General features: G+C 45.3%; 2 protein-coding genes across 2 annotated transcripts; both read right to left on the reverse strand.

Moving 5' to 3' along the window:
• Positions 1-66,339: 66,339 nt before the first annotated feature.
• LOC8040774 lies at positions 66,340-83,539 on the reverse strand. The gene is made up of 8 exons (XM_029977193.4): positions 83,494-83,539; positions 79,443-79,593; positions 75,426-75,499; positions 75,092-75,217; positions 73,910-74,080; positions 68,458-68,583; positions 67,708-67,777; positions 66,340-66,642 (listed from the first exon to the last, which is right to left on the reverse strand). The coding sequence occupies exons 1-8, from the start codon at positions 83,535-83,537 to the stop codon at positions 66,484-66,486; spliced, it is 921 nt and encodes a 306-aa protein (XP_029833053.3). The 5' UTR covers positions 83,538-83,539; the 3' UTR covers positions 66,340-66,483.
• Positions 83,540-93,354: 9,815 nt separating this feature from the next.
• Positions 93,355-121,373, reverse strand: LOC120836610 (glutamyl aminopeptidase-like). Its single transcript, XM_040205608.1, has 8 exons — positions 121,049-121,373; positions 119,815-119,977; positions 117,256-117,358; positions 115,818-115,938; positions 112,075-112,205; positions 104,597-104,710; positions 97,680-97,796; positions 93,355-93,417 (listed from the first exon to the last, which is right to left on the reverse strand). The coding sequence occupies exons 1-8, from the start codon at positions 121,371-121,373 to the stop codon at positions 93,355-93,357; spliced, it is 1,137 nt and encodes a 378-aa protein (XP_040061542.1).
• Between the last annotated feature and the right edge of the window lie 8,822 nt (positions 121,374-130,195).

Below are 130,195 nucleotides of genomic sequence, written 5' to 3' on the forward strand. Positions count from 1 at the left end.
TTTACTGCCGAAGGAAAAACAACAACAACGGAGTCGCCGTGCACGCACTGTTCCGCAGCAGTAAGCACGGCACAAAAAGCGCGAAAACGTTTACACTGCGCACTTAAAACGCTAACCAACAAAAAAAAAAAAAAGCTGAAGCGATACCGAACGCATATCACTCTAAGAAACGTCTGTGCGTCAACATTCAGAGGGCCACTCACTGCAACTTATGGAGGCAGCTCAGCGAATGACGATGCCGAAACATATGTTTCGACCATAAAACGCAATTAGAGTTGTGACATTAAAGGGATACTACAACGAAATTTCGGCGCTCATTTTTTGGTCTATATATGTTCAAAGGAGCAGCATTACATCGAACATACCAATACCTTGTTAAAACAGTCACGAAAGGGAATTTTAAAACGAATTAAACGATTAGCAAGGAGCACCTTGTGGATGTCGCTATCGCCTCGCTTGTAATGCCCGTCTAGGAACCTTGACAGCTAGTGACGGAGGTTGTCTCGCCTCCGGACACGACGAGAGACGAGGGGCAGGAGGAACTTCCCTCTTCCCGAGAATGCCTTTTGTGTGTCGCAGAAGTCGCTATTGTCCCCCTACATGATTACAGAAGATTAACCCGTCACCCAAAATTCGTACAAAAGCAGCCGCTTCGGTGGCTGGAACGACTAGGCCATCCTCTCGACGTCAACCTCGCCGTACCTTTGCTCGTCCTGAGACGATCTACGTCACGACTGCGTTGGATGTCACGTGGTCTCCGCTGGGCCTTCTCCGAGCGCTTGCCAGAGTGGGCCGTTTATAACGAAAAATGCAGCCACCAGACTCTAAATACAAACGTGCGATTGTCATTTACGGATATTGTGTATCATATTCAACCTATTTTTGAACACGACGGGAATATTTCAAAACGTCACGCTTGCATTGCTCAATGTAACAACTCAGACTGCGCTTTATGATCTAAACAAATGATCCGGCATCGTTTTTCGCTGAGCTGCCTCCGTAAGTTGCGGTGATTGGCTTTCCGAGTGTTGTGTGGGAAAGTAGACGCACGGGCTTTTTATAGAGTGTATGCATTTTTCTCAATCAAGGTCGCACAGGTCACTTTAATGTTTGTCCCTCATGTGTTTAGAGCATACTTTTCCAGTGAAAAAGCACATCACGTGCTTACATAAAAGAATACCAGCAGTCGCCTATATTTAGTGTTTACTCTGAAAATGTGAAGGTTGTCATCAAAACTAGCAGAAGGTGCTCATTCAGAACACCATCCTAACTGTTGACAGGGGTTACTCGTCACCACCCTGGCTAAGCACAACAAGAAAGAAGTGTCCATCGTGTTCGCGCTAACTGTGGCGCCCAGTGTACAATGTAACCTGAAGTCCCTTCACTACAACTCGTACCCCGAAAAGGAAAAAAAAAAGGCTCGAAGTAAAACTGCCAAAATTTTGACAAGTGCGTTAATTAAACTAATTTTCCAACAGTATTTTTTGTACTTTTACTATTATTATTCACGATGTCCCGCACAACTCTTACCTTTCCGTCGGCTTTCTTAATATGCGCGCCAAACAAATACCAAGCCAGCGTGTATGTGGACATGACAGGAGTCTGCTGAAAGGTGTCTTCAACCAGGGAGCTTGACCTGTGCAAAGACACAATAATCCCGAGCATGAGTTTGCGTTTCAGTGAAGGACTGCTGTCCGCCGTAGAACCCTGCGCGGATAACAGTTTGATTACCGGCATCCGAACCGCATCCGCAAAATGTGGAACCAGATCCGACTCACAATCCAGGCATTCCTTAGATTGTGAAGTGTGAATGAAAAAAAAAATATATATATTGTCCCGGGTAGGGACCAAAAATAACAAATAAACAGGAAGAAATAAACGTTTAATGTGGCGAACTTGTGCCAAAAATAAAAGAGTACAAAAGATAATAATAGAGCGTCGCGGGCGTCGAAGTCGGCGTGGCAGCAAAGTCGAACGCTGGGGCGAGACTGAATCCTGCTTGCCAGGCGGAGCCGCTTTTGTACACGCGCTGGCTTCTGGAGCGTTCGATGTAGAAGGTTCGACGCGGAGAACATTCTAACCTCGAATCAGCTAGACGCTTCTCGAATTCACTAGAACATCACATTACAGTGTAAACAAAAATGCGTAGCCGCGGCCAGGAATCAAACCCTGTCCCTTCGCGTGGGAGGTAAGCGCGATAACCGTTGCGCTACGGCCGCGGTGCCTACTTGGCGCGCAGCATTACTCCCCCCCTTAAAAAGTGCATGGCCTCGATGCAACACAAAACAAAGCACATAAAAAGAACGGCAAACTAAAGAATCATTTGAAACCCATAAGATCCACAGTCCTATCGAGCGTAGTACGGCTTCAGGCGCACGACGTGGACGACTTCAGGTCGTGGTGGGCGGCGTGATGATGTTCTTGTTCCGTCGGGCATCACCTCGTAGTTCAGCTCGCCGAGGCGACGAAGTACCTTGTATAGTCCAAAGTACCGTTTCAGCAGTTTCTCACTGAGGCCCCGGCGACGGATGGGCGTCCACACCCACACCCTGTCTCCGGGCTGGAAGTGAACGTCCCTGCGACGAAGGTTGTAGCGGCCCGCGTCGACGCGTTGCTGGTCTTGAATCATGAGTCGGGCGAGCTGGCGGGCTTCTTCGGCGCGTTGAGCAACCGCCTGGGCGTCGTCGCTCTCATTTACAGATGGCTCATGGGGCAGCATTGCGTCCAGCATGGTCGTGACCTTCCGACCATGTACCAGCTGGAAAGGGGTGAATCCAGTGGTCTCCTGAACCGCCGTATTGTAGGCGAACGTGACGTAAGGCAACACCTCGTCCCACGTCTTGTGTTCTACGTCGACGTACATAGAGATCATATCAGCGATTGTCGTGTTGAGTCGCTCGGTCAGCCCGTCGGTCTGTGGGTGGTATGCAGTGGTTCGACGATGGCCGGTACCACTGAGACGAAGGATCTCTTGCGTCAGCTGGGCCATAAACGAAGATCCACGGTCTGTGATGAGGACTTCAGGGGCGCCGTGCCGGAGGACAATGGACTCAATGAAAAACTTGGCGACTTCAACAGCCGTGCCTGCTGGAAGGGCTTTCGTCTCGGCGTACCGTGTGAGATAATCGGTGGCGACGATAATCCAGCGGTTCCCCGACGTTGACGATAGGAAAGGGCCAACTAAATCCATTCAGATCTGCTGGAACGGCATAGACGGGGGAGAAATCGGATGCAGAAGTCCTGACGGCTTCGTTGGCGGTTTCTTGCGTCGCTGACACTCGTGGCATGATCGAATGTATAGGTGAACGGTCTTCGGTAGCCTCGGCCAGTAGTACTTTTCTCGAATCCTGGTGAGCGTCCTGCTGTAGCCAAGGTGTCCAGCCGTTGGGTCGTCATGGCATCCTTGGAATATTTCGTCTCGAAGGCTGGCAGGAACAACCAACAGCCATGCTATGTTGTTGTTGACGAAGTTCTCCTTGTACAGCACCCCTCGCCGCATGGAAAATGTATGCAGGATTCTTAAGAAAGCACGGGGAACCGAACTCGCTTGTCCCTCTAAGTGATCGATGAGCGCTCGCAGTTCAGGGTCGTCTCGTTGGAGTGCTGCCATGTCGCTGACGTCCAAAGCGCCGAGGAAACACTCATCGTCGTCGTCTTCGGTACAGGCAGGACCGGCCTCGACAGGAGCTCTTGATAGGCAGTCGGCGTCATGATGCTTTCGGCCGGACTTGTACACAACGGTCATGTCGAACTCCTGCAGTCGTAGGCTCCACCGGGCGAGGCGTCCGGAGGGGTCTTTCAGACTCGCGAGTCAGCAGAGCGAGTGGTGGTCCGTGACCACGCGAAAAGGACTTCCATACAGATATGGGCGAAACTTTGTTATTGCCCAGACGACAGCAAGGCACTCCTTTTCAGTTGTAGAGTAGTTCCTCTCCGCCTTAGACAGCGTCCGACTCGCGTATGTGATGACTCGCTCTGCCCCGTCCTGCCTTTGAACTAGCACTGCGCCAAGTCCGGTGTTACTGGCGTCCGTGTGGATCTCTGTATCAGCGAACTGGTCGAAATGGCCAAGAATCGGGGGCGTCTGGAGTCTTCGTTTCAGCTCATCGAATGACTGCTGGTGTTCGTCTGTCCATTCGAACTTTACGGCGTCCTTCGTGAGGTGCGTCAGCGGTGCGGACAGCTTGGCGAGGTCCCGAACAAATCGTCTGTAGTAGGCACAAAGTCCGAGGAATCTTCTCACGGCCTTCTTGTCAGACGGCGGCGTAAATGCAGCCACGGCGAGGGTCTTCTCAGGGTCAGGGAGAACACCTTTGTTGCTCACCACGTGGCCAAGGAACTTAAGTTCACCATAGGCGAATCGACACTTTGTTGGCTTGAGTGACAGGCCGGCGGTCTTGATGGCTTGAAGCACGGCTCGAAGTCGTTTCAGGTGCTCGTCGAAATCTCGTGAAAATACCACGACGTCGTCGAGGTAGACGAGGCAGCTCTGCCATTTCAGACCTGCCAGCACGGTGTCCATGACACGCTGGAAGGTGGCTGGCGCAGTACAAAGCCCGAACGGCATCACTTTGAATTCGTACAGTCCGTCGGGAGTGACGAAGGCAGTTTTCTCCCGGTCGCGTTCGTCGACTTCAATCTGCCAGTAGCCACTCTTCAAATCCATCGACGAAAAATATCGGGAGTGGCGCAGTCGGTCTAACGTATCGTCGATGCGGGGGAGCGGATAGACGTCCTTCTTCGTCACAGCGTTCAGTCGACGATAGTCCACGCAGAACCGCAGGGTTCCGTCCTTCTTCTTTACAAGGACGACTGGGGACGCCCATGGGCTTCTTGAGGGTTGAATGATGTCGTCGTCGAGCATCTCCTGGACTTGATCTTGAATCACTTTCCTTTCCTTTAAGGAGACTCGATACGGCGACTGGTGGACAGGAAGTGCGTCGTCGTCGGTAACAATGCGATGTTTCGCCATTGGTGTTTGGCGAATCTTCGATGTCGTGGCAAAACAGTCGCTGTATTCGGCAAGGAGATCAACCAGTTGCCGGCGCTTCGTAGCTGGGAGCTCGGGGTCGATGTCGAGCGGCGGCGGCGTGCTGTTTTGCTGTGACGACGAGGTTTCTACGGAGATTGCGGTGACCACGACTGGCGCCTGAAGCTCCTCAATGTGGCCCACAGTGGTACCCTTCGTTAGGTGCTGCGGCTCCTCTCGGAAGTTCGTTACAAGAACAGTTGTACGTCCTTCTTGGAGATCCGTTACGCCTCGTGCGACGCCAATTCCTTTCTCAAAGAGCAGTTGGACGTTGCCTTCCAGAAGAGCTTCACCGTGCATGGCTGCGTCGGTTTTGACGGTGACGAAAACACTCGACCGCGGCGGTAAGTTCATATGGTCGGCGATAACTCGGATCGCGGTTGACGTCGTGTTGGTCTCCACCGACGGTAAAACAGGCTTTCGCAGCGTCAGCTGGTTTGCCCCGAGGTCGATGACGGCGCCATACTCGCAGAGAAAGTCCATTCCGAGGATAACGTCCCTCGAACAGACTTGCAGAACGACGAACTTAACAGGGCAAGTCTCACCGTGGATCTCGACGCTAGCAGTGCATCTCCCGACTGGTGTGATGAGGTGCCCTCCGGCGGTTCGTATTTGCGGTCCATCCCACGGCGTGGTGACTTTTCGAAGGCGGCGGGAGAGCCTCCCACTCAAGACCGAGTAGTCTGCTCCGGTGTCCACGAGTGCTGATGCGTCGTGCCCGTCAATGACGACATTTACGTTATTGGACACCGCTGCCGGGGCGTCGTTTCGGTCTCTGGTAGCGTTCGAGTGGGGGCCCTCCGACGTTCGTGGAGGATCTTGGCGTCGGTCGTCTTCGGCAACTCCACCTCCAGGGGTTGCCGCGCCTAGTTTCCCCGGCGAGGAGCGAGGGGTGACAGGCTTTCACGTCGGGGTCGGTGAATCGGCGAAGCTGGACGTCGTGGCGACGGCGATCGGACCTCTCGGCGGGACGCAGGCTCGGGGGACTGAGGTCGTTGCAGGTACTCGTCGATCTCCTGAGGGCGTTCACCATACCGGGGGCGCGGGTCGTTTGGGTGGAATCCGCGCAGCCCGAGTCTTCGGTATGGGCATCGGCGGTACACATGGTCAGTTTGCCCGCAGTGGTAACACAGCGGGCGTCGGTCGGCCGTCCTCCAGACGTCTGTCTTCCTCGGCGCAGGTCGCTCTGGGGGAACGTGCGCCTGATCTTCCTGCCGTCGGGGGTACTGCGGCGTTGGGGCGTCTCTTCGGGGTGGCGCCGTGGCTTGGCAGGAAGCTTGCGGCGGTCGTCGGGCCATGGCGGCGTAGCTCAACGTCGGTTCCTCCGGTGCCACCCTGGTGACGGGAACATCTAGTTGGAGCGCGCGATGCATTTCTTCTCGGACAGCCTCGGCGATGGAAATGGTTGGCGGACGGCTGGTGGTTGGCAGCAACCTTCGCAGTTCCTCCCGGACAACCTCCCGGATAATTTTGCGGATGTCCGTACCAGGCACGTTTTCACCGCTAAGGAGCGCGGTTGCAGTGACGCTTGGCTGCCGCTGGTAGTGGGAAGCGCGCGCTTGGAGGGCGCGCTCGATGTTTGTCGCCTCGCTGACGAAGGCGTCGACGGTTGCCGGCGGGTTGCGGACGAGGCCTCCGAAGGTGTCGTCCTTCACGCCCCGCATCAAAATGCGCAGCTTCTTTCCCTCGGTGGCCTGAGGATCGGCGCGGGAGCTCAGGCGGAGCACGTCTTCCACAAAGCTCGTGACGCTTTCATTGGGGCCCTGGGTCCTGGTTCGCAGTAGGTCTTCGGCTCTCTCTCGGCGGTGGTGGTTGACGAACGTAGCCTTCAGGTCGGTCTTGAAGATGTCCCACGACGTCAAAGAGGACTCATGGTTCTCGTACCAGTGCTTGGCGGTTCCCTCAAGCGAGAAGTAGACGTTCTGCAGGCGTTGCTCGTCGGTCCAGCCATTGTGGCGGGCAACGCGTTCATACTGGTCAACCCAGTCTTCGACGTCTTCGTAGAGTTCACCGTGGAAGGGGGCAGCCGTCCGCGGTGCGACGGGCATGTAGACGACGGGAGAAGCGGCGGGGGCTTGCGACTGGTTGGCCATCGTCGTCTTCTGCGGCTTGGGCTTGTCCAGGAGCAAACCGTACTCAGGATCCTCTCCCTTGGTGCGGCGGCTGGTCCGAATTTCAGGTTCTGCGGTGAGTGGTCTTCTCAGCGAGCCGGGAATCGGACTTGCACTGCGGTCCCTTGGAGGGGAACGCTGTACGGGCATGCGGTACCCCGCACCTCCACCAAAATGTCCCGGGTAGGGACCAAAAATAACAAATAAACAGGAAGAAATAAACGTTTAATGTGGCGAACTTGTGCCAAAAATAAAAGAGTACGAAAGATAATAATAGAGCGTCGCGGGCGTCGAAGTCGGCGTGGCAGCAGAGTCGAACGCTGGGGCGAGACTGAATCCTGCTTGCCAGGCGGAGCCGCTTTTGTACACGCGTTGGCTTCTGGAGCGTTCGATGTAGAAGGTTCGACGCGGAGAACATTCTAACCTCGAATCAGCTAGACGGTTCTCGAATTCACTAGAACATCACATTACAGTGTAAACAAAAATGCGTAGCCGCGGCCAGGAATCGAACCCTGGCCCTTCGCGTGGGAGGTAAGCGCGATAACCGTTGCCCTACGGCCACGGTGCCTACTTGGCGCGCGGCTATATATATATAAATAGCACGTTTTAGGTTGCTTGCTAATCTTTGTACACAAAAAAAAAAAAGGAAATCCTTTGGGTGGATTACTCAAAGAAGAGGCCATTTTATCATGATCAGTTTCATCGTATTTACATTAAAAGCGATCAGTCTTCCCGAGACACTGCGCCTCGAAGGAAGAATTATCTGGTATGTGATCGGTCCTAGGACCCCGCGAAACTCTGCTCACAAGAAGCGCACAAAAAGGATATATATTTATCTTTATTTTTTTGCTTTGTAACACTTAATTTATGCAGACCCGTGCTTTTGAAAGATAAAAGTAAAAAAAAAGGCCATACTGAATATGATATTTAGGTTCTGCCAAACAATTGAAAATAGAGGTTCATATTCGTCCGGCTACGACGCCCTGACTTCGTAGTTGGACGAATGTGAACTACCAGACTTTTTGGCTAGGACTCTAAGCATACAAAAAAGAAACACACAGGCAGTTTACCGGCTGTCTATGTGAGTGCGCTGTTGACTCTGAAATTTTACAAACCGTGGCGCCACAGGGTCGCGCTCGCTGTCGAGGCACTTCTTTTGTTCTTGAAATCCTGACCACACTACCCTTTGCGGAGACGGGGACGTTTCTTCTACTTTTTCGTGACTGGTACGTTTGAGGATTTCTTTGCCAAAAGAAAGTTTCCGCTATTTCCCTGTTAATTATACTAGCTTTTTCGGGACAATTGATGCCCTGCAGTCTTTACTTTTTTTTAAAGATATCACTTTTCACGAGAGGAAACGCATTAACTGAAGCGATCTTCAGTGAGAATCAGATCTTTCTTAGGGCCCCTATCATTTCTTTGAAACGCGTTTTCTGGAAATACGTATCGTGAACAACTTTTCATAGACGTACATTTCATGGGCACACGGTGCGTCGACGCTGTACGTTTTGTGAGCACATGCCCCTGCGACGTTTTGTCGACAACACATTTCTTCACTAAGCCGCTAAAAACTAGCGCGCGAGTCACCAAGGCCAGCTTAACCAAACCATGCCCCCCTCTCCCCTGTAATCCAGGCGAGACGCAAAAAAATTGTTACGAATGTAGCAGGGTTGCGTGCGACGAAACGTTTCAGGTTTTTCGATGAAATGAACGCGAGAAGCCTTTCGATCAAGCGTCGCATGTCGACGAAACTATCTGTAGATGAGACGTCAGTCGACGAACTGAATGCTACCGGGCAAACATGTAGATCCGGATTCGCGGGTATACGCATCTGCAGCCCCTGACATCCGTATCCGATCCGCACTCCGCTAAGATCTGTCTAATTTTTATCCGTATACGCCAGTTTACTGCGGATATCCGCTGATAACCGTGGATATTCCGCGGATATGCAGGGCTCAGAGTAATCCTGTCATGATAAACGCAGGTTTTATTCTCGTATTATATGTATGACGGCTTCTATTAAGGTGAACGGTCAAAATATTACGCTTAATTTCTTCTATATTACCACATTGTTTACGAAACTACAAGTAACTTTTAGTTTGGAGATGCAACTAGTTATGATCCGGAAAAACGATTTTTAGTAGCTTTGAATGTAACATGATGGTGCTTACCCCGAGGGAAGGCTAAAAAAATACTGGCGAATGAAAAGAGCTACTACAGTCAGCTTCATTATGAAGGGGAGCATGAGTTTGTCGGTCGATCGGCAGCGCCAGAACCGCGTGTCGGCGCCTCGTGAATAAAGAGTACAGCATGAGCATCCTCAGACACAAGCAATCCGAGCCTGCTAAAGCCAGGAGCGTATACTTTCGTTCCTACCATGGTGCGTGGAACGCATCTCCGACTTGTGTGTTTACCTCGTCCTCAAAGGTGGTCCCTCGATTTCCGCCTGATGACGTCATACAAGTGTCACTTGCCGCCGGCCGCGATCCTGGCGGTAATTCCGGCAGCGGTGCTGGATGTGGCGGACGCCTGTTCTGCTGGAGCTTGCCCTCCAGCTTGACAGCCATTCAGCCAATGGAAGCTTCGAGGATTGGGATGGATGGATGTATGGATAAATCCGGCTTGGCCCTTTGGATCGGGCGGTAGCTAACGCCACCTAGCCATTTTGTTTCACCATTTAAGCTTAGAATATTTAAATGTGAATATTATATTCCCTCCGGCACTGCAAAGAAAGGGAGGCAATGAAATCCTCTTGCCTTTAGTTAATAAGAAATAGTTTTCTCTCACTTTCCGCCACTCTGTGCTTGGTAATCTCTACTGTCTTGAAATCCACTTTACTTTCGCTGTTTCTAAAACCCAATGACTTTATTATATCTATGTTGTCTTCGGTAGGCATAGGGTGAAACCCTTTACAGTAGATTATCAAGTGCTCAGCCGTCTCGTCCTCCTCTCCACAAGCAGTGCACACTGTATCCATTTCCTGGTACCTCGCTCTGTATGTTCTGGCTCGCAGAACACCTGTCCTTGACTCAAACAATAATGAGATTCCCCTAGAATTGTAATAAATGCTTTCTTTTGCAATAACTCTTTTGTTTAATCCATAGCTTTCCAGAGCCGCCTTTGTCTGCGTTCCCTTTAGCCTCTAGGGAAGAAGCGACGACAGCGACACCCAAGGTCGCTCGTGTTTTTCGCGCTGAATTTCTAAGCCCAACCACTAGGATCGGGACATGCGACAACATGACATACCGGCTTTTATGACGTCACTCGTTGCCACTTGGGGACCTCTTTTGATGCATATGCAGGATAGAGAGAGAGTGGGGACAAACTTTATCTCGCAAAAGGTTTAGGTCTTCGTCAGCACGGCCTGTCCGGTCCACGTTTCGCGGACGGATTCAGCGAGAGAATCGGAGTGGTCGGCGAGTGTCTAAAGATGTGCGGTGGGTACATCGGCGCCCGCAGATGAAGCCAGCCATTGATTGTGGGAGAGGGATGGTGGCAGAGTTGTACGTAACGATTTAGAAGTAACGGATTGCTTGTAATCAATTATATTTTAATGTAACTTTTTTAACGCTTCAAATACATTCTTTTGCGTTAAGGTTCAATGTTATTCAATTACTCTTTTTTGGTATTCAATCAGAAGCAGGGATGGGCAGTATTTCAAATACAAGTATTTGAAATACGCATTTCAAATACTTTGTGTATTTTGCGTTTGTATTTAATTACAAATTGGGTAATGTATTTCACGTGTGTATTTAAATACTAAAACGTGGGTATTTCAATTATAATTTTAACTAAATACAGTTTTGTGGGAGAAAATACATCCCTCAAATTTATTGTCACTGTACAGAGCAGGAAAACTACGTTCTGCACCGAATGCAGTGTCTCTCAATCAAGCACAAGCGTTTAGTGACTGTGATTACGGTACTAGTCCAGGGCAAGAATAGTGACGAAATCGACGTTCACAGGCAGACTGGCTAAATAAGTGCCTGTGACAACTTGTGATGCTTTCCAGCCTGATTTCCATCCATATTTTTGCCTGGAACATTCTAAATGCGCGGATCGTCCAGATTTTCGTAACTGGTGCGAGTTGCAACAATAAAAATTCTCTAGCTAGTTCTGCGCGTCTTGGTCGTCTCGGTTCTTTGTTGGTCTATAGCAAAATGTGATCGCCAAAAGAAGCTGCTTGAAGTTCTGTAATTTTTTCACCTATCACGTCCAAGCTGATTACCGTATTCACCCGAGTAATAGCCGCACTATTTATGAACAAGGCCCTTGTGTCTACTTCCCGCAAAGCACATTTACAGTCAATCATCGCTTTGCGCATAAATAACATAGCGAATAACTAGATCAAGAACACGAGTCTCCATACAAATGAAACCTCACAGATCGTATCTTCGCGCGAAGACGTTATCTCTGTCGATCGCGGTGATTGGCAATCCGCATGGTCCGCGGAAAAGCGAACCCGCAGGTTTTCTTCATAAACAGTGCGGCTACTACTCGTGTAAATACGGTACATTTTCTTGTGATTATATTACTATTACGTTACTAGAGCCTCGCACACTAACTCCCGAGTGTGCGATGCTAAATGAAAATGAGATACCAAGAAACCCGTTGCAGGTGCCCTGAAGTCGCTGACGCAAATTTTGAGGAATGCATTTGGAAAAAGTATTTGGAAGGAGATCAAATACATTTGGTTGTATTTTTATCTTGTACTTAAAGGTTTTTTTTTTTGGAAATGTAATTAGATTTGTAATTAAATACATTTTTGACGAAGTATTTTGTATTTGTATTTCGATACATATTTGCATGTATTTTGCCCATCCCCGATCAGAAGTAATCAATTATATGTGTCCGAAAGGGCTAAAATGATAAACTTCAATTGGTTGCCGTTAAAAATTAAAAGAAAGCTCAATCTGCTTGTGCGTCACTCGTCAATGTTGCACCAACATTTGACACTTTTTTGACCGTTATAAACAAGCGAAACGCTTTCACCAGGCGGTAGCTACACAGAAGCGCCGCTCTTCCCCCAAGAGCATCCGTCGAGAGGCACCTCAGCGTCGCGGCAGATATCTTTATCTGGAAACGTGGGAAGGTCACTGACGAGAGTTTAAACAAGTAACATCAAAAGTAATCAATTACTGCAATCAGTTACAGTTTTCAATAAACTAATTGTAATTGCAATCGGTTACCTTGTTTCACTAACGCGTACAAGACTGGATGGGGGAAGGGTGTGTGGGTTACAGGACCAGTAGGTGTTGGGGATGGAGGTATAATCTACCCATTTGGGGCAACTGGGAGAAACGAGACGTTTGTAAATGTGGTGGCAGATGTGGTGTGATGGTAGGGAATCGGTATGGGCTTCTCTGACGAGAGAGGCTTGGCCTCACGACAGTCTTTTGGAGGGGAGGGGGGTTGGGTACATGATCTACTCTTGTCGCTCTTCTTTCAGCCTCGGCTTCCGCAGAGCTCGGTCAGTGCCCCTTGCTGTTCCTGCCCAATAGAGAGAGGGTCGGCCGGGACGTGGCGGGGCGTTTTCGTGGGTGAAACAATGGGCTGTTTCATTTCCCTCCATGCATTAGTAGCCAGATGTCCATAAAAAGCGAAATCTCTTGTCACGGCGCCGGACGCTTACTTGACGGACTAGATAAGCCGTGAGAACGCTGACCACACCTGTTGAAGACGGGCTCCCGGCACTGTAGTTTGGATCCAGAAAGGCTTTCGCACTAATTGCATAATTACCTTTTACAGCGGCGCAGAATGGGCATGTTGCTGACGGTTGTGAGCCCCGCAGGCCTGACAAGTGTCAGGTCGAAAGTAGCCTTCAGAGCAGGTTCGTCGAAGCACGGGAAGGCTAGGTGGGCACCATCAGGCTCAAAGAACGTGACCCACTGATTATTCTCTTCGGATATCTCAACTGTAATACGGGAAAAGGTTCAGGTTACCACCCGGACAACAACGCGACATAAAATGCCAATAGAGTGTTGCTGGTTTTGGAAAGTGGGACAAGCCCCAACCACGAGGCTGTTTGCTTGCCATGATTGATGGCACCCCCATTTCGAATCGGTTCTTCGCCAGCGTTCGCTCAAGTACTGTATTAGGAGAAGAGTAAAGCTATACGCACTCCGGAGTGCATTTCGGACGAAATGGCTATACGCACTCCGCGCAGAGCTCACGCCGCTCGGGCCACTCTTTTCGAACGGCGCGTGTACCAGAGGGGAGCTCGTTACCACAGCCCCCCGCCTGCGTTCACGCCGCTTCGCCGCGACAGTATCGGCTGCTAGTTACAAAACTTAACCAGTACACGCCGCTTTGCGGCGTCCAGACGGCAACCCAAGCCCCGCTGTCCCCGATCGCACCTTCGGAAAGGGAGACCCATACCATTTAGTTCTGTGAAGTTTCGTCGACAACATCATCGCAAAAAAGAAATGTCCTAAATATCGCCAACGCCTCGACAAAACAAAATGTTCGAGAAAACACGAAAAAAAAAAAAAAGTAGGCCCACCAGTCTGTTAGTTTGAAGCTTAAAGAAAAATGTTTTTGCAGTTGGGGGAATGCGCATCCTGCGAACTCGTTTTAAAACATCTTGATCTGTACTGTTTGGATAGTGGCTGCGATATAAAGGGTCTGGAAATAGCGAATTCATTAGGTTATGGTAGAGCTCTTTTCTGGAAACAGTAAATAAATAATCCAAAGAAAATCGCACCTTCAAAAACTCAAAAGCTTCCACGACTTCTTTGAGAAAGCCAAAAGGTCGAGGCATTGCCACATGGTCGGATGAAACAACAAAGTCAGGGAGGAAATCCATCAAGTGAGTTTGGAGGAAGGTCCTAATGAACGAGTGGGAAGACGTTCTGAGGAACATGAAACGTGAAACAATCTTTCGTACAAATAAGTAGGTTAAGCCAAAGAAGTAAACTTAAAGCCAAAGAAGCTTTAAGTTTACTTCTTGCTTGTCCGGGTCAATGATGAGGCACTTTCGGCCTTTCACGCGAAGCTCTCGTTGAGCGACGAGCTTTGCTTTGGTAACGGCGTTGACTCACGTCAGCATCCAAACGTGAGACATCTGGAACTGTCCGAGGCTCACAACGTCCTTCAATTCGACGATGCCACGTAGGGCGTCTCGAAAATCAGGAGCTTGATACGGGCATGCCGAGAGGTCCCCGTGCAAGAAAACGGAATTCAGGCTCAGGTTACCTGATGTCAGACTTGGCAGGATTATCCGGTAGTCTTCTGTAACGTTAGCAGACGTCGAAACGTTTCCTCTGCCAGCGGCCGATAAATTTTTCCCGGAGAACCCGGAAAACGTGGCCGTTCGAAACGGCGTCTTCTTCTTTCTCTTCCCGCTATGCCATCGCTTAGAAAACTCGTTGTGACCATTCGTTTTATACGAGTTTAGCGGAGTGCGTATAGCCATTTCAACCAAAATGCACTCCGGAGTGCGTATAGCTTTATTCTTAGGAGTATACATTCTACTCAGCTCTCATTTGCCTTATACAGTGCGCCTTCACTTCTTAGAAAAAAGGGTCAGTGTAGTCCTCCTTAAAGGGAGGAACGCTCTTGACACATATGTTCCTTCAGAAAGGGAGAAACTTTCGTCCCTGAAAGAAGAGTAGCAAAGTTCCTCCGTCACCTGCATCTTCACATGGCGGCCACGAATCGAGCAAATCGAGCTCAATAAGGCTTAACGAGAACACTAAGTCTATTGTACGGGGCGAGAGGAGCAGAAAATAAAATCGTAACACGAGCTTTCCGCGAAGTGTATTTATTTCCGAAGCCGGCTTTCCCCTGCAGGTAAAGAAACCTACGTTTTCAAAGCATGTAGTCACTAAATTTTCTCATCGGCAGCACTGCGATGTTAAACGGAGACAACAGGCACCCAGTTACTTCGCGCACTTTATGTCTTACCTTTGCTATTCCTCGAGCCAAAATTCCTTCATCAACCGCACATCACGGAGGAGTGGTAAACCATTCGCCATTCGCCCACGAAACCAAATGCCGCTCTCAAAAACAGCAAATCCCAAGCAGCCTCTTGGCTCATTTCAGCACGGTAATAAGAAATTATGGCGTAGCCCCGTAACGGAAAAAGAGGCTAAATCGCTTGCCACCTGAAGGCAGGGTCAACCAGAGTAGTCGCTAGTAATCGCAAGTAGATAGGCTAGGTGGCGCTAAATACCGCCTCATTCATGTTCTACAAAAACTATTTTTAATTTCTCACGTTACCATTGCGCTTCGGGAACCTATATTATACACACGTGTAGACTCATCACGCACACTACAAGCTGAACATACATTGAATGCTCACAAATGCAACGGCACACTAGCCCGATCTCTACACCTGAGCTCTGCGTTTCCGTTTTTTATACTGGTCGTTTTGAACGTACGGAACTTCTCGGTGACTGCCCAAGCAATAAAAAATATTCCCAGCATGTTGATTTTTTTCCAACAATGTCATACCTCTGAGAGTATTTTTAATGGCTTAGGGGATGAATCTCTTAATAAAAAAAAAAACGCTGGATCATGCCGTGATTATTTGAAAGCCGCTGCAATGCGGTTCCAAGCAATGAGTTTGTTTCTCCGCACGCCACTTCATAGCCAGCATTTCTATTGTTGTGCTTGTTTTTCTATTTGTGCTGTTCGCGCACGGCTGCAATTGCCGTCTTGAATTAATCTCTGTACAGCGGATATTCACTAAGCTGAAAGTTATGGTTCATGGGCAAACAAATCGTTTTTCGATCAACTTGAATGCAGTCAAAGCCGCGACTTGCGGCAGGTGTTAAGGGTAGGGAGCTATCCCAGCGCGCCACTTGGAGGGCAGTTTCTCCAGGAACCTTAGTATATTTAAACAGCAAAATAAAGGATAGCTTTATTTTACCTACAATTCTTTTTTTAATGCTAAAATTCCACACTGTAGATATATGTACTATCCGTCATAATTTCGTACCGCTCAGTCTTTTCCCCAGAGCACAATTGCTCACGCGTACTGATAGCCACATTGGCCACTGTACGATAGTAGCTTATACTGCTCAGACCAGCGTTCCAACATGACTATCCGCACGTTGATCGATTGCACGTAATCCCTCAAGTGGTATTAAACTTTTTAATGTAAAGCGGAACGTCAACCTGCGACACCCCGCCCCCTCCGATCACGGCCCGACCAGCGGCATCAATGCCCGACGGTTTACGATCTCATCTTCTTGTTACACCACTGATACGCGAACACACGGTCACATCGGCGATAATTCCAGGCTTCTGTTCACAACGCACAACACTGCCATCACGATGATGCTGATATGTTGCTGACACGCAGAAATACAGGACCACGCTGACTGCCGCTTGGCACTCGGCATGGGAAAACAGAACTGAACTCAGCACAGAAGACACCCAGGCAGCCGGTAGCGAAACTTGCCTGTCTTGGACGCAGTTCCTGCGATTTCCATAACGTCGACAGTTGCGCGTGGTTCCCAAGGATGATAGAAGTACTATGAGGGGGCACGTTGCGAAATTGGTGAAGCCTAGTCATAAAAAGTTTAAACGGTATTGTGCCCAGCGTGACCGCAGATCTCTCCGTCGACTGGTGCGCGTGACATGTCACGTGCGAGATGGATGGTTGATTGTGGGAGGATTCCTTGCAGGCTTGCGCGCGCTCCGTCCGGTAGGTTTTATCAGATCGAAGGCTAGACGAAGGCTAGCTGCGGTCACGTGATGTGGTCATGTTGAGCTGATAAGTGAGGAGAGTAAGGAGGAAAATGCGAAAGGGGCGAGGCGTCAAGGGAGCATGGCTTGTGGAGGCTACGCGGCTGACGTCGTGCCCTCTCCTACCCTTTTATTCTCCTTGGCGGGTCCCGCAGTCCGGAGACGGCTATATTACCCAATGCATGTAGCGCTGCTGGCACTGCTCCGGAACTTCGATGTTTCTAGCGGCTTCGTTTGCTCGTTTGATAAAATTAGTGGTAAAAACATCAATGCAGTCGGAATGTTCTGCACGTTTGGACTAGAAGACGGCATTACAGGCGGCCTTCGCTGCCACTTAGGCTCAATCAACTCAACAGCATTTATTAAACAACGTGCGCGACGTGCTCGAAAAACGAAACCGAAAGAAGATGAGTCGGAGGGCGAAAGCTTTCTCCCGCCTGCCTGGAGGAGGAAAATGTCCCGTTCCTCCCTTCTTCTCAAGAAGAGTGGTTGTTTGGGCGAGTTGGTTTGACATCTTATACAATCGTGTGCGCAACAAAGACGAGGACAAAAGCAGAGAAGAGGACACAACAAGGCCCTTCTTCTCGTGTCCGCTTGGGGGGGCGTCAGTAGAAAAGGGGAAGACCCTTTTCTACTGTTGCTACCTTTTCCCTCCATTTTTTCTTAGGTCCGCTTCAGACGGAGCAATTTCGCCCAGCAACTTGACGTCGCAACACCAGCAACACGGGCCGCCCGCGTTCACACGCAGCAACTGAGTTGCTACGACTTGCCATCATCATCATTCAATTTGATTTTTCTTGCACTATTTAGACGCACAGCTACGCGATAAAAACGTGTTTTTATATCTTTGAATGGCGTCGAGAATACTAACTCATCTTTCTGAAACAGTTTATTTCCAAAAACGATCAATTTCAAACCAGCACCAAGCCTTTAGCTGTCATCATCACCACCACAGGGATGTCACGTGAAAATATCGCTTCCCTGATTGACTGCTGCCGCTTCAAACGCCTCCGAGTTTTTTGTGTTGCTCGTCCGTTTCGTGCTGGACCCGATCTCAGCAATTCGTGTCGATCTAGGGAAATCTAGGGAACAACCCGCAAGCAACCTCAAAATTGCTGGAAAAGTTTCCCCTTCTGAAGCGGGCCTTAGAGTGTTCAGCACCAAAGTTTCTTCCATCGGCGTGAACAAAATGCTTCCTAGTGCCACTAAATAAGCTACGCTTCAGAGTAACGGCACTTGGCCATATTGTGGCTTAAAATCATGGTTGCCAGTTATCTGAAGCTTTATCTGAAATCACAGGAAATGCTTTTCCGCCCACCACAAATGTTTAAATCGTTCGCGACAGAGCAAAGCAACATTACATGAGCTTCCTAACACCGAATCGAATGCTGAGGAAGTCGCACTTTTGAATCATGACGATCGGCCGTTGCGTCTGCTCTGCATACGAGCCAAAATGGCGGTGCCCACAACAATGTCGGGGAACGGAGTGCCGACACTCTAAGCGCAGCTTATTTAGTGGCTCTAATGCTTCCGAATGAACGCACGCGGATGGCGCTGTTCATGCTGTCGCGCTTTCGTGCCTCCCCGAGGGATAGGGTCATCGCCGTCGCACCGAGATACCGGAATCGCCGAGACAGCAAAAACGGCTGTCTCCGCTGTCTCATAGGCTGTCCACGACGATAGGTGGCGGCAGCCACCCCTTCCGATTTTATGTGGAAAACTCCCTCGGCTGGGCACATCCAGCCGTTCTAAATGCGCAATTGCTGTCGGCTCGAAAGGCCATTGGGTTTTCGGGGAGTGAGTACTAGCAAAGTACTTTGTTAGCTCTCGGCTAAAGTGGAATGAGTGAAGGGCATTCCGCTCGCTAGGTAGCTTGGAACGCCGCCTTTCCCGCAAAACACTAAGAATACCAATTTCTGCCATCTACAATCTCGTCATGAAAACATGTTTACAACAGCAACAACAAGAAAAAGTTCGCACTGCGGCGCTGAACATGGTTACACGTTATGCTCATTGCTGCGGCGCAAAAGTTTTTCTTTAAGGTCTAAATATATTTTGAGGCTTGTCGTCCGCCGAGTTCCCTTCGTAAATTTTAGCGACTGGCTTTCCGAAATGCTTAGACGCTGCGGGAATGTAGACGTCTAACATGCAGGAATAGCGAGTTACACACGATAAAAAAAGAATGCAGCACACTCTTAAGACTGCTTACATGTAGAAATGCGAAAGCATTTATGCACGCAGCGTATTCGTATACAAGAAGCGCGACCCGCTGCCCGCGGCGCGGCGAACAACGGGCACTGTTTCCGCTCCTCCGCGGATGAGGATAGAGTAACTGTATAGGCTCTGCTTGCAGAGCCAGAGTATCGCGTTCCTTTTCCTTGCGCCGCCATCTCCGTATTGGCAGATGAGTGGTCACGTGGGCAGAACTGGATCCGACATTCGTGCGGGAGAGCGGCCTTCCAGAGCGCCGAGTTTCGGGGGAACATATTTTCCGCTTTGAGTTCGCCAAATATAGATCCTAGACTAAAATCGAACGAACCGAAAGCTTCTTAAGTCATTGAACATTATGTGCGTCAACTGGGTACAATACAATCCTGTTTTTTTTATAACGCGAGCGATGTTCTAGGACATCCGTTTCCAAGGTATGGGACGCAGACGACACGGACGGCGATCGCGTTGCTCACGTCTGCGGCTCTCGCGGAGTGATACGCGATACGCGACCGGCACATCCGGCCGTCCTGGCGAGTCGGCGAGCTCTCGTGCGAAAGCGAGGGGACGGCGTTTTCGCCAGCCGCTGCGTCGTTTACCGCAATGAATTGACGACTTCACCTCACGCGTGACCCGCAGGATCCGCGGGTGCGATTTTTGCAATCGACAGGGAAACAGGAAACGACGGGACAACGATGACGGCGCCTGCGCGGCTCGTCGCCGCACGCCGCACTATTTTCCTTCCGCAGCGCGCCGCAGCACGCCACAGCACGCCGTCTCGCGTCTGCGCCTTCGCGCCCCCTGCAAAAACCGACCGTGGCTTCCCGCAGTGCTTGGCTCCAGAATGGCACCATTGCGGTAGTCTGCTCCGCAAGCGGAGCATATACAGTTACTCTAGATGAAGACAGCCTGCAGCGCCCCGCTCCTCCGCGGCGCGACATGGCTGAAAGGGGCACTAACACCCCAAAGGTCGTATTTTTTTTATTGTCTAAAACGATGCAAGTTGCAGTCATAGACACGCATAAAAAACCGCTTCGCGAAAAAAAAAAAAAAAAAAAAACTTTCCCGGGCGCGCGCGCGCCTTTTTATTTTTGGCGTTTGATTCTCCCGCCTCCTCGCTTCTTTTGATTCGTGACGTCAAGAATCATGAACTTTAGAAGCTTTGTAGGCGACATGTCTATAATATTTAATAACGGCAATCCTAAAACATGTTTTTTAACGCAATTGCGAACGCACTACAACCCTTCTTTTTGAAATACCAAAAAACGGGAGTTCGTTGTGGTTCCGTCTTCTGGATTCGTATCCTCCCACGAAAAACAGGCGACACCGGTCAAAACCGGTCCGCCGGCGCCACCTCCTTGGCTGGCGCTCGCTCCTTTCCTCCTCGCTTTGGGTCGCCATGGCAACAGCCGTGAAGGAAAGTGGACTCTCAGGACTCAGCAATATTTGACGTCAACGCACCGGCGCCGATCGCGCGGGAACTTCGAATTCGGCATTTGGAAATAGTTCTTTTACTTCACAAATACTGAATTCCCAAATTTCAAATTTCGAGGGTAATGTCCCGGCATCGTTTTCAATCGTTTCGGATAAAAAAAAAAAATATATGATTTTGATGTGTCAGTGGCCCTTGAAGGCAGATCGGAGCGGGAATTTCCTGCTCCCCCTTAACCCCCCCCCCCCCCCCCCCCCCTGGGCCTCCGGCCAGGCCTGGCACGTGACCCAAGAGGGGAGACAGAGGGGCTGTTGAGCGCGCGCCGCCCTCTCTTTAGTAGCTCGTTTTTCGCGGTCACAGAGAACGCCGGCGTCGCTGCATGGGAAAGTTAATGCTTTCGCATTAAAAAGGTCTACTAGCGACGAAACACAATATGCGACTTACTCTTATAGAACCCTCTCGAGTCCTCTCCGAAGCTCCCCCGGAAATTCAGAGACAAGACACACGAAGGTGACCCTTTCCTGATCGGTTTGTCGAGCGGCAAGTGAAGGTAATTTGCGCTCCTGCGTAGCTTCCGAAGGTGCGACCCGCACTTCCCCAGAGAATATGCGAGGATATCGATGGATTCCGATGCGTGGAGAACAATTTCCTCGGTGTCCTCGAGGACGCCAAAGGTGATGTCCACGCTGCCGCCGTACCCGCTGCTGTTGAAATCTGTAACATACGTGGGATTTCACTCTACCCGCGCGACGAAAGAAATGGCTTACGGAAATCCTGGAAGCGATCACAAAACATGTATGCGCCGATAAGCTGAGGGAGAGGAGGAGAGGACAGAACGCGGCGAAGGACGAACGTCGAGCTCTGGTTGGTGTGATTAGTGCTGGGTAGACTTACCTCCAGTGTTGGCGCTAACGCGTTACAAGTAACGGCGTTACCGCGAATGCGTTACTTTTTCGGTAACGTAGTAAAGCACTCCTTACATTCTCAAAGCAATAACGGGTAAGGTTATTGCCTTACTTATTTCGAGTAACAGGTAACATAATTACGTTATTCGCGACTTCTTCCTAAGACATAAAAACAGTAGACCCAATTTTTTTTTCGTGTTTCTATATTTTGTGTTCTTTTTTTAGTCCAGACGCAGCGGACACCACCAGTGGCTGGGACCAATCAGAGAGCTTCGATAGGGCACCATCATGGTGCTCGTCATGTTTCTGCTCGTGTTCGATCATCCCTGAACCAAGCATGAACAAAAACGGCCCAGTGACTCGCATTTTTCGACGCTGCTTGCTTGGTACTCTTAACTCGTAGGATCGGCTGCGTGAGGACTTACGCTGAAACGAAGTATATAATGCCAGTCATTAATTATTGCACTGATTTCATGTACCTTTAAATTGCTGCGTTTACTATCTCCCCACGCAAAAAGTCCTACTTTAGATAAACCCCAACGCCCACGCCTTCTGTCCCAGCGTCAAAAAACGCTATCACAAAAAAAAAACAAAAAAAACGCTGTTACCGTCAATTTATAGATACGAAGTAGCACGAAAGTAACGTGTGTTAATTTTATCTATAACGGTAAAGGTAACACGTTCCTTTATTTTGCAAGTAACGAGTAACGTATTTATTTACTTCTTTCGGTAACGCCTACAACGCTACTTAAAGGGGCGATGCGACAATTTTTGTACTTTGCGCAAATACCACTTAGAACGGGTCCCAGACGTACGATTACGTGCGTTCGTTCCTCAGCGAACGAGTAGCCACCTTAGGTATCGTGGGGACCTGCGCTCCGGCCCCATCCAACTCACGGGAAGAGGTACACCTCAGGGTTCGGTCCTTTCTCCAACACTATTTCACGTTGCAATGGCGGGGTTACCGGCCCTACTAGATGCTATTCCTTGCATCAGGCACGCGTTGTACGCGGATGACATCACGGTCTGGGCTGACACAGGCTTGGACGGCGAAATTCAGGACGCGTTGCGGCGGCTGAAACTACTCAGGCGTACGCTAAAAAAATCTAGCTCTCATACGCGGCAGACAAATCCGAACTTCTCCTCATCCGGGGGCCAACCAGAAATAAGATACTCCAGGACATTACCGTCGAAATAGATGGCAGAGCCGTACTCAAGACGGACAGACTAAAGATTTTGGGACTATACCTAGAAAAAGACGCGAAAGCCACATTCACCGTCCAGATGGTCCGAAAACAGAGCCAACAGACGGCTCACCTCATCCGAAGAGTCACCAACCGAAGAAGGGGACTCAAGGAAAAAGACTCTATCCGAATTGTGCAGGCTCTGATAGTCAGCCGTGTAACTTATCACATTCCCTACCACAACTTGCGTCGGGGGGAGATCGATTCGCTGAACGCTACACTGCGCATCGCGGTGAAGACGGCCATTGGCCCACTTCAACACACTTCAACAGAAAGACTCTTTAAACTAGGACTACATAATACAGTAGAGGAGCTCGTCGAGGCACAAGAGATTGGGCAGAGGACTCGGCTCGGTCGCACGCGGACGGGGTGAGCACTGCTCAGGCGACTGGGGTACGACGGGCACCCAACACGAAATGAAGAGGAATCGGAGCGGAAACCGGCTCATCCGACGATAGCCGCGAAGATTCGAACAATGCCGATTCCCAGAAACATGCGCCCGATAGTACACGCAGGAAGGAGACTGGCCCGAGTCAGGGTACCTTCGCAGACGCTATCAGGAAGACCCGGACGTGCTCTATGCGGACGCGGCCTCGTACTCTACTCCCATATCGGGCAGGTGCATCGCGGATTGCGGCCCGAACGGTGAGAGGCGAGCAGCTGTCCCTTTGCTCGGATCACCGTCCGTCGCAAAAGCGGAGGAGGCGGCAATAGCCTTAGCTATAACTAGCACCCAACACGCAAGGAGGGACGATCCAAACGAAACGGTTACCATACTCACCGACTCTCAGGCTCCTTGCAGGGCCTTGGGCAGTTGGACTTCTTTCTAAATGGAGTAGAAAAATACTAGCCCACCTAACCCGCGAAGAACTGCCTTTGATTCGCATACTGTGGACACCCGACCACACTCTCCTTCAGGGTAATGAGAGTGCAAACTCTCTCGTTCGAGGACTCACCTTCCGAGTAGCCCGGCATAAGAAAGAGGAGTTGGTCGAGAGCAACTCGACTAGACCCGTCTGCAACCGTCAACAGTCAGACGACGAAACCAAAGAATGCCCCACACAGAGTCCGCAACTCGAAACCTTTAATCAGGTTACAGAATATTACCGATCTGGGCGAAGGACATACCCACCTCCACACAAACACTTAAACAGACGCGAGGCTATCGAATGGAGGCGCATACAAACACAGACTTTTCCAAATCTACACCACCTTCATCTCTTCTTTCCTGGCAGCTATCGAGGCACATGTCCGGGCTGCAAGTTCCTCGACCCCTCACTCTATCACTGTACCTGGGCCTGTCCGACTCCACTCGGAGAAGGGATCCGACCCATACCAAATCCTTCCACATTCTCCTGGGAGACTGCCCTACTCGGCTTGGGCCCTGAACCTAGGGGGGGGGAAACCCCACAAATTATACTTTGTCTCATCCTACGATGGACTAAAGGCCAAAGCCACGGCCCGCCAGGTCCAATCACGTTCCGCGCTATACTATGACACGCTTAACATTGATTAAGGGGAGACGAATAATGCTCGAATCCAAAAGCGCTGCATCATTTCTATAGCTTCGATGCTGCAAAGAGCCTTTATGTCATGGCTTTCTTTGCGATGCAAAGTTGTTGAGTCACTCAGTGCTCTTCGAATCGAATCACTGTCCACCCGTTCCGTCATCACTGATCCAAAACGCAGGCACCGATACGTGCTTTGAAGCGAAATACTGGGCAATTTCTAAGTGGCTCGTGGTTGGATCTGGCGGTCCGTAGCTTTTGGCTTTAGTCCATCGTAGGGTGAGGCGAAGTATAGAAACAATTAAAAGTTTTTACCTCCACCCCCACCAACAAGCGGCCATGTGTTCTGGAGCCGATTAGATGCCGTCAATCTTGATCATAGCCACACGCTGGGGTTGGCAAAGCACAAGACGCGCGCTGAGTTCCAGACATTGTTATGGCTTGGCTACCCAAGCACCAAGGAAAATGCAAAGATTTGTGATCCACGCGCCGCACGCGGATGCCTTCCCCGTATAAAAGATTCGAAGTAAATAACCAGAATAAAGCATTGACGAACGCGCGTGCAAGATGCCATTTGTTTTAGGTATTTGCTTTAGAAAAGCTACTACTGCTGAGGCCAGCAAGTGCGGCGCGTGGAACACCAATCCCTACATTCTCCTTGATGCTTGCGTAATATAGCAATAGGTCTATTGGACACGGGCCACTACCCGAATGCTTCTCGAGCTAGTAATTATCACGAGCCGAAATCGAGTGCCCAGGCAATGCTTGGGTCGAATCTATGGATCGCATTCAAATATCGTCATTGGGGTGTACTGCAATTCCCACGTTACATCATCAAATTTTGCAAAGGAGAGATTGCATGAAAATGATCGCTTTCGCCTTTGAAATTACACCGCAACAAAGGAGTTTCTTGGCCAGTGGCGTTGCGTGCGAGTATCCTTGAGTTCCACTAATACCAGCAAGCTCGTGTAAAGTGAAAAACATTCCAATTGAACATCGTTACACCACTAGCTGCCTTTTCACCCCTGCACCCTATGAGCTCGTCAAAACGCCGGCGTCCGGCATTTGGCTCTCGCGTTCGACAAGTGCAGTGGAGGCAAAGCTTTAGGCTTAGCCACCAATCATTTCAACCAGAGCTCGGCCTTCTGACGTCCCCTCTCGCAGCGGCGTAAACTTTCCATTTTCCCGGAGGGGGCAGGTTGAGAAGTTCTCCGGGGGGGGGGGGGGGGGGGGGAGGGGTGTTGGCTCCCCCCCCCTCCCCCCCCCCCGGATTTTACCAGGGCGGGCACGATCCCCGATGCCCCCCCGTAGTCTACGCCTATGCCCTCTCGTGTCCTTCTCTCCCTCAGCTTCTCTGTGCATACCGCCCATGCATTGACTGTTGCAACTCGTGACAACTTGCATGCATTCAATGTTGCAACACACGACATCACGGGAAGCGTCGTGCCATGCTGTCGAATCTCGCGATCCTTGCGGTTGGCCGTATAAGTGCCGACACGAATTTTGAGCGACCGCGAGTGTCCGTGTCGTTGTGGCGTCGCAACTTGCGGTTGTGTGAAGCTTACGGGAACTGTCAAGCTCTGGAGCGACCTGCAGCAAAAGCACGGGCGTCTGCTAACGTTCACCTCCGCTGCTCTTCCATCGCTATACATAGAGGCAGGTGACAGCGTGACACAGTTATATGACGTCATCAAGCAGAGATTGGGCAGTATCAACTAGAAGACAAAAATTACAAACCCTCCTTTAAACAAGATAAAAGAATAAAGAAAAAAAAATTGTGGTGTTAAGAGGATCTACGCTGCATCGCCTTATTCGCGTCAGCGTCGCCGCCAGCGCTTTTCACAGCGTCCCACAACGAGCGTGACGGACGGGGTGTGTCGTGAGTCCACAAACGATGACGTCACCTGCGGGCCTTGTGTTGTAGGTCGTATAGGATCGGCAGACCACGTTTGAGGGCTCGGTAAATACGCTAGTCGGAGATGCGTTCTAGGCATACGTAATACCGCGGTGACGGCTCACGAAGGCTAAAATGGGGCCGTGCAAATCATGCTTCTTTCGCCAGATTGCTGTAAACCATAACCTGAATGCTCCTATAGACATTTCCAATGTTTACTAAATCACAGTCAAGCGTACGATCTTCGCAGCCCAGGACGTGCATGTTCGTAGTTTCGGAAAGCGAGCAAAGCACGTGCCCTACGCACGAACACTCAAAATGGCACCGTCCACGCGCTCTTTCTTAGATAAAGGTCTAACACCTCCGCACATCTTGCTATAAGCAGACCAACCCATATTATATTCTGACCTGTGTCCATCGTAATTGTGAGCTTGTAATTCTCGGGCCTGACGTTCTTCGGCAGACGTCTGTGCGAGCTCTCGATCCTTTCCGACCTTGAGACAGGAATATCTGTTGCGAAAAAGCGGAAGGTAAGTTTCCAAATTCGCCTTCCGAATCCACCGCCTCCACTTGTGGCGGAAATATTTCTCACTATAATAACCCCTTTTCAAAACTGCGCGGCATCTAGAGGCTGTTGCAGCAATTATCTGCGTCTGCCATTGTTAGGGCACACACTCTCGAGCATGGATTGGACACGAGGGTCTCGTCAGAGTTCGGCGAGCACTCGGACCCAATCACGCGCTTCGTGCCCAAGAAATGGCGACAGCCAATGTTGCTTGACGGCGCCTTAAAAAAGGCATATTTTTAGCTTCGAAGTCGCTTTACCTGGTTTTGTCTTCGTTGGCAGACCGAGGGCTCGGATATTGCCTTTGTGTAGAGCGTGCTTAGTCAGGCCTGTACGTTCCGCGAACTTCTGGGTTCCATCACTGCGTACAAAAGACCGCCTTTACATCCTTGATTCTTTTTCAATTTTTATTTTTCTTCCAATTGCACGAAGCCGTACATATACGTCAACACCTGCCTTTCGGCGTGTATTTAGCGGTACGTAAATAGGTTCTTAACCCTTTCTCACTCCACTTGTCGTCGCGGTGTATTTCGCGAAGTCATAGAAAATATAGTTATTTCCTCCGTCGCGTGGAGCAATAAACCTAGCTCTCGAAAAACTCGTTCAATAGCAGTCATCCCTGTGGCCCACTGGCCGATTGCAACTAAGGAAACTTTGCGCCAGCATTTTCCAAGAGATGACGCGTAAGAGAAAGAAGGACCACACAAAGTGTGCTGCGATTGAGAGCGGTAGCTGCTGCGTTGTGGAGATGCATATCTTGAGGGAGATTTGCCTCCAGCCAGTGTGCTGCACAATGTTTGCAGTGGCTTCTTTGCTTTCAGTGGAATGGATAGAGGAGACGTGTGTGAGGAGATGAGTGCTTTGGTAAAACGATCCTTCGAGATGTTGCATGCGTTAAAAGAAGACGCAAAGACGCGATTTTTCTTTTTCGGTTGAACGTTCTTTTTTTTTTTTTTTTTATCAGGGGGTCACCCGTAGCCCTTCCGGCGGTTTGAGAAGCGAAACTGCGCACGCGAGCTGTTTAGTAGAGACGCGAAGAGCAAACGAGAACGGAACATGGACAGCGGTTGGACGGAGGTGAGTCTGTCTGTTCGCACCCCGCGACCACGTATGTATTTCGCAACGACGGCTGCCTTGGGGTGGAGCGTATGGGTGTGTGTGTGTGTGTGGGGGGGGGGGGGGGGGGGAGAGGTGTCACCGGAGGGTAAGTAGGGAGTTTTAGAATAACGTACACAATTTTACCGCCATGCCATAAAGCAAGCTCTAAATTTTGCGCTTGCGTTAGCGCACGTTATGCAAGATATTTTTAGAATAGTGTATCTCCTCCACGACGGAAAAGTTCGAGCACCTCGCACTTGCAGTGCCACAAGATGCAGTAAAAATATTAGAGCGCAGCTCTTTGGGGCCCGTTTCCGGCTTGAGCGGCGTCGGTGTCGGCGTAACCGCGAGGTCACGTGACCCCCGAAGTGATGTGACCCCCCTGAGGCCATGTGACCCCCTGGAGTCACGTGACCCCTTGGATTCGCGTGACCCCCCTGAGGTCACGTGTCCCTGTTGAGTCACGTGACCCCCTGAGGTCACGTGTTCCCCCCGAGCCCCGAGGTCAGGTGACCCCCTGAGGCCACGTGACCCGCCCTGAGGTCACGTGACCCGCCCTGAGGTACCGTGACCCGCCCTGAGGTCACGCGACCCCCAAGGTCACGTGACACCCTGACGTCACACGGCCCCCCCTGAGGTCACGTGACCCCAAGGAGCCACCTATTCCTCAGTACGCTTCCATCCTGCTCAAGAGCTGCGCTCTAATCCGGCGTTACAGGGAATTGTAAACGGCTTTCATTTTCATTTACCTCACAAAATGCTGTAACCTGAGAAAAAAAATGTTTTGGTCCAGAGTAACATTGTCGTCTCGGCGAGAGAGTTCTCGTGCACTGACCTTCGCACACCGCTTCGTCGCCGAGAAATGTTTGCGCATCGCAGGTATCACATTTCCAGCGATCGTTGCCCACTTTACTGGGTCTTTCAAACCGAGTAGATGTTGTCCTGTATTGAACATCCTTGTCGCAGCAAGGTCGCCACCGACGTCACGCTTGCGACGCCGCCAAAACGGGCGCAGGCGCGTAGCCCTGGGAGCAGCCATTTTTTTTTCAGCGATCGTCTCGGCTTTAACCAACCTCTCATCACGATGCTTCCTTGGAGGAGCGCAAAGAAGCTCTGCGCTTGGTTGTGGGGAGACAACATCCTCGTAAAGACACTGAAATATTCATGAAGACCGTCGATGACGCGTCGATGCAGTAAGGTCGAACGCATTGTCTATCTTACAGGACTGGGGCGCCCGGGACTAATCCTCCAGAGAACAAGCTCGAGTATATACTGTACTTTCGCTTCTTCCGCAGCTGGTGCTGTCACGGGCGCCCTCAATTAAAAATAACAATTCAGCAAAAAACAAACAAACAAAGAGTACACGTATTTTTGTTTTTCTCTAACACATGCAACATCTCACACAATCGGTCCCCCAAAGCACACATCTCCTTATACACGTCTCCTACATCAATTTCACTGAAAGCAAAGAACCCATTGCAAACATTGTACTAATTGTACAGCACACTGCCCGAAGGATAAACCCCTTGAACACGCCTCTCCACAACGCGGCAGCTGCCGCTGTCAATCGCAACACAATTTGTGTGGCCGTTCCGAATTTTTCTTTTGTTATATATAAGTATAATGCATTTTTTTCTCACACGAAGACATCACTTATTTCGACATGATATGTTTACTGAGAAATATAGTTACCAACATTTGCGCATGTAAGCGTGATTGCTGACTCTCACGTGACCTTAGAGCTCGCCATTTCGCTCAATACACAGACGTTGGCTGTCGCTTGAGAGGCAATGAGATTTTTAAAGTTATACTAGTTGGAATTGATTCTTAACGTGTAAAAGAACAGCAGAAGTCTATATTTTTCTTCTTTTTGCTCGTTTGTTTTAGCACATTCTGACAGGTACGAGTCCATTATGGTGAGTCATCTGAGTGTTGGGGCGAGATATGCCACTATGAAACCTACAGCAATTTTTCATCATTGGCTTCGGTATGGCCAAGAAGGAGACCCCAGAGCAGGACAGCAGCCGCCGCGGTCACTGCCATCATTCCCAAAAAGGCTGCGCTGTTTCGGGAATCCTCGGAAACGGCACTCTGCAGATGGTCTCCCTGCGGAAGCGATAGACTACTTGAGAAACAAGAATGTTGACCTAAAACAAATCAGCAAAAAAACATCTTAAAAAACAAACTGCGCTAGTATTGCGTGTAAAGGAATGGAATGACTCAATTATCAATTGAATAAAGGATTGTTTTTTTTTACATTATTGACAATCCACAGAGTTCGATATGCATCTAAATGAGTACTCAGTGGAGTCGCCGATAGTGCCTTGATTATACCAACTGACCGCTTAAGAAAGGCAAGGCTCTCTAAATATCTCATTATCACTACGCCGCCAAGGAGGTTGATTTGTTCGGCGAGAATAGAACCAAAGAAGCGAACTACATCGCTAACAACACCGAATCGCAGTGCAAAAAAGCCATATCTGGAGTTTGTAAGTTGCCAGTGATACATAATGTCTTTTGTATGATGTACGCTGATCAGCCAAAACATTATGGGAATGAGCGCCCGAAGCGCGATTATGGTTATTTACAATTTTCTGACGCGACTGGTATATAAATGCCCTCTTTAAATGGTAAGCATGTTGTCAACTCCCTGTAGATCAGTTAACTGGCAGGTTGCCAGGTGTTTTTCAAGTTACCTCGAGCAAGCCTATGAACCGCTCGCTATTGACTAACGAACTTCCAACATTCTTACCTTGACTATTTGCTAAGGACTGTTCATGGTAATGTGGGAAAGGGGAAACGCGACGGACCGAGCGCCACGACACCCGACGACGCAGCAGCGCCTACACGCCTACACTTCGGTGTCGGTACCGTGGTATCCATTTTCTGACGTCACACAGGGCCGTTACTAGCTGGAGTCCATGAGTTTTAACGCTGAAGTTTGAGCTGTTCTGCAAGATATCTAAGGAGATGGCCTACGCCTGATTCGAAAGAAAATTCACTTGACAAATGGAAGAAGTAAGGTTCATGATAGAAAGTGAACTAAGGTTGTGTAAGTTGATGTAACTTGAGACCTTCGCTCTCTCCGCATACGTTATGTCAACCTTTCACCAGCTCGCCTGTGCGTTTACCCTTCTATCAATGGTATAAGTACACCCAAAACCTAACCAAGAGATAGAAATACATGATGCGCATGCACGAAAGGACAAGACGCAGCTTTAGGCCCTCTTAAGACTTCCGAACTTTGATGCTTATCTTTCACGTGAAGTTTCGAGTATTCTGCAACCCCGTAATAAACTTCTGCATGACGGAGTAAAATGCAGTTGGGAAGTCCAGGGAATCAAAACAAGTTTTCCAGTCGGGTAGTATTTTATGGCACCATAACCCTCACGAACATTTGGTGCTGGTATGTGTGGCATCTCCCTGGGAGAAATAGCGGTGTTGAGTCATATGAACAACGAAGGTCAGGAGGGATCTTCTGCTTATGGCTCATGCTCAGTCTCGAAGGCGGAAAGGAACTACTATAAAAAGGATCGGGAAACAATGACTTTTGCAAGAAAAAAGTTCCATCACTACATCTACGAGAGAAACATACAGAGAGCATACACTGTTACTTGGTTCTTCTTTCGACAACAACACCCGAATTTATGCACGGGCCTCGACTCGAAACTCGACTTGAAACTCCGCTCGAGGCGAACCCTCACTGCTTTAGAACATTGTTGTTCATCGAGGTTGATTGTTTTGGGTTTGGCGTTTGTTGCTAAAATTTGACTAAGGCTTACGAGTCTACACAAATATACAGTAACGTAGAAAACATACCACGGTTCCAGACCGTCCGCAGAGCGGTAGCCTTCGGCAAGGAGCAGAGTGTGCCGAAAATAGAGCTAGTCCCAATAGTCCATACTCTACACGACGTATCACCCGAACCGGACAGATGTCTGCAGCCATATAAATTCGTATCTGTGAAGATTAATGTGCGGCGAGGGAGCTGCCAATCTTGTGGTCCGTTTGCCTTGCTGCATACCCGACCCGGACATGCTCTAACGAAAGAAGAAACCAAGCCCCGTGACATTCCTGCGAGTGGGTAGCATACCACGCTTGGGTGCCATTAAACATTATCGCATAAAAATAACATTTTAGATACTTTTCTTCTCCAAGAATCACAAAATAGGTTTGTCTGCTAAGAAAGATGGATGACAGCTAATCGCCATCATCGTTTTCGTCAAAGCTTAATGTCTTCACAGACTTGCATGTTTACACTTATTTTCTTTTATTTGTTATATCTGAATTTTTATACTGAATCTATGAAACCTTTCACTATGTCCTTTCATTTGTTATGTGGACACCTGTCTGGGTCCTAGCGAAGCATGCACTTTAGTAAAACAAATATGTATCTGTTGAAGGATCTAGGAAGTGCATCATGATTATGACCCGAAAACCTAGGTAAAAAACTTTTGACGTTAACAAGCTTCAAATTATATTAACCATAAAATTGCTTCATGCGCAAGCTCTTGGGTCGTTGTCGACCACTGGCATATTTTCCACTCAAATCAAAACAGGCAGATGTAAAATAAGACAGTGTAGTTTCTTGTTGTAGAACCCGTTGGCCCAACGTTGTGCGCCATTGTGGTCGGTTTGCTTGCTGCATACCCGACCCGGAGGAATAACACGGAGCCAACGGTTTCAACAACAAGAAACTACACTTAGTTGGACATGGACGAGATGATGAAGAATACTAACAGAAAATCAACGAGAACCGGCGGCATTTGAGTCCAGCCAGCGACTGCCTGTGCGCCGCCTCTGATCCGCCTTATCAAGGCGAAGCACGCGATGTGCGCGTGGCCGGCTTGATTCTGCCGAAACGCGGGAACGTTCGCCACCTATGCCCCGCAGTCGGGCAACTGTGCTGGGGAGCCGCCAGGGTGCCTGCAATCTAGATCTGAAGATCTTTATCCTACATAGCACATTCTATCAACAACAATGGTCCGAGCGTTTATCGGACATACAGTTTTGCGAAAATTGGTCCCCCATTTTCTGCTTAAGAATACTTGTGCTGTATTGTTCCATTTTGGAGCTGCAATACTGAAGTACATGTAGAATAAATTAGGTTTAATGGTTCTTTATCCTTGCTTCACGTAGGTACCACAAGACCAACTTTCGGACTAGGAAGTCGGCGCAGCTCCGTTCATGTGAAAAGTTATGACAATGCATTCTTGAAAATTTCCACAATTTTTACCACCGGTGGACGCGATCGTCCTTCCGTGTTAAACCTTCACTGGCGATGCCCTTTATTATTTCAGCATGTTTCCTGTACTTATGGTCGTCTTTCAAAAGAGGGTAAAACAGTCTGGGCGTATAATTGGGTGCCCGCCTGAACACAGGTGGCTGGCACGCGAAGCACCGAATGGTGTTTCGAAAACTAGGCAGAAATACAGGCGAGAATGCCGCGATTCTTTGATGTCTCCGACGACACCGTGATAGTGGCGCTTCAACACAGATTGCACTGAGATCTCTCCCCTTGACAACCTGTGTCTAAAGCCCCTCTATCCTGGGAAAAGTGGCGCCATTCATTGTTGTGAAAATGCTCGAGGCACGTGCCGCGCGCAACTTCTGGGAAATTCATGGCGTCTGAAATCTAGCTCAGTGCTGCTCTGTGCCGCCATGATCTTCCCAAGGGCTGCACGTTGCACGTGCCTCGTGCATCGACGCACCTTGCGCTACCTTTGAAACATGAAGGGGCTTTACCTGTGTCACCTGCTAAGGCCTCCTCTTGTTTTGCGAGCTGAGATGCTTTATTCCCTCGACTTGCTACATCTGCAGGCAGCCCGTCGTCCAAGAACTGTCTTCTCGCGCAGACCACCTCCCCGGCTTACGCCACGGAAGCAATTAAAGCTAGGGTACCTTCTTGTGCGCTTTGCTTGGGCTGATGATATCTGGCCATTTCGTTTCAAACGCTTTTTATTTTTTATTCTGAAGCGCGTGAAAGAGCGTGTCCTTGCACACGCTCGTGGCATTGACTGTGCTACGGCGACATTTTGTTTCCTGCAATTTCTTTGTATATTCCCCGTGAGCGCGTGCTGTCGGCATCGGGCACTACAAACGATGGCATCACTCTAAACAGAAGAACATTGAGGCACTCTAATTAAAGCAATTAACCAACCCTCGTGGTTGCTCGGGGGTAGGACTTTTCGGTGCACGGACTTTTCGGTTCGGGACGTTTTGGTGTCGACTTTTCGGTGCATGGACATTTCGGTGCACGGACGTTTCGGAGCAGACTTTTCGGTGCAGGGACTTTCCGGTGCGGGAACTTTTGATGAGCTCACATTTTTGTGTACGGACCTTTTAGTGCACGGACATTTCGGTGCACGGCCAACTGAAATCGCGAATGTTTTTGTTTAATCTTTTTCTTAACGTAATAGGCACTATTTCAGCTAAAAATTCATTCTTTTTTTTTGCGGTTGATATTTTGTAAGCTTCGTCATCTATTTACCGTCACTTACTGATATACGATCTAAGTGACTTTATTAGGCGCAGCAGCACTATCCTGCGTGAGGAATAGAGACGTTGAACGTTACGGTTCGTTTGCCGGTTTCTCTTTTACAACGTACGCACGCATGAGATTGTGTTACCGCGTTGGGTCGATAGAGGCGTTCTCGGCGTCTTCTGAAGGAATATGCCTTTATTATTGGTATTCCAGGTGGGAAAGGCACCAACAGCTAGGAGCTTAAGAATGGTGAAAATTACCCGAGATTGTGGTAAAAGATAAGAAATTTCGTTGAACTTTGATACGTTGCTTGTTCTTCCACAAAGTTTCCCATCCTTTATCACAGTCTCGGGTAACTTTCAACAGGATCAACATCCACCAGCTCGCCTGCACACTTACCGTTTTCTCGTGAAGCTTGAGAAGTTGTTTTTGTACGATATCTCGGAACAATTTGAAATATCCTCAAATGTGCCTCCACCGCGAAATCGTATAGCGTCAATTGTTTAGCACACCTGACGGGAGAGATTAAAGCTCTTTTTATCCGTCACGCGTCGCACGATTTGGTCATCCGCAGCTAAAAGTTTATTTAAAAAAAAATAACGACTTTATTGCTAGCAATTTTTAAAGCTTTCGCCGAAATGCCAGGTATTCAAAATATATGGGCTTCTGCTTCCGAAAGAAATAAAGCGCGGTACATACGTTTTAAATATTTTTGTTTTTCGACTTATAAAAAAATCCCGTAAAAATTTAAAATAAGTCCATGATGGGGCGGGTGCGTGATTATGGGGTATTTGTTCGTGTTTTCGAGGGTTTCATACTGGTCAGAAAAATATTCACCCGAACCGTACCACGTTGTAAACAGCTAATTCGGGAATTTGGGCGTTTCTCAAAGAGCTCTAAAACTTCCCATTGAAATTTCGGCTCTTAATGAAACATAAAAAAATAAGGCAATTAATCCCAAAGTTTGAATAATTAATCTTAATTAAAATATTACAACACTCGCTGACGCCTGCTAACAACATACAGTTTGTTTCATAGCCATAAAAAAATTCACTTTTGAAAAAAAAAAAAAATCAGGGCGCGTTGTTTACGATATCCGATTATTTACGCAGATCTACGTCTGGTTGGCGCAAGAAGGGAAAACGTGGCTATATTTTCAGTCATGATTTATTTTGGGAGAAATCATGGCACCGTGTAGAGCGTTGTAATCATACACGCAAGTATGGGACGATATGAGAAGTATCATAAGTATCAAGTATCATGACCCACGTCACCCTAACCGAACGGTTGGAACTAAAGCCACTACATCCTGGAAAAGAAGCGCCAAGCTCCCCGTATGGTCGCAATTTTGGTCCATGGAATGGACAGTTTGTCTTTGGTCTCTCCGATCCTTGTGAACCGACTCAAGTTGCCATTGACAGGCAAAACGAGCACCACATGCGGCATCGGTGCTTGTCGGGTTTAAAAATAATTTCCCAGTTTTACAATGCGCAAGAAGAACAATCGCATTGCAATAGATGTGCGGGGATGAGCATGATTGATTGATAAGTTGTTTGCACACACAGTGCCCAAGTCGCTTTTATTGGCGAGGAACGCTTTCAGTACGATGGCCCTCCACAGCGATCTTGGCGCGACTGATTCAGAGCAACCCTTTTGAAGCTTCGAAGATCTGAAAGGACCAAAATGGCGATTATCGTAGTAACACAGACCGATCAGCCAATCAGCTCGAAAGGGTTTGGTCGTCTTTATGTTAGTATCTGGTTAAGTCGGGCTAACAGGCAGAGGAGACAATGACCCTACTTTCCCAGGATCCGGTGACTTTTTTGGAAACTTGAGCCACTATCCAAGATATGCCCTTCACGATTGAGAATACGACGACTAACAAGCTCATGCAGACGGCATGGGACTCGGACGATACATTCGATTTGTATTCATTCGAATGAGCAGCCATGAATTTACATGAGGCATTAAAGTAGAAAGAAAATTGAATGTTGCCTGTGCCTTCGTACATTACATGTGGCGACGAGGACATTCAAAGGCGAAGGGACCACCCTCACCGTAGGAGAATGTCAACGCAGCAGAGCGCAGGTGGACCTGCACTTGGACGACTGGAAGGATTAGATTCCCCAGACCTCGAACTCAGAATCGTGGCAGTAATACGTCGAGCGACTTCGATTATACTTTTTGGCTAACTGAGTCCTTGATGACGTCTTGAAGGGCGCCGTTTTCTGCAGCGTATGTCAATCCTCTACGTACGCCCTTTCTCGAACTCTTTGTTTTCCAAAACCGCCAGGTGAAGTGCTATTAGAAGAATTGTTCCGGACTTTGTGCCGGAGATATGGGTAATGGTTAATGGGTTCACGGTCAACAATAGGCTAAAGACAAAGTATCGCCTTAACTTCAATCAGTCAGAGAGGTTGTCATACTTCATATAAATTGAATTCCTATTTACGTGAACGTAGACACTAATGCGGCACGCTTAGTACTTAAACTAAGGACAACGCGTAGCTTAAAATTAGCCGAGCATAAACTGAGTCCGAACTAAAATTACTCTCTGAACGTATTCGCAACGTAAACTGACACTTCTTGGAGATCTCACTTTCAATATACTACTCAACAAAAGTCAACGTAAGCTACCGTTGCTGGAGGCAGAGGGAAGTGTAGAAACTCTGGTTTGGAGGAATTGGTTTTGAGGACTGGCGACTATGCAAGAAAGTTATCAACTAGACGAATCACCACTGAAGACCCAAATACTAAAAAAGAGAAACAAAAACATTCCTAAAGTTTTTGAGATGGGATTCTGAAAGAACGAGGGATCCCGGGGGCACACGACATTTAAATCAGACTTCAAAACCGAGTGCCCCAAGCGTCCAGCTGCCCCTTTGGAATTTCAGCCGAGGGTAAAGAACGCCATCAAACAACTCGTGCGACGAAGAATTCTGATTTCGTTCAAAATTCTGCGTGGCCCGAATCCAGTCTTGGCAGCAAAACAGCAAAATACGACTACGTGGTGAATGTAGGTGCACCATTTATGCCGTCTTCAAATGGTAAGCATATCGACGAACACCTGCAGAGAAGTAAACTGGCAGGTTGCCGGTGGTTTTTCAAGATACCTCGTCAACAGGTCGCTGTTGGTGAACAAGCTTGCAACATTCTGACTTTAAAGGTATATCTTAAATTTAGTTGATACTTCAGCTAAATTTAAAATATACCCGTTCTGTTCAAAAATAGGTTGAATATGATCCACAATAGCCGTAAATGACAATCACACGTTGGTATATTGAGCCTGGTGGCTGTATTTTTCATTACAAACGGCCCACTCTGGCAAGGGCTCAAAGAGCAGCCAGCGGAGAGCACGTGGCATCCGCCGCAATCCTAACGTAGTTCGTCTCGGGACGAGGAAAGCTCCGGCGAGGCTGACGTCGAGAGGGTGTCTTAATCGTTCCAGCCACCGAAGCGACTGCTCGTGCTAGCCCGCTGGGGAACCATCCGGGTCTCTTTGCTTGCGATCATGAATTAGTCTCGACATCAAGATTGGACAGTGTGAAGATGCGCTTTTGTTTGTCCGTAGTTTCCTATGCAACACGTGGTGATTCTCTGCGTGGTATTCACAAAGGAGATAGAGACGAAGGATCCACACTATCTAAATGAAACAAGGAAAAGCTCAAGCTCTTATTGTTTGTAGTTGATTTCAGCGCACGAATTTCCGTGCCTTGCATTGCCGCTTCACACGGCTTCGTCTTCGTGTCTGTAGCGTAATTTTCGCTCCAAGTGGTTCCACTTTTTACGATTCGTGATTTACTATGTTCTGGTAAACATTGCGAGTTTGTTTGCTTTGCCGTGTTAACCTTTTGCTGCATGGCAGTGAAGGATAGAAGCGCGAGCTCAAAGCGTTGGCGGCGGCTCTTCCTGTGCTAGGGTGCCACCAAAATGCACCATAGCAAATTGAAGGAGCCGAGTGCTGACACTTGATTATATTTGTTTTACTTCAAAATATATGAAAATAAAACTAAAAAGGCACTTAAGAAGACTGCCAACGTGTCGGAATGCGAAAGCATTCGTGTACGCAGCGTATTCCTACAAGCTGCTCGCCACGCTGAGCTCGGCCGTGCAACCTCTCTGGAGTCTGCCCGTACGAGCTCTGCTGGCTCTGCTGCCGGCCGCTCCCTCTTAAAGCCGATTCACACGACGGACTGATCCGCGAACGGATTGATCACGTGATGACATATCCGCGGTTCATCCGTCTCCCAAGCGCATCCACACGAGGGAGACGACGAGCAGACGCCAGCGAGGACGGACCGATCCAGCTCGCCACCCCACAGTGCTGCGAAACTCCAACATCGCACCGTGGCACCGTTGTCCAAGAGAGAAATCGACGTTTGCTACCGCGATTGAGAATCGTACGCTGCTGTTACGCACAGATCGAGACAAAACACCGGGGCAGGCTTCGCACCAAGCGCCACTAACTTTACTAACCCAAAGAATGACAGCGACAGGCATGGTCCTGCTCGAGAAAGCCTCGGCGTAGACGCGACGAAGTTCTGGGCTCGCGGAGGGGCGTTTGGAGATGCCTTCACGCACTCCGCGTTTGTGCACAACACTCAAGCACACCACATTCACAACTTACAAGAGAGGTCTTGCTCGGTGAAATCCTGATCGGACGTGCAAGAATTACCGCGGCGTGCTAGACAAATTTTGACGGGAGCTTCTTGACACGGACCCGGAAGAGTACCGAAACCTGCGTCGCGTCAGCCAGACAAGTTTCTGGAGTTTCTTTCACTCGTGGAACCAAGAATCGCGCGTCAAATTGAACCAACAACGCACAAAACACAACGATGCGCCATTTTGTTTTGAACGCCCAGAGGCAAAAAACCAAGAAAACAATGTACCGTTGCCAGAGTAAACGCTTTCCAAGTCAATCTGCCGCCAAACGTCCGCGAGTGAAAAAGGCGCTCGACTTTATCAGTCCGCACCTCCGCGGAGGAGGCGCGGATCGCAGGAATCGGTGACGTGCCGATCACGTGGTACACGGTCCGCGGACGAAAATCGCGATTCGGTCCGTCGTGTGAATCGGCTATTACCGGCGACTGGGCCGCTGCGCCACCATGGAGAGGGCATCTTTGTGGGGTGGCGACCCTTGGAACTACGCCTTGCGCCAGTCGATCGGGTGACTGCTACAGACTACAGCCTTTGCTCCATGGAACAGGGGAGCTTACGCGCCGTTTGGCGCGGCTTCAAAAGCTGAAAACGCCGGTTAACTCCATGGGACAGTTAATGCTTTCGAATTAAAAGAGGGAGGCACACGAAAGGTCAGAGTAGAACAAGCCTTAATCCAAGCCGCTCCAGAATATCAAATGAACAGAAATGAAACACGCGCCACCAAACAAACTTGCAGTCCTGACTTGATCGTCTTTTTGTTTGTTTGTCATTCAGTCTTATATGTTTTGAAGTAAAGGGCAAAGCGAGTTGAGAGTCAGCACTTTGCCTGTGGTTCTCTCTTCCTTGTTTTGTGTCTTCCTTGCGCCCTTATTTTCATAAGCGTGCCCCTCATTGCCCAACTAATGTATTAGATGAGCATTTGATTTGAATATGAAAATAAACGAATTGAAAAACCTGCCTGCTTTTTTCTTGCCAGAGTCATATGATTTCCTCTTATTACGGAAAATTTTCAGCATCAATGAAGTAGTGAGGCAGTTTGTCCCGCGTTGCATAGGCTAGGCTGGAGATATGAAAAATATATGTAAATAGTTTGAGGTAGTACCAGTGAATCTATTTATTACAGCCATTCATAGAACCTACAAGATAATGAAAAATACAATTTTTTTTATTAAAAAGTGCCCTGGTCAGTGATAAAAGGCTATGGTATGACATTTCCAACCTAATATTCCCCCGAAATAAACAGATTTTTTAGGAAATCAAGATAAATCTCCAATTCTGTCCCTGCCCCTCGCTTCGGAGTGAAGGATAATCGATTCCTTAAACCTTGGTTCAGCGGGGCTCTAAAAAGAATAGCTTGGCACTTCGGTGCCCAGTTGCGGATGTTTTCTTTCTTTTTTTTTTAAACTTAATTGCTGACATATACGTATAAGCATTACCCGTGGAGCCTATGTCACACTGTTGTGCTTCTTGTCTTGAAATGTAAAGTCAGTGCCACATATTGTGCACGCTTGGCAAAGCATTTGCGATAAAGTACAGGCTGACACGGTATAGGATCCTGTATTTTGGGGGTGATGGAGATTCGAAATCTCGTCTCCTCCTCCTTGATGTGGGGGCCGACGAGGCTCAAAAGAGTGTCGAAGGTACACGGATGCACCCTGCGGAACCTCTAAGAAACACGTACACGGATAAATATGAGACAGTCGGCCAGGTTCATTGCAAGTGGTCGAGAAGATATTACTACTTTAATTTCTCATATAAACTGCGTAGTCGCAAGATATACAAGAGCGAACGAAACACGTTGAGCGTAATTTGAGCAAAACATGTTCGTGCTCGTATCAGAGCCTCGCTCACACTCCTGGCAAAACGGAGCATAGTGAACATTTACACATACTGTTGCCATGTGGCCGACCAAAGAACATAGACGATGACACTGGATGGGCGGATGGCCCGTACCGACACAATTTGAAATGATTCGATCCTGGACATGTAAAAACAAAAACCTATTTTCTAAATTCGTTACAATATTATGAATTCGCTTCCTCTCTTTAATACTCCACGTTATTATAGCGGAGAGGAGGAAGGAGGCAGCTCGCCGTGCCCGTCCTGTGGCGGTCCTGCAGGCACGGCCGAAGCCACCCTTGCCAACGACGCCGCTGCTTTTTTTTGATGCGCGGTGATCCCCTTGCTGCGTGGCAAGCAGGGCGGACGAGAGAAGAATCGTTGCGACCTCTTCTTCGCCTAGGCAGTCGCCCTGGCCCATCTTGTTCGTGATGATGACGCCCTGAGGAACGCAGCGTAAACAACCTAAACGACTACGAAACTAAACAAAACCACCTACCCAGACGTGCCCATGCAGAGCAGCTGACGTACTCTCGCCCCTTGATGTCATAAACGTGAAAGCGATGTTTCTAAAACTGTCGAGAGAACGGCCACCGGCGTCGCCACCGCCGCCGCTGGGAAGAAATGTAAACACCTCCTGTTCGTTGCTGCTCCCGCCACGGACGAATTTGCTTCGGCGGCAGGGGATTTCAACGCAGGTGTAAATGCAACATTACACACGCGCCAGACAAAATGAACAATGGGGGGAGTTGGTAAGTGTTCACCATAACTTACAAAGCGACTGGGACAAGGACAGAAAGAGGAGAAAACACAGGAGAAGCGCTCAGCGCTGGTCACGCTGGTCTTGTGTTTTCTCCTCTGTCTGTCCTTGTCCAGTCGCGATGCAAGTTATGACGCGCCAGACTACACCCACCATTGATGTCCTTCTTTTGTCTTTCCCAGATGCCGAGTCACTGAAGCGGGCATTGACGAGCCTCCACAAAGGCCAATGCTGAGAGGGTGGCAATAACCTGCCCCGCTGTGGTGACGGTAAAGTAAAGTAAACGTAATAAGAGGAAAGAAATGCTGAAGGCCAGTAATGGCGGCGCCAATGCACGACTGCTGCAAGCGTCTATTTGTTGGCTACGAACTGATAATAAGATGCTGCCAGTGGCCATAGCCTTTGACTGCGCTCGGACGCATGTGAAACGATGTATACCTGGGCCCTTTTGAAAAGCATCGTTCTGCTGAGTTTATGAGGGACGGCGATTTAGTATATCTTTGATTTGTATTCTCATAGTGATTTTCACATTCTAGCATGAATATGCCTTGACAGGACTTTGGTATAAAGTCTCTAGTGTTCGTGTGGCCAGTAAAGATGTCATTGTTTTTATAACTTCAGTCCGAGGTGAATTAGAAAAAAACTTTCGAAGGCGGTCAAATATTTCGTATCACTGACAGCATTTACTCGCTTTATAAGACCACGTAGATATATAGAGAGCCAAATGTTTTTATAACGCGCCTTTACTGGTCACAAATACCAAACTTTATTGCTGGATCATAGAATTCAGTATTCCTGCAAGAAAAACCGTTCGCACGACTGTGACGTTAGTCCTAGATTGCATGTTAACGGCACGAAACAAATGATTGGGCTATTTGACATAATTGCATAACTTCCCGTCGTAAGAGACAAACGTTCCATCGCAGTATTTCCTATATTTCCATTCGTATTCTTCGGGAACATCACGTATCTTCTCCTCGCTTGTCCACAGCACGCACTCTGCAAACGAAAGCAGATAACTTCAACTGGCGCTCACAAACACAGAAATTTATATAATATAGTTAATCATTTTATGCGTTGATTAGAAACAAGCGCTTTAAACCGGTGCAGTCATTCTTTTGCGGGTCTCCCATATTTACAAATCAAGGATGCATCTTTCGTTATATCATGCACAATGCAAGTTGGAGGAAAACGATTAGTATGCTAAATAAAATATTCAGAGGAACTGTACGACGAGTAAGTGTTCCAAAAATACGTCTTTTCCGCATCAGAACCCGAGCAGGATCATCCCAGTAAGAGGGCAACAAAGAACGCGCAGCAAGCGCACGACGACCACACAGCCAGCCTCGAGCCGCCATTGGCTAGGGGTCGGGGGAAACAGATAGCCGTGTGTGGGTGGCAAACAAACGCTGGAGGTGCGCAAAGGGCAGACGAGCTTGCACGCCGCACAGTCACTTCCAGCCTAAGAAACGCAGAGTGTAATCTGCTACACTCTAAAAAATTCCCATGTGTCGGCTTTCCAGCACAACACTCGGAGAGCCAATCACCGCAACTTGTGGAGGCAACTCAGCGGATGACGGTGCCGCAACATATGTTTAGACCAAAAGACGCAGCCTGAGTTGTGACATTAAGCAATGCAAGCGTGACGTTTTGCATTGCCTAATGTCACAACTCAGGCTGCGTTTTTTGGTCTAAGCATATATTTCGGGATCGTCATTCGCTGAGCTGCCTTTGCAAGTTGCGGTGATTGGCTCTCCGAGTGTTGTGCGGGAAAGCAGACGCACGGGCTTTTTTTAGAGTGCATGATCACATTTCTGTATTGCTTTGTGACGATTGGTTCTTTGGCAATCGTTCCGGTGGATTTCGAAATATGATTGGCTGCAGAACGAGATCAGGACGATGGGGACTCGCTATGCCCTGTGTTTCTCCTGCTTTCAGTGATTGTAATTACTACTTTTAGGTCTCTCAAATATTTTGAGGTTATTTAATAAATTCTAAACCTCCACCTTGGCTGAATAAACAAAATCGCTATAAGATCGTTACTGTGACTCGAAAACAAGCCCATTTGTGATCCTTTCTCTGAGTTCTGCTGGGCGCCTTCGGTGGAGAATTACATGTACTACGGTTTGAAAGGTAACGGGCGCGACGTATCGGCGTCTGATTGGTGGAGGCAATCGCCTTCACCTATAAGATGCCAATACGTCACTTGCGTGACCTTTCAAAATGCGCATGTAAATGTCCAACCTAGCCCTCCTGTACTCTGAAAAAAATTACAGGAGAGCGCTTAAGCTTCGCCTTTAAAGGAGCGATGCAACAATTTTTGTACTGTGCACAAATACCGCTTAAATCGGATCCCTAACGTTAATGACCTATGAAACACGCGTTCGTTTTTCACCCCACGCAATAGAAGTCCCAGAAAAAAATTTAAGAAAAACGAGCGGCGTTCACCCCCTCAACTCGCAGCCAGAACAAGCGGCCACGTGATCTGGAGCCGATTATATGCCGCCAGTGTTGATCATAGCCACGCGCAGGGGTTGGCAAAGCGCAGGACACGCGCTGAGTTCCAGACATTGTTATGGCTCGGCTGTTGTCGTCGTTGCAGCGATTGGACACGGGTCACAACCCGAATGCTTCTCGAGCTAGCAATTGTCACGAGCCCAAGTCGAGTGCCCCCGCAATGCTCGGGTCCAATCTGTGAACCGCATTCAAATATCGTCACTTGGGTGTACTGCGATCCCCGAGTTACGTCATCAAATTTTGCAAAGGAGAGATTGAATGAAAATGATCGCTTTTGTCCTTGAAATTACACCACAACAAAGGAGTTTCTTGGCCAATGGTGTTGCGTGTGAGTATCCTTGAGTCCGAGGTGTGCCAGTAAGCTAGTGTAGAGAGAAAAACATTCCAATTGAATATCGTTGCACAGCTCCTTTAAGGATGGAATGCGATAGCTAAATATAAACCCCCGCTCGCTCCCAAGACATGCAAGCGAGCGTCTGCTTTCCAATTCTAGACGGACTGGTCACATATAAGATTATGTTAATCAGTCTATGTCAATCTCAATGCAGCTTGTCCATTTTCGTAAGTGGTATTGAAAGAATTTTTTAAAGAAATAATGTTTGGCAATAAAGAAGAAAAAAAAAAGATGTCTGCGTGGCGTTGTCGGTAGCGTGTCTTGCTCGCAACTGAAGGGTCGTGGGTTCGATCCTGCTGCACTTAAGTTCTTCATATTTTTTACGCAAATGAATTGCTTATCTACCAATCCGTATTTTCCGTACCCACCAACGCCGACCCCAACGCCGACGTCGCCGCCGACGCCGACGCCGGCTTTTCTAGGACACGAGCTCCTCAAATCTATCGATGTTAAATATTAGTCTTACTCGGAACGCTTCTACTTACTGTCGTCATGGTTGGGGTATGTAATTATGAAACATTCTCCGGGTATAGCGCGAACTTGAGTGTTGATATTTTGTAGTGGCTCCCACCTGCACAATGAAGTCAAATAAAAGAATCAGAATGAGAATACCCGGGTTAACGAGGGAACCGGGTACAGTGCCAGGAAGATGTATCAGAATTATGTGGTTATGGTGTTCCAATCTATTCGTATAGATCCTCTCTTTACATTTTTTTAGGACTAGTGCGAACTATATTCTTCTGTGAGCCATTGCCTTTTGAGTGCAGCTCTGAAGATGAGATCTAGTATATTCCTTGAACTTGTATCTAGATGTCAGATATATTAAAAGCGAGAAATAAAATCAACACACTCCTTCACCTGTCTTCACGAAGCACTCCCAAAGTTAGCGTTCAACAACAGCCAAGGAAACAGAAAGAAAGCATTCAAAGTTAACTGCGCAAACGACGGGGAAAAAACTCATCGTTATTTGAGCAGCGTTTGTGTAACCGCCATTTAACTGGGCCACCGTCTTGACATAATCTTATGACGAACAAAACCTGGGTCTAGGTCACGGCAACCACTTGGCTACTTTAATTTCTTACGTTGTTAGTCGTATGATGAGGAAAGATTCGCGCGGCTTTTCAGATATGGTTGTGCGTGTATTAGGCCTTCCAAAAATGACTAGTGGCGAAACTTCATCCCGGCAAAGGGAAAACGCATAGTAAGCATGGGTTTCTTCGGCCATACTTGTTCATTTGTCTTCCAAGGAGCAACTCGCCATATTTGTGCGTTTTCACTAACACCAAAAACGACACCAACAGCTATTCGCCGGCATGGAAACAAACGGGGAAGTGGTGGACGCGGCTTACCAGGAGCTGAAAAAGCGTTTCGTCAATTAGGCCTAAAGTTTAATCTCCTCACGTCTATCATTGAGTTCGCGCAAGATATATTGGCTATATCGGCCTCATGAATCTAAATTACAATCGTGATGTTTTCAGATAAAAAATAATATATTTACCGTTATTTTCGACATGTAAAATTGATGCGTTTTATTTTCCATCACTCTCAAGTAAACGTCACCCATGTGACTGAAAGACCAAACAAAACCCCACATTTTTACTTGTTAGCTATACTCACGTAAACAGCCTATGACAGTTATAAAACGTATCGATATGAGTTACAATGTTAATACTAAGCGAATAAAAATGGTCTAGGTCAGGTAATTTTTATGTATGCTTGAACATGTTCTAGGTCAGTTAATTTTTATGTACGCTTGAAATTCACCCGACCAATTTAAACAGCCAAATTTGTTTTCAAGGTATATATTCCTAACATTCAATATACGCAGTTAGACCCATTTTACAAATTTATGGTTGCCATCGAGTTACTAAGCATTGTTTACACACAATAGTAATCAAATATTAACGGCAATCCTGTTGAGATAAACTTATGAAATAAATTTATATGAAAAAGGTTAGTTTGAGTCACTACGTATTGTTGATCTGACTTCCAAGGAGTAACTCGTCAAGCATGTTTGAATGTTTCGCTAACTACACTCACTAACAAGGGGTGTTTTAAGCTTATCGCAGGTAAGCTGGAAACAACTTTTCACTGACGTACATTTTGGAAGGTTGTTTTGTGGCAATAAACTTCAGTTGATAAGATACTGTTTGGTGGTTCTTGTCAATATACACCCGTGTTCCGTGGACACACATTTGTGTACCTCCACGATATCCCAGATAAAGAACATGAAGAACATGACCATAGTTCATGATTTCGGTGAGCTGAAAAGCAGGCGTTACAAATTTATCTCGTTCTGGTATTAGGGGACCCATATTTCAGCAATAATACTTTTAATCAATTCAACGGGTTATGAGCCCAGAATACGTGCGAATAAATGAGTAAATATGCTCAATTTCCAGTATGATCCAGCTGCGCTTTTTTTTTTTGGGGGGGGGGGGGGGGCACGAAAACGTTTGCGTTTAAAAGCCACAGAGCCATACTGAAAATCAAAGATGAAGGAGCACCGTACTTTCCAGACTTCTTTGCCACTCACGGACTTCTTTGGGTGTTCAAGCACCTGCATAAAACAGACGACACAGAAGGACCGGACCGCAGGTAAGCTCAATATAAAGTTTAGTCAAGAAATTTGTGAACAAAGTAAGGACTGAAACATTTTATTAAATTTTCGGGAGCCTTTCGTGTTGTGATTAACGTAGCACTGCCAAACATTAGTGTTTGATGTTTGTCACCACTGTGTCGTGTTCGTGATAACAATGCACAAAATGCGTGATGGATATTTATTTTAAGATATTATTGTGTTTCTATTTTGAGTGCATCTGTCTAGTTTTTCCTCGTTTAATCAATTTGTATATAAACGAACAAGACCTTAGGACGAAAATGAGCTGGTGTAAATCTATCATAATTACGAAACACTGAGAGTAAGCCAAAAGGAGAGCACACACACGAATTCTAAAAAAGATGCACCCCTTAAAAATGCCCGTGTCTCTACTTACACCAACACATCCGAAGAGTCAATCTGTACGATCTACGAGATCAGCTCAGGGAATGATGAGGCAGAGTATCCGCTTAGACCTGAAAATAAAGACTGCGCTGTGGCACTGCGCAATGCAATTCGTCATTGTTGCATTGGGTAATGTCACAGCGCAGACTTCATTTTGAGTTCTAAACAGATGTCACGCCTCGTCATTTGCTGAGCTGATTTTGTAGATCGCACACATTTGATCCTCGAGTGCTTTGCGGGTAAGTAGACGCACAGGCATTTCTTAGAGTGTATCGTGTTTGGGCTTTTGCCTGTCTTGGGGTCCTTCGTAATTATGTTCTTACATTTCTTTCTCAGCTGGCTCTATCTTGTACCTGCCATCGTCGTTTGCTGGTTTCACACAGTGAGAAAAACATTGCTTAATTGTTTTTTAAAGTTTCAACGAAAATGCAAGCATATACTTCGTTTCAGCTTCAGTCCAGACGCAGCCGATGCTACAAGCTCGAGCTCTGGGCTTTCAGCGTCTCTGCGAAGCACGCGCGCTCGTGCAGAGCAAGCTCTGTTCTAGGCCACATGCTCGCGCTTGTAGCATCAGCTTCGTCTGGACTTCAGCTGAAACGAAGTATAGTTGATTTATTTGGGACAGTGCAACCCTAGAGGGTTTAGACAAAATAAAACCGAAACCAAATTCGATCGTATGTCCTTTGTTAATATGTTCACTGGTCTAGAAAAAGCGAGGACATGCAACTCATTTGTAAGCTTTCTTTATTTTATTTTTTGTCTATGACGATACACAGGAAGCGTATTCGAACTATCAGATACTTTTTTTTTTCTTGTTTGCAAATTACGCGATGTTTTTTGGTTTCTTTTTTAATCTTTCATAACAACACATACTGTTACGGAAATCTAGTGATCTGCTAGATTCCCCTAACTTCCCCTTACATAAGACACCCAATGGCCTATTTCCTCACTAACAACGCGCCATGCTAAAGCCTTCGGTGGAGAATTTATTTGCAGGGCATTCAGGTTACCTTGGCGATTGCGTCGTTTTTCTCCGTCGATGCTGGATCTGGCAGAACGCCTACATCGAAGTAAGATAACAAAAGCCGCCGCGCAAAATATAAATGAAACCGTTAAGTCCTTCAAAAGAAAAAAAAAAAAAGAAAAAAAGGATACGAAAGAATTTTAAAGCCTTCTCACTCACCTCTGCTTGTCTGAACTGTGAGAGTGTGATGTGTAGGACGTCGTTTCTTCGCCAGCCGATGGAACAGGGTAGTAAAGTGGGACTTAGAAGACGGAGTGAGCCAGGTCGTCGAGATTCCGATCGTGCTGGCCGTGGTGACGTGCTTTTGCCTCACCGTCGGAGTGTTTCTGCGCGATTAGAGAACCTAGATTTAGGAGAGGGAGTGACTCGAACCACGGAGAGCGTTTTCAATTTAACGGCACTTGTGCCCGTGCGTTGTGTTGTCGCGTAGAAACGAGGAAAGCGGGGGGAAAGGCGGAGAGGCTGGCAGACGACCCGCGCTTTTGCTTCTTTATTGCAGTTCGTGTTGCAAAACGCGGACCATGAAGCGCGTGAGCCTGATCGAGCAGTTGGAGCCACTCCGATATCTCTAGGCACACTATACCCGCGATGCCTGACTCCGTCACCCTCTGGTATCCGTAACGGGAACCCAGGCACGTTAAGGAACCCAAGTCGTTGCTCAGCGTTACGTATACGATAAATATCAGTTTCGTTCACATATTTAGAATTGCCGCTTTTCATCGTCAGTATTCTAGCGTTGGATTGCCACTGAAACACAGACACGTGCAAACTAGCATCTATGTTGTTTCTTTTGTGCTGTTTGAGACAGAAAATGGATTCCTGCAAACCTCGTCTCAACTTTAGAGGAACTTGTTTCCGGTTAAAACTATTTTGGGTCTCGCACGCAGATACTTATACGGCGAGAAAGAGATGAGGAGGTGAGAGAGCGCCAACTTCCAATCAGAGCCCGGCGGTCTGACGCCCCAGTGCGCTCTCATTTCTTCCTCTTCCTCATTTTCCCTCCGTATGCAGTTACTGTCATTTCAACGTGTTGTTTGTTGTAAGATGAACGTCACAAAAGTATTGACTCGCTGTACACACGACAATACTTTGCCATTTTGACAGTTCTTCGTAAGTCGTGCAGGTCATCTTCGGTAAGTAATATGACGTAGTTTAAGATCCTGTTTTCAATAAAGTGTTGTCTCAAATGAAGCACACAAAACTTACGCACGATACCTCGTTTTTCGCCGCCCCGTGACCTCTATAAAGGCCTGTTCACACATGCAGCGGAGCGCTACAAGCATAGCGCTTACCCCGCGCTAAGCGCGTGCTGACGGGAGCGTTCACCAGCTTTGTATCCCACCGTCAAAACTGTTGCTCATGGCTGACGATAAGTAGCTGACGGCACGTGAGGAGCGCTACATCAGCGCTTCGCTGCATGTGAGAACCAGCCTTAAATGTTTTTTGTTGACGCCTCCGTTTATCAAAGAATTAAGTTACGAGAGGGTCGACAACCACCCCAAACCTGCGATCGTATCTCATAAAAGCAACGCACCAAATGCACGTTTTCTCACTTATCTCGCGATCATAAAATATTCTTAAGCCTGGTTCAGACAGTTGCGTTTGACTGCGTTTGACTGCGTTGCGGCTGCGAGAAACCAGGACATCCCTGCTGCTTACATCGCGTGCCAAGATGATTCCTTGAATTGGAGTCCACGCTTCATACGAAGCACAGATGTGCCTGTGACTCGCATTCGGTTCTCGACGCAACGCAGTCAAACGCATTCAAACGCAAGTGTCTGAGCCGGCCTTTAGACTCCTGCCAAATCAGGTTTCATATTTGGGCAGATGCGTTGCAACCACCGGATGGCCGCTGCGCTAAAGCTGTATAAGCTAAAGCTTCTTTTCGCATTCAGTCACTAAAATATGCATCACGAAGATATGTATACTCCGTTCCACATCAACCTAACGTTCACACACTTGTGCTTGACTCTACGACCGGCTGAAAGAAGACCGGTTTTTAAGACTTTTGTGACTGCTCATGCTGTATTACTGCGCAGGCGGTCGTAAGCCGTCACACAGGCTTAAAAGCTGTTCTCGTCTGGGTCGGTTGCATACTCAAGCGCAGGTGTGTGAACGGGAGTCGTTGGTTTGTCTTGTCGTTGATGGCAAACTCACAAAGAGGATGAGTGCCGTGACGACGCACCTTTGACGCTGCTTCAAATCAAATCAAATCAGTTTATTTTTCACCTTGGACGAAGAAGATGAAGGAGCTGTGGAAAAAACTACAGCATTGCAGCTTGACGAGTCCACAGACCCTTAATATTGGCAGCTAAGCAGCATCGCACTAAAGTATTCACAGAAGAGAAAAAATAGGCGGGAAGAAAAGTAATCTTAACAATACATTGCAACAACACACTCACCAAAAAAAAAAAAAAATCCTTGTGATCATAAATGCTTAGGGTGCACACATTTAAACAAAAAAAAATCGTCAAAATCATACTCTTTCGGTTTCATACATTCTACGGAGTTCACCGTATTCACAGGTAAATAAATCAAAATGCACAAGATGATATTCATTTAATAAAGACGGCAGTATGAAACTTAGGCAATCTTTTCCACAGTTCGACCGAGGTGTACGCACTACCCCATTTTCTCTATGCCTTGTTAAGTAACTAGTTATGTTCTTTATTTGAAGATGAGCCAGATCACGTAAGTTAGTAATATTGTTTCGTGTTTCTAATTTATACCTGGTACTTAATCGATATCTATACAAGTTAAATGCACTAATCACAGGGGAGCGGTGGAACAAGTTAGTACTTGGCGCTCCATAAGGCTCATTGTAAATATGCCGAAGACATTTTTTTGTAATATATGAACAAGTTGAAGGTTTGAAAATGTTGTTGTTCCCCATACCAATTGACAGTAGTTTAAATGAGAGTAGAAGAGCGAATTATAAAGGAGTAACTTAATTTTTGTGGAAAGAAGGTATTTAATACGACCTATAATGCCTGTGATCTGAGCTATCTCAGTTACTATATGGTTTATGTGGCTATCCCACGACATAGTGGAAGAGAATACGACACCAAGGCACTTAAAATGTTCAACAATTTCTATAGAACGTGAATGTAGGATGATACCTATACGTACTGGAACTGGCTTTTTTTTTGTCTGAATATGACTGCTTTAGCTTGATTCGGTTCATCGGATTAGTGTCCGTTGCGGTTCGACTTTTAAGTTAAACGGAGTATTGTAGTTGTGTTCTAATTCGCAACTTCGACGACCCATAGGGGGCGCGCTTGCGCTTATCATTATGGCTTTCATCTGGATGATCGTTGCAGAACGGCAGCACGAGGCGGGGTCTGCGACGCGTAAGCAATTCTAGTTTTGCGTTCTTCGAGAAATGCTAGAATCTTACTTTATTGTTTCACGCCAGGAAGGTGAAGGCAGCACCCTTTTTGTGACGCCGATCATCCAGAAGGTGAGGAGCACCATTCTCACACCGCGGTACCACCATCGCTGAAAATTGCGAATACCTGCAGTCTAACATCAAGCATCTAGTGTGCGACTGAGGCCTGAAATTTTAAGTGCCACACAATGTCCGACGTGATAAAAGCACGAACGCGATGTTTCTAGGAAATTTTGCGAAAACCTAAACGTATAAAAAGGTGTCGGAATTGCACTACCGAGCAGCGTTCTCTACCTGTCTTATTGAACAGCTTATTATACTCGGGTGCAGCCAAAGCAACAAGCGCAAGCTAGTCCGCGCTCCTGGCTTTGAAACATGAAATTCTAGTGCGGGTGCTGGTTCTGCCGAAGAACACTTCAAAGCAGCGACTCGAGCTCTCGTGCTGTGGCATTAGCTGCAGTCTCAGCTTAAGGGTGCTTACTTTAGAGGCTTCGCAGTGTGGTGAGTGGTCGCGAGGAAGAGAGCAAGCGCCGACAGGACGAAAAGCGACGCCACAAACCCCGCAAGGACGGTGCCCCTGCTGCAAATCTTGAGCTCGTCTGGTGTTTGCTTGAGCTCCTAGAAACAAAAAGGACTCACTTAAAGTTGACCAGAAACATCCATTGAGTGCCGAATATACGGGAGCAATGGGCGGGTGAAAACGGAAGTTTAGAGATACATGAAAATGCTGCATAGAATATTTGTACGTGAATATATGATTTACCTGACGACCTATGGTTGAAAGAAATAAAAAAAAAAACATTTCCGCTTTTACACAACCTATTCACCCTCAGTAAATAGCTCGTCGTCCCACTACATATGACTCCAGTTTGATTATGAATGAGCTCTGAGAATAAAGGAGGGGCTATTCCCTGCATACCATAAGGTGGTGTTGTCCTTGAGCTGTTGGTATACATTCCCAAGACGGGGATGGGCCAAGAATTAATGTGATAAAAAAAAAATAACGGAAATCACTTATGCATAATGTGTGCCCCCAAAAAATTTACAGGGTATTTTTGCTTTTGTTGTTTTTACCGCAAAAATAAACTACGCTTTAGCGAACGTTCATTCTCCGCCACAATGCCAAGATGTCAGAACTAACCGTTCTCTTATTCATAATTTATAGCCGATTTTCTAAAATTTTCAATGGGAAAATGGTGGGCGATGGACCATATATATATATAATACATGCAGCTCAATGGCGTCGGTTTCCGAAAACGGGGGAAAACGGGTCCCATTTTCCCATTGAAAGTTTGAGAAAATCCTCTATAAATTTCGAATAAAATAACTCTTAGTTCTGGAAATTTGGCATCTGGTTCGAACCGCTATAGGACTACATTTAGCTGGAGAATGAGCGTTTGGTAATGCGTAGAATATTTAAAAAAAAAAAAAAAGTTTTATCAAAATTTCGACTTGATACTTTGAGGATTTAGCAACGGAATGGTTTGATTGCTACAATGGGCCATTTCCAAGTTTTCAAGTAACGAGAGCTGGCCTGATTAGTCGTCTGCGAACTCGCCAGACTGCCGATCGAGCGTTGCTTTTGTGCCGCCAGCCATTATGAACCTCGCTGAGGAAATTCGCATGATGGAGAGGCTTCTTGAGACTGTGCTTTTTTTTTTTCTTTCTATTACGACAAGACTCATCCCGAGTTCAAGGATAAGGATTCAACATTTAAAGGGGTGGTTGAACGATTTTCGAACTTTTGGTCAAATAATTGTGAGAGTTGGTCTCCTTCATTTCTAGATCCAAGAAGAGAAAACCATTTCTGCTTCCGTGCGCTAGTCACCTGGCTGTGTTTTAGATTTATGTTTGTCCTTGGTCCCCCTTGTTCCCCTTCTCCAGGGATTATTATCGTCGTTCTTGTCCAGCTCGCTTGCACCTTTGCATTGATTGCTAGTTTAAAACAAAATGGCAAATATTGAAGTTTTTGGCGCCTCTCAACTCCTGCATCCGCGACCGAGTACTTCCAAGTCACGTGCGCGGCGACATCTCAGAAGGCTTACGTCACTTCCGGGTGGGCTCTGTGACCTCCATTTCTCGGACCTCCAGCGCTTCTGTGATTCTGAACACCGTGTCAACAGTGTTCTCGACCAACACGGCGTCATGGCATGTTGGTCTCTGACACCACGCACCCCTGAGGTAGACGTTAATAGAGGAGATTTTGGTTTACGAACAGGGGAGTCCGGTTCGGGCACGACAAAACCCCGCACTCGGTAAGCATTGCTCGGGAATGCGGCGGACAATACGATCGTACGTTGAGAAACACGAGAAAACGAAAGTTCAGGCTCTTATCTGCTCCTTGAACAAGCTAAGCTGCTAGACATCGCTCCAGACTTTGCTGAAGCTCTTTCATCTACGTACAAATATTTGCACAAGGTGCGCTCTTGGCGCAGAGCGGGACGTCAGCAGGCCGTTGGGTATAACCAAGCAGTTCGATCATAGTTCGCGCGTTGACTCACGAGACTCTTCTTCTCATAGTAGAAAAGCCCAGAGACTAAGAGCAAAAGGAAGAGTTAATTTCTTTAACTCTTCTCTTTCGCCATCGTTGGCACGCTCCCACGCACGCGGAAAAAAGATGCTGTTTGAGATGCAACACAAACAGACGACGGGTCCCTTACGAAAGTTATATATGAGTTTCAATGGAGTTTCTAATGTATTCTATAAGGATACATTAGAAACTCAATTGAAGCTATTTGATAAAATTTGTAGGGGGAAAAGCAACTGCGCAGGGGGATGGTTATGTTAACTTCCGGCAGATGACGCCGCGACAATTTATTACATCTTATGGATAATACTAGTATTTCACGCATTGCTCTATGCTTAAACGACAAGCTTTTTTTTAAATAACCTTAAATTGATCACATAATTGCACAAATCGCTAACTTACAAACGATATCCCCAGAGTACGTCACACAGCAGTTCCTGTAACCGCCACACGCGGCTGGAAATCGGCAAATAAAGCTTTTCCTTTGCGATTACGCAGCGGAATCGCTGAATACGGCGAGCAAGTGTTCAAAAATAGGTCTTTGGCCCATCGAAACGCACAAAGGGGGCGCGCCGATCGCAGGACAACATAGTGAACGTGTAGTGAACGCGTGATGAAGAGGCTGCCGAGCTTGCGACGTCATTGCTTGATGTCGGAGGGAAACAAACGCTCGTGGGCGCATTTGGGGAGGGGGGTAGTAAACAAACACACGAGGTGCGCACACGAGAGTAGAGAGGCGCTACAGGGGGGGGGGGGGCTTCCCAGAAAATGCTTCCCGTGAGCATGAGTGAATGATGTTTCAATCCAGACGCATCCACGCGAGAAATTTTGTTTGATGTTAGTCGGCATACGGTATTGCTCCTAAAACAATGCTGAAATCAATCGGAAGCCATACTTTTCGTGTACGTCAACAAAAACTCGCATCGCCCTCTTTGCCGTTGTTCCAAGTGCTTGCGTGTCTAGTTCCTTCCGCTCTCCCGGGGTGGTGATCCCGTCACGCGGTCTATGGCTTGGGCTCCGGGGAGTTTTCGTGTACGTGAACAAAAACTCACACCGCCATCTCTTTGTCGTCGTTCCAAGAGCCTGCGTGCCTAGTATCCTTCCGCTCTTCGGGGATGGCGGTCCCGTCACTCGTGTCTAGTTTCCTCCGGTTCCTCGTGGCGGAGGTAGTCGTCCTCGCGAATGTATATAAAAAAACAGAGAGACAAGTTGCCGTGCTCCATTATCATTTTCACTTCTCTTCTTTCGCCGTAATGAAAAAACCGCGTATAGTCGGGACTCCCGAAGAGCAACGCGCCTACGAAGAGCAACGGCGGGAACGGCAACGAGAATGACAGCGGCGGCGGCGGGCGACACACACCACCGTCTGTGTCGTGTGCTAAACAGCTACGCTGGTCATTCACCTTCACAGAGTGGAATGGCTTTTAAATATCTTTTTTTTTTTGTTGCACAAACATTGGCCCTTGGAGATTACCTGCTAACGCATCCTCTGACATCCTTGTCCATGGTTATCTGCAGCGACCAGAGACTGTACAAAATATGTTTCAACTTTCAGGCCATCTGAGCCAAAGATATGTTAATAAAAAGGACAGAGTTAATAAAACGTAATTTCTATAGCCCCTTCCACGACTCCCGCACACACTGACGTCACAGTGTTCCACGTCCTCTGATTTCTGTTTGATGCCGCAACACTTGTGCGAGAACCATTCTGGGTATTGTCTCCAGACTACCACTTAATGTTTTGCACGAAGCCATGTACATTATTTTTGAAGGGTCAGTGTGTTTTAAGGAGTAGAGTGTATAGTTTATCTAGAACCCTTAGCTACTATTCAAATGCTTCTCTTTCAATCTCCGTCTTGGATGCTTGTCAGCAACTATGGGAATAATCAAGACGTCAACAGCTATGCGAGTTGACTGTCCCTTTACCTGCGACAGATTATGCTTTGAAGTTTTTATCTTCAGAGATTTGTCTTTTAACGAAGCAAAACTAATCACTGCTGAAACGACAGGCACATTCAGACTTATTCCCGAGATATGCGCCTGAATGTGATAAGCGCAGGGGTACAAGATGGTCATACTCTCTGCCTATTACACCATTCGATACACACTAAGACGCTCGTCGCCAACAGGAGTAATAATATGTCTACAAGAAGGAGTCCTCAATAGGTGAAAAATGGCATACTGACCGCAGGGCCTTCCATGTTGGGACGAATTTTCTTCTTTTTCCTGATCAATCTCAAATACCCGATAATCAAGCGCGCGCTTCTTTGCAGATGCGAGCCGCATACCTGTGCGACTTGCGATGCTATGTATTAACATAAATTATTGCTATAATACATTTGAAATATTTCCAGCCCACCTGGCTTTAATCAGTCACTAATTGATGATAGTTGCGTGATGATTCCGTACCGGAATCACACTCACACGCACCACGTAGATATGCTTAAACTCCATTTTATCGCAGTGAATAAACTTTGGTCCATTTCTTAATACGTTCTTTCATTGACGCTCTCTACTCATAATTCTAAACTCTTTTCGGTAAATTACACAAATGCATACATGGTGTTTTTTTGTTGTTTTTTTTTATACAATTTTTTTTCGAGAATATGGTGAAAGCTACACCAATCCCTTCTCGGCAGGTGAGCTTTTAGGCCCTATAAGTTCAACATAATTTAACGAGGTAAGCATCACGGTAGCTTCATTAATTCACTAGCACTCGGCAGCAGCGATGGCAGGTTGCTTCGCAGACGCCTAAAGTTTTGCTGCCCTCCACGTTACAGGCGATTCATCTACCCTGCTTCGCCGACCTGATCGCTGCACACGCGCCAAGATCAAGCGGAGTCATCGCAGCAGGTCAAGGGAACCATCTGATTGGCTGCGACGAACTACGTGGCAGTGACGGCATCGCAGGACACCAACGAAAAAGCCACAGCGCTCAACGACAGGCTTCACAAGCACTCGGCAGCAGCGATGGCAGGTTGCTTCGCAGACGCGTAAAGTTTTGCTGCCCTCCACGTTACAGGCGATTCATCTACCCTGCTTCGCCGACCTGATCGCTGCACACATGCCAAGATCAAGCGGAGTCATCGCAGCAGGTCAAGGGAACCATCTGATTGGCTGCGACGAACTACGTGGCAGTGACGGCATCGCAGGACACCAAAGAAAAAGCCACGACGCTCAACGACAGGCTTCACAAGCACTCGGCAGCAGCGATGGCAGGTTGCTTCGCAGACGCCTAAAGTTTTGCTGCCCTCCACGTTACAGGTTGGTACATACGCTTGATCTTTTGGGTGTTGCTATCGCTGCTGCCGCTGTTGCTTTTGTCTATTAGTTGATATTAGAAAGAAGCTAAAAATGGCAGAGGCAGAAGAATGTTTGTCCTGCCATGAAGTCTTGCCAGTGGGGGCGTGCATGACTTGTTCAGGGTGTGGTTTTAGCTATCACATGGGTAAATGTTCGGGTGTGACAAAAAGTGCTCTAAAAAAATGACCGATGAAACAAGAGAGTCCTGGCAATGTTCAACATGCACCATTGCAAAAGCAAAGGATCAAACCTCATCAAAAGATCCGGTAGAGAAAACCTAGAACCAGTTGGCCGAAATAACAAGAAAACTGAATGTCTTAATGTCGATCGGAGCGAAAGTTGACGCGCTTCTCTCCATAAAAGAAACAGTAGACCAAATCGAGCTGTCTGTGCAGCACATGTCAGATCAATATGATGAGATACTTGTGGAAATGAAAAAGCAAAACCAGGATATTAAAGAACTCGGGGAACGTGTTGAAAGACTGGAAAATAGCGGTACCCAAAGAGAAGTCGAAGCTTTAAAACGGGAAGTAAATGAGCTTCAACAATACAGCCGCAGACAGAACCTTGAGGTGCATGGGTTTCCATGTCTCCCAAACGAAAACCTGTGGCACAAACTGAAAGAAGTATCAGACCAGCTAGGCGTTGCTGAACTGACTGAAAACGATGTAGAAGTGTTGCACAGGATGCCCGGAAAGCCAGATAAGGTTCCTCCGATTCTCGTTCGTTTCACGTCCCGACTTACTAGAGATCGATGGTTCCAGGCAAGGGCTGTTCTCAAAGATAACGCGTCGGGTATCTGGTTAATGGACAACCTAACAGCGCAAACAAAAAGATTTCTTTGGCAGGCAAAGACGAAGGCAGCGGAAAGACGTTATCAGTTTGTCTGGCAGAAGGGCTGAAGGATTTTTGTCAGGAAGCAACCCGGCGATCGCCCTATCCGAATTGACAATGACAATGATTTAGCTAAAATTGAGTAAACATTCAGGAAGTATAAAGCCACTAAATAAATAGACACAACAATGGCGCGCGATTATAATGAGCCTTCGTACTATGACAGCGCATTATTCAATCGGTGCATCACTGATAAAGCTGTCACTGCAAAAACACTGAAATTGTTTCTCCTAAACGCACGGAGTCTGCGGAATAAATCTGATGAAGTATGTTTTTTCCTAGATTCACTTTGTACTCCGTTTGATGTTCTTGCATTTACCGAAACGTGGTACTCAGGAGAATCGGACATTCTGCGATTCCTAGATTATAAATGTGAAGTTATCTGCCGCGAATCTCGTCGTGGGGGCGGGGTTGCCTTGTACATTCAAAACAAACTAAACTACCATGTACTGCATGATTTCACTTGTATGAATAATGATTTTGAATCTTTGGTTGTGGGTTACGGAGGTTGTATAATAGCTGCAGTTTACCGTCCGCCCTCAGGTGCCTTAAATGTTTTTTTCAATTTTCTTGAAGAATTACTTGAGTATGTTATGTCAATAAATCAGAAAATAGTTTTAGTTGGAGACATGAACATTGATCTGTTGACCAATGGACCTGCGAGTGTAGCATTATTAGAAATCGCTCAAGCAAGCGGATGTGAAAATATAATTAGCGTTCCCACTCGCATAACTGAAGGTACGGAATCACTAATCGATATTTGTTTAACGAATTACCAAAAAACGGATGTATTTTCTGGAGTTCTAACTGCAGATCTGAGCGATCACTTACCGTTTTTTTGCTTCTTCCCCCAACACAATTCACAACACAAGCTCCTGCGCAATAACCCAGTATTTTCCAGACTCATAAACGCAACCACTTTGGAAGATTTCTATAATCTCGTTTTGACAGAAAACTGGGATGATGTTTTTAAGGAACCTAACCCGACAAAATCTTACGATATTTTTATATCAAAGCTTCAAGAATATTATAATAAAGCTTTCCCAAAAGCGGAGATTAAAAAACATAAAAATTCAAGGAAGCCATGGGTAACGCTGGAACTTTACAACCGAATCAAAGTACGTGATCAGATGTTTGCAACGTTTATCAAAACTAAAGATAAGAGTTTACTTATGGAATATAAAAAATTCAGAAACAAACTTTCCCTTGACATTAAAAAGGCGAAGATAAACTTTTATAAATCTATGTTCTCTGAAATTTATAAAGACACAGCTAAGCTGTGGAATACTATGAGAAAATTAATGTCAATAAATTCGGTTTTCATCCCTGAAGAACTTAAAATAGATGGTACTCTATATACGCAAGCTTTATTGGCAGATAAATTTAATACACATTTTCTGTTATCTGGTGCATGTGAATCAGCGACAGTATATGATAACCATTACTCATCTATACCGGTATTAAGCTCAATATTTTTAGAACCAACAGATGAAACAGAAGTTCGCAACATACTAATGTCCCTAAAAAATAACTGCGCAAGTGATGTTGATGATATCAAGGTTGCCGCTATTAAAGCAGTAACGGAGTTAGTGTTGCCTCCTTTTGTTGATCTTTGTAATAAAATATTGGTTTCTGGTATATTCCCAGAAAGAATGAAAATTGTTAGTCAGTGTTATCCACAAAGGAGGCACATATGAGAACCTTAATAATTACAGGCCTATATCTGTACTACCACTTTTTTCCAAGGTTGTAGAAAAAATAATTAATTCAAGATTTTACAGGTTTTTTACTATTAATAATGTTATAACTGACAAACAGTTTGGTTTTCAGAAAGGGAAATTAACTGAATCAGCCCTAATATATATCAAAGATAAAATAATTACTAATATAGAAAATCATGCATATACCATTGGGATTTTCCTGGATTTCAGAAAAGCGTTTGATTCAATAAAACATGAAATTTTACTGGAGAAACTATTGGTGTACGGAATTAGAGGTAATGCACTAGATTTAATTCGCAGCTATTTATATTCGCGTTCTCAATATACGGTACTTAATGGATTTCAATCTAAACTCGCACCGATAATATATGGCGTTCCGCAAGGTTCCATACTGGGGCCTCTATTATTTCTAATTTATATAAACGATATTGTGAATATACCTGAATCGCGTGATATTATTTTATATGCTGACGATACCAATGTCTTTTTTTCTAGTGGAAATCTGGATCAGCTCGAGGAATTTGCAAATAGTTGGCTCAGTAAATTATTATTGTGGCTAAAGCGCAACCAGCTTAATCTTAACACTAGTAAAACAAAATATGTGTTGTTCAGATAAAAAAAAAAAAAAAAAACCTATTTCGCGTACATTGAGCATCTTTTTTGACGGGGAAAAAATTGAAAACGTTAAATATCACAAGTTTCTTGGTGTATGGTTTGAAGAAACACTCAGTTGGACTGTACACATAGAAAAAATGAGGGTTGATATTTCAAGAGCAATAGAAATATTAAACAAATTCCGAGAATTACTACCAAAAAGGGTGAAACTGCAATTATATTATTCGCTGGTCTACTCACGCTTACAGTACTGTATGTTAGTATGGGGAACCACTACACAAACGAATAAGGAAAAACTATTTATTTTGCAAAAGAAGGCTGTTCGATTTATTGAGAACCTTAAAAGGTACGAACACTCATTCCCAGCATTTCAAAAGTATAAAATATTAAATATAGATCAAATCCTGCTTCTCAAATTATCTATATTTATTTTTAATAAAACTAGACAAAACGAAGCGCCCTTTCTTTATATCTTCAATCAAACCTCGGCAAATTACAGTCTTAGAAATGCACAGTATACGAAACCCAGGGTTCGAACTAATTACGGTACACAGCACCTTACATATCTCGTACCAGATCTACTAAACAAACACTCAAACATAGCAGAAATGGCCCAAGCACACATTTCGTTTTTCTATTTAAAAAAAAAAAGGATTGTAGAATATGTACTAAATCACTCATTATCTGCAGTTAGGACGAAGTTGACAGTTGTGTGTGTTGTTGTGTTTGTTGTGGATTTTAAAATTGCTGTATCTTTGTATATTTATTTTGTTTATTTTCCTGTGTCTCCTCCGAGTGCTGTAAAAAAGGGGCTGGAGCCTCGTCAGAAGACAACTCGTCTTCTTTTGCCCCAGCCCCCCAGACCCTTTTTTGTGTCTGAAATAAAAGATACATACATACATACATACATACTAATATTTTTCAAATAACTTTTAGATTAATGGTCAGATTAGTCATACTGCAACTGTAGTTTTAAATGAAGTCATTGTAAGAAAGGTTAGATCAATCCAAAGTTTTTGCGAAAAGCGAACGGCCTTTGAAGTAGTCATCACCTTTCTATTTATTTATTTGTATTTATTTATTTATTTCCAATACTACTATAGGAGGTATTTACTGGACGCCATATTTGAGGGCGATGTTTAGAGCGCATGCTCAGAACGAGCTCACATTAATAGCCTGCTAAGACCGGCAACTGTGATGGTGCTAAATGCACGCTCCAAAAGGACTGCGGAAGCTCGCCGTCAGCACGCGCTCAGCAGCAGCGCACACGGATATGGCCGCCAGTGAATACTCCCTATACTCTGTTTCACCTTATGATGTACCGCAGGAAAGGCTTCAAGCGCGAGCTCCTTGCTCTGGGGCGCATCTCGGCGGCACAAGCTCTCGTGCGTTAAGAGCAGCTCTCAACGCTATGAGCTCGCGCTTCTACCCTTCTCTGCGGTACAACATAAGGCGAAACGGAGTATAACCTCATTCGGGGTTGTTGTAGGGTCGTACAGTTTGAAATATTACAAGCAGAACAAAAATATTCAACACAGAATTCGCAGGTCAATATTCGAAGCAAATATCGAAGTCAAGAATGAAAACTTAGTAAACAACTTCAATGCAATAGATACATTGCACTTTTAAAAACAGCATAAAATATTAGTTTATGATTAGTTCAAGTCTCTTTCTTGTTTTTTTGCGAGCCAAGAATTTTGGAGGCCATGGCTTTTGTCGTTCAATTCTAAATCTGGACAGACAAAAAAAGAAAAAAAACACCGAAATTCCGCTCATCATGATTCTTAAAAAAAAAGTGACGTAGCCGTTCAAGCACGTCGGCACAAACATCAGCGCGTCCTTAGGAGTGTTCACAGGAGGGAAAACGTCATCACAGTCGGATCGCGCTAACTCGGCTATTGGTCCCGAGTCCGCCCTTCGACGTGCTCATTGGACACGAGCCCCGGCCGAACAATGATGCAGCACTCGTGCCCAATCCCAGGCCTCGATCGATCTGACTGAGTTGATGGTGCGGAGGTCTTCTGCTTATCTAGGTGGTGTTGGGCTGGTCCGTGCCGCGAACGTTGCCTGAATAATGACTTGTGATTTTTCTGTATAATCTCTGCGATCTCAGATTCCATGTTCGAAGTTCGCTGTTCTCATCTTACGTACCCGTTGAACATGGTTAACATAGACCACTCTTCTATGTACCTGCTTCATCCGCCCGAACCCTTGGGCGTCGGACGTTCGAGCTCTCTATTCCTGTCGGTTTCTATCTACAATCGCCGTGGTGCACCACCGTCCATGATTGCGGGCCTTATGATTTCTTCGAGATGTGAAGGATTTAATGGTATTGTGCAATTTTATTTGCGTTCAACGAAGCAGTTTTATTTTGGCGCGCTTTTATGCGGCATTGGTTGGGTGTAACTGTAAAATAAACTTCCGGATAATTTAAAAGAACTTCATTGTGTTCCTTTTGTGTTTTAAAATTTTAGACTTAATGGTCATTCTAGGATGTTTAAACAAGTGCAAACTTAACATAAAAAAACCGTTGTCGGTGTCATTAAAAGACTTTTCGCGAGAAAAGTGTTGCGCATGTGTTGGATGAGCCTAAATGGAGTGCCGGCTTTTCTCTTGCTTTTGTTTGCGATGTCGAGGCTCCCCGGCATATGGGCATTGCGTATTTGGAAGTTTCATATCGAAATCTCTTTTTCGGCTGCGACTTCGTGATACAGTGCGCAATAAACAAGGACGGAGAAGGCAGTGGAGAGGAGGAGCGTAGCGCTGGATTTCTCTGCTCTCTTCTGCCTTCTGTCTTTGTTTATTGCGCACTGTATTACCAAGCTGTAAGAATGTACCAACTCTCTTGCATTGTCAGTTTGATTCCATTGCGGCGATAAATTTACCATAATCTATAAACGGAGACGAACTGCCACGTTCGGTATGGAGCCGTCGACGCAGGTGAGACCAGATTAAAAATGTGAAAATAACGAAAAAAAGAAAGGAAGTTTAGTCTATGAGAGCAAGTTACCTGATCAGATTAAATCCAAGTTTTGTTCGCGCCCAATTTCAGATCCCTACTAAATTTCAATTTTTTTTTATCGGACACATTTGTCCAAATTTGCATAGAAGCAAGGTTTTTTTTTTCCTTTACCTCTATAGCAGCATACCCGAGCCCCAAACAATCAGATCGCGTTTGAAGTGCTTTTTTAAACCGCAAAACCACCAAGTCATGACACAGCAAAAGGCGTCTCGATTTGACCGCCAAGTCGGCGCCGGAACCTCGGCGGTCTCATCTCAATCTCTAAGAACTGTACATGGGCTTCGACCCGTGCATGACAGTGAAATATCTAATAACTTGTCTGACATACATTCAGGCTTGAATTAGCGGTATGGTGTTTTTTTTAAATCTGCATTTTTTGTCACTGACCAAAAAGGAAGCAACGTATTGTTATGGATGTCTTTATGCCGGCCTTGCAGGCCATTGAGAATCTCGCTGTAGTCATCACGTAAAAAGACAAATGTGAAGACTCGCGTGGTTGTTTTTGGGCACATTAAATAAACAAATTAAATAAATAAATAAACAAATAAATAAATACCAATGTTTGTGCTGCTGTCACCTTCACTTTCTGCTACTACAAGTAGAAACAAATCTAGAGCTCTCTTAATCCTTCATGCAAGTAGAACTATAGAGCATTCATAACTTATATCGTTCTTGTTATGTCCAATTTAAAATGGTACTGTAAGAATCGCACATATTTTGTTTTACTGTGCGTGTAATAGCTTTCCAATATACGGAACGCTTTTTTACATACCACCTTCACAATTTATCTTAATCACTGTTCTGCATAAACAACGAGGCATGTAGAACCTTTTTTGCAAAAAATGTTCCCGTTGCTAAATGAAACCTAAGTGGAACGAGATCAAGAGGGTAGCAACACCACAGCGCACCGAAAACCCCAAGAGACGGACAAGTTTGAAAGTTGACATTTACTTTATACCGCCAGTCGATTCTGCACATGAAATATGGAAGGCGGGGGAGGGGGGAGAGGACTCTTGCCTGACTCGCCAAGATATTAGTGGGGAAAGCGGGGAGTAGTGCCACTAAATAAGCTACGCTTCAGAGTAACGACACTTCGCCATATTGTGTCTTAAAATCATGGTTGCCAGTTTTCTGAAGCTGTATCTGAAATCACAGGAAACGCTTCTCCGCCCTCTACAAATGTTTAAACAGTTCGCGACAGAGCAAAGCAATCTTAGATGACCTTCCTAACACCAACTCTAATGCTGAGGAAGCCTCCCTTATGAATCAGGACGATCGGCAGTTGTGTCTGCTCTGCATACGAGCCAAAATGGCGGCGCCCACAACAATATCGGGGAACGGAGTGCCGATACTCTAAGCGCAGCTCATTTAGTGGCTCTAGCGGGGAGAGAGAAAAAAAGAGCCGAAACGCTTCGTAACGTGACATGGCGATTAAAGTATAAGACTCCTGACAGACGACGCCATAAAGCTCCTTTTCAATAAATATGCCTTCCGCGAAAGGATATTCTACTAAAGGAGCTATACTGTCACAGGGACAGCAGAATGTTAATTACCAACGATACTGATTCCTTTGGGGCTGGCAACACAAAGTTAAAACCGAAAATTTTACAATCGTTTGAAACATTACTAGTAAACGCTTTTTTCATGAAAAATTTCTGGAACGCGAATAATTTGAACAATGTAGAAAGGAAACATTCGCAAGAAGCTTACGTATCATAGCCAGACACTGGCAACCACGACAGTATACTAAATTTACAGTGTACTAAATTATCCTGCTTGATGAAACCTAGAAATCATTGGAAACTTGTATCTTCTGATAACTGAAATTTAAAAAAAAATTATATTTGAGTTTAATGCTTTCTTCGCGGCGAGAAGTTTTGGTATTGCCGCCTGGTGGAATTTTTTCACAATTAAGAGTGAGGACACTTCAACTTCTGCTGGCGCAAGCACGTGCAATGCCGAACTTCTACGCCTTTTGAAAATTACAACATAACCGCGTGGTTAGCACGTGCACTACTCATAATGAGGAAAACAGAAGCGCCCATAGCGAGCTGCTCACCACGAATACCAGCAATACCCAAAAAGGGGAGTGAGCGTGCAGGCGAGTTTTTGAATAGCCCGAGACGGCGTGAGGGGAAAGGAGATTCCTATCGCCTCTGACGTCAGTTCTTCAAAGTTCTAACTCCAGGGAGACCCGAAATGATGCACCATCTCGCCTCTAATTCCGTGAGCGCCTACTGTTGAAAGTACTTCCTTTGCATTAAAGTACGCCAGCAAGAACCTTTCCCGAAATGGACGCTTTAGGGAAAGTAGCATTTGCTGTGCCGTGTGACACGAACTCGAACTCCTTCACCATTTCGAAGATTGTCCTTTCTACTAAAGGAGCTTAAGTGGCATAACACTAATTAGAGGCTTTAGAAAAAGGTGTATAAGACAAGTTTATATAAACAAAAGCTGCTGAAGCAATACAACAGTGGCTGCATTTACATTGTGTCGTGGGCTTAAAAAAACTAAATAATTTAGCTTAGTTGTATGGTAGCCTCACGCTAACCAAACCCCCCTCCCCATTTTTTTTTCTTTTGAAAACGTCCATCAAGGATGATGCTACCCTAATTAATGCGCGAAGATAAAGCTGAATCAGGCTGCTAGACGTAGGTTTCTGCTGCAGGTGGCAGCTGGCCTTGCACCCAGCGATGCACTCCCGCGGCGTCCCTTCGCAACTTGGCCAAGGTCTCTTTTGTCTCACGCATCTCTTGAGAGACTTTCGTCCACGGGCAGTGAAACCCGCGTAGCTTGGCCGTATACTGCAAAAACAAATACGTCAATTTCACCCTAATGCTTACCGTGTTTGTCGAAATCGAAGCCTTGAAGACTGCTACATCAATTTGCTCATGTGGTTCCTGACGCTTTGCTTGAGATCACCTCTTGTCGAAGTCTATATTACTACTATATTGCTATATTACTACGTCCGTGTACGTAGCGTTTTTCTCAGGCCGGCCTGAGCCAAACTCTCAGGGCTTTCTGCATGTTCTCTTCTATTTATACAAATATGATTTGCCAGATTTAAAAATGGCAGTTTGCTGATGATATGTACAAAGAAAGGACGACCTTTGAAAACACTTCTACAAACACAATACCTTGAAGTAGGGTGCACTGGAAAGGGGTAGTGTTATGAACATTCACGCGGTATGAACAGTTTACATAGCAGACGACATCGACACCGATTTTGTATCTGCTGAAAAACAGGTAGTCACGTCATGATATGGTTAGATATCACAAGTGTGCTATTTCTAGCATTTTTGAAGCTCAACGTACATGTCGCAAAATTATGACAGCACAAGGTCACTCAGCGTCGAGGTTGATATCTTCGATAGCGAACGCTCGTTTAAAAATGACCAAAGCATTCCGCTTTATTAGGATCAATGTTTTTGTGTTTCCTTTTTTGTACAAAAAGATTGTATTTGTGTGTACGAGCATTTAGGCTTCGGGTGTTCGTGGACATGAAAAAGAAAGAATAAACAATAACGAATAAAGAATGGTATACTCTAGATCTATCGCAGGGGGGACGGTGGCCGAGTGGGCTAGCGTACACCAGCTCTGGATGAGCATCGTACCGGCATGCGGTAGTGTATCACTACTGCGTGGTGCACGTTAAAGACCAGAGGCTACTGGTTGTACCCGCACTGGCTAAATTGCTCATCTACAGCTGGAAGACAAGTCGCCCGTTGAGGCAGACTAAGTTCTAGGCTGTATAAACATACACAATTTGTTTTTCTAGGTCTCTCGCAGCAGTTTTTTTGCCATAAATTTTTTATATGTCCGGGATATACAAGTGACCGTAATTCACAATCATGTTGCTTTCTTCTCACCCTTTTCAGCTCCTCCTCATTGTCGATTAGTTTTGAGAACGAACAAGGGCCAGATTCCATAACCTCCAGACTGTGAAGAAGAAGAAGAAAAAAAAAAGCCATGTTAATAAAGTTGTATCGTAACGTCGTCTCGCGCCGTGAACATACATAGGTTTGAAGCCGATATCGGAAGCAGAGTGCCGTTTATAATTTTTGTATAAGTCGTCAAATAGGAACCTGTCAAATAATTCTAAAGGTGTTATGACTACAAGGCCACGTTACAGCAGGGTTAAAAGCTGGGCTAGTTGGTAGTGGTTCATAATGAGACAAAAAGCGCAAAAAAAGTAGGACCAAAAGAATGACGCGTATGACCGACAAGCACTTGTATATCGTACGTGTCCTCATTTTTGTTCTATTTTTTTGGGCGCGTTTTATTGCATCATGGCACACGTTACGTTTTTTTTTGACGAGCAAATGAAACCGAAACAAATTGTCCACGAAAATGTCTTCATAAAATAGCGTGAATGAGAAATATAATTTTCCTTTACGTATTAAAACATCGATACCTGTGTCTCAAAATATTTCAGGGGCGCGAGACGCACTGAAAAATACAAATAACTCCAGATCGAAAAAAAAAAAAAAAGTAAACGGAAATGTGGTTTGTGAAACAAAGCTTTCGCTACCTTTTGTGCTTAAGAAAGTTGAGAGATTTAAGAGTCGGGCACAGCTGAAATTTTATTTTTTTTTCGGATGAAACGGAGCAAAACTCACGGCAAGCGTTGAAGTTCCTCCGCAGTAAAACTCAACGTCACTCGGAGGACGGCCTTCCGTAGATTGCCTGTGACCATGTGATCGTACTCCTCAGTTGAAAGAGCGTTGTAGTGGAGTCGGACAATTCTAGGAGACAAAAGGCAGATAGACGATGAGACACGTTCGGAGCAGGAAAAGTTAGAAGCGAGGAAAGTTAAAAAAAAAGGGAAAAATAATTAAAAAAAAGTCCGAGGACGCCTAAGCACTTTTTATGAGTTGTGAATGGGCGCGTGCAGTAGCGGCTCCCTCAGCTCCAAACGGAGCAACTCGAGTCGGAGTCCACGGAGCGCCTACCGAACGGCAAAAAAAAACAAAAAAAAAACGCGGCTCCTCAGCTGCTTTTACGCGATTTCCGCTTCCTCCCCTGTGCCAGGCCAACACCAGACGGTCTCCGAATAAAATGAAAGCAGACGATGGCGAGCACGATCGCTTTTATTTGACGCTGGTATTGGAGAAGTCTTTACAAGGTCGTTGAAGAAAAATCGAGTGACTTTACACATGAGCGCTGCTGTTCGAAGAGGTCCAACGGGATCGAGCCCTTCGCAGGGGGGTGCAAAGGCTGCTTCTTTATTACAAAAACCAACAAAAACATCGTCAGCACACGCAAAATATGGAGCTCAGCGAATCTCCGCCGCCGGTTGCGATACTTATATACAACTGGTGATGGACCGAATCTGCCGAACTTCAAGATTCGGCAAAGTTTGGCAAATAACGAACTTTTGAAGGAAAGTTCGGCCAAGACTCGGCAAAACTTCGGCAAATGTCTGCGCGCGCGCGAGAACGCGACGGAGCCATGGATTGCAAATGGACGCCGTGCGGTCGTGCCATCACCATCGTGCAGTGTAGTACAGCCAGTGGTTACGGCGAGGTGTGGAGTAGGCAACGCGGTAACTGTGCGCTTGTGAGCGAGTGTGGTTCTCTTGAACATTTTTGCCACAAGAATAGGAGATCGGCAGTAATTTACGCAGTCCACATCGCAAGTGACAAATGATCCGGTAAATTCTGGATAACGTGATTTTCCTTGGACATTTCCAGTGATGGAACGAGAGAAGTAGTGTGTGCCAAAACAAAATAATATTGCCGTTTACACTAGCGTTATTTCGCGATTTTCATGTACTTCCATAAAACTAAACACAGAACTATAATGCTCGACGTTGCACATCCGACCCCCCCCCCCCCCCTCCCAATGCCTAACTCTCTCTATCTTTCTAAATGTTCCAGTGTGTCCTAACACCAGAAACCGGTATTTTAAAGGTTAAAAGTGAGACGTTGTGAATATGGGACGCACACTTTCATGCAAGGCTGGCGTCAAGTGACTCAAATCGAAAAACATGCATATTTACAATAGTATTATTTCTTCTGATGAAGGCTCAGCAACCGTTGCATTCGTTTTCGCGCGCGCACAAACCGTTGACTCTCAGAGAAAGCAAGAACGCAGCGTTATTGCCTTCATTTTAACAATGCACAAACACTTGCAGGCTTGCGCTGATAATGCCTCAAAATTGAAACTATCGTAGCATGATTAGTGACTACGCACTGCGCGACGCTCGCTTCTACTCAACCACGTTGTCACGGCACATCTGCAAGGAGTCATTAAAATTGCCGGTAAACACACAAAAACGACACCGATACAAATATCTTGTAGAATATAATGCCGCGCGCCAAGTAGGCAGCGCTGCCGTAGCCTAATGGTTATCGCGCTTGCTTCCCACGTGAAGGGCCAGAAATCGAACCCTGGCCCTTCGCGTGGGAGGCAAGCGCGATAACCATTAGGCTACGGCCGCGCTGCCTACTTGGCGCGCGGCAATATCACCTTATTTAGTAATAACTGTGTCAGTATGCGTTACAAGTTGCATTTAAGTTTAGAAGAAAAAAACATAAAACGTTTTTTTCGCTAGGAAAAAACTAAATATGAACGTTAAATCTGGTAATAATGTATTTTTGCCGAATCTTTGCCGAATCTTAGAAATGTTCGGCAAAAGTTTGACTTTGCCGAATCCCAGGATTTGCGCCGACATTTCGATTCCGCAAAAGTTCGGCCCATACGTTTGTATGGGCCGAACTTACAACCATAGGTTTGTTCTGCCCTTCGTTACGAGCTTCCTATAAAATGTATTCGTATACACACGGGAAGTTCGGCCGCGCTCAACCATCAAGGTTTCGCCGGCCGAAGCGAGCGTCAGCCAACGTAGACCCCGATTTAGCTACGCAAGCAAAACATTATCGAGATCATGCTTTGCGTGAGGCTACCGAATTCGCGTTTATACCCGCCTTGTTCAGTTCAGCGCGGACAGGACTATCGTCAATGTTCACCCAGTTTCCGAGCAACGGCGATCAAGACATGGTGTCAAATGAACGTTTACGTTGTTTATTAGCATATTCAAACGAAAAATATTACTGTCTAATGCATTTTCCGAAAAGAGCTTTACCAGAAAAAGAAATTAGAACGCGTTTTGCGTCTTACCTTGAGCACTTTTCATTAACAAAAGCGAGCAAACCGCACACCCGCGACAGAACTAAGGATGTCAGAACCGACGCAGCCAACGTTGGACGCAGCTCCTCACACCATTTTTTTTTTTTCTCTTTTAGCGCCGGAACCTCGTCGCGATCCGGAATTACGTCATGCTGCGCTCTTTTGACTCCTCATGCACCGTCTTCGGAGAGAATGCACGAGAGCCTGACTCCGAGAACTCGGAGTAACGTGCACCGGAAGTCGGTCTTTGCCGTCTAGTGCAAGGAGCGCTGACTCCTTGACTTCTGGAGCCGCTACTGAACGCGCCCAACGCGAAAGCATGAATGTCGTTCTTCCGCTCCTTAGTTCGTCTGCGGCGTAGGGGCGTGGACGGCCACGTTTCGCCGGCGGACGGCCGAGCGCGCGCTTTTGTGAGGTGGCCGCGCCGCGCTGAGCTCGGCCGTGCGATCCCTCTGGAGTCTGCCCGAACGGGCTCTTCTGGCCCTGCCACCACCGCTCACTCCTCTTACCGGCGACCGCGCCGCTGCGTGCGCTACGCCGCCACGAAGAGGGCTCCTCTCATGGCTTTTTTTAGGGGCGAAGCTCCTTAGGGGCTAGCCATGTCCGTATGTCCGTCCGTTGTCCGGCGTCGGGTGCTCGTGTAGGGCAAACGAAACAACAACCGCATCTCCACGTGGTGAATGATGTTGATTGGGGCGAAGCTCTGGTGGTGCTTGTCTGCGTAGACGCTGAGCCGCAGCATGCAGAGCCTTTCGTTCGTTTTCATTCATGTCAGAAAGAGAATGTGTGGTATGGAACGTGGTTATATACGCATTTGAGCATTTGACCGCAGCGTGACATGGATGAAAACGAACGAAAGGCTCGGCATGCTGCGGCTCAGCGTCTACGCAGACAAGCACCACCCGAGCTTCGCCCCAATCAACACCATTCACCACGTGGAGAGGTGGTTGATTTTTTTAATTACGCCGCACGAGAGCCAATGGGAGCCTCGTTTGTTGATGACACGCGCCAGCCAATGGAAGCATAATCCATCAGAAATCGACTTCTCCTGGGAAGGGGGATTTTAGGTACCGTTTGGCCAACGTTTGGCGCGGTTTCAAAGCTGACGACGGTGGCTCGCTCCTTGGGACATTTAATGCTTCCGCATTAATAACAGTGCCCAGTGCTACACTCCCAATGCTTAAATATTTCGGTTCTCTCGTTACACCTACAGTGTCATTTTGTGTCTTCGCTATAGTAACCGCTTGAATATATCTGGTTTCCAATAATTTTATATTTTAATAGTTTACAGGTGTTGGAATTACGACTTATGACAAGAATGCATTTAAAGTGCTTTGGCATAGTTTCATGGAGCATTCCGTGGAGCATGATTCAAACAAGTGAGCTCCTGTCCACTTGTGATTGCAACGATGCAGGCTCACTTTGCTTTTGGTGAAAAGATAAATTATAGGTGGCGCTCTGCCCAGCTTGTTCGCTTAAATGGTAAAACAAAATGGCTAGGTGGCGTAAGCTACCGCCCGATCCAAAGGGCTCAGCCGTATTCATCCATCCATCCATCCATCCATCGCTACACATCTCGGTATTAAGCCGACCCAGAGCCTGTGAACTTGATTCTTTACACTAACTGCCTTGATAAAGCCTGGAGATTTGACAGTAGTGCTACGTCAGTATTCGGCTGAGACGAGTGTTCACATTACTGGTTGCACGCAAGCCGCAAGCGAACACTGACGATAGAGTTCGGATACCTCATCCACGCGCTGTTTCCGAAACAAATATATAATTTATGGTTATGATGATAATGCAATTAATGCAAAGGTGCTACCGAGCGCAACAAGAATACCGATAATAGGATTCTACTTCTCCAGGGATCATAATCGTTACTTATGGTTGTTTCATAGACAGTTCAAGTGAACCGTTGGGAGTCGTGACAGATCGATTTCCTGCCCACACGAAGCACGGCAGCGTCAGAATGAACCCATTCATTGGCATTCTGTTCATCTGTACAATTGTGTAGACTAGAGTGCTTCCATGTACTTTATTTTAGGGCGACGCCACGTTCCGTAAAAGCTGTGGCCAGCAGTAAGTGATAGTAAATATATAAAAGAAATAGCGTGATCCGAAACGGCGGCAGAGCGACGGACCGACCAAAGCCCTTACTTTTGACCAGCTCAGCGTTCCCACTGAAGTGTACACCTTAGTGTTGACAGAAGTGAACACCAGGTTAGTCAAAACGCCCCGTGTGTACTAGAACCACTGTATGGTTTAGTTGCCGCAGTAGCGCCACGCTTTTGCCAGTCTCTCGCCGCGATTTGTCTAGAAATGGACCATTGCAACTAGTCGAAATGGCTCAGTTTCCATAGTAACTGACAGAGTCGAAGAGCGCTGAAAATTGCCGAAGTAGCGATCGTATATTCCAGAGCGCACTCCGTCTGCCTTTCGTCTGCTTCTTTAGCTTCTCCAGTGCGAAGAAAAAATTGCCAGTGTCCGTCTCAGCGTGCGTTGAACATACGGTGAGTGAGCTACTCAAATCTTAAGATGTGCTCGTGCAGGTATGCCAACGACGCGTTTATGACTTTTACTCACTTTTACCAAATTTTATTGTGTTTCAATGTATGTATGGAGATATAAAATGAGCCATAATAAACGAACAGGCCGCCAGTTGCTGCGGGCAGCTCCGTTTCTATGATAACCTCTAGGCCCAAAATGAAGATTACAATTGGCGCTCCTGATGTGGTGCATCTAGGTCTTCTTTGCGTCCTGCGCTACTCAGGCAGTTAAAGCTGCCATATAGAGTGAGTCTAGTGTGCACTGCTCTTTCACGTGAATCAAGCGAAGAACAGGAACTCGTTAGAGATTTCGCTATTCAAGGTCGCCCGTGTTTTCGAAAACTGCTATTGGATTCCCTGTTTTCTATTTCTATATATATAAAAAGAATCTTACTCGTCCACAAGGGACTCGTTGGTGGAGTAGCCAGCCACATCCAGAGCCAAGCTGGGTGAGCTTTCCTGCCTCAGCAATGCTGCTACGCGTTCCTTGTCCTCTGGACTCCCGTGACGAAGCGCCATGCCCGCCACCTCAGTTTCACTGAGGAAGGACTTTTCGCCCAGCCCTCTGTTGGCCATCAAAGAAATCATCAGTTAGTTTTCATTCAAATTAAGAAACGTAGCATAACGACGATGTTTTTCTTTCTTATCACGCAGCGATACGAGTTTAAGTCTGGAGTGTTGACTACCAGAAGCCAAATAAAGATTGAATTGCAGCGTGGCTTTTACTTGTCTGCGTAGTCAACACTCAGCTGCACGTCAATACACTACCCTCACAAGCAATATAAGTACAAAGAAAGAAAGAAATCCCAATCCGGATTTTTTTTTTTTTTTTTGTGCATTTGTGGTTTTTAGAAGCTCTATTGTTTCTCAAGTCGTCAAAACATCTGAGGTATGATACCTAAACTTTGCACTCAGTTCGTAGATTGTACCACAGGTCTCTCAAACTGGCAGGTACGTCGACGAAGCGTGAAGGAGTGTTTCAGTTCATATTGTCCACGATAGTACGCAATTCGCAACCCCAGTCCGTCGCTCGCCCTCTAGCGGATGAACGAGGAACCACTTGAGCGGGGACGGCGGCGAAGACGGTGGTGGGGACCGTCGGCCTTGGAGCTGCTGTTACCGAATGGTCTTGACCTACGCGTTCGTGCATTATGCAGCTTTAACGAACAAAAGCGAGCGCGATATCAACATGTTCATTTTCTTAACGCACGTCAACATCTGCCTCATTTGCGAAGCTCTGACCGCTTCTAATTTCAGCCAAATCAATTAAATTTTAGCACACTGACCAGCTTCAGCGAGCAGGCGCACTGGAAATCCTGGAGAATCTCTCCCCGTCTCTTCCGCCATCTTGGAACTACCGACCCGCCATCTATAGGAAGTTGGAGTTGCGAACGTGATAATTCAACGACTGACGTCTGCCGTGTTGAAGACATCACAAAACATCACGCACGCGGATATTTGAAAAGAGTAAAAACACGTTACTCGATTTTTTTTTTTCGTTTTCATGTGCAGCTTTTGTACTAGGAATTCGCAATGACATATTCCGTTTCCGGTGCGTTTTCTCGATCGGACATACGTTCTAAAATGCCTTAATCCCGCTTTCCAGTCACTGCCGCCCCGATGCCAGTGATCGAGAGAAGCGTTCACGCAGCTTGGGTGGTCGACGCTGCATAAAACCTTGACCACCGCTCGACTCTGCCATCTGGGGACAAAAGAAAGTTCACAACGCTGTATAATTCATGCATTCTGAAGACTGGAAACGTACGCGTATTTCAATAACATCGTTTTCTAGTGTTGCAAACATTACGCTGCCACGTAATTACTTTGAATGAACTACGCTTTCATTCTCAGTTTTACATTAACAGGTTAGTTACAGTTACAGTTTGTTTTATTAATTCTGGACGACTCACCTGCCATCTGCCTCTGCATTTCTGCTGTATGATGTTACAGATGCCGCGTCATCCATAATAGTTGACACTCGTTCCTGCGTGATTGACGAATTCATCTTATTTGTTTCAATGATCACTCCGCTGCTCAAACTTGGTTTGCCCACAACAGCTACAAACGTTTACGGGAAGTTCCGTTTTGCAGGTAGATTGTTAAACACATATCAAGGCGCGTCATAAAAAAAACAAATAAGCACTTCGGTTGTACTTCAGATAATCGTTGTTTGTCATTAAATCTCGGTGAAATTGTTTACGTACCGACACGTGCATTCGTCTAAAAACAGTGTCTTATCCAGAAAGCTACACGCTGTGCACTCAGTGCAAAACCAGTACACAAGATGCATATTGAAGGCAAAATTGCTATAGCGCCTACAAAAATATGTAATGAGACGTAGCCGAATGTCGGTATAGCAACTAGGAATAAAAAGAAAAATTGATTTAGCTGCGCAGTACAACCTTGCACGACGAGTTGCTGAACGAAGTTACATTCCACAGCCGGAAGGGTTACTTGTTTGTATATGGTCACCATACCGACTATTGGTTACACGTTTGCGTTCTGCGCCCGGTGTGTGTCTTTAGAGAGGGAGTTGGCGGTTTCTGGTGTATGTTTTTTTTATATTTTTTCAATATCTGAGTATTTTCTAGACGACCATTACGGGTGGGTCTGAAGAATGCTCCAAACCGGAACGGCCTTAGCGGCTGAAGGGAATCATGGGAAACAGCTGTCAACTAGGAACTGCGTTTCGGTTTCCCCCATCGTATCACGGCCAACCCAGCGGACCTGTAGCTCGCCGCAGAGTACCTACCGGTAGTCTTTGTGCAATGACTTTACAAGACCAAGTAGCGCGGTAACAGTGTACCCTTCTTCTTGTGACTTTATTATACCGTAAACATTCAATGCCAAAGCAAACCACGTCGCTACAACGCAGGTGAGCTGACCGCTGATCGGCGTACGCCGCTTTCCGCACCTAACGCCACTCTTTCCTGGGAAAAGTGGCGCCATTCATTGTTGTGAAAATGCTCGAGACACGTGCCGCGCGCCACTTCCGGGAAAAACATGGCGTCTGAAATTAGCTCAGTGCTGCGCTGTGCCGCCATGATCTTCCCAAGGGCTGCACGTTGCACGTGCCTCTTGAATCGACGCACCTGCCGCTACTTTTAGAACATAAAGGGGCTTTATGAGCACTACGGTGATGAGCGCCAACTTGGTGTGTGCGTTAATTTGTTCTGAACTTTGATAGGCTTCGAGAAGGGCTTGTACCAAGATTGCGATACTTTACTAAGGGGAATACATCTCATTCCGGAGAAATACAATGGCTTTGGCGCGGACAGGTTTCCGGTAGTTCAAACGGCTGGATGGGCCGCAGCGTCGGTTCTCGAAGTGGGAGTTACGGCGAGCGCCACCTATCGTTGTGGACGTGGCGGCTAAAATAATTTAACTGTATAGACGCTTTGCAGCAGCTGTGCATGGGCGCCGCCATAACTGACCTTCAGTTTTTGTTTCCCCTTATTACGTTTACTTCACTTCATTATTACCATAGCAGGCTAGGTCCCATTGCCATCCCAGATTTTATTCCGTCATAGAAACAACAGAAATAGAGCTCAAACTTTAATGCTAAACATTAGAACCTCCGAGCAGTGGGAGACCGTGCTGCTCAGCTCGGACCCGGGTGAACAGGTCCGTCTGGTCAAAGATGGCCGTGGCCGCCGCCAAGGAACAAGGACTCCTGGCCGCCAACTGAGGGGGGAGAGGGGGAGGCTCTCTCAACACTCCCCCTTCCCTGACCCCATCTATGGGCAAATTAAATGTTGTCATCATCATCCGTCTTTCTCCCCAGCATTGGCCTTTGTGGAGGCTCGTCCACACCAATTTTAGTAGCTCGGTATCTCGGTAAAACAAGAGAAGGTCAGCAATGGCGGCTGCATTCTGGCGCGTGTGTAAAGCGTCTATTCCGTTCATCCCTAAATTGACAATGCGATGGAAGCTACACGCTCGTTGAACAAGTCGTGCGTTTATCATTCGCCACGCGATCACACCCCTGCCAATACTCGCGCGCAGGGAGCGAGGTTAGGGGCAAAAAAGGGGGACTGTTCACTGGTCCAGCGAGGACGCAGATACCACCGTACTATCCACTTAGGCGTGAACGAAGTATAGGAGCTCTATTGTGTCCAGTGGACGGGCCACAATCCGTTCTGTCTATGTGTCACAGCTTGTGTCACAAGCAAAAATAAAACAGGGTATTTTTTTAAGAATTGTATTTGCACACGCTACTTATTGAAATAAACTGGTAACTGCTAATTAACTGTCCTCAAATTAAAAAAAAAAACAAAGCTACGGATAGATAGAGATCCTAAGAGTAATATAACTAGTCGATGCGGACGAGTTATAAAACTTTTACACAATAATTATTCGCAAATACATTAGTTTTTGTTTTTACACGGTAGACAGGGAAACTTGAAAACAACAGAACTATAGAAAAGCTGCATAATTCTACGAAATCATTATGTACGCTTTATTTCTCGAACAACTCCTTTTTGGCCTTCAACAAAATATTTTATTGTTCAACATACGAATAATACTCCACAGGTTTCGGAAATCGCTTTTGTAAAAGTGATCGGAGCACACGCGTTTTTCGTGCAGAGGCTCCGGTCCCTGCTCCTTGAAATCAAGTGCGGCAGGCATGTAGTGAACTAGCCATTCCCAGAAGTTGGAATGATATGCCTTGTCGTTTACTTGAAGGTCATAAAGTCAGAAGTAATACAGGAGGTAATAAAAGCTGCATACTTACATGTCTGTTTCCCGTGAAAAACAAAAGGACAGCCATTACGCCTACAAACCGCGGTTCTTGCAGACGGTAAAGTAGCCAACAGTCTTCCCCATTATCAGATTTTCATATCGTCAACTACATCCTCATCTACAATTGTTGCGAGAACACTGAACGCCACCCGGAGAAAAGATAACGCAGTCTAGCTTGACACCGAAGCAACGTCGTGTGCCGGGACTGACAGCACGTTGGAGCGGACTGCGCATGCGCTGACGGACGCAGACGTGCCACCACACCGCAGGGGGAGGATCCGGCGCTCTAGGCGCGCTGTTTAATGCAAGTGAACACAGTGGAATCCATTCTTCCTAGTAAGGTATTTGATTAGCATCGGTCGGGCTTTCATCTCATATTGAGTTTGCTCTTTAACTTGCATTGTTGCAACGCGGTTTGTTTTTGGCCATCAAGAGCTGACGTCAAATAAGTAACGAGAAGAAACCAGTCCTTTGACTGCAGCACTTTCACATGCATATCAAATTCATGAAATCTACAGCGAGGTACGCAGTGATAGGTTGAAAAGTAGAGGTCCGTGGTGTCTGCGGCTGACCGTGGTACGATGGGGGAAACCTAAACACAGATCTTGGTTGACAATTGCTTCCTAGAGTGCCACTCAGCCGCTAGGGGCGCTCCGGTTTAGCACATTGTTCGTTGTACAAAACTTATAAAGACCAAAATGTGTTTAGAAAATTGCATGGTGAAATCACTACTACAACTCACATTAATACATCAAAAGGAAAGCGAATTTAAACTGGATTTACAGATATAAGAATACAATATTTGCAAAATTAGTACCGATAGAATACGCTCAATCTTTTAAATACATATTTTTTATTAAAAAAATAGATGTTCCTGTGAAAATCAAAAATGACATACTTCAGTGGACTTAACAGCAGTATCTGGAAGTTCATTGCACTCTTCAAACGCTTCAACAAAAAGAAATGCGAATTGACTTATGTCAGCTGCGTTGCCAGCTCCAGTACTACGGCCATCAACCAAAGAAGACACTCTCTACTTGGAGCGAGGTACCTTCAGTGCAGAATTAAAGAACCTTAAAATGATTTAGTGTCTCTCTGGTCATTGGGGTGTCTGCTTACGTTGTAAATTCATCAATCGCCACGGTTGGCGCCACTCTCGCTGCATCTTCAAAACTCAGTCTTACCATTATGCTTTTCGTTAGGTTGAACCGTTGGAGGTAAAATTCAACGGGGCTCATTAGCGTATCTTCCGTCTCCAACCATGCAGGGTGACCCGACGGGTGACTCAATAGGGGGAGCATATTCAGCACGCTCTCCAGCGGTGCCTCGTCCGATCTGCAAACCATTGCCCATTCAGGTGATGAGGATTAGACCAAGTTATTAGTACTACGGCCATTACCGGTGGTGCCCATAATAAGTTAACTCATCCCAGTGGAGAACTCCTTTCTCCAGATTTGTGTCCAGAATTTTTTTAGGGCACAGCAAAATAACTTAACCACATATAATCTTAACTTGACACACAAATAATAAAAGAAACTCGGGACAAGGGTGGACGAAAATATCTTTCAATGAAAGACACGTTCGTCGTTCCTTGTTCCAAGTTTGTTTTATTTATTTTTTGTCAAGCCAACTTTACCAACACGCTTGACAGTTAGTTAATTTGACAGATCTTTTTTTTTTTTTTACTGAAAATTGTTACATTTTGCTGTTCAACCCTGAAGTATTGTCCAGACAACAATGAGGTGGTGCATACAATCTTCGCAACTGCAGAAAAAAAAAGTGATAATAGGCTATGAAATGACATTTAAAAATTGTATCCTAACCTTGGAATTTAAGTACTGCATAGCTTCCTGTTTCGTCCCGTCGGCTCTTGCTCACGTTTAACTACAAAAACGTCGCCACTTATTTATTTATTTTTTTAAATTTCAAATACCCTTAAGGTAAACACATTGAAGAGGGAGCGAGCTATACAAATATTTAGAATGCGCACATGTTAGTAAGAACTTTCTTAAACAGGACAATATCATTGATGTTGGCAATCGGGGCGGGAAGGCGATTCCAATCCAACGACGTTTGAGGCATGGAAGAATATTGAAATAACTATGTTTTCAAATTTGCAATGCCGACCTTATGGCTATGATTAATGCGAGTGGAGATGTAGGATGGTTGGTTAATTAAGGGGGGGGGGGGAAATGGTCTTGACGAAGGAATGCATTTGGTGGAATATTGTATGAAAAAGACACAAACGAAGTATTTTACGGCGATGAATAAGTGATGGTAAACCTAACGTGTTTTTCATTGTAGTGACGCTGGCTGTGCAGTGATAGTTTGACAGAATGAAACGGGCTGAGCGGTTCTGAAAGGATTCAAGTATGGTAATCAGTGACGAGTGAGCAAGGGCCCATACGGATGCAGCATATTCCAATTTTGGACGATATAGAGTTTTATACAAGGGTAGTTTCAATGAAGACGAAGTGAGGAAGAGATTTCTTTTCAAGTACCTTAAAATGCGGTTAACACTGCTGGCTATGTATTAGACATCAATCTTCGAAGAAGGGTTTCACGATATGTGAACTCCAAGATATTTATAAACAAACACTGCAGCGAGAGGTTTGCTGTTAAAATGGTAGGTATAACAGTCATATTAAGAACGTGATACTCTCATTGATTTGCATTTGTCAGTGTTTAGTTCCTTTAGCCACTGGTTACACCATAGCCATATCAGATCAAGGTCAGATTGTAAAAGGATGGTGCCGCATATGGCAGTAATTCTTCGATAGATTACGCAATCGTCAGCAAACAGGCAGATGGTAGAGGAGATGTATAATTATACGTCAGATTATAGTCTTTCACGCGCAATTTTTACACTTTAGATGACATAACTTAACCTGTATTTTTCTTTCCTTCGCTCTCTTGGGTTTAGGACGGACACTACCCAAAAAGGTCGACTTTTGAACATTCAGCTTAATATGAATGGAATTTACAATATATACAATTATAGACGTTTTTATCAGGAACACAATGACATCATTTAGGAAAACTATAATAGAAAAACTAACGTGATACCCAAGATTCTTCATCATTAGATATGCACTAGAATACCTGGAGAATGCAACTTTGAAAACAAAATATATAAAAAAAATATTTTTGTTTATTCTAACATCGCGCTGCAAAATCAAACAAATGTCTCGCCTTTTCTGTCGTCGACGAAATCTTATAAAAGACACCACAGCGTCAAAAGACAATGCCACAGTTGCATTGTTAGTTATATTTCAGTTAGGGCAAACTATGGGTGAGCTTTTTCTTTTGTCCCGTTAGCAAACGATAACCCTAAAGATGCTAAAGTTTTCCTAAAATGAAATTTATGTCCAAAACTGGAACGGAGAAAAACGCGTCCAAAGTGTTCAAACTCCTACCTTTTCTTTAGCATCGGTGAACATAAAATAATTTAGAAAAAGATAAGTATGCAGTGGTAAAAAACTGGAACTTTCTTTAAATACTCTCTGGATGCTGGTGGATGTAACTTTGGCATTCTTCAATATCACCTGTTTTTCTCATTCTGTTTTCTTCAGGGTAGTGTCCCTTTTTAAGTTGTGTCAACTTTTCACCAACTCGCCTGCGTTCGCAACGTTCCTTCAGTTTAGATGAGTTAACTTTACGGAAATTTTGAGATAGCTAGGAAGCAACACTTGCTATAGCTCATTGCCTCGGCTATATTTTTTTATGAAATGAACGTAGAATGTTTATTAATTTAATAAATATTTGATTCAATAAATGACGGAAGGAGAGGAAGCCTCAAAAAAATTGAGAGCCAATTCTTTCTGCCCTGTCAGTACCGTAAATTGGAGAGGTCCATTATCTGAAGTCCGACACGACTCGGCTGAGACAAAGTGATAAAAAATAGCTCGTCTCTTTGGTATTTTGCAGAGGCGCTCTAAATGCATAGCGTTCTAAATCCGTAGCACTTAGAACGCTTCTTTTCTCGTCCACCCAAAACCGAAATTCGTCGCACACATTGTGCATGGTATCAAATTAATCGTCTGTGAACTGGCGTTGAAACTGCCGGTCAACCGCTTTGCAATAACAACACTGGCTGGCGTCTTGTCTCTGCTGCGCCCGGCGCTCTCGCTTTGCAAACGCGTCCCTTGCCCTTCCCTCATCAACTTGCCGCGCCCATGGTTGCCTCACCAGCGCCGCTTTGGCGATACACAAAGCCCGCAAGCAAGAGCCTTTCACTGCCGCCGAACGCACAGTGAAAGGAAAATCCCCGCTCCAAAGTTGTCGTCGATCGTACGCCGAGCGTGATATCGGCGACCGCGCCGCACGCTCCACGCTGCACGCCCTATCAAGAAAACATCGACTGACACAAAAACGATAAGGCTGGTCCTATAGACTAGTGTAAACATAGCCCCCCTACTGCTGGCCCATGAGTGCAAGCATCTGCAGTTTGCGCGTGAACATAGCTTTTTTGACAAGCTTGATATTGCGCGGGCTTGTTCGCCCGAGCAGAGACGTGGCGGCGGCGACTGACCTTACTTGCAATCCTTTCTCAAACCATCGAAGCTGTTGCATCCGTTTGTACAGCTAATTGTTTATTTTATTGCGGCTCTCCACAACTTCCAAATTCCGAATTGCAAGACTCCTGCTGTCTATCTCAAAAAATAAAATATGAATGAAAAAAAAAAAACAGTATCTTTTATGCGATAAATAATGGTACAACCTTTTAAACAAGAACTCAGCTGCAATTATACATTTTGGATGTATATATCATACCAACGTCTCCAAGCAAATAGGGAATAAGTTGTCGAGAGAGTACCATTAAATACGAGCGCACAATTTTTCTTTAATTGTAAGTTCATTTTGAAATTATGCGTAGTCAAATGAGGCTATGTTCGGCTTATGTTACGTTGCAGAATATCTTGTTAATACTATTCCACATGAGCGAAATTAAAAAGTGACGATGCCGTATTGCCGCTAACTGTGTCGAGCCGTTCCTGTCGGAGATTGCTACAGACCTTTCCGAAAAAGGGCTCCCGACCGGTTCCATTTTAGTGTTCGTGCTTATGACTTGTGATTTGTTCGCTTTCTAAAGCGACAAACACGCGTATGTTTAAGCTCAGGCTACACAAACAAAACGTAGCTCCAATGTTCTACCTGTACATTAAGAGGCAGTTTCACTAGAAAACGGTTCTTCCAAATCTTAGAGCTCCAATGCATAGCGCGCGCGGAACTTACGAGAAGAAGTCAGCTATGTCTTCTTTCAGCCTCCACTTCGTCATGGAATCCACCCCCTGGAAAATAAACGTTTTACGAGTGTTAGCTAGCACAAGCATGGTTTCGAGGTAATTTCATGTACGCATAATGCGACAGAAAATGCCACATAAATAAAGAAATGCAACGAAACGCTATATCAAAAACAGATTAAGCAGCATAAATGGTGGGGGATCGGGGGTGATGTTGTATTACAAGTTGTGCTCCAATTTCAGCCATTACTATTCATTGAGTGTTGTTTGAAACTCTTCCAATCACCCATTTCAAGCGAAACAATACGCGGAATGAGCTGATAAGTTTATTCGGCAGAATAACAAAAACTTTCAGCCTTTCCACTTTAGTGAAGAAGGAAGACCAGCGGAGCTGTACAATGGAAAGTAATGACCGGCCGCAAGTCGGTGAGCCAAAGTGGAAAGGCTGCCGCCATCTATGAGCGACGGTGGCAACCAGATACGTGGCTTCCCGCCGTTGCTCATAGATGGCGGTAGGTGTTCAGAGTTCGGTGTCTTCATTTCTTTTGTGGAGGACAAGATCCTGGGGAAACTATCCCTTAACAGCTCCGCTGTAAAAAGATAACGGCGAAAAAATATATACGTATTAAAGACAAGGGAGCACCTCTGTGTAGAGTTTTCAATGGACTTTCATTCGTGATTAATACAAATTACAGATTTACATTCCTAATAAATCAAAGCTGAAATTAACTCCTTCTTGTCAGCGTATCTAAAAGTGACGGTAGAGATTCAGTATAGGATAAGCGTCGAAATAAGTTGTCTGATAACCAATATTAAGTTGTCTGATAACCAATACAAAAAAACTTCAAAATGAACTATTCGTTCCAGCTAGCGTTTATAAAATTTAACTTACAACTTAAAAAAAAGTTAGTCAATAAAAGTCATTTTCTTGTTTTCATATGGAAAAAGAATAGTGTGAAGTTTTTCCGCGGTAGGAGGCTTTTAGATATTCATCTACAATTATCAACATTGACTCTGAATGCTCAGAATCAGCCGATGTCGCAAAGGCACGCGGACGTAATGAGAAGTCGGTACGTCACAATATCCTACGCTTATTCACGACACCCCGACAGCTCTGATCGTAAGACCATTGTCATACACGACACAAGAACATAAACAAATCTACGAGTATGTGTATACATCACAAGTATATATGTCACCGTTCCGGATACAAAAACAAAATAATATTGATTGAAAATCAAAATCAGCATTTCTTCACTTGATCTTTAAAACTTGGTTTTGATATACTTTTACGTATGTTTAGCTCAAAAACAATATGCTTATTAAAGTTAGAGGGACGGGTAAGCTCCAATTGAATGACCGCATAACGACAGAGACCCAATGAACACGCTAAGAACCTTTCACGACGTTTCTTATTTGTAATTACTGAACTAAAACTATATAGATTAAAATACGCTGTGGTAATGAATTATTCTCCAATATTTGTTTACTGAAATTTAAGGTTTAGTTAGGAATATCTCACGAAACTGCTTGCAACCCATAAGAAGACAGTTTGTTTTTAAACTCTTATATGTGGGCATGTAAAGGCCTGTTCACACTCTTGCAACCGAGAACGACCGAAAAAGACGATACCGCTTTTTAAGTCTCTTGCGACGTTTTACGACCGGATGTGCTGCTATGGAGCTGGTCCTAAGACGTCGCAAAAGGATTAAAAACCGGTCTGGTCTATCTCGGTCTTACTCGGTCGCAAGAGTGTGAACGGGCCTTAAGAAAGTTAAAAGGGCGGTGCAACGATTTTTATACTTTGTACCAATGGCGCTTAGAACTAATCCATAACACTTATTCCTTATAAAACACGAGTTCGCTTTTCACCCCATACAATAAAAGTCGCAGAAAACGTTAATGAAAAACGAGCAGCGTTCACCTCCTCAACTCGCAGTCAGAACGAGCGGACACACGATCTGGAACCGATTATATGCCACCAAAGTTGATCACAGCCACGCGCTGTGGTCGGCAAACCACAGGACATGCTCTGAGTTCCAGAGATTCTTATGGTTCGGCTATTGTCGGTCATTGCAGCGATTGGGCACGGGCCACTACCCGAATGCATCTCGTGCTATCGATTAACACAAGCCCAAATCAAGTGCTCACAAATGCTCGGGTCTAATCTATGAGCCGCATTCAAACATCGTCACATGGGAGGGCGGGGGGGGGGGGGGGGGGGGAAGGGGGGGTCCACGTCGACACTGCAACACCCCAGCCACGTCATCAAGTTTTGTGGAGCGATTGGAAGATAACACTCACTTTTAATATTGAAATTACACCGCTAGAAGACGATTTTTGTGTTAGTGGCGATGCGTTGGAGTCTACTATGGTCTTGCCCGTGACAATAAGCTTGTGTAAAGTGAAAAGATTCCAACTGAAGATCGTTACACCGTCCCTTTAAAAAGAAAATTCTTGCGTATAAAGACAACTATCTAATCTAAAAAAACTTATTTGGTATCTTATGCATACGTCAGTTGTCTATGCGTGTGTAAAATGCCTTACACTGAAAATTTGTGTAAATGGCCCCTCTGTGTTTTTGTTTACCTCAGGATTATCTCTCACATATGCCCCGATCATCGCCCAATTACGGGCGTCATAATTTACGGTATAGTATCCATGCACACCAGGATTCACAATCACGGCAGTGTCTTGATGGGCAGGATCCTTCATGATACCTAAAGAAAACGTTAAAAATGCTCAGTTCAGTTCAGTTCAAGCTGGATTTCCCCAACGGCATGTTATTGTAAAACCAGTATATGGCTATGCCCTGCTATTTTTTCTCTTTCTTTTTTTTTTGTTTCTTTTTCTTATTGCAATTTATTATGCCGGCTTCTGCTTCAAATTCTGTGAGCAGAGTTTAGTCTATGTGTTACCATAGACTAAATCGCTGAACTTGTAGGTGAAAAAAAAGTTAAACAGAAAACGTCGATTTGAAGTCTACGAAGGGAACTTGGCGAATGACCGAAATGACCTTAGTTCTAGAAAACTCTCTGTTGTGACGCTGAGGACGAAACGTTAAGCTTAGTGTCACAAAGCAAATTGCTTATTTAGGTTAGGTTAGGTTAGGTTAGGTTACGTTAGGTTAAAAACATTTTGGGTCTTGTTCGTCGAGTGCCTTTCGTAGATCGCAGCGATTGAGTCTACCAAGTGCTTTTGCTGGAACGAAGACGCGCCAGATTTCTTCAACTGTGCCGTTCGCGTCTCACTAGGCCCTTAAATAAATGCAGACTAAACCCGAGAGTTCAAAAAAACAAAAAAAAAACATAAAAGGACGCAACGTTCTAAAAGACAATTCAGATAAGCTATTTCAAGAGTTCACTCGAAAATAGGAAATGATCTTAAGCCTACGGCTAGAAAAGTAACTTTCGATATGCCTAGACTTAGGATGGGAGCGTTTACCTCGTATTCAAATTTTAAATATCCATCAGTTCTTAACTATGACTCCAGGACTCTCTGCAACAGTGTATCATTCAATTATCCTAATAAAAATATTAGACCGCACGAAAAGTTTGCGACATGAGTTTCCCAGCAACTCCTGTGTACGTCTTCAAAACGCCAAAATGATACTAAAACGCGTTTTTCTTTCCAGTATTTCGTGGCAATTACATTCTTTAAGCGTGTATTTCAGGGTAAAGTGCTAAGTATGTATTATAATTTTGTAAGGTGCACTGATTTAGTGTTCTTCGATGATGCCCAGAAAATTTTAAATTGAAATCATGCTAATGAAAAGATTAATTACTCATTGTAGTTACAACCCTAAATACATTGAAAGTTTTGTTTTTAAACCTTCTTGAATAGGCTTTCTGGCAGAAACCCGTCTATAAGAGGATGCGACTTTTTTCCGGAGCGAATCGGTCCCCTTTTGTGAGAAACACCGCCATGTCTACTGATAAATGCTTGAAATATGTCCCTGCTTTCCTCACAAACAGAACAACAGTGCGTAACTTGAGCGAGTCGCCATTTTTGTTAAGAGGCTATCAATTGGTCAGGGTACATACCTTGACTTTTGGAAAGCCATATAACATTCCGCTTTCGGGGCTTCAATTCGTCGGGTAACTCAGAAGGTTGAAGAAAAGTTATCGGAATGCTGTAGATATAACTGCAAGGAATAGAAAGTTTTCAAATCAGACAGTAATACTAACTACAGTCGAATTTACCGAACAACAACCACACTGTTTCCCACACCCCCAAAACGGCTGTCTATACCAAATCTTTCAGCTAATACAAAAAAAATCTAATGATAGTTTTTTTTCTAGAAAAAATATTTCTCGTGAACAAATTGCCAGCCACGTCGGACGTCAGATTTCAAAGACATACTAAACGATAAATGTTTCATTGTATTAATCAAATTGTTATTTAGTGAAGATAAACAGATGGTTCCAATTAGGAACAATTGCTGAGCATCATCGTAAATCATTGAATGAACTCGTTTTAAGAAATATATCCGGCAGGTGCAGGGTTTTATGGCGTTCCGAGATAGCGTTTCATTTGGACGAGGTTCTAGGTCTCGGTTGTCTATGAGGTGCATCTTTGCGCCAGGAGGCCTGCCTCCTGGCGGCCGAAGAGTGCACCGTAAGTGCGTCATGCTTCGTTCCGTTCTACGAGGAAGGCGAGGCGGCAGCCTCGCGCCTTGGCAACGTGGAAGCGGGAACACTGGTGCAAAGATGCACTCTGGTAGGACGCCAAAATCTAAAGACGCGTCCAAATTAAGGTTTTCTTTTTTTGTATGTCGTAAAATGCCGAAGTTGCTTCTGTCCCTGAAAAATATGTTGATTTACTGGTTTTAATGTGGCTCAAAGGGCTTCTACTTTAAACCATATCTTTATTCTCACTAATTCCCAGCTTCATTAGAAATGTGTAGGTAATTATTTAGATAATTAGTCTGTTCTTTTTTTGTTGTTGTTGTTGTTGCAATTCCTGGCGTTTGCTGCGGCATAGTAGTGTTTTACCAGAAATGTTTCTTTTCTTTTTTTTTTCTACCTCCCTATTCTTAGTGATTTCTGAAAGTCTTCGTTGAAACACCCGGCATATCTAAGAGGTGTTAGTATGTCGAGCCTTTTCTAGCGCCCCATGGCCCTTAGATCGGCTCGTTGCCCGAACCGACTGCTGTCTGACGTCGCTTTTGGATGTGACTACCGTCGCTTTTTTTTGCGTTTTAGTTTAGGCATCTCAGTGTTTTCGGGGCCTAAATTTGCCAATGTGTGTGGCCCAAATATAGTCGTCCTAGTTCTGACAACAAAAAATGCCACATCTTGACGACGGACAATGAAAAATCTCTAATTAAAATACGCCCTACGGGCTCACACAAAACTAAGCAGGAAACGAGCTTAATTATAACCCTCATATAACCGAGAACCACATGTTCTCGCGTTTTGGCGATATTTGAAATCCAGTGAAATGATTCCTACCTCTCGCTGGAGCTGCGTCTTTTTTGCCTGAGGGTCACCGTTCCGTTGTTGTAGTTCCTCTGAAAATGCAACTCGGGAAACCCATCACTCTCCAGCCAGGACTTGGCATGTCTGGCGATGTTCAGCCTGGGTGCTGACTTGTCTGCCTTTTCATGGGAATGAGAACAGAAAATTAGTCATCCAGAAATGGCAAGATCCTATAATGGGGCCAGCTGAACTTAGGGAAATAGAATATAGAGATAAAAAGGGACAAACATGCCGCTGGACTAACAACTGTCGTTCAATACTTCCTCCTCTTTTTGAACCTTGACTTTGTACTTTTTGTTCTTTTTTGTTTTAAAAGCAACATAAAAACACAGCTGATATCCTAAAACCTAACTAAACCTAAATTTGAATCACCCGCATTTCACCGGGACAGAAAAACACTGCAAATATTGTTTTTCATTGAACTTCGTTAGTTTTTAGGATATAAGCTGTGTTTTTATGTGGCGTTAACACAAAAAAGGACGAAAAGCACAACGTCAGGGCTCAAAAAGAGGAGCAAGTATTAAACAACAGTTGGTAGTCCGACGGAATGTCTGTACCTTTTTCTCTCTATATTCTATTTTTCTAAATTCAGCTGGCCCTATTATAGCATTATGCACCCACAAGCTCAACTACAAACCGTTACTAAATGGGAAGACGTTTCTGACGACCTAAGTACGATATATAGGTCGTCGATAAACATTTTAATATATTTAGAAAACTTGAACTTTTAAAATCCCGAATAACGTCAAAACTCTGCTTTTGCACCCACTTTATTTTAAGTTTTCGTTCACTTGACGGGCTTTTTGTGCGGATCAAGATGTTTGTTTGTAAGAAAAAAACGGATTATCTTTCGTTTTAATTGATAACTTTTGGAAATGTCAGCTATATACCAAGTGCAAGGTTTTTTTTTTCAAAGAACTATTGACAATATAGTTTTTCTGCCACGTAGGAATGAAATGTTGACATCTAGACGGAACAATAGAACGATTTAGCACACCGTCATTCATGGACTGAAAGCCCTCAGGAGCGCGATTTAGGACAGGCTACGAAATGGTAGCATGAGCGCCCGATATCACTACCTTACTGCGAAAAACGCGATCTTTTAAATTTAGGAATAGGCTTATGACCCATCGTAAACATCTCTTAAAATTGTTTTCTTTTCTTTTCTTGAAACCATGAAGCAAGCCAAAGTAAGTCTGCATACCTAAATAAAGCATCAAAACCTTCAGTTGATTTAATTGCCGTTAAAATATTCGACGACACCTTCCCACATTCAGCACTCTGAAGCAGAGGTCTCCAAAATGTTTTACTCGGGGGCGGGATTTGGGTCTCAAAGGCCGAGAAATAAATAAGTAATAAAATAAAATAAGACCATATAAATAAACCTAGGTAGGGGTTTAAGTACAAAATTCAAGATAGTGAAAAAAAGGGGTTTAATAAATACATTTTATTGTGAATTTAACTTTTTAGTTAATTATGACATACAATAATTGTGAACCTGAAACTCACCGAGCATAAATGAAAGTATACCGATGAAATTTAGCTTATTCACACAGGGCTGAAGTCTGGTACCGCAGCTGTTTGGGTCACTCTCGGTTGCCCAGCGAACACCCGAGGGTGACCCAAACAGCTGGGATTTTCGTCATCGCTGGGTGCGTGTCCCTCCACGCTTCTGGCTTCACCTCTGGTTGCCTCATGTTACCCCCAGAAGCTTCTTACCTCCATGGCATATATTGACCTTTCCAGGGCTTATCACGCAGGCGAAAAACGCTGAGTCACTGGGCTCTGGACGCGTGTGCGGCGCCTCCTATTTCGCAGAAGAGAGCGACCGCGCACGCTCAGAACGGCTTCCACACCCCAGGAGACAAAGATGGCGGCCCACAGAAGGCACACAAATGGCGATTACAACAGTTAAACAAACATGAAAGGCTAAGAACGGTGATTCTGGTGATGACAACGGGCAATGTATGTACACTATGCTATAAGACACAGCACTATCAGCTTGGAATTAGAACGTATACGATGAGTTTGCTGAGCGTCGAGGCGGCGTTACGCGCTAATTTTTTGGCGCTGGTATCAGCGGTGGAGACGAGCGGCGGACCGAGCGTCGGTGGGAGGACCGTGGAGAGCCGCGGGCAAGGTCCTTGCCCCCGGGCCGAGGTTTTGGAAACTCCTGCTTTGAGCCATGCCTCTGAGATGTGACGACGCCATTTTGGTAAGATTCGTCGCCGCGAAAATGACTCTAACGAAATTTTCTGGTAAATTCGAGAACCGTGTTGGCTGATTCGAGGTCAGAATCTTCTACACGCCGAACCTTCTACGCCGATTGTTCCAGAAGCCCACGCGCGTACAAAAGGGGCTCTGCGTGGCAAGCCGGAGTCAGTCTCGCCCAAGCGCTTGATTCTGCTGTTACGCCGCTATCGACGCCCGTGACGCTCTGTTGTTATTTACTGTTTTTTTTTTTTGGGGGGGGGGGGCACAAGTTTGCCTTATTAAACGTTTAGTTTACTTTCCTTTTCGTCGCCTCATCACTTGCCATTCGTGACAATATGCCTTTGTTATGCCAATGTGTGAAAACGTTGTGAACCATTAGAAAACTTTAATAGAAAAAAAAATAGAGCGAAGAAAATCATTCTGGCTTTAATCGCGATCCTTCTTTTTGTGAAATAAAATTATTTAACGGCTCACAATATCCTTTTTTTAGGTTTACTTTAAAAAGGCTTATTTGAGTATTGAGACCCATGAAATAGGTTTTTCATTTGTAACTTTATTTAAGGTACGATATGCAATATTTAAAAAAAAAGCCTCACCTAGCCACCCTTTCATGGTAAGTTACAGCGCTGGAGAACGTCAAATTGATTTTTGATATTTGCTTAAAGTGAGTTAGAACAATGGGATCCTCGTTGCATACGAGTACGCCAATGGTAGTAATGATTTATTTTACTCACATCATTAAGTGCCTTGTAGAAGTCACGGGTGTTCATAGAGCTGAAGGCCTTCCTGTGGATCAACAGCTGCGAGGGCAAATTATGACCTTCAATTAGAATTTTTTGAGACTCCTCACGTATTTGTTTTCGCAAACGCGTTTGAGGCGAACAAACAATTACAGACTGCCAAGCGTCGTTCAAGACTGACCGGAACTTTTGTTCATAAAAAAAAAATATTGTACAATTTTAACCCGATGAAAATTGCGGGTGACGTTACCGCAATCCCTTTGAATATATTCCGCACTCATAATAACGCATTCGACGCATGCTCAGCAGCTCATCTTATGGCGACGAGCAATGTATTTCTGGCTGTGAATTGACGGTGTATTATGAGAATTGTAGTAAAAAAAAAACGTTAAACCAGCCGAAAATATTTTAACAGACTGGAAGCATAGCGCGGACAAGAGTGGACGAATAACTGTTTGGAGAAGGACAACAGCCGGTGATCAATTAACCCCATGCCCACGTTCGTCCGACTGCAGTAACGGAGTAGTTAATTTTTGTATGCCGAAAAGAGAACCAAGAAGCTGCCAAAACAACTGCAGTGGTGCCCATAGAAACACACGTCCAAAAATTTAGAGAGTTTCGTCCATATCGTATTTCGAATTTGTCTCTGTAGGAATAAAAGTCGGTAAACTTTGAACGATCTTCGTATTTTCTCAGAAAAGAGCCTGCTGCAAGTTAGAAAGTTAAGAACTGCACAAACCCTCATCGCCTGTCGAAAATCGTCTCCCATTAGCATGTGAAACATTCGCATGATCGAGTGAGCCTGAAAAAAGAAAGAGAACTAAAATAAGTAATGCATATTTTAGAAATGCTCCAACATTTACGCATTAAACATGGTGGCGCAATATTAGTAGGGTTACTCATATATTTCCCTTTAGAGTATTGTTTATCAGTCATATCACCGGCTAACACATGCGACTCATATCTCTTACGAAAGTTGTGTGTACATAATAACTAATCACAACGCCGGGGTGCTACTGTCAAGGTTCCTACAATTATTTTTGGAGGCACTAATTCGTCAGATTACATTAGTCGCGCTTATCTCGATATTTTAGAATAGGCGAACTGCATGTACTCCTAAGCTCTTCGTTGTCCGATGATCAAAAGTTATCTTGATATCCGAGAAAGATGCATTTTCCTAAAAACTGACTTGGTAGCCATCGATTGCAAATGAAACAATGCAATTTCATGTAACACTCGTTGTCTAACTTCCACAAAATATATTTCGCCTTTTCGCTTATATTTTTTGTAGTCATCGTGTTTTTATTTATCTTACTTATGGGAGGCTGAGGCAAGAGGCCGCAACCCCTCACGGAGCCTCTGCCATGTCAGGATTTGAATTAATTAAGCATTCATTCAATAAATTGATCACCGCGGGTTTCAGCATTGTGACCAGGCCGCTTGAGCCTTGCGCGGATGAACCGAACCCTGGGCTAGCTGTAACTGAAAAAACGAAATTTGCCCCTTTCTTTCCCTATCATGGGAAAGTGCCGTAAGCAGAAAATATGACGCAACGTTGATCTAGATGCGCTGCCAGCGTCGTTGTTTCTTACATCGCCGAAACTCCGGCACCATAACTCCCGTTTCAGTTTGAGTTATGTACTTACGTACAGTTTATTTTCTTTACCAAGGAGGGAGGGGAGGGAAACTCAGACAGATCCTTTAGCGCAAAAGACGAAAAAAGTCGCCTGACGTAATGTCAATGTCAGAAGAAAGATGGGAGAAGGGCAATTTTTGGCGGAACATGCGACAAAAAACAAAAAGAAGACATAAAAAATAATTCTAAATTCAGCATTAAGCACACATGCAGAAAGGACGCCATTTATCTCGGAATCTGTCAGAGTTCAAATACTTGTATGCAATGTATGTTGCTATTATTGGATATTAATTTGTTTTCTTACATTTTAAGTTTAAAATTATATGCACGCTATTTCTAGATCTGTCACTGTTAAAAATACTTGTACGCAAACTGACTGTACAAGGAGTTTACGAGAAACGAGAACCATATTTCTCGGCCCGGGTAAATGAACTGTGCATCATAGAAAGCTCCAACTCCCTGTAGAATGTTACGCTAATATTGGGGATAGAACGCAAAAGTTTGAGAACATGACATTACCTGGATCAAAAAATAATCGAGAAAAATGATATTTCACTATGAGCCGACATCCGCCTAAGCCTTATTAGTCGAAACAGAATTCTGCATTGTGGACGCTTGTGCGATTTATATCAGTGGGAAATACTTGTCAGCAAGAAAGAGGACATTGATTAACTAACGCGATAGCGTTTAGGAGGTCGTGTTGCAGGAAAGCCGGCGTCGGTGTCGGCGTCGGTGGTAGAGGATTGCTCGATAGGGTCATGACGTCACGGCCACGTGTGACGTCACGCCACATGGCCTCGCGTGGGAATTCCAAACAACCCACAACACCCAAGTGTGACGTCACACGCTTTGCCAACCAGACACACTACCGACTGGGCCACGCAGACCAACACCACCTGGACAGAAGGCCTCCACATGATCTCCTCTCCCTTCATAAAACATCATCAGAGTCGGATCGCGCAACTTTGACTTTTGGGCCCGAGCCCGGCCTTCGACGCGCTGATTGGACCCGAGCCCCAGCCGAACGCTGACGCAGCACTCGTGCCCAATCTAAAGCCTCGGTCGATCTGACTGGGATGACGCGTGCGGTGGACTTCTGTCTAGGTGGTGTTGCGCAGACACGGTTGCACAGCTGGGGAACGAGCGGGGGTTTCTATGTTTAGCTATTGCGTTCCACTCTGAAAGGCGAAGTTTAAATGGATGCTGAACCGAAATCTGGATTCCACAAAACACGGCGGCCAAAAGCGTACAACGGGATGCTACAAACACCAAAACATCATTCATACAACGATATCTCAAACGGATGACCGTGTTTTTTTTTAAAAAAGGACTCGCATTTGACAGATATGTTTGTCTTGTTTCTTCGAGAAGGAGAGGGTACGGCCTCGCGTCTTCTCCGCCTCGCAGCCTTGAGGGGGCAAAGCGAAGAGAGAAGGAAACGAGATATCTTGACGTCACGTGCCTCGTCGGCCTCGTTCAATCTCGGCCTCTTTTGCCAAAAATACGGCCGTCCATTCGAGATATCGCCTTACGAGTGGTGTTGCAGGGATTGTAGCGTCCCGCCTAGAGCTCCTGCATTGTTTTCTGAAATCCGAATTTCGGTTCACCATCTCTTTAAGCATCCACCTGAAAATTTTACTTGCTCTCAAGACTTTTTTAACTGAAATAGACGCTACAGGCGTTCACAGAGGCTTATCTTGTTTTGAAGACATTAGGCTTGGGGGACGTCGGCTCAAAAAGAAATCTTATTTGTCTCAGCTATCTTTTGATCCAGGTAACACCATGTTGTTAAACTTTCGCGATCTAATTCCCAACCACTAGCGTGGAATTTCAACGGAGCTTGAGCATTCTGTGAGATACAGTTTGTTTACCCGGGTTTAAAAACAGGATTTTCGTTTCTCGGAAGCTTCCTGTATGTTACTGCGCTATGGTAATCTTTTTTAATATTTTATATTTGTGATTTCGTTAAACTAGCGTTTTCTTAATTTTCTTTTCTGCGGTTATGTTAATGTTGTGGGAGGCAGAGGTTTTGTCAAGCAACTACTAAGTTGTTTTTTCTCTGCATTTCCTTAACATTTTGGGACAAAAAAAAAGAAAAGAAAAAGAATTTGAAGTTAAATTTGAGTTTGAACAAAATAATTCCCAAAATATCCTTCTGTTATACAAGATTCGCATAATTAAATGCTCACAAGTTTACAAGTATATGAATTACATTAAAAAATATAGCATTTTAAAGGGGCGCTGCAACGATTTTTGCACCTTGCGAAAATACCGCTTAGAATGGATCCCTGACGTTAATGAATTGTGAAACACCCGTTCGTTTTTAACCACATACAATCGAGGTCGCAGAAAAAAAAATTAAAGAAAAACAAGCAGCGTTCACCCCTTGAACTCGGAACCAGAACAAGCGGCCACGTGATCTGGAACCGATTATATGCCGCCAATGTTGATCATAGCCACGAGCTGGGGTTGGCGGTGCACAGTATACGCGCTGAATTTCAGGCGTTGTTATGGTTCGGCTATTGTAGTCAATGCAGCGATTGCACACGGGCCACTACCCGAACCAGGGATGGGCACTATTTCAAATACAAGTATTTGAAATACGTATTTCAAATACTTTGTGTATTTTGCATTTGTATTTAACTACGAATCGGGAAATGTATTTGACGTGTGTATTTAAATACTAAAACGTGGGTATTTCACATACAATTGTAATTAAATACAATTTTGTGTGCGAAAATACATCCCTCAAATTTATTGTCACACTCCAGAGCAGGAAGAAAACTACGTTCTGCACCAAATGCAGTGTCTCTCAATCAAGTACAAGCGTTTCGTGACTTTGTGATTACGGTACTAGTCCAGGGCAAGAATAGTGACGGAATCGACGTTCACAGGCAGACTGGCTAAACAAGTGCCTGTGACAACTTGTGATGCTTTCCAGCCTGATTTCCATCCATAGTTTTGCCTGGAATATTCTAAATGCGCAGGGCGTCCAGATTTTCGTAACTGGTGCAAGTTGCAACAATAAAAAATTCTCTAGCTAGTGCTGCGCGTCTTGGTCGTCTCGGTTCTTTGATGGTCTATACCAAAGTGTAATTGACAAAAAAGCTGCATGAAGCTCTGTACTTTTTTCACCTATTACGTCCAAGCTGATTACATTTTTTTGGTAATTACAATTCTATTACGTTACTAGAGCCTCGCACACTAACTCCCGAGTGTGCAATCCAAAATTAAAATGAGATACCCAGAAACCCGTTTTTTCGCCCTGAAGTCGCTGACGCAAATTTTGAGGAATGTACTTGGAAAAGTATTTGGAGGAGACCAAATACATTTGGTTGTATTTGTATCTTGTACTTAAATGCTTTTTTTTAAATGTAATTAGATTTGTAATTAGATACATTTTTGACGAAGTATTTTGTATATGTATTTCGATACATATTTGCATGTATTTTGCCCATCCCTGACCTGAACGCTTCTCGGGCTATCGATTATCACAACCCAAATCGAGTGCCCATGCAATGCTCGGGTTCAATCTATGAGCCGCATTCAGATGTCGTCACCGGAGGGTACCGTGATCCCCCAGTTGCGTCATCAAGTTTCGCGAAAGAGAGACTGAATGAAAACGCGCGCCTGTGTCCTTGAAATTACCCCGCAACAAAGGAGTTTCTTGGCCAGTGGCGTTACGTGCGAGCATCCTTGAGTCCCACTAGTGCCAGTAAGCTCGTACAAAGTGAAATACATTTCAATTGAATATTCTTGCACCGCCCTTTTAAATGCTATCGCACCTCAAAAGAGCTACCACGCACGGCGGCAAAGCTCTGAAAGCTTGGAGAGCTCGCTCGTTCACTGCGTGCTAGTAGCAGAGGGCGCCGCTGGCGTTTGTACGTTTGACCAGGTGTTCTGAACCGCAGGACTAGCTTTCATACACTGGAGCAAGACATCGTGGCTGGCTCCCGTATCCAATCAGAGAGGAGACGAGCGCTACGTCAGAGTTCGGTTGGCTCTCGCGCTTCGTGCTTCCATCGCTGGAGTAACAACCGGAAACCGTTAGGCGACAGCCAAATGACACATTCCGCGTTAAAAAAAGAAAAAAAAAAAGGTGACATACTCTACTGTTCGGTGCGAATTTCACAAGTTCCTGGGCGGTGAAAGCACTCTCCGTCGAGATGACTGTTGTCCGTTTGTCTTCGTACTGCCTGAACATCCGCTGTTGCAAGTAGTTCTCCTGCCAAAACACGAAGGGGACATAGAGCAGTGCACCGATTAAAACTCTCAGAGTTATATATTTTTTTCTTCTATTCGAAACGTTCTGGGGTTACATGTGAAAATAAAAAGACAATAATTTACCGTGTGCTATGTGTACTTGAGCCTTCTTCTACGTCAAAGTGAAAAAATAAAACTTGATGGGCTAATAATAAGTCTCATTTAATGAACACAGAAAAGGAGGGTCAAAACTTTCTCACATTCGCTACTTATTTTATTTAAGGAAAAACCACAATTGTCGGCAGCGATCTACCAGTTTTTACTTGATAGGAATAAGGCTGAGTGTATGCCTGTTTGTGAGAATCTTTCAATTTGTATTTCAAATATTTTGATTGCGAAAAGCTCTTCCTTCGATATTTTCGCGAAGCAAACGCAGACTGTAGTACCGCGTTTGTAGTCAATTACTGTAATGCGTACGATAGTGATTTTAACTATTCATTTCAACTTGGCTTGTCGCGTTTGGCGCCACGAAACATCTCACAATTACTACTGGGTGAAACAAGGAGACGGTAGGCTCCTTGTTTCACCTAGCAGTTGTTTTTCCGTGGTGTTATTTAGCTCAATGCAAAGCTTGCTTAGCCGTTGAGATAACCGTCTCAAAACACTTCGTGTTTAGATTTCATTCTCCTTTTTCGTGTGTGTGTGTGTGTGTGTCTATGTTTGTGTGTGTGGTTGTTCTTTTGAAAGAGAGGAAGGAAGTGAAAAGAGAAAGAGAGAGAGAACGTCTCCAACGTATTGATTGATGATGATTGGGGTTTTATGGCGCACCAGCAGCTTAGGCTCTATTGCGCCAGACAAAACTACTTAAGAAGGCTCTCCAAAAAAAAAAGGAGATTTTAAAGAGTTTTTATGATAAAAGTTATAGCTCATCCAGTCTTTTTTAAGAAAGTCAAAAGTACGGTCAAGTTACACTAAAGGATGATCGTCAACAAGAAACATATATGAAATGGAAAGGGAAATTTGAAATGTTCAGGGAAACTTGTCGGCGAAGTTGGTGATGAAATCTGCAATGCCATAAATTGCGCGAAACTCTCAGCACTTTCCAAGAATGGGCACAGAGCATTATGGCTACGCCACAAATAATATGAAGATGTGTCAGACGAGAATGGCCAATCCTCAGGCGGCAAAGTATTACCTCAAGCCGACGTTCCTTGTGGAACGAGCTCTCCCACAGAGCCAAGATGAATTTAATGACATGAAGTTTGTTGTTGCCCTCCGCGTCCCATTCCGACTGACTTGACTTCAAAATTGATTTTTTTTTTTTAAAAGTGGCTTAGGGTCCTCATAGACTAAGCTAAAATATGTTACCGAGTTCCTTGCACATGCAGCCAGTTTATCTCCTCTATCATTCCCTGAAATTTCGACATGACTGGGTATACCCAGTAGAATTTTATAGTGTGTTAAAGTTGTAGAGCCCGGCTTATACCAAACACTGTATGTAGTACAATAAGCTTTTTTTCTAGAAAGCCTAGAAGAAAAAGCTTGTATCACGCTCTGTGAATCGACAAGGAGGAGAGCCTTTAATATGCTGTTGCTCATGATACGTTCAATGGCTAGAGAGACACCATAAAGCTCTGCAGACTAAATGCCTGCCATGCCATCTGTTCGCAAAGCTTTCGCAAAGGAACCAGAATATAGGGAAAAACCAGTCTTGAGTAGTAACGCGTTACTAGTAATGCGTTACTGTAATTTCGTTACTTTTTTGGTAACTTGTAACTGTAACGAGTTACTTTTTAAAAATGTAACTTGTAACTGTAGTTCTATTACTTTTTTTCTGAGGTAACGATGAAAGTAACGACGTTCCTTTTGTCCTTACTTTCCAGTTTTTTATGAATAATATATCACTGAACGAGGTACAATTTAGCCATTTTTTGCGCTTTCCATTTTGTCTCTTCCGACATTTCGAGTGTCAAGTTATTTTTTGCACAGACTTGTGAATACGTTCTTTCTCGCCAGTCACGACCCGAATATAGCCACGTGTAGGTTTGGTGAAAAAAAAAGTAGTTATCTTTAGCACGTGCTTGTACTTTGTGACTGAACACCTGCATCTTAGTGTCTTGAAGAACTATCTCTTTCGAGTTTTTTTTTTTTTTTCTGCGCAAACGTTTTTTAATCGGGTGAATTAAACGTGAAACAACAATACACGCGGAGGGCACTGCGAATGTTTCGTATTTTGATTAGCGCCGCCACTCCGCACCGCGCATGTTTCGTATTTTGATTTGCGCCATTAATCCGGTGTAGTGTCTACAGTCGAGGCAAAATTTACTGCTGTTTGCGCGGGGTTTGTTTCTGGCTTGCCGAGTACAAACTGAAATATGTCCAGGGACTCTATGAACCCAGCGCAACCGTCAACGAGCCAGCAATGTGCTAGTGGTACAAAGGATTTGAATGTTGATAAGAGCAAAGAAAAACTACCATGGCAGGCGTACAGAGAGTATTTTGCTGACGTGGAGGAGGCTACTAACACCTTGACCGCAGAAAACGGCACTCTATTGCCTCACCGCCTACCCGGCAATCAAAAACCTTTTCCGGCGAAACAACACTGCAATCCCATCTAGCGCGTTAGACGAGCGCCTGTTCAACAAGGGCAGGGACGTGTTCGTTATCAAACAAGGGAAACTTTCAGAAACCAATTTCGGGAAGTAACTGCTGCTAACTTACAATACGAAGTAAAATGCACACTTTTTTAATTTTATGCAATAAACTTGGTGAAAAGCTTTTTCTAGTTTTTCCTAATTTTGTTGTGTTATAGAAAAAGTAACTGAAAAGTAACGTCGTTACTTTTTAAAAGTAACTGTAACTGTAACGAGTTACTTTTTTTGTTGCGATAACTGTAACGGTAACTTCGCTACTTTTTTCTGAAAGTAACTGTAACTGTAACGAAATACTTTTTAAAAGTAACTTACCCAAGACTGGGAAAAACCAGTAGAAGATGAAGATTTTGACCCATCAGTATAGATCTCAGTATGACCTCTATATGTCTCCTACAATGGCTGAAACCCCTGCTGCAGGGCTTGAGAAGAAATAAACCGGCTAATATTTTGTGAGCAACCAGTCGCAGAAGATTGGCACTTCGTCCCACGGAGCAACTTTTTATTTGTGCTTTAGTATTGCAACCCGGCCAGATTCTGACATCGAGACTTACTGATTTTTAACAGTAAACTAAAACTTCTTAAAATTTAGACTAAATTTGGAAGAACTAGAAACATGCTGGAAGTGCATACCAAGAACATTTGCCTGATCTTTGAGAGATACGGCAGGCAAAATAAAAAGAGGGGTTCGGAAAGTTTGGTAATCTCCTCGGACTTCGCGCAGACGGTACCACACTTCCTTCGCTCCAACAAAGCTCTTTATAAAGGAGGCATATTTGGTCCATAAAACCCTTTTAGCCTGTTTTTGTGTCCAATGCACTTTAGCCCTACTTTTCTTACATGCAATTGGGTTTCGATTGGTAGAGTACGGACAAAAAGACTCCCCCAGGCTTTATTCTGGTCCCTACGAGTGGTTGTGCACTCCTTAGTCCACCAAGACTGTCACCTTTTAGTAAGATGTCTAGATGTTTGAGGAATAGAATTCGAAGCAGCACTAATTATACATGCAGTGACATAAACTGTCACAATATTGGGGCTCATAGTACAAAGAAAGGATGGTTCAAGCACAACCTCCAATTCAAAAATAGACCAGTCGGCCTTCTCCAACTTCCACCTAAGAAGACGAGTGGGAATCGATAGAATCGGCATAACACTTTCTAAAATAACGAACAAATGATAGCTGCAAAAAGGGTTGTTTAAAACGTTCAATGAAAAAGATAGGAATAACGATAGTGACAACAGGGTCAAGTCTATAGCTGACAACGTGTTATGGGCGGCACAAATAAAAGTTGCTTCTTTTTTTATTCACAACACATAACCCGGATGATGATAGAAGTTGTTCAATAGCTCCACTACGAGAGTCTTGCCAAGAACTATCCTGCAAGGGGTGGCGGGAATTAAAATCACCAAGAATTAAAAATGGCTCAAGCAGCTCGCCGACACGTCCTTGAAGTTCTTGCAAATGCAGTGGAATGTTGGGTGGCAAGTAGAGCGATACAGGAATAAAGAGCTGTTCAAGGAGAATTCTAGCTGCAACTGCCTCAAGTGGCGCCTGTAGAGGGACTGGCGCACAGGCAGCTTCACTTTGTACTACCATTGCTACACCACCTGAAGGGCTTGAGGAAATGCTGTCCTTTCTGAAAACCTGATGACAATGTAGCACTTTTGTGTGAGTGTCACTCAGACAAGTCTCCTGTAGGCACAAGGCCACAAAACGAAGCTCCTAAAAAAAAAAAAAAATGTATGCCATCATTGTTACGAAGAAGGCCGCGACAATTCCACTGCATAATGCTGAAATTATAGACCAATGCAAAATTTATCATAACAAAATAAAAATAAAAGTCAAGAGTAAGCAAATTTACTAACACTTAGGCAAGCCTATCTTTACGCAAGGAGCATGTTTCTTTTTGGAGGTGTATTTTGGCCTGCCCGTGGTGCCACTGGAGGCTGATGTAGAGACTCTGAGCTCGAGTGGGGTCTGTTTTCACCGGACCTTGACCTACTCTCTTCCATTGGCTCAGCTGGAGCCGCAAGGGGCTCCACCTTGGGGGCCCGTAACCTCGACGGTTCGTTAGGTTTTCGTGATCCACCAAAGGCAGAAGGTGCACCCCGACCTCGCAGTGGCTGGTATGGAGGAGCAGGGGGTGCAGAATCCTGTGCACGGAGCGCAGACCTCTGTGCTCGGGTGGATCTTGACGGACCAGCATCCTGCCGCCATCTCGAGTTGCAGGACCGCGCACTGTTCCAGAGGAACCTTTTGTCTGCGACGGGGTGGCCTCCGTCTGCTCGGTTTACGCATCCGAGCCTTTCACATGGTTGGGGAGGGCACCTGTCTGGGCAGCTGAGCTAAAACGCCATAAAAGTTGCACCTTTAGCCTGGGTCCAGAAGACTTTAGTGGTTGCGCAAGCTCACTATATAAGACACTTGCGTTCCCACAGACGCCATAGGCGGTGCAGGTCCCCTGCTCACCGCCTCGGCAAGAGAGCCTTTCCGGATACCCAAGAGGCAATGCTTCGCTTTAGGATAGAAGATGTTTTCCTTTACTTTCAGGGTCACAATTTTTTCCTCTCTTTTGAAGTGTTCACATGACCTAAAATATGCGAGGTACTTGCCTTTACAATTGACACAGTCCATGTCTTCATGGCAGTCATCGGCGATGTGACCCCTACTACCGCACCTGACACATGTCTCGGGGCCACGGCAGGACCGCGAGCCATGCCCAAAGCGCTGACAGCAGAAACAACGGATAGGGTTAGGTATGTAAGTCCGGACCCTACAATTCAAGTACCCCGCTTTCACGGAAGAAGGCAAGGTGTTGAGTTGAGAGGCAAGTACCAGGTGTCGCGTAGGGTTAGCTGTCATCTATGCGGATGGTGATGCGTTTTACAGCATCAACACCCTGGCTGCGCATGCCTTCAAGACTCTTTTCCTCCTGGTGCTCCTTCAAATCGTCCTCACATATAACACAGCGAATGATGTTGAGTGTCCGGTGTGCAGAGACGGCCACTTTCGTGTCATTTGGCTAAGGCACAGCAACGCTGCTTCCTGATTTTTCTCAAATACTTTCACCAAAAGTCTCGGAAGAAAGTATTTTTTCCATTGAACGTTTCCCCTAGGCAGAAGGAAATGAAAGAGTTTCGACATCAGTCTCGTCTCAATTTCGGAATGTACAATGAAAAACTTAGTAACGTAGTTAGTGTTGCTTTTGTCTTACTCTGCTCTTAGGAAATATGCATCTGTGCGACCCCTTTTGGGGGGCCATCAGGAGGTTTAAGTTTGGAACCCATATGACTGGGGAGGCGTTCCGAAACTGTGGTGCATCGCCCACTACCGAGCCCAACAAGGGCATAGGTAACGCTTCATAACAATAAAACCTTGGCTGAAGACGTTACTCTATTAGTGCTGCCCAGTCTCTATAACCAAGTGTGGTTCAGGACAAGGTGTCTGTCGCCCCCCAAGGTTAGCCCTTGCCGCCTAAGAAGGTGGGAAAGGAAGAAAGAGAGTGTAGAAGAAAATAAAAAAAAGAGGAAGAAGGAAACTTGAAAGAAGGAAGAAGAGGGCAGAAGAGGCAACTGACTGAATCATCCTGGTCGGGCCAAGCCAGGATACCCGTCTACGAGAAGCAGTGGCCGAAGCGGAATATTGAATCGCCTGGGGGGCAGGATCCAAACGTACCCCGGGCTCAGCTCAAACACGAGGATCCCTTTTTCCCGGGACACGGGTTAACTTAAGCCACGCACAGCCAGGCGTGGGTGGGCGGATCCACATGGCTCGGGGTCCGTAGGGACGCCCCTCACCAAGCACCTACTAAAGTAGGTGCCCCCCTGCGTGGGGCATGTCGGCGCACGTGGCTGGGGTCCGTGACGTCACTCACCAACCATCTAACACCTAAGGTACATATTGGTTCAGGGCTTACTACACCCATAACTCGACAAACACAAATGATTTATACGTGTGCTTGGGAGAAGAGCGTGTTGGTTTAAGTCATGGATGAAGAAAGAATAAAACAATTAAAAGAGGGACAACACAACCACATCTTTCATTCATTGTGTGGTTGTGTTGTCCCTGTTTTAATTGTTTTATTCTTTCTTCATCCATGATTTATACGTCCGTGGCACGGGTTTGTAATTGCGAATGCGGTTCCCACAAAAAAGGCATGAAAGGTCTCACGTAATCTTCGTGCTCTCCCATTACATGGGTGACCCAATTGGAGAGGTAATAGGTCGGTGCTTCCTGTATCCAGATGTCGTTCCACCAGCTGTTGGTAGCAGTGTTTCCCAACCACTGACAAAAAAAAAAAGAGAAAGAACAGTAACTCTGTTTGCTGCGTTCTATTCTTAGCAGTTCCGCTTCACGATGAAAGCACACGTCGCGAGACATTGGCGACAAAACAGGGTTGCCAGGAAGTCAATACCCCATACCAATCAACATTTAAGAAATTTAGTATAAGCAATACGGAGTGGGCGTGCACGTAACGTCACGTGTGGCGTCACGAGGGTAAAATAGACCGGCCAAATTTAGCGGTAAAAAGTTTCTGTTAAATTAGCAGGAAATTTTTTCTGCTCAATTTGGCGGAAAAATTTCCCGTCAAACGTAGCGAACAATTTTACCACCAAATTTAGCGGAAAAATTGTTCGCTCGTGTCGTAGCGTGTGACGTCACATGACGTCACGCTAAATATAGCGGAAATTAACGCCACGTGACCTCATCATCAATTCAGTTTCCCAGCTAAATTTAGCGGGAAAAATTTTGCAAAATTTCCCAGCTAAATTTAGCAGAAAATTTTGCTAAATATCCCGCTAAATTTAGTGGGAAAGTATTTGTAAATTTCCCGCTAAATTTAGCGGGAATATTTCCCTGCTAAATTTTGCGGGGGAAATTTTCGCTTAATTGAGTGGCAAATTTAGCGACAATTTCCCGCTAAATGCAAGAGGAGAAGGGGAGGGTACGGAGGAAAGCAGGGGCACACCCTCCCCTCCGCACCCTCTCCTCCTCTTCCTCAATAGCTGTCTCTAATTCGGCATTACATAGAATTGGAAACGTCTTTCATTTTTTGTTTGTTTTTTAGAACGAGGTTAACTTATGTGTTGATATTTTTATTCCAAGCTTTAACCATCTATAGTTGCGAATTCCGGATACAAGCTCACCGGAGAAAACGCGCCCACTTTTGTGCAGGCCCGGAGAAAAGCTCACCAGTGTTTTGACAACCGGAGATAAGCTCACCGTAGAAAAGCTCACCCACTTTTGTGCCGGTCCGAAGAAAGGCAGTCTTTTCATAAACCCGGAGAAAAGGTCACATCGAATTAAATTACTATGTAAGTAATATTTCAGCAATATTGTGCTGAGGGCACCAGACAAAAAGCTTCCATGAGGTAGCTTGACTGGGCCTGGTGCCCCTGCACTTACAGGGCATTATAAAAAAAACAAGTACTACAGAATACACTTTGACTAAACAAAACAAACACGTACATCTTTTTTTGTTAAACAGTGAATATCATTGTGGTCTATAAGGAACTTGTTAAGTAATGAAGGCAGGTTATGCGCAATAGATTGGAGTGCATAATTTGTACGAAAATGAGGCACGTTCCAGAACTCTCTGCGTCTGACAAGGATGAAGGATTCACGTTTTGTCAGATGGGATACATTAGACAAAAAAGAAGCAAACTCAGCGGTCGAAAATAAATAAGAACATAGCAAACGGTACTCGTATACACTGGCAATCCTCATGATGTTGAATTTAAGAAATAATGGCTCAGTATGAGTGTCGTAAGGCACGTTTGCAATAAAACGCAGCATTTTCTTTTGTAGGATCGTGAGTTTGTTAATATTAGATTTGGTTGTTGTGCCCCAAACCAAATGACAATAGTTAATTTGTGAGCTAAACAGAGCATGATAAATTTGCATTTTAATATTTACAGGCAACAAGGAGCGACAGTGGCATATTATTCCAACAACTTTTGACAGTTTCGTAACTAAGTATTCGATGTGATTATCCCATTGCATATGTTCTGAAAAAATGACACCTAGCGTTTTGTGCTGTTTAACTATTTCAATCTGGTCAGTTCCAATCTCTAGAGTATAATTACTAATAACGTGCTTATTTACAGGTCTAAACAAAATTGCTTTGGACTTTACAGTGTTTATTTTAAGACCATTTATTTTTGACCACGAAAGAAACTTTTCCAAAACTAAGTTTCCCATGGGTATAAGTTCGTCCATATTCGATGCAGACAGAAATATACTCGTGTCGTCTGCATACATTACAAAACGTGCTTGATGGCAAATATTGACTAGATCATTTATATATACATTGAACAGCAGAGGGCCGAGTATGCTGCCTTGGGGCACACCAAACTTCAAGATTTGCAAAGAGGAAACATGATCACTCACGGAGACACATTGCTTACGGTGTTCTAAATATGAATGAATAAGTATCAAAGGCGTGCCACGTATGCCATAACATGAAAGTTTATCAAGGAGCGTCGAATGGTTAAGACAGTCAAACGCTTTGCTAAGGTCAATAAATATTCCCAGTGTCAGCAGTTTGCATTCTATATTGTGTAATATTATTTCTTTCTGTGATATCAGAGCGCTTTCCGTGGATTTTCCCTTGCGAAATCCGAACTGGGAGTCAGTTAGCACTGAGGTCTTCGTAAAAAAATTGTATAAACGATATAATATAATTTTTTCCAGCCCTTTAGAAAATATTGGAAGAACAGAGATGGGTCTATAATTTGTAACTAAATTTTTGTCTCCACCTTTATGCAAAACTGAAACTTTTGCGAGTTTCATGTTATTCGGAAATTGACCACTCGACAATGCTAAGTTAAATATATATACCAAGAGTGGGGCCACCACATCGATTACGAATTTAACGGGCTTTATTTGTATATCGTCTATGTCATGGCTTTTACTGTTATTCAATCCCATAAATACACGGATCACTTCCAATTCGTCTGTAGGTTGTAGGAAAATTGTGTCTGTTACACGGTGCGAGATAAACGAGGAAGCATGCTCATTGTGCGCGCTAGAAGGCAAGTTAGTAAAATGTCTGTTAAAGAGCTCAGATAGTTGTACTCCTGATACGCTCTCACCAGAAAGTGAAAGTTCATCTATTGAATTCTTCTGCTTGCTGCGTTTAAGCACTTCATTTATCGACTGCCAAACAATCGCAGGACGCTTCTTGTGGGCGTCATGAAAAAGACGTTTGTGATATTCTGTTTTTGATTTTTTAAGTGCAGATGTCAGTTGATTGCGATACCTCTTAAAAACTGCATGGTCACCGTCATCCTTTGAACAGAGGTACTCCTGATATAAGCGATTCTTTTTTCTTATCATTGTTAGAATAGGTGGCGTGACCCATGGTTTTCTTATTCGTTTTTTAGCAGTAACCGTCTTATATGGAAACGATGCGATGTATAGCGTCTTAAAAATATTTATGAAATCATCATATGCTTCGTTCACGCATTGCTTTGAAAAGACAGAAGTCCAGTCTGTTTGCATGACTGTGCTTCGAAAGGACCGCAGTTGGCAGTCGGTTATCGCTTGGAAAGTTACGAGTCTACCGACGCTCCGTGATAAATCACGGGTTTGAAAACAAAAAAATATTGGTAAATGATCGCTTATATCACTACTAATAGTACCTGCACTGCGAACTATAGTATTTATATTGGTAATAAAAACGTCGATACAACTTGCCGTAGAATGAGTAATTCTGGTGGGGGACACAATCACATTGCAAAAACCACTACTACTGAGTGTACTACTCAGTCGTGAAGAAAGAGAAGAGTTTTCCGAACTATTTACATTTAAGTCACCGCCCAGAACAAGTGAGTAGTTATTCAAGGATATGAAATCAAGATACCTCTCAAGAAAAGACAAAAAGTTATTAAAGCTACCAGCTGGCGGTCGATACATAACAGAAAGCAGCTGACGTCCGTGCTTCACAGTTACGATTTCATAGTCGTCTGTAATTTCGGTAAAGGCATCGAGTATTTCGCATCTAATATCCTGTCTAACATAGATACAAACACCTCCCCCTCGTTTTCCGCTTCGATTCAAAAAGAAGTGATTGTAACCCGGCACGATAAAAACATCGTCATCTGTTGCGTACCATGTTTCGGAAAGCATCACCGCTTCAAACGAAACACAGAGTTGATCTAAAAGAGTAATAAAATTGTCACTTTTACATTTCAAAGAGCGTATATTTAAATGTAAGATCGTGGTCGAGTCTTTGGTTCCTGCATATCGCTTTAGTTTAACAGGCAATAGAAGTTCATGGTATTCGGCCATGAAGCTAGAGGTTAAAAGGAAAAAAAAAGAAAAAACAACGGACAAACAAGTGCAAAGAAAACCGTGAATTACGCTGCAGTCGCACCAGCCTCAACGTTGCTTTCTGCACTATCGAAGTGGCGCGACACAGGAAGTGGTCCAAAAAATTGCCTGAAGATGCAGCCTTCTGGCCAGACAGACACGCTGTTTATCGCTTCAAATACTTCTTTGTCAACGAGAATGTGGAAAGACGCGTAGTAAGGAAGTTTGGTTTTCAATTTCGTGCATACGAAAGTTTTACCTTGCAAAACAGCAGCGACCAAATCCTCAACGTCCTTCGTACTTGTTTCCGGGGACAGTCTTGACACAAACAGGGCTCTTTCTTGTGGGGCACGTTGAATCACGGCTATCTTTGACGCTTTCGAAGTTCCGACAGAGGGCTTTACGGGCTTACGGCGGGTGACAAGGGTGAAGCCATCCACGGTGCTTCGTGGAACGGAGTCTCGTTGGGCTGTAGACGCTGCAGGTGGAAAGAGCCCAGTTGGTCCGATGGCATTCGCTGAAGTGTCAGCTGGCAGCGCTTTTCGAGGTCTCGGTGGGCTCTGCTGTCGGGAACTCAAGGCGGGAAACTCTACAGTGGCAGATGCGTAGGACGACGGACGAGAGCGGTCAGTTGTGTCTGAAATATTCCTGGAGCGTTGACTCACGAACAAAGAGACGGTGTCGTTGAGACGACGAACCTCTTGACGTAGCGAGGCGTTTTCCGCTTTTAGTCGTGCGAACTGGTCAACGAGCTCTTCCAGTACCGCTTGCATGTCTTTCTTTGATGTCGATGAACCTGCTGCAGCACAGAGAATGTCATCGGTGTCGGTTTCCGCGTCCATTGTATATTCCGTGGTTGAAATTCTAGGCGTGGGAACTTGGTCGTCGTCGTCGTTTTTTCGCTTGACGCATTTCGCACACTTGTACTGGCTCACCCCATCTTGCACGAGTAGGTCGTAGTCATCATTGACGATATTCACGCACTTGCAGTGAAAACGAGTTAAACACGCACAGCAAACAATCTGTTGCTGCTTGTGGTGAAATCCCGCGGAGCAGCTGCCACACGTGTCCTTCTGCCGCGCCATTCGCGCAGCGAATGGCGCGGCAGAAGGACACGTGTGGTGGTCATCATTTAATAGCAGTAGTGCTGCCAAGGTTTGAGGCGTCTCTCACGCAGGTGGTGCACCGTGCAACAGAGTTAGCGAAGGGGTCGATCAGCGTCAAACGTTTATCCCATAAGTTAGTGCCTCGATTGAGCAATTTCCACCGCACTAGAAGTTTTGATAGAGACCACGAGAAAGTAAGAAGAAGAAAAAGCACATCGCCCATTTTTGTTGACGTAGTGTACACACTTCAGATCAGGTCGCTCTGCCATGGGCAAAATATATATATATATTTTTTAAAACATGGTTTTTTAAAATATAAGGCTTATCTGATAATATTCGGACCAATATCACTGGGACTATAACGAGATTGATTGTTTAACGGAATATGCATTTGTAAACACGGCAAATTGTTTGATCAATTCTTCCGATCAGTGAAAACATTGCGGAAAAAAGATTTACTGCAACTTGAACAACTTCTAGCTCATGAAGACCCCGACACACTAGAACAAAAACAGCCGAGTTTCTCAGTTAGCGAAAACGCTGCATTGATTTTTTTCTTTTTGGCGATCTGGCTTTCTTCCAATACAATAATCCTTTCCCAGTTTTTGTTTCTATATTTTTTTTTTGCGTTCTGATTTGATTGCAAAGAGATGTGACGGAACTGACGAACGAAGTCAGACGTAGAAATAAAGCTCAATGGATAGATTTGCTCCAAAGACCGCTGCTTTTTGTTCGCGTTCAGTCCGATATCTTTCTTGTGTGGTGATTATTTGATTTAAATACAAAACATACGCGCATGTTGAAAATATCAAATGATAATCGAATAGTAAAAAAAATATTTTAAAATTTTTTAAATTATTGTTTTGCGGGAAAGGCTTCATGTAAAAAATCCTATAGTCGTCGACAGGTTGAGAGTAAAATGGAAGCTCCTCCAAACTTTTTCCACTTTAACCGGTTTGTTTAAAATCACAATTGAAGTCATGGTAATAAAACCCTAACTGAGAAACACAGAAGGGGACGAACACAGCACAACAGTCTCGGGTTTTATTGCCATGAATCATCACCAGCTCGCTTGTTTTTTAAGTATTATTGCAATTGAAGTCGTCTTGATTTTTATTGTCCACCCTGCTGTAGCCCTCGTTTCGCTTTTATGACAACTCATTTCGCGTGAGTGCTACCATATGTAATTCTGACGTAGCCGGGATAAAGGACAGACGACCTGTCTTATTTTCCATTCGAGCGAAGTAAGAATTGGAACCAGCGCTTCTTAAGCAAATAGTGAAATGTGGTGATTTGACAATGCGGTGTCGGTATGCTACGTAAAGGGTTATTTCATAAATACAAATCCAGAAACTACTCGAGGTAGCCTTCTGGTACACTGGTTATATTGCCTCCGTTATCTTTGTAATTAGCGTTTTGTCTGAATTATTTAGTTTATTTTCGTCAGGCAACACCTGACATCTTACAGTACGTTCGCATATTCTTAAATACATTCTACTAGTGAAGTGCAAAATGACCGCGTGAGCATAAAGCAATCCTAGCATTCTTCAGTTGAGTAAACTTATTCCGCATCGGGCAGTTTTGCCGTGAGCTTTTTCCGGATCCGACAAAAGGTCAGTGAGCTTTGCTCAGCATCGGACAGTTTTTCGGTGAGCTTTACTCCGATGATCTTTTCTCCGCCACCCATATTCGCGCCCTGCCGGAAATCTCAGCTCAATACCTTAAGAAACCAATCGGACCGTCAAAAGTGGGTTCAAAGCGTAAGTCTCCATGCTGCAGCGCTAAAGGCAAGGCCATGCCTTGTCTTCTAAGTAGAATCAGAAAAAAAAAAAAAAAACACGCGTCCGCCCCTTTTCCCCCTTTTCCTTACACACATACAAGAAAAGAAATCTTTCTATGCATAATATATTGCGTTCACCAGCTATGCTGTCAAATTCTTTTCTTTCTTAACACTCGCCGAAGTGTCAAACATTGCCCTCGCGCGTGATTTGGATACTTTTCGCTGACGACCGGACTTGGTGCTGTTCACCCGTGGAACTTTCTTTTTGCGTTAGTAGGTGACGTCTTCACCTGGAGATTCTTCTAAAATTAACTTCGTTGATAGGTAGCCCTCCATGAGTGATAGCCCGTAGGATTCTATATTTCTATACACAAACTTTAAGAGAGCGTAATCTCCGTCAGGATGATGACCTTCCGTTCAATACTCTGTACTCCTACCGGGCAGCTTACCTGATGAATAATCTCGTGAGAAATCAAAACTTCCGTCTGCGAACCTTCTTCCTGTAGTCGATCCTCCACAGCGAAAATTGCTCCCCAGTTCTCAATGGCCCCGAACCAGACGTAATCGAACGTAAAGAAATCTGATACAAAAAAAAGTACTGATTCAGTCTCCGCGGGACCGTGTGAAGATGCGATAAAGAAGGACATGCCGGGTGTTTGATTTTAGTTCGAACAGATTTATTAAAGACAGCATCGAAAGGACATCGAGCGGCAGTTCATGTTTGTGAACAGTCAAAGGTTATATATAGAGAATTGCCAGCATGGGCGCTTAACTGGAACCCAACCGTGCAAGCATGTGCACCGTGCATGTGAACGTAGCTATGGCCAGCTTGTTAATTCGCGCACTTGCCAACACGAGAAGAAACAGGTGACTGCCTGATGCGGTGCTTGTAATCGTCTATGGTAGAGTGAACTAGAAATGATTGAGTGGGGCCACCGGAGTGCTATTTCTAAAGCTCCGCATGGCAGAAAATTATAGAGGGCACTACGAGCGAAAAGGCTTGGATTTACAGAAACAAGAAGTAAACGAATTTTAATCTGTAAGCTATAGACGCTTTACACACGCGCTAAATTACAGCCACCATTGCTGACCTTCTCTTGTCTTACCGAGATGCCGAGCAACTGAAACGGTAGTTGACGATCCTCTACAAAGGCCGATGCTTTAGAAAAGGACACAGTTGAATCTAATATGGCAATAACCTGGCCTGCTACGGTAATGATGAAGTGAAATAAACGGAATATGAGGAAACAAAAACTGAAGGTCAGTTATGGCGGCGTCCACGCACAGCTGCTGCAAAGCGCCTATTGACCAAGCGCGCAAATAATTTTAATAACAGAGAATGTATTTTATCAGCCGTTTTTTTTTATGAAAAAGCCTTACGTTCCAACGCTACGCTCGACCAGCACACAGGTCAAGGCAATAAAAACAATAGAGATCCGGGCTACATTTTTTATGCAACCTAGACGCCAAGTGTCACGTCAATACATAACGTCACAGCGACCTGACTTGTCGTCACAACTGCCATGCGACATCACAACGACGCCTTGACGTCAACGTCGACGTCGACGTTGACAACGCGAGTTACACGACATCAAGACTGCGTTCTGAGGTTATATTGCGTTGACAACGACATCGATGTCCACGCTGACGTTGACGACAGTGTCACGCGACATCAGGACGACGTTAACGTGACGTCATAGCGACGTTTGACGTTGCGTGGGGCGTCGACGACCACGTCGACGTCGTCCTCAAAGCGACTTGATGTTACGAGCGCGTTGCAACGGCGAATCGATGTCGTGTATCGCCGTCGTTCTCGACGCGACGCGACGCGACGCGACGACGGCCTGATGACGGTATCTTGGTGTCGCGTAGCGTTACCGTCGACGACGACGTCGTAGCGTCGTCGTAACGTAACGTCGTCGTATCGTCACGTGGTGTTTTGACGTGACCTCTGACGTCAAGACCATAAAAAATACAATTAGCCTCTAAGGGGCCATATTGCCCATATGACCTTGACCTTTGTGTCGATCGAGCGTAACGCTTGAGAATAACGGTCGAGCGCGCCGGTGGAACCGAAACAAGTTTTCATAGAATTCGGCTGACAAAGCCCATTCTGCGTTAAAAATATTCCTTTTATCCTTTGTTCAGTTCGCTGGTTCTAAACTAGACTCGTTGCATAGAAAGGACTAAAATACCAGGTATGTACTCTTAGTGGCAAAACCTCCTTTGCCACAGCACAGCAATGCGAGGTTGTTGGGGTGGCAAAAATTAAATTCCTTGCCTCGAAATTTATGCCAAGAAAGGGCAAAATCCTCTCCCGCCCACGCCAACTCAAGCATGTTGCTGCACCCAAAATCAAGGTGAACCAAGTCACTTCGATCACAGCGCCACTACGCCAACTTTCGGCGTTCTGAGCTTCAAATGAAAGCATGAGCGAAGTCTATAGCTCGCCTCACTTAATCATTTCTAGTTCACTGAATCTATATAAAGGAATCACTGGCGGCTATACCTGTATTCGCAACTAGTAAACGTGTGCTGACGGCGAGCTTCCACAGTTCTTTTGCAGCGTGCAGTTCGAACCGTCAAGACTGCCGGTTTTAGCAGCCAATCATTGTGAGTCCGTTCTGAACATGCACTCCAAACATCGCCTTCAAATAGGGCATCCAGTGAATACCCCCCACAGTTGGCTCATTGTTATCATGAGTCAGATAAAAATCTAAAATATATTAATTAACTCCATAGAGTTAATTAATCTATTTAATATAGCTCAAGAAGGTTCTTGAAAAAAAAAGTGTTAGATGTGAATTCTGGAGTATTTTCCCCGTGAATCTCAACATCACGTTCGTTTTCCTCGAAGATGTAAAAAAATTGGGTTGTGTGTGTGTTTATACAGCCTAGAACTTGGTCTGCCTCACAGGGGCGACGAGTCTCCCAGCTGTAGATGAGAAATTTAGCCAGTGCGGTACAGCCGCTAGCCTGGGGGTCTTTAACGTGCATCACGCAGTAGTGATACACGACCGCACGCCGGTACGATGCTCATCCAGATCGAAACGGGCAGGGGTGGGGCTCGAACCCAGGATACCTGGGTTCTGCAGCGCGATCGAAGATGTAACTAAACGCGAGAAAGCGCAAAAAACCTCCGACCGGTCGTTTCGACATAGCTAGATATTTTGTCCGCCAAGCGCGTGTCGCTCGTGTGGGCAGCGCGTGCAATTGCAAGTCTTTGACGTACATTTTTTCGCACTCACGCCAGCCGTGACGTCTCTTTTTGACCTTTTCAAAAATAGCAAGAGTGCGCGCGCACAGCTTTGACAGGCGCTGAAGATGCGCAAGAGCAGGAATTCCGGAAACTTCTAATATAAAGTCATGCCCCGGGAAAAAAAAACTTCAGCGGTACTTAAAAAAAAAAAAAAATATGCAGCTTATGTGAACCAGATTCGAAGATAATGTCGATATTCGCGATCCTGGAGGCCAAATGAAGACGATTTAGGTGTTTTTCCTCAAATACAGTTTCCGTTTAAATAGTGAAAATATACATATGGTTTAAATTAGAAACTTGCTGAGCGTCATTATATAGACCACTTAATCTATTAACCTTAGAAACGCTTGAAGCACGCGGTAAGCACGAGGAATCGCTGAAGTTAACGCACGTGCAACAGACGCTGATGGTAATATTATAGTCTGAGTTTTCACACTAGCGCCAGACTAGCGTCTGTTGCACAAGGCGTAAAGTTTTTCTTTTTTCTTCTTGGAATAAAAATTAAACGCAGCGTATTTTCTGCACTATAGCCCGAACCCAAGGTGTAGTTTGTAGGGAAAAATTTCGGCTGAAAATTTGTTTTCTTGGATACTCCGCACTTGATGATGACTTCTTTGTTAGCGGGCGAAGAGTATATCATAAAGAAATCATCAATAAGATAATATCCTTCTTACAAAATCCATAAATCTCGTCATTACGAACGATCTTGGGAAAACAAATCCTTGTATAGTCCGCAGCTGTAAATAGTCAGCACCACGTCAAATTTAAAATTCTAGATATGTGTAGTTCAGGGATTGTACAATGCAGGCAGGCTGCCAATATCTTCACTACGTTCATTTATTTTCTATCTCTCTCTCTCTCTACAATACAGACGAAGATGAAATTCGTTGTAAACTTAGCCTTCTAAACGACACTGCAAAACATCGCTCTTACCAAGTTTGGGCATGTTGTATGCCATGTCAAAGTATTTCTCGAAGTAATCCAAATGCTTGTTGGCCATGGCCACAATACTGGACATTCTATCCTTCGGGATATTGTAACTGGTCAACGAGACCTGCAAGACACGACGTAATTCGTTCGCAAACAAAAGATAAACAAAACAAAAAAATAAAACGAAAGACAACGACACGTCAAAATTTTCTTCGTATTCATATGCGCCTTCCTTAAATCTTTTTTGTAGGCGAACTCTCATATGCAGTAAATCAATAACTCGGCAATCCCAAATGATACGGAAGCGGTCATGGGTTGGGTTCTATCACAGAAGTTACTGTATTCCACTATAACACGTAAGGCTTGATAAATCCAATATGACCAATATCAGGATCAAACATGTTTTGACCTTCAAAATGACTAATATCGTTCTGAAAACAATATATATATAGCAAATTAAGAGAGAGAGCCAACATTTAGAGAGAACTCACTCTTCAAAGAAAACCTACAACTGCAGCCACAAAAACAAAAAAAAACAAAAACACGAGCATATTTTTATTAGAAGTACAGCACCAGTTTAATATCAAAGTAGATTTTATTGCTTGGGCGAAGAGCGTGTTGGTTTAAGTCATGGATGAAGAAAGAATAAAACAATTAAAACAGGGACAACACAACCACATCTGTCATGGTTTTGGAAAAAAAAAAACCAATTCAAAATAGAACACTATTGAATACTTCGCTTATCAAGGTTACCAACATGACATGCATGGTAAATCGAAATTAACTGCGCCCCTCGTGTGTGTGTGTGTGTGTGTGGGGGGGGGGGGGGGGACAACACGCATGACTGCGTGAGCTTTTTAGGAATTTCCTGGACTGTAAACATTCTACCACTGTGCTCCGAACATGTGGTAAATTTTTCTACGATCAGTTGCGCACTCGTGCACATAACCCATGCATGCGCGCTCGGTCTCCACCATGTTGGAAAACGGGCACTCAAGAATAAATTGTGTTGTCCAAGCATTAGTTCCGTAATCAACGCGCAGGTTGATATTAAAACAGCCTACAAGATTCCAGGATTATATCAGAATTTCATTTATACGTCAACGTTGTACCCGATGGGCATTCTAAATGTGTAAATCCTGCGACCATTTCTTTTTTCAGCTGGAATGCCTATTTGTGTGCTGCTGCTACCCTTATAACTTTGCTTTTATTTTGGATTTCGAATCTGGACGGACAATCAGCGATATGTTCGCCTGTCTCTAAATGACTCTGTTGACTTCGTGGAAGAAATAGATGAAGGCAATAGGAGATGTGTTGCGTGAATGTGTCCCTCAATCTATCGCGATACGCCTTACACAAACAGAAGAACTACACATCACTGCCGTGACCAACTGCCCTGAGGTCACGTGACCGCTTCATTTTTAGCTTGCCTTGAACTTACCTTGCCAACTGTCAACGTTTTGTAGTCATAGAACAGCTGCCATGCAAGCAGGTATGTGGACATGACCGGCGTCTGTTGGAAGATATCCGTATCCTTCTTTTTCCTTGAAAACATACCAAAAGAGCGAAAAACCCAGAGAAGGTTATATAAATATATATATATATATACATATATAGATAGATAGATAGATAGATAGATAGACGTGGAAATGGAAAGAGCAACAGATCATTCCTTCTTATTTTACAGATCTGCTACCTCGCATTGCGTAAAACTTAAGAGGAATTGAAAGAGAAACAAAAAATGAAAGCCGTTTACAATTCTCTGTAACGGCGGTTAGAGCGGAGCTCTTGAGGAGGAGAATGGAAGCGTACTAAGCGATAGGGTGACTCCTTGAGGTCACGTGAGCTCAAGGGGGTCACGTGACCTGGGGGGGTCACGTGAATTCAGGGGTCACGTGGCAGTGGGTCACGTGACCTGAGTGGTCACGTGATTTCAGGGGGTCACGTGACCTTAGGGGGCCACGTGACTTTACGTGGTGTCGCGTGACCTGAAGCGGTCACATGACCCCGGGGGGGGGGGGGGGAGTCACGTAACCTTCTAGTCACGCCGACGGCGACGCCGCTCAAGCCGGGAACGGGCCCCTAAGAGCTGCGCTCTAAAAGATGAAAGCCGTTTACAACTCCCTGTAACGCCGAATTAGGGCGCAGCTCTTGAGGAGGAGGAGGGAAGGATCCTGAGGGGAAGGTATACGCCCTCCTCCCTCCTCCTCACGTCCTCATCATGTCTGCCACTCCTCCCTCCGAGCGGCGTCGCCGTCTTCGCACGAGGGTCACGTGACCTCACGAGGGTCATGTCACGTCACCGGGGTCGCGTGGCCTCACGGGGGTCACATGAGCCCTGTGAGGTCACGTGACGATGACGATGACGCCACCAGTGACGTCACTGTTGGCGTCATCATCAACTGATGACGTCATCAATGACGATGACGATGCAAGTGACGTCATCAGTGACGTCACTGATGACATCATCAGTGGCGATGACGATAACGATGCAGATGCTGATGACGTCACTGATGACGTCATCACTGACGATGCCGATGCCGATGACGTCATCAGTAACGTCACTGATGACGTTATCAGTGACAATGACGATGGCGATGCCGATTACGTCCTTGATGACGTCAGCAGTGACGATGACGATGGCAATGCCGACGACGTCACTGATGACGTCCTCAGTGCCGTCACGCGTCCCATAATGCACCGCGCGGTTACGCCGACGCCGACACCTACGCCGCTCAAGCCGGAAACGGGCGCCTAAGAGCTGCGCTCTAAAAGGGAATTGAGGCAGAAAGGGGAAACAAGCGCTATGTTTTCTCTAAACTGATTTTTAACTATTACAACCGTCTATGGCAAAGACGCTAAGACTCGCGAGTTTTCTCAAAAAAAAAAAAAATCTTAAAATACGTGGTTTAAAGAGCGACGAGCCATACTTCGAAGAAGACGAAGATAAACATTATGAAAACAGCGGCTCTTTATCGGAGCGCTTCTTTGCGCCCGCGGTCCTGCTCCCCGGTGGTCGCGGCGCGAAGCCACCTCCTCGCCTCCCTCGTAGGATCGGGGGAAGTAGGGCGCACGTGCGTTGCGCGTCTCAGCCACCGGGAAGCAGTGCTGCGGGCGCTTAGATGCTCTCCAATAAAAAACCGAAATCTAGAAACCCGTCGAAATAGAGCGTTTTTACAGAACGTCGTAAAATGCAGCCCCGGAATTATATCCTTCCAAAAAGAGTTCATTTAGTGGTTTCCGATGATGCTCAGCAAGTTTCAAATTGGAACTATACGTCTATGTGTAATAATTAAAAAGTCAATTAACAAATTTTACTTAATTAGCCCACTGATAGTCGCGACTATCTCCCTATACTATGTCCGCCTGGCCCTATAACTCACCTGCACTAACAGCATAACCGTAGCTTTCACGGCTTTTTTTAAACAAATCTGAAAGTATAATAAAAAAGAAAAACCGCATCTCCACGTGGTGAATGATGTTGATTGGGGCGAAGCTCTGGTGGTGCTTGCCTGCATAGACGCTGAGCCGCAGCATGCCGAGCATTTCGTTCGTTTTCATCCATGTCACGCTGCCGTCAAATTCCATACCACACATTCTCGTTCTGACATAGATGAAAACGAACGAAAGGCTCAACATGCTGCGGCTCACCGTCTACGCAGACAAGCACCACCAGAGCTTCGTCCCAATCAACATCATTTACCACGTGGAGATGCGGTTGTTTTTTTTTGTTGTTGTTTTTTGCCCTACACAAGCACGGGAGCACGTCTTCACGTGCTCGTGAGCACGTGAGCTCACGAGCAGGAGTACGTGCACCCGGCGGCGGACGGACGTACGGACATGGCTAGCCCCTAAGGAGCTTCGCCCCTAAAACGTATATGGCGTAGTTTTTAAACTCCCGGGTGATTAATCGTATAAACATATAAATCAGGCCCATTTATATTGCTGCGGAGAGTAAAACTGCCACCTTGTGAGTGTCTGCTGGAAAGAGAATACATACCCGCTCTTCGTACGCAACAGTGGCATGTTACTGATGGTTGAAAGCGACTTGGGCCTGACGAGCGTGACGTTGAAGGTCGCTTTGAGTGCGGGCTCGTCGAAACACGGAAAGGCTTGGCGCGCCCCGTCGGGCTCGAAGGTCGTTGCCCATCGGTAGTTGGTTTCTACGGAAATGAGGAATAGACCGATTTCACCCACCAGCCACCCACCAGCAATGAATCGAGTGAAGTTTGGTCATTTTGCACGTGCCACTACCTCGCTGTAGCTCTGCGCGTTCAGAGCGAGGGTCGTCTCGAGCACTTCCGCCTGCCTCCTGTGAACTAAGGTTATGGCAGCTTCACGCATGCGCCGAACGCTTGGTGAAGTCGGTCTATTGGTCTACCGCATACCTCGAGTGTAAGAAAACATTTCAAGGTCTGCTGCTTCAAAACTGAGGGTGCTGAAGATCATTTGGCATTAATCTAAAGCCTCCAAGTTAGCTCGTGATCGACCAGTGAGAACGTGAGTCAGCCGAATGCAGCACTCGTTTCTAATTTTTGTGCTTCGCGGCGGCCTCAAGTCCGTGACGTAACAAAGAGTAGCATCGCGGCCTTGTTATATACGAGGTGTTGGTCAAACGACATGATGTTCTCATGGCGAAAGTGCCAGGCTTTTCCATGCGGGTCACCATGCGGGCAACCAGCAACACTGGGTCGGCCTTCCGAGGATTGCCAACGATCATTACGCGGAGCGCAAGTTCGTCTGCTTCTTGCACAAGGGTTGCGGTGACGTCATAACGACGCAAAGCTCTTATTGGCTGAATAAAAAAAATTGTGGGTAGACCTTAAGGCAGGAGGTCTACCCACTATCCTTTCAATAAAAGCCAATCAGAGCTAGGGGTCATTATGACGTCACCGCAACTCCTGCACAAGAAGCAGACGACTTGTTCTCTGCATAGAGTTGCGTTATCTGTTCGTCCATCGACGGCAATAGGAGTCACGTGATATTGTCAACTTCGGCGGTGATGGCTGGAGAACCTAATGACCTCGAGCTTCCACCTTAAATAAAACTTGTTGTTCGTAACTGAAAACCCTGGTCATGAAGTCATGGGTAGGAATCGGATGTTGGAAAACTAGCGGTTCTGTGGAAGTTTGCCCGTATCGCCAAACGACTGACTGCATCTTGTCGGTGGACACAGTACCGGCGTCGGTCATGGAATGTGGAGTGCCAAAAGACGTATGAGAAAATGAACTCACTGTATTCGCCTTCGTCATTTTCAACCGCAAACCCCTCCTTGAAGAAGCCGATCTTTTCTGTGCTCGCGAACTTTCCTCGAAACTTGAGCGAGATGACGCATAGCGGCGATCCCTTCCGGAGGGGTCTCTCCAGCGGGAAGTAGGCGAGATCTCCCCTGCGCCGTGGTTGGCCGACGCTATTCTGGCATCCGCCCAGCTTCCAACTCCTAATTTCGAGCTCCGAGGAGGCGTGTAGCACAATCTCGGACGTCGTCTTCCGCACGTTGAAGAAGGCCTCCACGTTGCCGCTAAAGTGGTTGCTGTTCATGGCTGTAACGACAGGCATATTACGCGTTAGGCTTTCTGCAATGCTCACGAACAAACGCACAGTGGGTTTGCATTGTATGCAGCACAAAATGGCGCACACTTGAACACCGAATCGAATGCATTTGAACATCCGCGGAAATGTTGCGTCTAAAACAAATGAGATGGCGCAACTTTTTTTTTAGGCGATAACATTTCTGGGCAAGCCTTACGAATTGATGCGTCCGTCGATCGGTTGATATATAACCAACGAAGCAGGCGGCATGCACGTATCTCTTATGTACGAAATAAGCATCCACTTCAATTGAGCGTACAGGGGGAAATGCGCCGGAGAAGGCTGCCAAGCGGAGGGCCGAATTTCCCTAGCGGACGCCTGAAATTTCCCTGTTTCTTCTAAAATTTCTCTCGCTTGCCCAAGTAATTATGTAATACTAAACATTCCTTATCTTCTGAAACACTTTCATTTTTACTATGAGAAATATATTATATGCGGAGCGTAAGTTCGTCTGCGCTTGCGATGCAGGGGTTGAGATGATGTCAGAGCGCCGAGCTCTTATTGGCTGATTGAAAAACAAATAGTGGGTAGACCTCGAGGCAGCTAGCATTGAGGTCTACCTACTTTCCTTTCAACCAAAGCCAATCAGAGCTCAGCATCGTTCTGACGTCACTGCAACTCCTGCACAAGAAGCAGACGTCTTGCTCTACGGATAGACTTTACGACTCGCGTTCGTTTCGCAATAAACTAGTTTATCGGGCGAAAACCATGGCCAAGAAAATCTGGCGAGGGGTAGTGTTACCGGGAGATTCAAACTCACGAATGAAACCCTATCTTTGCCCTACATGTTACGCACGTTATCAGATACAGCTTTAATAACTTCATTGGTGCTTTTTATAATAGACTGTCCAAAAGAATCATAACAAAACATTACACGCGAGAGTTCTCAAACTCGAATACAAAGAACATGACGGAAATTCACGAAATAGTATGAGTCATGGCAAGTCTGTTCCTCGAGACATTGCAGTATTTCTTCTTGTACTCAAGCTTTTTTTTCTTTTGAGAAAGCACAGCGGCGCTCTCAGAATCTTCGACTTGGCTGGTGCCTTCCTTCATAGTTTTCAGGGGGCGATGAAAACTGATTTTGCTGAAAAATGTTGGATGGATGAATGAATGCTAACGGCTGTACCTTTTATAACGAACGGTACCTTGCACCACCTAGCCTAGTACTCCTCAGTGTTGTCAGATGGTCGCATCACAAACCGCCATTTGGCTGAAGGAAATAACCCAAATGTTGCCAAAGCCGCTAAACTTTGATGTCTTCTCAAACAAAAACAAAATCATAAATAACCTATAAAATTCTAGATATATATACGGTGCCCAGAATTTCCCTTAAACTAGCAAGATTACCCTTATTCCCACATAAACCTGAATATTACCATATTCTGGGAAATGTTCCTCAAGTTGGCAGCCCTGGTGCCGGAAGATTGATACGTCATGTATTAACTTCTGAATGTCAAACACAGTTACCAAGGGTCTTGTTATACTATATTGATATAGTAGAAGAGAAACGTTGACATTATCCAATAATGATAGATCCAAGGTCGATGGTTGTTCGCGGGATGCGCATCCGCGGAAGGTAGGGAGTTACATAAGAAAATTATGTGAATTGGTGATAAATGCCAGTGAAGATTTAATGGACATCGACGACTAATATTCTTAAAATTTCCACGAACGTTCCTAAGCAGTTTAATAAAGTACCTTTTACGCAAAACAAAACCGCGCAAAATGCTATCAAAATTTCAACGACAAACTGCGCAGCTATTTTGACAACAACTTTTAAAGCTTACCGGGGAAGGATTGATGGATCAGAATTAAGTACAAGATTTATTACGAACCAAGCTACCAGAAGCAGAACAAAGTGCGCATCGCGCGCGGTTCGCATTTTTCGCGCTTTGGAGAAAAAACTCCTACAAAAGCCTAATTCGCATGGTGCAATTTCGCTTGCGATTTCACAGTTGCGACGTCGCTCGTGCGGCAAGAAACAAAAAATTGAAGCGTGGTGGAGGCTGCGGAGCATAAAGTCACAGCTGCGAAACCGCAAGCAAAATCGCATCTGAATCGGCCTAAATCCAGGGACACTTGAAAGGTTATTTTCACCTGAGCGCAACTTAATGAGGACATTATAGTGCGTTGGTTTGAGATCCTTCGGCAGGCGTGGAACCGGTTTACCGGACTCTGCCTCCCTCATGTCGGGAACAACATCTCGGGTGCTGGTGAGCAATGTCCGTGAAGCAGAGCTTCCCCAAAATTCAGTAGGAGACGCGGAGCTTCGAGGAGTTGTCCTAGGATTGGTGGACGTGCTAGAGGTTTCGATGCCTGCGTTTCCACCGGTAGAAATCTTCGAGGCTGGCCATTCTGTGTCTTTGTTCCTCGTCGAAACGTGCTGAGCACTTGCAGAAATGGTAGACGTCGAGTATACAACTCCGCCCGTCGGGTAACCAATAGGCAGCGAAGGGCTATTCGTCGTAGAACGTGGCGACAACGTTGAAATCGACTCGTTTCTGCACACACAAGCAGATACATAGTACAGTCACTGTCAACTTAATAAACACGGGGAGTGGTTTCTTATCTGGACGCTTCCTGACTCGGTTCCTGATGTTTTTATTGGGTAATGCGGCAATCTCAGTGGCTGCAGTGCAATAACAGATTCCACCCCCTGCGGTTCTTAAGTACCATATAGCCTCCCTTTCTATTGCAGTCTGGGTTTTGGTTTTAATGTCGTATTGGTAGCAGTATTTGTGGACATAGATCGGGCAATTGTAGCTTGATGGTAATTGACGTGATGTTCATATTTCAGCATATCTCCCAGTTATGTCTTATAGCAGCATGCTTGCTGATATCAGACGAAGGTGTATGTCAATTGCATGTCGAACTTTCTTATTTATAGGTGGGATTCCGTGTTTTCAGAGCTTATTTTTCGTCAATTTCGGAGAGTGTTTTTCGCAGTTTATTTTTTTTTTTCGAAAAATTATGAGTTTATTTTTGTTTGATTTTAAAATCTGTGAAATTCGGAGCCTGATTTTACAGTGTTTACTTTGAAAAATAAAAGTAATATCCGGGTGTAAGCGTATGCTATACAAAGAAAAATAAAACGCGCTTATATCAATTAATATTTCTTCAGCTTGATTTGGTGTTGGTGCCATTGCCAATGGCAATACTAATTTGTCCTACGACAAAAGTTGCACATATCTTTGGCTTCGATAAACGTCGATGCCTTAAAAATAAACTCCTACAGGTAGTCGTTGGGAAGCTCGCATTCGTACCATCCTATTCCATGCTACCCCGCGGCCGCGCGACCTGAATTCCTAAAGGACGTAATAGTGAAGTTTCAACTTTCCCTCTTCCAATTTTATACAATTTCTATGGTTCATAGCCTTAACCGTTACAAAAACAAAACCTCTTTTTCCTCTTAAAACACAAATAGTATGGCCTAAACTGGAAACCAATACAGATGATTTTGTCGTGACCCGAAAGTACAATGGCATGTCGCCCTGAACCTTGACGGGATATGCGGTAAAAGCATTTTGTGAAGAAAAAAAAAAAAAGAAAATGAGTGCGCAGGCGAGCTGGTTGATGTTGACCGGAGACTGTGGTAAAAGCTGGGAAACTTGATCAAAGAAAAAAGACAGGGGAAAAGAACCTCTTTTTTTTTTTTCTTCGACCAAGTTTCGCAGCTTTTACTAGAGTCTCGGGTATTCTTCATGATGAACAAACACCCTTTTGTCCATGATCCGAAAGTTGAAAAATAACTCTGGTGGCTTTTTCCAGGGACCATTGACCCTGAACGCTGGTCAAACTTAATTGTAAAACACCGTCTTTATTTCGTTTATTTGGGGGGGGGGGGGGGGGGGGGGGGAGGGGGGGTGGCATTGGCACATCGAAATTCAGAGTTTATGGGATAGACCCGAAGAGACCAAAATTTTGCCGGCGGGTGCTTTTCCGAAGTTTTTCGGATTTATACCAAAACACAAAACCCTATTTATAAGAAACGACTTAAAATTGTAATGCCTGCCTGAAAATGAAATGTAAGTTACTCGCGTGACCTTCTTGTGAGATATCACCTTATATCTAGATGAAAAAATAAAAAAAAAACCTTTTTGTTGTTTTGCAGCAAAAACTTAGCGCGGAACCTGGGCGGCTTGCGAGCAACACGAAAAAGGCTTACGATCTCCTGGGGTTGCTGGATTTTCGAAGAATGAGCAGAGTGGTGACAATGAAGAAACACGCCAGGAGTATCGAAACCGCCAACACCACCGAAACCACGGCCCGAGTCATGACGGTCGTTGACTTTGCTCGATTCTCCTGATGATTCTGCGTTGTTCATAAATTTAGAAGTGAATAAAGAGGCTCAAGGTTCATAAGGTGGTGGTTGACTACAAAAACAGCTCCATTTATACAGAATGCAGGCACGCCGTCCCGGCATGCAAACATGTGCAGTGTGTGCGTGATGGTCACCTCGGCAGGCGAGCAGCTGCTCAAGCTTGCTCTCACCAGCAGAGAGATCGTGACTGCCAGATGCCCTATTCTGGGCTACACATACACCCTTACATATTATTTACAAAACCATAGCCCAGCGAGCGATCACCTAAGCCAAACACGCGCGTGTTCGTAACTGACTTTGAAGATGGTGCCAGCCAGAAGCCATTTAGCGGATCAGTATAACGTCGTTACAGTGTAACGTTGTCAAAGCAAGCGTAGTTTTCACGGCGCTGTCATTAGCGGTAGGCGAAAGAGACGCTAGGTGAAACCACGTGCTCGCGCAGCACTGCGAGGTTGCGGCACTGTGAAAACTAAGCTAACCCTGACTACGTGAACTGGTTTGAATTTTTCGTAACAAACTCCGGACAAAAGAAAAAAAAAGAGTACAGCATTCTGACAGTTCCAGTTCGACATTTAAAAGGATGCCGAACAAAACATTTCCCTCTCCATAATCAGTGGCGCACGATGCAAGCGGCTGACTCGTGGAAAGATGCCAGCGTCTGCTGGCATCTTTCCACGAGCTAGCGGCCGCTGGTGTGCGTGAGGACAAGCAACGAAATTGACGTGATAGTCCTCCGAAGCAGGAATGTTCCGGTAACTGCGAGTCGCCGGAACATTCCTGGTTTGTATGCTCGCTCTTCATACGAGATACGCGCACCTCTTGGTAACAGAACTCAGCGATCCGGGGTTTAATGCCCACCCCTGCCCGTTTCTGTCTGAATGAGCGCTACTGCGTGGTACACGTTAAAGACCCCAGGCTGGCGGTTGTACCACACTGGCTGAATTGCTCATCTACAGCTGAGAAGCAAGTCGCTTGTTGAGACAGACTAAGTTCAGGTTGTATAAACATACACACAACCAATGTTAATTTTAATCTCTGGGTAATTCGCTGCCGCGATGCTGTGCGAGCAGCGTAGTAAAACGTAGACAAACTACGGTGTACTGTCAAGCGGTACTGTGAAAGTGGGACTTTATAATAGAGACTAATACGTAATTAACGATTGTAATACGATTACTGACTGTTATGAAGTCCCCCTTGAGGAGTTTTGGCGCTTTATGTCACTATTGAAACCAAAAGTATATTAAATTAATACTCATAATGAGATTGTGGAGATTCTTGATTATATTTCTGATAATTTCGACAAATAATTTACGTCAGCTTTTAACTTAGATTACGGACGCTGTCCGGTTTTGAAGGCTGTCCGGGAACGCAATGGAATCGCCGAAGCTTTGCCGGATTTTGGAGGAATGTATTAAAAATTACTTCTTGAGTATTGACTTTAAAAAGGCTGTTTCCCGGATCACATGACCAGCGTTTTTTTTTAATATTATGCGCGGAATTGTGGGCTAAGTACTTGGTTATAGTATTCAGAAAGTCGCTGGAGACATCCTCTGCCCTTTCAAAATTAAAAATTTCAAAGGTAGCTCCACTCTTCAAAGAAGGTGGAGCTTCGGCGCCGCGCCGAGCCGTACGGTGTGTGTCTCGCCCTGTCGCGCGAAACTGCTATCACGCCGCCATCGACGCCTGCGACGCTAGCCTACTTCTATTTTGTTTCGGGCTCAAGTTTGCCCCAATAAACACTTAGTTTCCTTCAGTCATTCGTCGCCTCATCAACTATCATTCGTGACATACAAGTATTTCGGTTTGACTATCACATCTGTATTGAGGTGGAATTCAGATATTAGTCACGTTGTCGGCAAAGCAATGAGTAGGTTGGGCTTCCTGCGAAAATATATGAAGCGTGGTTCCTGTGAGACGAAGCTTTATGTTTGATAAAACTCTGATTCCACCAATGTACGAATATGGAAGCATAGTCCGGGATCTGCACAGACCAGGTTGCATTTCAGAAGTCGAAAAAGTGCTAAGGCTGGAAGCTCGTGATGTGTATAACATGTGCTCTACGTATGTATCGCCTTGAAACTTTTGTGTAGAGGCGGGCCTCGAAACTTTATAGGAAAAAGAAAGCAATTATCTTTAATTCCTCTTTCTCATCGGTAATGACGAGCTTAGAATTTAATTTTTTTTTTGCCCCAGAGCTACTATTTCCACAGCAAAACAATAAAATCGTATAGCTATAAAACGACGCTTTTAAATTCTCTTTTTTTCCTCGAACAATTGTAGATTGGAACAGCCTACCAGCTGATGTTGTAAGTGCTACAAATGTTTTAGAATTTTCTTTGAAATTCGTGTGGCAAGCGCAGTTTGTGTGATCTTGTTTTTGATTCACTCCTTATTCTCCTAATTTTTAACCTTAATTGTTTTTACTCTTCCCTCGACTGGTTTTCCAAAGGCTCAAGAAGATTGACTGCGATATCCACTTCCTGATATTCCTGTTGAACCTTTAGCTGCTTTCAGTGCAGCTATGCTTCCAAGTCAACTAAAAAGAAACACTTACATACACCACGTCTAAATACAAACGTTACTGTTCATATTAAGAAGGGCGATTTTTGTGGCTTATTTTAACATCACAAAAGAATTGCCATCCCTTAGTGGCAGTTTCTAATTGCCCTTGGAAATCCAGGGAAAATATTCCCTGCTAAAGAAGGCCTAAGGCGCCCACTTAATTCAGACGAGCTATCTCCCTTGGAATCCCTGGGCTGCTAAGAAGTTCGCCAAACCGACGTCTCAATTACTGCCACTTAGAACGGTTTGAAGTCGCAGCAACCAATCAAGCACGCGACATTTTCACGTGACATTTAGTGGTTGAGATGTTGATTATTGAGGATAGGACGCCTTCATGTCTGTCTGTCTCAGGATGAAGATCCTTTGTCGCTGTGATTGGGCAAGCACGTGGCGCGCTTACGCACTCAGTGCGTGACATCCGGTTAAAGGGCTCATGAAACGAATTTTGGGTTGGGATTAATGATTTTAAACTGGGATTTTACTAATCGCATATCGTTTAGTAGGCCAAAAGAAAGAGGCTAGAAAGTCAAAAGTCAGCTTTTCGGTACGAACATTTGAAAATATAGCCGACTATTTTGTACCTTCTTGCCTTCGAAAGCTCTCCGCCTTTTCACTATGATACATCCGCGGTTCCAAAAGCGCGTCACCGGCGCCAAACTGACGTCAGCAGAGCCCAGCTCACCCATTGAACACGAGAACTGCGTCACTCGGACGTATGCGCTCGTCAACAATCAATCCGTCAACGAATATTTGGATTCGCGTTCGTGGCCGATGTAGGGAATGACAAGTTCTATGGTGGTGCATAAAAAGCACGGTGGAAGCTATGAGTCATCGCACCGGTGCCGAAGGAATGTCACGACCACGTGATTTCACAATTCGCATTTGAGTTGAGTATTAAAGCTAAAAAGGAAGAAGTAGGAAAATCGTTTCATGACCCACTTTAAATGCCGTCTAACCATTAGCCAAGCATACGCGCTCGAGCTAAGTTATGCCGGATTGCGCGCACTTCAAGATGGAGAAAAAAAGTAAAACTGATTGGGCGGAAATATCGCTGAGATGTCACCACTCAAGCATAAGCGCGTGTCTGTATGAAGGCACTTTAACAGAGAATAATGTGCAACTCCCCAGCTTAATATGAAGCGATATATAAACGCTCCATGCTGGCGTTGTTTACGCCGGCGTCGGCGGGACGGAAAACTCCTCACTGGTCGATAGGTTCATGACGCCACAGAAAACATTACCTCACGAGGGAATTTCAAACAACCGACAACGGTCACGTGAAACGTGACGTCACGCGTAGAATGAAAGTGATTCATGACATGTAATGCAGATTAAAGGCCGCCGCATGTCTCAAATGACTTCACTTTATAAAGGAATTCATTTCCTTAAAAATATATATTGGGAAAATTTTAGGCGGAGGCAGGATTCAAAGCCACGACCCTTCGGTTGTGAGCCAGACGCGCTAACGACTCGGCCACGCAGACACCCTTGCACAGCTTGGGAACGAGCGGACGTCTATATGTTTAGCTATCGCGTTCCACCCTTAAAGGCGAAGCTTTAGCGTCCCCCTGTAATTTTTAGTTAGGTAGATGCGCGCGGGCACTTGCACGCCGAAGAAAAACCAACAAAAAGCGCTTCCAAACTGCAACAAATCTGCCAAGGGTATTTATTCCCCATATGAGCTGACATGGTCGCTATGAATCACTTCTGAGTGCAAATACTTTCCGTGAACGTTATTATTGCCTACTTTTGTGTACAGATAGTGCGAGAGAATTACATTATGGGTGATTGCTGCGTGTTAACGCAGGCCTGTGTTTCGGCTACTGCAACGGCAAGATGGCGAAAAACGTTGCCCTTGTGAAGCCGGTCTCGCCTTACTTTTCACTTTCTAAGATTGCAAACC

The sequence above is a fragment of the Ixodes scapularis genome, unplaced genomic scaffold, assembly GCF_016920785.2.
Source record: "Ixodes scapularis isolate PalLabHiFi unplaced genomic scaffold, ASM1692078v2 PGA_scaffold5__190_contigs__length_132052651, whole genome shotgun sequence".
NCBI lineage: Eukaryota > Metazoa > Arthropoda > Arachnida > Ixodida > Ixodidae > Ixodes > Ixodes scapularis.

Bases quoted from the DNA above. Each gene is read 5' to 3' on its own strand.
- LOC8040774 (XM_029977193.4), bottom strand. From the start codon at position 83,537: ATGACGAAGTGGAGGCTGAAAGAAGACATAGCTGACTTCTTCTC. The intron at 74,081-75,091 runs GTATGTCCGATC...GATGGCCAACAG, and splicing joins GGATTAAGGCATTTTAGAAC to AGGGCTGGGCGAAAAGTCCT. The intron at 66,643-67,707 runs GTGAGAAGAAAG...TTGTTTTTGCAG, and splicing joins ATGAGGAGGAGCTGAAAAGG to TATACGGCCAAGCTACGCGG.
- LOC120836610 (XM_040205608.1), bottom strand. From the start codon at position 121,373: ATGCCTGTCGTTACAGCCATGAACAGCAACCACTTTAGCGGCAACGTG. The intron at 115,939-117,255 runs GTAAGTTCAAGG...CGTGTCTTGCAG, and splicing joins AAACGTTGACAGTTGGCAAG to GTCTCGTTGACCAGTTACAA. The intron at 104,711-112,074 runs GTAAGCTGCCCG...TTTTTTTGTCAG, and splicing joins CTCACGAGATTATTCATCAG to TGGTTGGGAAACACTGCTAC.